The 144,179-nt window shown below is 38.3% G+C and overlaps 1 protein-coding gene and 1 long non-coding RNA gene across 7 annotated transcripts; one reads left to right on the forward strand and one right to left on the reverse strand.

Annotated features, from left to right (window-relative positions):
- Positions 1-283: 283 nt before the first annotated feature.
- Positions 284-62,160, reverse strand: LOC144333302 (uncharacterized). The gene is made up of 2 exons (XR_013401848.1): positions 61,413-62,160; positions 284-5,989 (listed from the first exon to the last, which is right to left on the reverse strand). It is a non-coding gene; the product is annotated as an uncharacterized LOC144333302 (long non-coding RNA).
- An 89-nt stretch (positions 62,161-62,249) lies between these two features.
- Positions 62,250-110,810, forward strand: HNMT (histamine N-methyltransferase). Of its 6 annotated transcripts, none has more exons than XM_077956448.1 (8): positions 62,250-62,426; positions 64,928-65,382; positions 66,602-66,688; positions 68,003-68,055; positions 97,483-97,590; positions 98,616-98,746; positions 101,391-101,484; positions 109,929-110,810. In XM_077956448.1, exons 3-8 carry the CDS (start codon positions 66,672-66,674, stop codon positions 110,282-110,284), a joined length of 759 nt encoding a protein of 252 aa, XP_077812574.1. In that variant the 5' UTR covers positions 62,250-62,426; positions 64,928-65,382; positions 66,602-66,671; the 3' UTR covers positions 110,285-110,810.
- The last annotated feature ends 33,369 nt before the right edge of the window (positions 110,811-144,179 follow it).

The following is a 144,179-nucleotide window of genomic DNA, read 5'->3' on the forward strand; positions in this document are numbered from 1 at the left end:
GATGGTCAAATGTTGATAGAAAGGCACTAATGAAAAGTAATTAAGAAAAAACGCATTTACAGATTTGGTGACAGGAAATAAAGAAATTTTTCATGTTGAGCTCTAATTATCTCTGAAAGGTAGAAGGGAAGTCATTAGTTGAGAGTATACATGGAATTGGAGGTGGAAGTTTTGAGAAAAAGGGAGGCTTATAAAATTAAAATAGGTGTTTCCAATAATGTGAAACAGAACTGATTAAAGAACAAAGCAGACATGATTGCCGAGGAGTCTCTCAGATGAGTTCACGTTGATCACTGTAGTCTATTGTTTCACAATAACTCATTCCAAAGCAAGCTGCATATTGGATTCACCTGGGATCTTTTAAGTTATACTGATTCCTGGGTCCCACCTGCAGAGATTCTGTTGTAATCACTCAGGAGTCTGACATCAGCATGCAGATTTCAAAAGTTCCCCAAGTGATTTTAAAGAGTCTTGAAGATCAAGAACCATTGACCCAGACAGAATGTTCATCACCTTTATTGTTTTCCACAAAAACCTACCATGTAAAGAATTTGTGAAGATAGAAAAGTTTATTGCAAATTACAAATTGAGAGTTGAATTGGCAAACAAATTGAGTCAAATTAAATTCTGAGTTTTAAAACTTTCCTATGGCCACCCCAAGAGTGTGGAACCTTCCCTGGGCCTTCACCCCATTGTCTCCAAAGTCAAATCATTTCACTAACTCTTCTCCACTTCCCCAGTCTCTGCTTTCTGCCTGCCTTTACCTAGTCTACCTGACTCTGTGAACTATAGGTTGGTGCAAAGGTAATTGCAGTTTTTGCCATTAAAATTGATGTAAAAAACCGCAAATTACTTTTGCACCAACCTAATAAAACTTCTCACTCCATCACTCAGAGTGATTCAGCTCTCACTAACAACTTGGTGTTCTCAATTTTCCTTTAGCATGGACTACAGCTATTCATCACTTTTGAGAATTTTTAAGAAGCAACATTCTTGCATGTGATCTGGTTTATAGAACCAGGATAAAAGGTCAGTGCTGACTCCAAAGTTTCCCAGACCCAGGAGCTCCTCAGAAATATGTGGCAGAGACAGACCTGCAGGATAAAGACAAGATATGCATTATTTTCTAATTCATTCCATAGATAGCTAGTCCCAGCCTACCGTATCTCAGTATAGAGAGCTGGTCCCAGCCTACCGTATCTCTCAGTATAGAGAGCTCGTCTCAGCCTACTGTATATATCTCAGTATAGAGAGCTCGTCCCAGCCTACATTTATCTATCTCAGTATAGACAGCTGGTCCCAGCCTACTGCATCTATCTCAGTATAGAAAGCTTGTCTCAGCCTACTGTATATACCTCAGTATATTGAGCTCGTCCCAGCCTACCATTATCTATCTCAGTATAGAGAGCTGGTCCCAGCCTACCGTATCTATCTCAGTATAGAGAGCTCGTCTCAGCCTACTGTATATATCTCAGTATAGAGAGCTCATCCCAGCCTACCATATCTCAGTTCAATGAAAGAAAAAAGATAGACAAATAGATACAGTAGAGTGTAGTCCATATAATGGTTTAGTGTACATAGGAAGTACGCAAGTACAGTAACATATGGACAAACCAGAGGATGGGAGAAGGAGGAAATTGAGAGAGCATTGCAAGAAGTGAAGAACCCAGGGTTTGAGCTAGCCTCTTGAATCCACATGTATAGAGTTGTAGAATTGGAGTACTATAAAGGATGTTAGAAATCGTCTAATGTAATCACCCTTTGTTACAGATTAGAAAATAGAAGTTTCATAACCTAGGAGTTGAACTGCATTGCAGAAAGTCCCATAACAAGTCAGGGGCAATGCCAGGATTAAATTGGAATCTGGGTTCATTGACGACTGGCCCAGTGATACTCCCTCAACAGGTGAATTTCTAAGGTTCTATGAGCTCTGCTACAGGAGGGAATAGGCCATCAATAGGGTCGCTGGTGGCAGTAGAGGCCTAAACCTGCATGGCTTACACCTGTGTCTGCAAAGTGACTGACTCATTCCAGTCCCATCTGTCCACTCTGCAGTACTTCTTCTCAGAAGTTACCAATGGGGGACATGCTGGATAGATAATTTGGCTTGAGCATAGGGTGTGAGGGAAGGGCACATACTGAAAATAGGAAGGAGAATGAGAAACCTGAAACAAGAACCAGCCTAACAAATACTATACCTTTGAATGGTAAAGCAGGCATATGGTATGGCTTTAGAAAATGACAAGATAACAAAGAAGAGCAAGTAAGACTAGAAAATTGTGACTTTGGGATCTTGTGTCTGAAATAAATGGAGAGACACTTTGGGGAGTGGCAGGCAATGAAGACACATCTACCGTCTGAGGAGGTGACTCAGAGAAATTCAAAAGAGGTTTTTTTTTTTTTGTTTGTTTGTTTTTAAAGTCTGATTCAAATATAGTGAAGTGAAGGAGGGTAGATCATTCATTCTCAACTCACTGTGCTTAGTTTCTTAAACGCTGGCCGAATTGTAAAAAACATTTTTGAATGGGACAGTTCTGGTGTCAGCTGTTCTTTCTTTTCTTTTTATTTACCCACTGCTAAAGACTACCATAGAGACATTCTCTACATTCAGTTAGTTAGTTTGACATTTCCCAATTTTCACATTTTAAATTATAGCCTAGGAAACTTCTTTACTTGGAGAAAGATACTCTTATATTAAAACATAAAACTTTTCCCAAGCATCCACTAGTTCATCCAGTAAGCAATTTCTTCATTACACACCAGGGGTCAGTATTGGATTATTAATTTACATGAGCTATTAATTTTTACTTTCCCAGTAATAAAAATGAGAAACAAAATACCAAAAATTGTTATTGTATTAGAGCTTTAGTGTTAGTTCCTTAAGCAAGTATCATCTGTGCAGACATGCATAGATCATGAACGGCTTAAGAAAAATACAAAAGAAAAAGAAAAAAAGCCATCACAATGAAGGCAGTCTTTGTTCTTGAGAAAGGTGGCCTTTGTTCTTTAGGAAGACATTCATGACTCATTCCAGGCACATTAATTATGCTGCTTTTACACAAAAGTTAGTTACTTTTATATGTGAGAATTGTTCACAACTAGTAGTATTAACAGACATGCTAGTAGTGAATTGGAAAGATAACGATAGTTTTTAGAGCCTCATTCAAATCTGCATATCTAAAACAGTGTATCAATTTGGGATGGCCAAAGTTACAGATAATTTGGAGAAATAAAATAGGGGCCCAGCAGTAAAATAATGACTGTATCTCCAGAAGCTTTAAAATTAAATGGAAAGAAGAAAAGACTAAAGGCAGATCAAGCTATTATACTGACTACAGACATATTAAAGGCTTTCCACAGAAAGAGAAAATAGATTAGTCTTGTTTTACTCTAGTCAACAGAGGGTAGAATTATAGAACTGGAGATTGCAGCTGCATATAAGATAGAATTTTTTTTTTTTTTTTTTTCCTGAGACGGAGTCTCGCTCTGTCACGAGGCTGGAGTGCAGTGGTGCGATCTTGGCTCACTGCAAGCTCTGCCTCCCGGGTTCATACCATTCTCCTGCCTCAGCCTCCCGAGTAGCTGGGACTACAGGCACCCGTCACCATGCCTGGCTAATGTTTTTAAAATTTATTTTTAGTAGAGATGGGATTTCATAAGATAGAATTTGTAAGACTCATAGCTATTCCAACATTTTTGTTTAAGGTGCTATAGGGAGTGCCAACATCTAGTATCAGAACAAACTAGATGAATGCCAAAATCTCTTCTATTTTAAGGTTATATGAGTAGGTGATTATGATGCCAAATCCAAATTCCAAACCTCCTTCCAGGCATATATATTCAGGTGGCACCTGCTTTAAGAAGTCTCCCTTAACCTGCCAGAATACAGTTTGCTCATGCTTCTAATACTATGAGCATAAATTGTCTTTTGTCACCTTTTGAACCATATTGTACATTTAGTATTATTTAACTTTGTGTTGTTATGTCTTATCTAAAACCAAGATTCTTCTTTTAGGAATATATGTTATTTTATCCTCTGTGACACCTCACGCAATACGATGGAGTTAGTAGATACTCGGATAATATTTGTAGTCTGAACCTATTTCCTTATCTAAAAAGAAATGAATAAAAACACCTACTTTACCTGCCTCACTGAGCTGTTTTGAAGATCAAATGAAATAATGTGCCTGAAAGCACTTTGAAAAGTATAAAACATTATACAAACGTAAGGCATTATTATTTCAGAGGGGGATTCTCTCAGTTATAACCTCCATGTCAGCTTGAACATAACAGCAATAAAGGAACATTTTTTAAAACTTAATCTGAAAAGAAACTTGTCCCTTCTGGGCACAAATTATAAAACTCCCCCAAAAAATGTTTGTATGCATTTTTGTTTGCTTGTTTCTAAATAGCATAATGAGCTATGGTCTTTCAGGGAAAATGTTGCTCTGATAGAAGCAATTCACAATGTAGAAAATTGCCCTTGTGTACTTTCAGGAAAGAATTGCAAACAAATGAGCTATTTTGTCTTCTCAAGCAAAGGGACTTCCCAAGCATGGGTGGCAGCTGCTCAAGTCTATCTGGTCAAGAATTCACTAAGATCATAATGTGAAAGTTCCTCAAATGCAGATTTGCATAACAGCCTGCAAATGTTCCTTTGGAGATGAAATGGTTTCTCAGGCCAATAATCTGCATATTTAAAAGTCTCTAAATACATGTTTATGGAATAATTCGTAACAGCTTAAAGGAACTATCATGGTGCACTGGGAAAGTCATCTATATTGCAGGATAGATTTCTTCTGTTGGTTGGTGAGCATTTGTTTATAGTCTGCCTTGACTGTACCACGATTTTATAAGCAGTTCTTTTATTTTTTCAAAAGCATCATTCTGGGACAAAATATTGTGAACAAATAGGGAATATTACTATATTTGTGAAACCCCTTGTTAATTTCCAAGTGATATTTTAAACCTTGAATAAGACATGTATGCTCATAAATAAGGAGGGAAAAGAAATAATTAACTCAATGTTCATAAGAGCTTCTCTTATGAATAAGAAAGAGATAAGTGATAGAACTATAATCTACAATCTACTCTGATAGTATATTTGCATCACATCTTAAGCTTTGTTTAGTATTTTAACATGCTGTTTCTTATTATATGTGAAGAATGCTGTGAAGTAGCATGTCAATGTTTTGCAGATGAATAAACTGATGTTAAAAGAGGTTAAGTGATGGATTTTGTACTTCCATTATCTCAAAAGTGCAACTAAAACTGCACTTAGGATTGCCACTCCTGTCTGGGGCCATGGCTTTGGTCCTATTTTCTGCAAGTCTCTGGATGACCTCTGTCCACCCACTGCCTCTGAGTGCTCTCCTCTCCTTGGCCTTCCTCCCTGGTTTCAGTCCAACACCAGTCACCGCTCTTCAGAATCCTCATGAAACTTCAGGAAAATTGACTGGGTAGGGCTTGTTTCAGAATTATCCTCCAGCGATCTAGGGCTGATTTAGAATTCAGAGAAAGAAGAAAAGTGCTTATCAAAATGTCTGTTCTAGAGGTAAGCTCAGAGGCACCATGGCAATCCCCACATTTCCCTAGGATGTCTTCAGAAATACCTGATATTGCCATCTCAGGCCCAGATATCATCCATCAGCCGAAGGTCATGGGCAACATTCACATTTTCAGAGTAAAGATGGTTTTAGAAGTCCGTGGGCAATCATCAGTCATGCAGGGAGTTCCAGGGACCAGCCAGTTGTTCCTTTCATGAGTTAGGAGGCAGTAAGGACATCACTGTGATCATTTCCACTGAAGACACAAATTTAAGTCCACTCTGCTACTCAGCAGTTAATGCTGACTTTTGAAAATTATGAAGCAATTATCACCATGGTCTCCTTCTAGGTTTATCAGTGCAGTCAGCTCCATGGTCTCCTTCTAGGTTTATCAGTGCAGTCAGCTCAGAAAACTTTCATTCCTTCAGTATATCCAGCTCCAGCTAAACAGAAAGGGAACAAAGAAAACAGGCTGACATTTGATTCAGAGGTTCTGGAAAGAAAGTGGAAGTGGCAACAAAGTGACTGCACTTAAAATCCTCCAACCTAACATCATCAGGGTCCAGGGTAGACCATCTGGGGCTACAGGGGAGAGAAGCCAGTTTCCGAAGCTGTCTATTATAAGCAGCTCTGATTAACGTCTTTGGACCACAAGACAAATTATCATTGGTATTTGGAGGCGAAAGGTCTTGGATGCTCTGGGCTTGGGTGAATATCTGGGTCTAACTCACAATTCTCAGAAAGGCCTTCTGGGTCCATTCCTGATGTATTAACAAAATGCCTGAAACACAGTGGGGTTTGAGCAAATGATAGAATGAATGTTTATGGAAGGACAATTCTTTGACCTCTTCTACTACGTCCTTTAAAGAAAGGTTTTCAGAATTTATGGTTAAAGTATTGTGTAGGTTGAGCATTCCTAATCCAAAAATCTGAAATTCACATTTTTTGAATGCTGACACGATGCTCAAAGGTCATGCTCAAAAGGAAATGCTCATTAAAGCTTTTCAGATTTCAGATTTTTGAATTTGGGATATCAACCAGTAAGTTTAATGAAAATATTGAAGATTTTTTAAAAAATCCAAAACACATCTTATCCCAAGAGTTTTGGATAAGGAATACTCAACCTGTATTTCAATTGTTTGCTTGTTTGCCCTGTCATCAAAAATGAGCCAGGTACGGTGGCTCATACCTGTAATCCCAGCACTTTGGGAGGCTGAGGCAGGCAGATCACTTGAGGTCAGGAGTTAGAGACCCACCGGGACAATATGGCAAAACTCTGTCTCTACTAAATATATATTAAAAAATTAGTCTGGCATGATGGCAGACTGATTTTGTAATCCCAGCTACTCAGGAGGCTGAAGTAGAAGAATCACTTGAGCCTAGGAAGTGGAGGTTGCAGTGAGCCAAGATTATGCACTGCACTCCAGCCTGGGTGAGAGAGTGGGACTCTGTCAAAAAAAAAAAGACAGACAGACAGACAGACAGAAAGAAAAAGAAAGAAAGAAAGAAAGAAAGAAAGAAAGAAAGAAAGAAAGAAAGAAAGAAAGAAAGAAATTAAGTTTCTTCAGGAGAGAAATTGTACCTTGTTCATGTCCATCACTCCCATGTATAATATGGCTCCATAAGAACTCCGTCCTTATGAAACTCTATTCAGTAAGGACTCAGTTTTTTCAGAATGAACAGACCAAGTAAGACCAATTAATTACTTATTGTCATGTAGCTCAGATGAGGAAGGGCTGGGATTTGAGAAAAGGCTCTATTACTGAATAGGATCTGGGTGGATAGATTCCATCACAGTTGTAAAGCGAGACTACACTAGCCTGTCCGACAAGATGAAGCGATAGTAGGTTGTAGTTCAGTTAAGTAGATACCCATGAAGGGTTACAAATTAAGTGTTGGCCTGTCCAAACAGATGGATGCAGTATGAGACAATTCATCCTTACAAGAAGGATAGCAAATTGAAATTAGAAATATTTGGCATTTCAGAGGAGGGTCCCAGACAATGGTCCAGGATCCAGGACTGGGGTACCCTTTCCTGAAGGCAATGACACGTAACAAAAAAGAATCAAGCTGAGGAATCAGATTTGGGTGCTCAGGAATCAGACTTGGGTGACTGGAGAGCAGGAGACTAAGTAACAGACTGAGATCCACTTAGCAGAACCAGGGTGTTTTCTCGGCATTAGCTCAGAGACAAAGAAAAAAATGATGAAACCACAGCTTGTAGACATGTAGTCATGTACATCTCCTTAGCATCATTTCAGGATTTGTGCTGAAAGTTAAGGCAATGGTGAAGCTGCAGGAGGACTTTAGGTGGTCATAGCTCAGGAAGGAAGGGTCTTTCAGAGACTTGAAATTAGGCCTGAGCTAAAACATTTGCAATCTTGGATTTGCTTGCGGATGTTCATTCTAGTAACAAACACACACCAATTTAATTTCCTGATGTTTATTTCAGGAGATTTACAAGAACTAATTGCCTTGGAAGTGATTTTTTTAAACATCCATTATAGAAAATTCTTTTTCTCACCTGTGAACCCCTCTGAGAAAGAAGTATTATTTATGCAAGTTGATACCTGTTGAACTATTAGAGAGTTGCGGGGAAAAGCCTTCACAATGTTCACAAGAAAAAGCCTTCAACTATGTCTTACAGATGTATTCTTAAAATAATGACTTGACATATTTATATGTACATCTTTAGTTTAATATCTTACCTAATTGTCCAAAAACTAATTCAATGTTGTTTGTGATGCATTAAATGAACAAAAGATAAACTGGGTAATAGAGAATCCAGAGAGCCTAGTGGCCCATGAAATCACTGAATTTGCAAAGTGATTTTCTCTTCAGTGCTGTGCACTATCTGAGAACAAAATCCGTTGGCAAAGCACTTTAGTGGCAACCAATGGATTAGAACACAGAGATATTAGGAATGCCACATGGGGTCCAACCAATGGGCCATCCAGGCCAGCTTAGTGCAAAGGCAACATGAGAGGATTTTGGAGAGTGAGGTTGCCCGATGTGGTATCAGTTTATAATGTTGGGATTATTTAATGTATCTTCCAGAAATCATTTTGTGAACTAACACGTAACTGTAATCTATCATTTTATATAACTCCCTTGACTTTGTCCCACAGCGCTCCCTCTTTGTGTTCCATAAATGTAATGCACAATATGTGAAGAGAAAATTAACATTCCCTTTTTTTCTACTTGCAGACTTCCAGACATTTCCTGAAACCTTAAACTCTTACTGATTCATTAAACTATCCCCATTCCACTTTTCTAAGCAGCAAGTAGCTCTCAATGTGTAGTCCTCAGATGGGCAGCATCCACTGGAAAAGTGCTAGAAATGCACATTCTCGGGCCTCACCCCAGATCTGCTGAAACAGCTCTGGGGTGGGACCCGACAACCTACATTTTAACAAGCCCTCCAGATGACTCTGAAGCATGCTCAAGACTGAGAAGACTGCATTATGGTAAATTTACCCACCTACCCTCGGGCAAAAATAATGTGGAATTGCATTTACTTTTTAGTTTGATGAGTACTTATCTTGGTGTCTTTTAATTCACCTGATGTTTCCGTTGGTAACAAAACCAACAAAAACATTGTAAATTTGGTATACTGAAATACAAAATAAGAGTGAAGGAGAGAACACAGGTAGTGAAATCAACTACTATAAAGTAGTTTGGGGCAATTCAGTTTAGAGACAAGCATTATACCTCAAAAACCCAATGAGCATCACATTATAAAAGCATAGCTCCAAAGCTGATGATTTTGAGTGAGAATCCTTGAGTCACAAAGAGATTAGCTCACATTCATTATTTCCAAATTTCCCTCACTAAAGCGCAAATTACTAAGGCATTTTTGAGACATTTTTATCAAAATGAAAATAAATGTGTTTGACAAATAATGGAGCAAACTGAGATATATAAGATATTTACTTGTTGGAATATCTGAACATATTAGAAATGTGTCCTTAATTTACTCTATTTGTCTTATATGAAATGTAAAACAATTTTATCCATTAGCTTTTAAACATGTTCCAACTGACGCATGTTCCAACTGACGCATGTTCCAACTGCTCCAGCCCTGTTGCATAGGACAAGACTCAGTTTTTTCAGAATGAGCAGACCAAATAAGAACAATTACTTATTGTCATAAAGTTTGTGGGTTTTGATCACATTTTATAAGGGCACAATATAATGTGTTTAATCATCATGGCGGCCACTCTTTATACATGACTTTTTAAAAACTTTTAAATGCAAACTTCAAAACTTTTGCCTCATCCTGAATGAGGCCTCATAACAAGCCCTCCAGATGACTCTGTACCAGTGGAAGTACTGGTACCTCAGTATCAGTAGAAGTCTGATTTCATATTCGATGAGTATTTGTTGAAGGAGAATATTTGTGCCTGTGTTCTGCTGGGCATTTCTGAAGGATATTGACCAGCACAGCATATAAATACTACGCTAGCTGTGTCATAGATTGGCACAATGGCAGAAAGAGTATCTCTGAGAATTTTACATCCTGGCAGAGGCAAATTATTCAATCAGTCAACTAAGGAGCAAAACATTGTTAAATTCAATTGGAAAAAAAGTTGAAATTTTCTCATATTCTCTGTCATCTAATATCTGATATGTTTTTAATCCATTCAGTTACTCTTCTCTGGATTTCAAATAGAATTTCTAATAAAATGTGTACCAATTCTATCATCAAGCTATTTATGTTCTTTACATTTCTGTTCTTGATAATTATATGCTAGTCTTTGAATATGAAGATAATGCTTCTGACCCAATATTCATAATGCATGTGCCTCAAGTTGCTATGCTTTGCAAGAGAAATAAGTTTATATTGATCTGATGCACTCTCTTTCCCAGTCTTCATGTGACCAATAGCAGCAACTGCAAGACTGTCTGTCACCTGAGTGTGGCTTGCAACCAAGCACATGTGGGAATTCAGTGAAGGCCCTGGTCTTGGCCTCATTATCAACAAAAACCAGCCAAAGACAGTGGTCACTCTTTATCCATGTAAATAGACACTATAATTTATTTTCAAAAAATCCAAAGGACAAAATCTAAAACCATTGTAATACCAGAAATCTGCACTGTGGGTACTTGGATGATGACAGTTGATAAACCTGGGAGGTTTACAATGGCTAGATTGTCAGAAGGCATTAAATGTATGTTCTAATAATAAGAGAACAAGAAAAAAGAATGTCCTGGTGATGTGTAAATTTAAAATACAGTGGTACATGTTAGGAAAACCAAAAACCATTCCATGAACTTTGAAATGAAGGGAGATAGTTCTGAGAGAACTAAAGGAACTGGACTTGAGATCCAAGTTCACAATTTACTCAATTTATTTTTTTTTATACTTTAAGTATGGAAAATTTAAGTTTATTATTATAGATAGTAAGGTATAATAGAGAATATAAAGTCCCTTAAATTAAAGTGGTTATAGATCCTGGTTTTCATGACACTCCTATATTATGCTGATGGTTCCTATGTCAACATTAACATTACCCCCTTCAATTTACAAGTGTCTTGCAGTGAATATGCATGCACGTGTGTAGTTTTCATTTTTATTCTTGTTTCTTTTGCGAAAATGAAATGATAGCAAACGTGATTCTGAAACTTTCCTCACTGAATATGTACCTTAGAATCTTTATTTTTCTTATTATTCAAAATAATTCCTTTTTTAACCTACTACTTACTCATCATTAAATATAGTTACTTAATCCTCTTTTAAAACCATTTGCATTGTTTTAAATTTTGCCCTACTGCAGATAATTTCACCACATTCTTTTAAGCTATAACTGCACATGTTTTAGTATTTCTGCAGTTTAAGTTTTTGGAAATGGTATTGGCTCAAAAAAATTAACATTAAAATCATAATGAATATTCCCAAATATAGACACATTTTTGAATCTTCAATTTAATCACTATCATAAAATTTCAACTTTCCTTAATAATACTTCGAGTTTAAACTAAGGAGTTTTAATTGTTTAAGACCACAAAGATTTCTATCAGAGGGAGGACAAGATGTGTAATATTTTGTTTTGTAATTCATCTGTTGCAGAAAACATCACTGCTGTTTGGAAATTGAGAAATTGTCCAAACAAGTACACTATGGACAACAAATGTGGTGAACTGCCCATCCACACTGAAGTTTCAGAGCCATGGGAGACTTGAGACATCTTCTAAGACAGTTTAAAGAAGTCTCATTTATTTGTCTTTTTATACAATGTAGCAAATCAATATATTAAATAATATAAGAACACCAAGTTTTCTTACATATAAAACTAAAATAACCTATCAAACAAAGCTGTTCCATGTAACTAAGAACTCATTAACCCTGAGGTTCTAGGACTTAATGAAGTCAGTGAAATAGCAGATGATAGTCTCTCATGTGCAACTAGGGCTGCTGATGGGAAAAATATACAATATCACAGATTCGTCAGCGATGTGGCTGGATCGTTGGGTGTGCGAAATGCATCAGCCCTGACTCAGAGATGCCCTCTCTTGCTCATCTTCCTGTCGTTCTGGTGCTGAACACCTGTGCCCACCCATAGCGATCGGTGACCGAGGGCATGAGCACAAACACCTTCCCTTTCTCCCTTATTTCTTTCCCTCTTTTCCCTTTATTCATTTCTCTACCCTTCTTCCTCCCCTTCACAACCCCAACTCTTTTCATATCATCAACAAATGGCAAGTACAGGCCCTAAGGAAGACACAGATGACTAAGAAGCTTCTGCCCTTAAGAAGCCCATGATCTAGTCTGGAAGACTGACATATAATCTGAGGATCAGACAGCCTGATGAACACCATGATCATGTGCCTGACACCTTAGAATAAAGAAAATGCGGCAACTCATGTTGCTAGGAGGAATCGGGAGAGCTTTGCAGAGCATCTGGCATTTGTGACGTGTCTGGAAGTTCATTGTCTTTGAGTGTAGGAGACCACCGTTGGGGCACGTAGGCTGGACCCAGGAACCTTGGACCCTGCATCCAACACAGGCTGCTGAATGGAAGACAGGTGACATTCTCTCTGCCCTCAGTCACTGCCCTGGCTTGCCCAGAAGGCAAGAAATTAAATTGTTATAGGTGGTGTGTACTTGTACCTAAAGATGTCACTGCTAGCTGAGGGGAAATAAGGCCCTGAAGATTGTTAGGGCAGTGAAACTATTCTTTATGATACTGTAATGGGAAATATATGACATAGTACATTTAGCAAATCCCATAGAACTGTACAACACAGAGACTACACCCTAAAATAAACTATGGATGCTAGTTAATCACAATGCATGAATATTCATTCATCAATTGTACCAAATATGCCACACCAACACAAAATGTTAATAGTAGGAAAAACCAGAGGCCAGTGGGGGGACAGAGTGTACAGGAACCCAATATATTTGGATCACATTTTCTGTAAACCTAAAACTGGTATAAAAGTCAAAGTCTATTAATTTTTTAAACACTCTGATATAGTATGTCTACGTTCTCTTAGCCCCTTGTCTTTGTGAAAATAAGAGCAGAATTTTGGTTTTCCTTCTTTAGGACAAGAATTACATTTTAAAAAGCTCCTCCATTACTTTTGATATATCTATTTTTTAAATAACTGGTCAAACACTTTAATATTAATGAATGTAGAGCCAACAGGATATCCTGGTAGATTGGAAATGGGAGAAACAGAGGCATAAAGGATGATGCTGAACTTTTTGGCTTGAGCAAGAAGAAGCAGCGATGGTACTAGGGTGAGCCAAGTGAGATGTTGAGGGCATAAAATTTAAGGAGGACCTTGCGTAGCCATACAAAAGTAAGGCCAGCACTTTCCTGATGCTCCGAATGCCTTAAACGTTGTGCCCAACTGGCTGGCTTGCTTCACCCTTTTCCTAGTCCTGACTGGAACAATGGTGTCACGATCCACTGAGTCGGGGCAGGCTAAGCAGAAGCATGTTTGGGGAGGTTGGATTGAATATAGAAGCCTTGTTCTGGATATGTTGACTCTGAGATGGCCGTTGAACATTCAAGTGTAGACATCAGGTAGTCAGTTCATCTCTGAGTCTATACCTCAGGAAAGAGGCTGAGACTAAAATTATGTATTTATAAGCTATCACAAAACTAGATGAACCCATGAAGAAAGTGAATGCGAATGGATAGATAGATAGATAAGGGAAGAGTTTCAAGGCCTGGCCATGAAATACTTCTATTTGTCACAAAGAAAAAGAGGAACCAGCAAGGAACCTTGAAAAAAAGCAAGCAATAAGAGAAGGAACACTGGCAGTGTATATTCCTGGAAGACAAGACAATGCTTCAAGGAGCAGAGAGTAATAAATTCTGTTTCATGCTGCTACAGTTGAATTAGACAAAGCTTGAAACTAGAACTTTGGTGTAGCATTGAGATCATCGACAATGTTGACTAAAACAGTTTTAACGGAGAGATAACAACAAAAGGCTGAACAGTGTGCCCTGAAGAGAGGAGAGAGGAGAGAGGAGAGAAATTTGATTCTGCAAATACATACAACTCTTTCAAAGGCTTCTTTTAGAAAGAAGAAGAAAGAGAGAGAGAGAGAGAGAGAGAGAGAGTGAGAGAGAGGTGAGAGAGAAGCCAGGGGGGAAGAGAGGTCCAGAATTTAGTACTTTCCCAGTTTTTCCAACTTGCATCCCAACCCCTTATCTCTGGGTTTAGCAATGAATACTTTGAGATTTTAATATTTCTCTCCTCAGAAGGTGAGATGCAGAAGAGGAGATAGGAAATTGAAATAACAACTTTATCCTGATGGGTGGGACAAATTCTATATGAGAGTTTTTCTACCAAGACACTTGTGAAAGGAAGGGGCAACATGTGGCAATTCATCTAAGATCAGCAACTTTTTTTCTCTGTTTGAATTTGTTGATTTGGAAATTATTTTTCTGGCTCTGCAACTGAATCATCATTTGCTCTACCAGTTTTTCTAAAGTTTCACATGCTGATGCTAGTTAAGAAAGAATACATTTTAGCCTGCCAACTTCTGCTTACCAATGAGGATCTAAAAATGTGTTCAAAGGTAATTTGAACAGACTCTTTCAAGATAGTGCATCTTTTACTAGATCCGCAGAACAGTAAATATAACTTGATAATCACGCCAAACATTTCTTTGCATTGTAAAATTGAATTGTCAGCTTTGCATAATAAAGGGCTAAAATTATGAACCACACAAGATTTGCCTGAAACTTGATGGTTCAGGCTCAAAACTCTCTACTGAATACTCTTGTGCCTGCTTTTGTATTTATCCATTTTCATGTAACTGCTTACAGCAGACATTTCTTTTTTAAATCTTTTTTCATAAAAATAAATTTTAATAAATATGCCAAACCCACTCCAATAGCATTCATCATATCATATGTATTATATAAATACATATTTTACCATTATAATTGACAAATCAACATTTGTGAAGTTGGTTCTTTGTGGATGCATTAGGAGCAGTGTTTCTTCATAGTATATAATATTTTATAATTTCTTATTCTTTACTGCTTGCTGTGCTGTACAAGCGTTTATAAAATGAGTTGCTTTTGGGGTGTGAAATGAGTAATCATCAGAGGAAAAGCATTAGGGACGAGATAGTGGAGTGAGGATCATGAAGCATTTGCATGTCTTTCTCAAGGTCATGGATAAATTTCAGCCCCATGGAAAATCTTGAGAAACAATCCAGCAAGAATGAAATCATTAAATGTTAGCTTTCCCCAAGTAGAAATTCCATAATAGAACTATAAAATTGCTGCTTGCAAATTTTATCTTCCAACTTGTATGCGAAATTAGGAAACTGAAAGGGCCAGGAGGGACCTTGGAACTCATCTAGTCTGAACTTATTGTGCATAGGGAAAGCTAAGCTGAGCCATTCTGCAAGTCACACTAATGTGACATAGAAAATACTAGAACCTAAGGTTCAGTATTACTGTTTCAGGTGTTCATCTGCTACAACAAACATTTATCAAACAACTAGTAGGTATAAGAGATCATTTAAATCCACCCCAAAGGAAACAAAGTTGAGGAAAGTATTCTTTGGCTTTGCAGAAATCACCATCTATTATCAAAGCATAGGAGAGAAATTTCAATATCTAAAACACAAGATCTAATTTGTTAAGTGCCATGAAAATGATATAAGAATTTAAGAAGGGAGAGATACAATGAAGTTTGGGCAAGCCAGTATGTTTCTTGAAGGAATAATTGCGAAGGTAAAATCTCAGTAAAGAAAAATGGGGAAGAAGACGTTAAGCCTGGCAGAAGGAATATTATTAGCAAGTGCAGAAAAATATGCTGTAATAAAAAAGAGCAAGTAGCCTAATGTGACTGGATTTCAATTTACCTTTATATTTTTCTGTCATGTTATTCCATGCTCATAAATTATGGCAATAGTCTAAAGAAACTTGAGTATCAGACCAAATTCCCTTGTCTTATATTGTAACCCACTCAAGTCTCTAAGGAGGAAATAACCTGACCCCCATTCTCTGAGATTTGACAAAAAAAAAAAATGTGTAGCCTTCCTACAGTTTGTAATGCATTTCGGAAGGAAAGAGGAAAAAAGAACGAGTGTGTCCTATGTCCTGACCATGTGTTTTACTTGTTTGCTCTGAAAGCCATATCCTGCCCCATTTCCTGCTTAGCTCTGAATGTTGGTCTCAGAGTTAGGTTTAGCTAAGTGAAGGCAGAGGAGCGGGCATCCAAAGGGTGGAAGGCAAGGAGAAGCCAGACTATTTCTTCTCACTCTCTGTACTTGAGGTCGTATTTCTTCTCTGGTTTCGGTTCCTGTTGTGCAATCTTTGCCATGGTTCCAGCCTGGAAGCTTCAGCATTTCCTAAGCAGTTCCTTCTCCATGATTTCAGGTCCTACTGAGGCCCCAACTCAGAGAATTCCATAGTGCCATAGCCTCCCTTTGACCTCCATTTCTGGTATGATAGAGACTTTCTGCTGTTGCTGAGTGCTTCATATTTCCTTATTAACCTTTGCGACTCTTCCAATATAGGATATTAAAGAATCATATTACTGAAATGTTAAAAAGCATAACTGCCTTTAGATGTAATTAAACAAACGGCTTCAAACAAAGTCACCATGGGCCTCCGTCTTTCTCCCTATTCCTGGACTCTTCTTTGCTCTTTTTGCATTGTCTTTGCTGTCAGGTCAGTTATTTCTACATAGTTGGAAAGGTGACTTGTTTGGCCCAAGTCTACATCCTTATGGCTCATAATCCAAATGAAAAAGAGATTATCTATTTTCCAGAGACCCTGTATTAAATCTCAAAGTTGAATTTGATTGATTGGCTAGAGGGTAGGGAGATGAAATTCTCTGGTCTTGGTCATTGGAGGAGGGTAACATGTTATTTCAGCCTCATTCAAGTTTTATAGTCAAAAGAAGAGATACTGGGCAAACAACAGCCATCTAAGACAGAGAGATGCTGAAAATTTTCCGTTTCCTCCTCCATATCCACTCTTGATCCTTTTCTAACCTGATTTTGTGCAAAGGAAGCTCACTTCCTTAGCCACTCTCTTCCTTTATCTTCTGACTTTATGTCAAGGGCAGCCAATGAAGCACACTGCTGTGGGATTGGAAAGCAAGAGGAAAGAGCCTTAGTGGGGTTTATTCCACCCCCACCTGGCCAGACAGTGATGTGGCAGTGGTGGTGGCAGTATTCCTCACTGAAGCAGCTCTTGCTGGGTGGTCTCTCCCATGTGCAAGTTCCCCAATGCTCTGATAAGAGCTCTCACCTCCCACATCCCCACAGGCCTGATGGTGGGAATAGCCTTCACTACCACTAGTCCCTGGGCACCTCCCTACTCTTAGTGGGTTCCTTAACTTTGTCCACACCCTGAATCAACTCTTGATAAAACCCCCTTCAGGTAACCGTTTTTTAGCATGCCAATTGACCCAGCCAGGACTTGGTACTTATGGCTTAAATGATTATTTCCACTTTCTAGCTGACAAAGCCAAAGCTTAAACATTTTCAGAAACTTACTAAAGACTACACAATGAGGAGGATGTGGGGTTGGGACTGAAATTTTTGTTTATTTGCCTTCAAAGTCTGGATCCTAAAAGAACAATTTCTTCCCTTTTGACAGGCATAAACCCAACAGGATCTATGCCATTGTCATGTGCCTTGTCTGTCTATATTCTACTGAGTGTGATGGGCCAAGCAGGTGGGGATTTTTGCTTCCTTAGTAAAAATGTCTCTTAAGTTAAAACGAAAATCAAAATAAGATGGAGAATCCCCTCTCTTACATTCACAACTTCATGGCTGACTCCAGTTTGCTTTTTGATAATGTACATATTCCATTTCTTTCTTTCTTTCTTTCTTTTTTTTTTTTTTTTTTTGAGACGGAGTCTTGCTTTGCCACCCAGGCTGGAGTGCAGTGGCTGGATCTCAGCTCACTGCAAGCTCTGCCTCCTGGGTTTAGGCCATTCTCCTGCCTCAGCCTCCCGAATACCTGGGACTACAGGCGCCCACCACCACGCCCGGCTAGTTTTTTGTATTTTTTAGTAGAGACGGGGTTTCACCATGTTAGCCAGGATGGTCTCGATCTCCTGACCTCGTGATCCACCCGTCTTGGCCTCCCAAAGTGCTGGGATTACAGGCTTGAGCCACCGCGCCCAGCCCATATTCCATTTCTTATACTCTGTGAGTAAATGGGCCCTTCATAAGCCCATCCAAAGGGGAACTTACAATTTTCATTCTATCCCCTCTCCTTGTACTTTTCTTAAAGTGAATTGCTAGTTAATGCCTGAGAGAGTAAAATTCCTGATCCAATTTTTTAAACAAAACGTGTAGTTTTATGTGGAGGAAAATAGGAGTCTAGAGGATACTGGGTCTCGGTGAACTTCACTCTTCTGAGGAAGGTTAGCAACGGGGATAGGAGTCAGTAGAGTCACCCTCATTAGTCATCAGCTCTGACTGTAAACAGTGGAATAATCGGTTATCATTCTTTACCATAGAACTTTCTCTGGCACCAGATTCATGTAAGTATAATTCAGAAATACAAAGTGGATAACAGCTTATTGTCCAAGGCTCCCAGGGACCAAAAAAGAAGATGCAAAAACAAATGCTTAAAAGTAGCCAAGTAACTTTGACCTGGAGTGCTGAAGTTCATTCCAACATCATTTCTATAATATCTCCATACCCAAATGGTATCCCAAAATACATTAAGGAATTAACTAAGAAGTTAGATGGAAAATAATAGCCGGGGTAATGTGCAATTAATGTCATAGGCAGGAAAGGCAAATGTGCAATTAATGTCATAGGCAGGAAAGGCGTGGTGGCTTATGCCTGTAATCCCAGCACTCTGGTTGTGCTGAGGTGGGAGGATCACCTGAGGTCAAGATTTTCAGACCAGCCTGGCCAACATGGTGAAATCCCTCTCTACTAAAAACACAAAAATTAGCTGGGCGTGGTGGCATGTGCCTGTAATCCCAGCTACCAAGGAGGCTGAGGCAGGAGAACCACTTGAACCTGGGAGGCAGAGGTTGCAGTGAGCTGAAATGGTGCCACTGCACTCCATTCTGGGTAACGGAGCAAGACTCTGCCAAAAAAAAAAAATAAAAAAATAAAATAAATAAATAAATAAAAAGTTTGAACATATGAATTTTGGGGGTATACAAACATTCAGACCATTCCAACCTGGAACATCAGAATGTGACCTTATTTGAAAATAGAATCTTTGTAGATATATTTGGGATACAAAAAAGATTCTGGGATAAAACCACCCTGGATTTGTGGTGCATACAAAAATCTAATGACTGGTGTCTGTATGAGAAGAGAGGAAAACACAGAGACACTGGGGATAAGACCGTTTGTAAACCCTAGCAGAGATTGTAGTCATGCTGCCACAGACCAAGAAATGCAAAGACCCACAAGAAGCTGAAAGAGGCAAGGAAGGATTGCAGCTTTCCAAGGAAGGGTGTCCCTGCTAGCACACCTTGATTTTGGACTTCTGACCTTCACAACAGTGAGAGAATACATTCCTGTTGTTTAAGCCACCCAGTTTGTGGTACTTTGTTATGGTGGCCTCAGGAAACTAATATAGGAGGGTTTTTGTGTTACAGGATATTGACTTGAGTAGGAGCTCAGATTCCACAGAGAGACAGTTGGATGAGGTCTATGTATTAACACCATATTGAATATAAACTCTGTAAATGGGAAGCATTGTTTTCAGGAAGAGAAAATACCACATTCCAACCATATTTATGGTTGATAAGTCAGGGAGATTCCTGTCAAAACTACCTTATCAGCAACTGTCTGGCCGAGAGGAAGAATAATCTTTTGCCTCTTTTATGTACAGATTTTATGTAGTTAATTAAATAAATGTTAACTTAATAAAAACCATACTAAAGCAATTTCTAAAAATATCTTTATTAGCCACTTTTTTTAAGGTCTTCAATAGAATAATCAAATCCATGAAAAATCCTAGGCCTTCAGGGTTTCATCGTGATATCATTTTGTCAAACTACAGGCTGAGGGAGAAACATTTTCCCTTAGAAGACCTGCTTTTGATCCATCTTTCCACAGAGGCATTTTTCAGGATTCCTGTGTCTAGATTTCACCCTGGGAAACCAGGGATAAAACCATCAGTCACATTAATTGCAGCCCAGGGAATGTTTAGCTGGCACACATGACTAGACCAGTGGTAGAAGCCAAGCAGGACTTAGGATTTTACATTTCTTTACATTTGACCTTTACTTTTCTTGTTATAGATATTGTTTATTAATGTCACCATTTTACACTAAAAAAATGAAGATCAGGATATTTAAGTGAATTGCTCAAGATTACACAGCTAGTAAATGGCAGACTCAAGTCCTGAGCCCAACATAGTCTTGCCCCAGGGCTGTGCACCATATTGCTTTTCTCAAAATGTGCTTAAGCCTATTTGCTTGATCACTCTCCTTCTTGAGCTCTAGAAGGGCAAATACCATCTGTCTACTGAAAACAAAATGAGAGCGCCTATTTTTTGCCAGACACTGTGAGAGTAAACAGTGGTTTATAATCCAAGCTCAAACAGTGTATTGGCTGAGTAAAGTTTAATAATTACTTTACATCATTTAGATAGTCTGCTTGGATGACTGGCAGTAATTTTCCTACGTTTTTCACTCTTTTGAGGAACAGCCTGGCCCTGGGAGATGGGAGATGGGATGGAGTGAGAAGGAAGAAAAGGCCACATAGCTTTTATAAATCTCATCAAAGTCAAAGGTCTTATGGACATACCTTTGCAATACCTCCCGTGGAACTGACTTAAGTGTTATGTGTTTTCACATGCTCTTGTTTTAGTAATTTCTCCTTGGGAAAACAAACTCATGATTCAGTAAAATTTGAAAAAGTAAATCACCTAAAATTTCACAACAGAATTTCCCCCAAAATGGTGGTGGGAAGCCACCGTTAGAAATAAATTTTGGTCTACTATTTTTCAACTAATTTTTTAAATAGTTGTAAAATACACATAACATAGCATTTACCATCTTAACCATTTTTAAGTGTGCAGTTCAATCGTGTTAAGTGAATTTACATTGTTGTGTAATCAAGGTCCAGAACTTTTCCATCTGTCACAACTGAAACTCTATCTCCATTAAACAACTCCTCATTTTCCCCTTTCCTCAGCTCCTGGCAAACATAATTCTACTTTCCATTTCTATGAATTTTATTACTTATAGTATTTATCTTTTTGTGGCTTGCTTATTTCACTTAGCATGTCTGCAAGATGTATCCACATTGTAGCGTTGTGTCAGAGTCTCATTCCCATTTAAGGCTAAATAATATTCCACTGTATATATATATATTTATATATATATATAAAAATTATTTTTCCATTCTCCTGTAGATGAACACTTGGGTAGTTTCTAATCTTGACTATTGACTATTATAAGTAATGCTGCTATGCACTCTACCTATTACTTTTAACCACAATTTAAACTCTTCTATTTTGAGAAAAGTTGTAAATTAACAGAATATGTTTTATTTAGAAATTTATCATTTTTATCCTCAGATATAATGAGAACAACACAAAAAAAGTATTTTTTCTTTGAAGTTCATAAAGTGCCATTGCATAATTTATTTTTACATAAAAATACTTTCTGGGTTGAGCATGGTGACTCACACCTACGATCCCAACACTTTGGGAGGCTAAGGTGGGAAGATCACTTGAGGCCAAGAGTTCAAGACCAACCTGGGCAAGAGAGTGAGACCCTGTCTCTACAAAAACTTTAAAAAATTAACCAGGCATGGTGGTGGATGCCTGAGGACCCAGCTACTCAGGAGGCAGAGGTGGGAGGATAGTTTGAGGCCAAGATTTCAAGGCTGTAGTAAGGTGTAATCATACCATTGCACTCTAGCCTGGGCAACAGAGTAAGACCCTGTCTCAGGAAGAAGAAAAATGAAGGAAGGAAGGAAGGAAGGAAGGAAGGAAGGAAGGAAGGAAGGAAGGAAGGAAGGAAAGAAGGGAGGGAGGGAGGGAAAGAGGGAAGGAAGAAAGAAAGATGAAATTTCAGAGTACATTGTTGCTTTGAATTGAGTTGTGCATTGGGAAGCATCAGTCTCCCAGGGAGGAACAGCAAGCTGATAAGGTAGCATGCATTCTTCAAAATCTGTCCCACCCAGAGAATAATGTCCTAGATTTTTCTGACATGTTTCTGGAGGGTGATAATGCTGAAAGTCCCTCGCAGAATCATTTCCCATTACTAAATTCACCTGCTTTATTACATCTCAGGAATGAAATTTTTCAATTAAGTCTTGCCATTGTTTTTGTTGGGTTGTAACTACTTCAGGATGACTGCCCTACTTAGGGATGGTATCTTAGTCCATTTGCGCTGTTACAAAAATTTTTGTTACAAAAATACCATAAACAGGGTAGTTTATAAAGAACATAAATTTATTTCTTACAGTACTAGAGGCTCAGAAGGTTGAGATTAAGTCACTATCAGCATCGTTATCTGGTGAGGCTCAGTTTTCTGGTTCACAGACAATGACTGTCTTCTCACTGTGTCTTCTCTTACAATGGATTTCTCTTGCAATGAATCTCTTTTGCATCTCTTTAATAAGAGCACTAATCTCATTCACCGATTCATGAATCACTAATCACTTATGAAAGACCCCATTTCCTAATACCATCATATTGGGAATTAGAATTTCAATACAGGAATTTGGGGGGAATATTAGTCTATTGTTGATGGTTTAATGACCTAATTCTCATGGTGGTTTTAACCCCTGCTCTCTTTTAATAAAAATAAAATGTTGTAAAATTATATATTTTTTTCTGATGGACAGCTCCCTCCCTTCCTCAAACTTTATCCTCTAAAATCACTGATATATTTAGAAGATGATTTATTTTCTAGGCATTTCTGCAAATTGATTAGGTAGAACTTTTATTTTTCTTTGGCCATATTTTTTTTTTTTTTTTTGAGAGGGAGTCTCCTTCTGTCGCCCAGGCTGGAGTGCGGTAGCGCGATCTCGGCTCACTGCAAGCTCCACCTCCCGGGTTCACGACATTCTCCTGCCTCAGCCTCCGGAGTAGCTGGGGCTGCAGGCGCCTGCCACCGCGCCCGGCTAATTTTTTGTATTTCTTTTAATTAGAGACGGGGTTTCACCGTGTCAGCCAGGATGGTCTCGATCTCCTGACCTCGTGATCCGCCGGCCTCCGCCTCCCAAAGTGCTGGGATTACAGGCGTGAGCCACCAAGCCCGGCCATCTTTGGCCAAATATTATATTTATTTTCAAATATATGCATTCTATTTTGATCCTCCTGATCCTCCTTCCATTACCCCCCAAAAAACCTTTAAAGGATCATACCATTTTAATTAGGAATTTCTTTGGCTACATTCAAAACATGATTTTTCTTTGTAAAATTGGACTCCAGTTTGTGCAGACCACGTCTGAAGAATGTTACAAACATGTGTGAACTCTGTAAGGCTCCCAGTCCAACTTTCTCTGTGTGTGTGTGTGTGTGTGTGTGTGTGTGTGTGTGTGTGTGTGTGTGTTTTGAGTCAGAGTTTCACTCTTGTCACCCAGGCTGGAGTGCAGTGGTGTGATCTCGGCTCACTGCAACCTCTGCCTCCTGGGTTCAAGTGATTCTCCCTACCTCTGCCTCCCGAGTAGCTGGGATTACAGGCACGCACCACCACGCCCAGCTCATTTTTGTATTTTTAGTAGAGATGGAGTTTCACCTTGTTCGCCAGGATGGTCTCAATCTCTTGACCTCATGATCTGCCTGCCTTGGCCTCCCAAAGTGCTGGGATTACTGGCGTGAGCCACTGTGCCTGGCCGCAGTCCAACTTTTATTTCTTCATTTAAATCTTTCCTAATCCAGCCTTGTGTCGGAAGCTTCTTCAGATTAAGCCAAGTACACCTTAGGTCTTCATGTTCATATGGGGACCTTAATATTGATATGGTGCTTGTACACTTTAAAATATTTCCATATATGTTAACCTTGTGGTGATTCTCTGAGGCATGACAGATACTATTTTCCTTGTTTCATAGAAGAGAAAACTTGAATTACAGAGAGGTGAAGTGACTGCCCTGAAGGCTTCCTCAGGTAGCAAGTTCAGGATAGGCTGAACTGGATCCCAGATTCCCTGGCTTCCAGTCTGGTACTCTTCCTGCCATTCCATGCTGTGTTCTCTGATTGGAAAATAATAAGTCTTTGGTATTCCTCAGCTTGGTCATATCTGTTTAAAAATCACTTAGTCCACTTTTGTCTGAGTCCTTTTGAACCAAGTGATCCTTTAATCTGCCTTACTGAGTAAATGCTCCCTTCCTGAAGTAAGTGAGTGCCCTACAGAGTTAGATGCCAAGCTGAGTTGCAGTCATGGGTTATTTATTGCCAATCTGGCATCACCAACACTCCCTTCTAAGGGTTCCTCTGTCTTTCAGAGAAGTTGGGAGCTATATTTGTAGAATTCCCTTCCGCATATGCTTACAGGTTGATTGACCAAGAAGTCCCTTCCCTTGCTGAAGATTTGGAAGGCTGAAATGAACAACAGGCTAGAGGTGGTTATAGGCAGAAATGTGGACAGCCGTGAGATTCTAAGAGGCTCCACCAGAAAACAATGCCCTTCATCACTGCAGACTGTGATGGCTGAAGAGAAATGTCTAGAAGTTCAAGGATAATGGACAATGAACAGGGAACTCTTCAGTTGGGAGCCGAGGCTGAGGTTGTCTACCATGGCTTCGTTGACCTCAGTTTCCTCCAGTTTTCCATTGGTTGTGTAGGCTTCTCGACATCTGCATTAAACCTTTTTAGTTTGGACTATCTAGAGCAATCAGTTTTTCTTGACTAAACCCTGACTGATAGAATTATTCCCATGCTAATTGCTAACATTTTGATTATGACTTTTATTCTTACTGCTAAAGTATAATTTCAAAAGATATAATTAGGACACCGATGTAAATATAATATGAATACATGGTAAGGATATTGTTCAACTCATTATTAGATGGAGAAACAATTAGATATTAAGAATAGTTCACACAGTATTTGAGGAGGTGGGTATTTATAGAACATTTAATTTTAAAATGTTAATATATTTGGGTTATATATAAAACTTCTTAATATCTTACAGAGCAATACATAATAACCTTTGGGGTTATATTTTCTGCCAAATCATATGCCTTTCATGGGATAAAAATCAATATGTTAAAGTAAAACTTCTGGGACTTTCAATAGATATATGTATTTTTATTATTATACTTTAAGTTCTAGGGTACCTATGCACAATGTGCAGGTTTGTTACATATGTATACATGTGCCATGTTGGTGTGCTGCACCCATTAACTCGTCATTTACATTAGGTATATCTCCTAATGCTATCCCTTCCCCAACCCCATGACAGGCCCCGGTGTGTGATGTTCCCCACCCTGTGTCCAGGTGTTCTCATTGTTCAATTCCCACCTATGAGTGAGAACATGCGGTGTTTGGTTTTCTGTTCTTGCGATAGTTTGCTGAGAGTGATGGTTTCCAGCTGCATCCATGTCCGTAAAAAGCACATGAACTCATCCTTTTTTATGGCTGCATAGTATTCCATGGTGTATATGTGCCACATGTTCTTAATCCAGTCTGTCATTGATGGACATTTGGGTTGGTTCCAAGCCTTTTCTATTGTGAATAGTGCCGCAATAAACATACGTGTGCATGTGTCTTTATAGCAGCATGATTTATAATCCTTTGGGCATATACCCAGTAATGGGATGGCTGGGTCAAATGGCATTTCTAGTTCTAGATCCTTAGGAATCGCCACACTGTTTTCCACAATGGTTGAACTAGTTTACAATCCCACCAACAGTGTAAAAGTGTTCCTATTTCTCCACATCCTCTCCAGCATCTGATGTTTCCTGACTTTTTAATGATCACCATTCTAACTGGTGTGAGATGGTATCATTGTGGTTTTGATTTGCATTTCTCGATGGCTAGTGATGATAAGCATTTTTTCATGTGTCTGTTGGCTACATAAATGTCTTCTTTTGAGAAGTGTCTGTTCATATCCTTTGCCCACTTTTTGATGGAGTTGTTTGTTTTTTTCTTGTAAATTTAGGTTCTTTGTAGGTTCTGGATATTAGCCTTTTGTCAGATGAGTAGATTGCAAAAATTTTCTCCCATTCTGTAGGTTGCCTGTTCACTCTGATGGTAGTTTCTTTTTCCATGCAGAACCTCTTTAGTTTAATTAGATCCCATTTGTCAATTTTGGCTTTCGTTGCCATTGCTTTTGGTGTTTTTGACATGAAGTCCTCACCCATACCTATGTCCTGAATGGTATTGCCTAGGTTTTCTTCTAGGGTTTTTATGATTTTAGGTCTAACATTTAAGTCTCTAATCCATCTTGAATTAATTTTTGTATAAGGTGTAAGGAAGGGATCCACTTTCAGCTTTCTACTTATGGCTAGCCAGTTTTCCCAGCACCATTTATCAAATAGGGAATCCTCCTCCCCTTTCTTGTTTTTGTCAGGTTTGTCAAAGATCAGATGGTTGTAGAGGTGTGGTATTATTTCTAAGGGCTCCGTTCTGTTCCATTGGTGGTATATATGCCTGTTTTGGTACCTGTACCATGCTGTTTTGGTTACTGTAGCCTTGTAGTATAGTTTGAGGTCAGGTAGTGTGATGCCTCCAGCTTTGTTCTTTTGGCTTAGGACTGTCTTGGCAATGCGGGCTCATTTTTCGTTTCATACGAACTTTAAAGTAGTTTTCTCCAGTTTTGTGAAGAAAGTCATTGGTAGCTTAATGGGGATGGCATTGAATCTGTAAATTACCTTGGGCAGTATGGCCATTTTCACAATAATGATTCTTCTTATCCATGAGCATGGAATGTTCTTCCATTTGTTTGTGTCCTCTTTTATTTCATTGAGCAGTGGTTTGTAGTTCTCCTTGAAGAGGTCCTTCACATCCCTTGTAAGTTGCATTCCTAGGTATTTTATTCTCTTTGAAGCAATTGTGAATGGGAATTCACTCATGATTTGGCTCTCTGTTTCTCTGTTATTGGTGTATAAGAATGCTAGTGACTTTTGCACATTGATTTTGTATCCTGAGACTTTGCTGAAGTTTCTTATCAGCTTGAGATTTTGGGCTGAGACAATGGGGTTTTCTAAATATACAATCATGTCATCTGCAAACAGGGACAATTTGACTTCCTCTTTTCCTAATTGCATACCCTTTATTTCATTCTTTTGCCTGATTGCCCTGGCCAGAGCTTCCAACACTATGTTGAATAGGAGTGGTGAGAGAGGGCATCCCTGTCTTGTGCCAGTGTTCAAGGGGAATGCTTCCAGTTTTTGCCCATTCAGTATGATATTGGCTGTGGGTTTGTCATAAATAGCTCTTATTATTTTGAGATACATTCCATCAATACTGAATTTATTGAGCGTTTTTAGCATGAAGGGCTGTTGAATTTTGTCAAAGGCCTTTTCTGCATCTATTGAGATAATCATGTGGTTTTTGTCTTTGGTTCTGTTTATATGCTGGATTACGTTTATTGATTTGCGTATGTTGAACCAGCCTTGCATCCCAGGAATGAAGTCCGCTTGATCATGGTGGATAAGCTTTTTGATGTGCTGCTGGAATCAGTTTGCCAGTATTTTATTGAGGATTTTTGCACTGATGTTCATCAGGTATATTGGTCTAAAATTATCTTTTTTTGTTGCATCTCTGTCAGGCTTTGGCATCAGGATGATGTTGGCCTCATAAAATCAGTTAGGGAGGATTCCCTCTTTTTCTATTGATTGGAGCAGTTTCAGAAGGAACGGTACCAGCTCCTCCTTGTACCTCTGGTAGAATTCGTCTGTGAATCTCTCTGGTCCTGGACTTTTTTTTGGTTGGTAGGGTATTAATTATTGCCACAATTTCAAAGCCTGTTATTGGTCTATTCAGGGATTCAACTTCTTCCTGGTTTAGTCTTGGGAGAGTGTATGTGTCCAGGAATTTATCCATTTCTTCTAGGTTTTCTAGTTTATTTGTTTAGAGGTGTTTATAGCATTCTCTGGTGGTAGTTTGTATTTCTGTGGGGTTGGTGATGATATCCCCTTTATCGTTTTTTATTGCATATATTTGATTCTTCTCTCTTCTTTATTAGTCTTGCTAGCAGTCTATCAATTTCATTGATCTTTTCAAAAAACCAACTCCTGGATTCATTGATTTTTTGAAGGGATTTTTTTGTGTCTTTATCTCCTTCCATTCTGCTCTGATCTTAGTTATTTCTTGCTTTCTGCTAGTTTTTGAATTTGTTTGCTCTTGCTTCTCCAGTTCTTTTAATTGCGATGTTAGGGTGTCAATTTTAGATCTTTCCTCTTCCTCTTGTGGGCATTTAGTGCTATAAATTTCCCTCTACACACTGCTTTAAATGTGTCCCAGAGATTCTAGCATGTTGTATCTTTGTTCTCATTGGTTTCAAAGAACATCTTTATTTCTGCCTTCATTTCGTTATGTACCCAGTAGTCATTCAGGAGCAGGTTGTTCAGTTTCCATGTAGTTGAGCGGTTTTGATTGAGTTTCTTAGTCCTGAGTTCTAGTTTGATTGCACTGTGGTCTGAGAGACAGCTTGTTATAATTTTTATTCTTTTACATTTGCTGAGGAGTGCTTTACTTCCAACTATGTGGTCGATTTTGGAATAAGTGTGATGTGGTGCTGAGAAGAATGTATATTCTGTTGATTTGGGGTAGAGAGTTCTGTAGATGTCTATTAGGTCCACTTGGTGCAGAGTTGAGTTCAATTCCTGGACATCCTTGTTAACTTTTTGTCTTGTTGATCTGTCTAATGTTGACAGTGGAGTGTTAAAGTCTGATATTCTTTTAATTAGCACCATCATCATCATCATCATTTGCTATACACTTGATAGTTTATAAACACTACAGTAACATGTTCTCAAAGAAGTAATTGTCCTTTCAACAATTTTGTGAGGTACATATGGTCACTTACATTTTAGAGATTTGGAAACTGAGCCCAGTGAACCTAACTGACCTCCTCAAGGTCATGGACTGTGTTAGAGCTAGGATTTAAATCCAGATTTGTCTCACACTGAGGCCTGTGATTTCCTCCTGGTTCACTATAACCTAATTACTTCAGATACTCCTGACCCTCTCTGCATTAATTAATAAAATCAGTTTGGAGAATAACAAAGCTGAAAACTAAGTGAAAGGACATAACTGAATACAAAGTGTTATTACAAAAGATTAACTGCCTTGAAAAGTAAAAGCAGTATGAAGTAAGCCAGGTAAACCTTAGGGGGATAAGGGCCTTAGATTATTCAAAAGATAAATATATTCGGAAAAATTTTGACAACTGAGATTAAAAATCCAAAGTTGCCATTTTCACCAGATTATTTTTTCATGGTCTGTGATGTGCCAAGTATAAAGCATAGGAGTAACATTAATGCAGGCTCACGCCCTTGAGCAGGCCCCAATCAAGCAGAGTCTCTCAAACTTGAATAGAATATGGAACCTTCTTAGCAGAGGGAGTGAGGGAGAGAGATTTCTCAGACTCTGAGCCCATGCCCTCTCATCCCAAGGTCTAGAGAGCACAGTTTGCAAGATTCATGGTGAAAATAGGCCTGATCATTTCTGGTTGTAGAATAAGATAAATTGTGTCTTTCAATTAACATTTTTCTATTTGCAATATTCTTAAGTCATCCTCCGCAAGTGTAAAAATCAAAGTTTTATTGTAGGTTAAAGAAAATAAATGAAAACATGGACAAAACAAACCATAAATGAATTAGTATGAGTAGTGGTTAAGGGGATAGACTCTAGAGTCAGAATGTCTGTGTTCAAATCCTGACTCTACTGTGTCCTGTGAAACTTTGGGTTGGTCACTCAGCCTCTCTGTGCCTCAGGGTTGTAACCATCCAGTGGGTTTACCTCGCCAACTGCCTAGACAGAGCCAATTGATCAAGACAGCGGAATTGCAATAGAGAAAGAGAAAATTCACACACAGCCGGCTGTGCAGGAGACTGAAGTTTTATTATTTCTCAAATCCATCTCCCAGAGCATTCAGAGTTTTTAAGGATAATTTAGTGGGTGGAGGAAGGCCAGTGAGTCTAGAGTGCTGATTGGTTAGGTTAGAGATAAAATCATAGGGAATTGAAGCTGTCCTTTCTCACTGAGTCCGTTCCTGGGTGGGGGCCACAAGATCTCACTGAGTCCGTTCCTGGGTGGGGACCACAAGATCTCACTGAGTGTGTTCTTGGGTGGGGGCCACAAGATCAGATGAGCCAGTTTATTGATCTGAATGTTTCAGTGAACTGGGTGCCAGCTGATCCCTCAAGTGCAGGGTCTGCAAAATCTCAAGCACTGATCTTAGGAGCAGTTTAGGGAGGATCAGATCTTGTAGCTTCCAGCTGCATGACTCCTAAACCATGACTTCTAATCTTTTTTATTTATTTATTTATTTATTATTATTATACTTTAAGTTCTAGGGTACACGTGCATAACGTGCAGGTTTGTTACATATGTATACTTGTGCCATGTTGCTGTGCTGCACCCATCAACTCGTCAGCACCCATCAACTCGTCATTTACATCAGGTATAACTCCCAATGCAATCCCTCCCCCCTCCACCTTCCCCCCTCCCCATGATAGGCCCCGGTGTGTGATGTTCCCCTTCCCGAGTCCAAGTGATCTCATTGTTCAGTTCCCACCTATGAGTGAGAACACGTATGTTTATTGCAGCACTATTCACAATAGCAAAGACTTGGAATCAACCCAAATGTCCATCAGTGACAGATTAGATTAAGAAAATGTGGCACATATATACCATGGAATACTATGCAGCCATAAAAAAGGATGAGTTTGTGTCCTTTGTGGGGACATGGATGCAGCTGGAAACCATCATTCTTAGCAAACTATCACAAGAACAGAAAACCAAACACCGTATGACTTCTAATCTTGTGGCTAACTTGTTAGTCTTACAAAAGCAGTCTAGTCCCCAGGCAAGAAGGAGGTTTGTTTTGAGAAAGGGCTGCTAACATCTTTGTTTTACACTATAAAGTAAGTTCCTCCCAAAGTTAGTTCTACACCCTACACCCAGGAATGAACAAGGACAGCTTGGAGGTTAGAAGCAAGATGGGGTTGGTTAGGTCAGATCTCTTTCTTAGTTATGATTTTGCAATAGCTATTTCAGTGTCTCCATCTATAAAACAGGGATAATAAGAATTATACCTCATAGATTTCTATGAGAATGAAATGAACTAAGAGTCATAAAATGTTTGAAAAATTAGCTGGCCTAAATAAGTACTCTTATTTTTTAAATATCTGTTAATGAAGTATTAGTTAGCTTTTTTGTGTGTGTGTGTGATAATCTTGGGTGCTGACCCTAAGGAATCTTTTGCACTAAGGCAGAGTTTGCATATAAAACTCCAGCTTGGGCCGGGCGCAGTGGCTCGTGCCTGTAATCCCAGCACTTCGGGAGGCCGAGGTGGGCGGATCATGAGGTCAGAAGATTGAGACCGTCCTGGCTAACAAGGTGAAACCCCATCTCTACTAAAAATACAAAAAATAAGCCTGGTGTGGTAGCGGGTGCCTGTAGTCCCAGCTACTCAGGAGGCTGAGGCAGGAGAATGACGTGAACCTGGGAGGTGGAGCTTGCAGTGAGCCCAGATAGCGCCACTGCACTCCAGCCTGGGCAACAGAGCAAGACTCCATTTCAAAGAAAAAAAAATCCAGCCTGTACATTTTGAGAAAAGGGATATCACACACTTGATTAGCTCTGCACGGTCTTTGTATCAGAAATGTAAACACTAACTGTGTAAGAGATAAAGCCTGACATCTCAATGGCTTAACAACAAAAAAAAGACATTTATTTTTCATCATGTAAAATTCAATCTGCAACAAGGATTGGGGCGAGAGTAGGACCTATGGTTGTATCAGTCTGCTCAGGCTGCCATCACAAAATAACCATAGACTGTTTGGCTTAAACAACACATTTTAAAATCACAGTTCTGGAGGCTAGAAAGCCAAGATTAAGATGCTGTCAGGGTTGTTGTCTAGCAAGGACTGGCCTCCTTCTCACCATGCTCTCACATCATCTTTCCTGTGTGCTCTCAATGCTAGGCAGGGGGAGAGACAGCATGCTCTGGTCTGTCTTCTACTTATAAGGAGAAGAGGAGAGAAGGGTTTAGAGAGTCTTTCAGAGATCCAGGCTGAAAGAGGATCCGCCATTTTCAGCATGGAGCTTCTGGGATCTCCCTGAGTGTCAATAATCAGCAGCAAGTGAAGAGAAAGAATTGTACACAGGAGGGTAAGTGGCCAAGGTGAGTAATCACTTCTGCCCACTTCCCACTGGCTGAATGCAGTTGTATGCCACCTAACTGCAAGGGAGATTGGGAAATGCTATCTACAGTGTGGAAGGAAATAAATTTTGTGAATAACTAGCTATTGAATAGTCCTATTGAATCTTCCTCACAGTCCATGGACCTCCTAGATATAAGGGGGAAAAAAGTGCACCTTTTCTTAACTCTTCCAGAGTGTTCTCTAGTTCATGCTACTTTCAAGTTCTTTCCCCAAGATTTTCTCACCTGTTTGCCTATGGGGCTATGTGACTTGAAAGTTCATGGCAATGTGTTCCTATGAAGGAGTGTAGGGCCACTTTTGGTTTATGTTTTAGCTCTAGAGGATGAAGGAAGAGCCAACATGTGTCAGTTTGAGGATGGATGTACAGGAACCATGAGGGGCGTTTTCCACCTTGAACGCATGAGCGCTCTTGAGACCCTCCCACTGCACATTCAGAGTTACCAGATTTGTGCATGATATCTCTGCACATACAAGAAAAGAGTTCCTTTGATTGCTCCATATTTTCTGTCATGGTAAAAATGAAGAGCAAGAGAGCTAAGGCCCTAGGAAAAGGCAATGGCAAAGCACAGATATGTGCCTCTCACCCCTGCCACTATCTTTCCAGAAAATCCCATGTAAACCTTGAGCACACTGCAAAGTCATGGTTTGGAAGGTTTCTTTCTCTAGTGAGAAATCCCCATGCCACCCTGCCGGTTCACTGGGGCCTCTCAGGCACCATTCTCAGCATGAGCTATTGGTTGGGTCAGGTATGTAGGGGAGCTGCCAGTGCCACTGACGTCATGGGATAATTGTGGGCTCCTGGCCAGGAAACAGCTAATCTAGTTTGGGGACAGGGTGGGCAGGATGTGCCATTGATTCCCTTATGAGAAATTCCTAAGAACCTACTCTCCATCTGCAGTTAATTCTACCAGGAGAATTAAGGGATTTTTTTTTTCTCTCTCTTCTCTAAAGGGAACAAATAAAGGCCCAATTATTTTTCCAGCATTCTGAGTTTAAGAATCTACGAACTCTAATTTTTTGTTTCCTGGAAACAGTAAAATTCAATTGACATTTGTTTTCTTCTTTAAAACCCCCTTTACTGCACTTTCAAAGTAAGCTTTTCTCATAGCCCTGAAGAGCCTTTGTCTTTAGGTTGTTAGTAAAAACAAGTTGGCCCCTTTGACTCAGTTGGTTGAGATATGAGTGCACTGAAATGTGTCCAACAGGCCATTGCCAAAGTTGTGGTTTTTCAATTTATGTTCGAGACGAAAGAGTCCAAGGAGAATTCCACTTGTGTAGGTTGCATAAGAGCCGACAAACAAAGCTGAACTGGATAAGAGTAAAAAGAAAATAAGAGAAGCAAAATGTGTGATAGAGGCCACAGATACTGCCGTAGAGAGCAAGATGGTGACAAGGTGAGAAGGGGCTGCAAATTTATTAACTGGCTCAGCCCTTCCTGAGAGCTCTGCACCATATCTCCTCCACACAGGTGCAGATTTTGCATTTAGTTTGACAAAGATTAGAGCAAGAAAGAAGCTGCTTTTAAAACAAGAAGAAAAAAATCAGTTTCAGTGCACCATCTTGTGTAATATTACATCCTATTGTACCCTGTTGTGGTTTAGGTATCACTGTATTCTCTCATTGTGTCATGTATATATTAAGAGCTAAATAAATGTCTGTTTCATTGAATAGTTCAGCTCTGCTCTCACCTCTCCTAATTAAACCAACACCACATGCCACTTGCTACCTCCTGAAGAATCATTATTTTTGTTTCTTCATTTCTCCAACAAACAGCTCCAAAGATGTAACGTTCAGCTCTAACATTAACCCTGTTGCTTCTAGAGGCTCTGCACCCATCTCTCTGTTATGCCACAGTGACATTTAGACCTACTAGATGACAATCCTTTGTCCTTCCTTTTTGTCTCCTTACAGGTCCCAATAAGAGTCCCTGAAGACAAAAGGCACATTGCATACCCAACATCGATTACATTTATCTTCCTTCATACACAAAGCGTCATATGTTTCCACATTCAAGAAACAAAGAAACTCATAAGTCATCATGGGAAGAACATGATATTTAGATTCAGACTGATCTATATGCAAATGTGAAACTAATTTCACATTACATGTCCAGCTGTAAAACTGGGAGTAAAGTATATGACCTCTTTGGATCTGTTTTTTTCATTGGAGTAATAGGAATACTTACCTTGCAGGTTTGATCTGGGAATTCAATGAAATGACACACGTGCAGTGGAGCTGCAAATGTGCTCATGTTAGAGTCAAATGAGGGAGAAACAGGGGCCTTTTAGAGTTCTATATGTAGACTAGCCTTTGTAAACTTGCACCCCCATTGATAGTGGAGGCAGTCGTGTGATCTTGGTTTGATCTAGTAATTGACATGTCATTTAGTTAACAGAATCTGTTTTAGATGCTTTTCAGACTTTCAGATTCTCTCTCCTACCCCTGAACTTCCCTGGAATGACACCAAGGTGTGTGAGGGGTTTGCTCTGTCCTTGTGACAGTGGAGAGAAAAAAAGTCAGATTAAGCAGTGTTCTCAGATGCCCTCTATGCCCAGCTGTGGACAGACCGGTCGACCTCTCCTTGTCTGAGGACTGCTGAGCTCTGCCTGGCTCTGCCTATCCTTTTGGAGTGAAGCTTTGGCTTCCTGGAATCCAAGGTTTCAGACATTTGTGTGTATTCAAGTCCACCCTCACTTTATCCTATCCACCCTGACTCCAGGCCTCTGACAGGTTGCCTACTCCTTTCTCGACATTTCCGCATCCCTTCTGGAGCATTTGGGAAATCTTAAATCCCCGTCATAACAACTGCAGACAACGGAGAGCCAGAGCTTCATTGTGGACTCATCACCTGAACCTATTCTGCAGTCTTCCCACAGAATTGCTCTGGAGCCAGAATGGATCTGGCACCTGGCTGAAGGCACAAGTTGTTCTAGGTGCCTGCAGGCTCTGCCTTGGAAAATAATCTACTCCTCTGATATTTGTGTATTGCTCCGTACTTACTTCTATGTTTGTAAAAGACATTTTTGCATTTGATGTATGATTCTTATGTGGGGCAGCGGGAATAAGAACCTTTTTGTTCTACTTTTTTTTTTCTGCCTCCATTATCTGACAGGATGGGAAGGGGTAAGCTTTTCTGTTAGTTTCCCTTCCTGTCTGAATGCAACTGTCCTATATCATTTTCTCCTCATTTCTTTTAAGATTTCAGTCTCAAAGTTCAGCCCAAATGATGAAATTGGCTATATCTTAGTTTATTCCAGCTACTAGGACAAAATACCATAGAATGGGTACCTTATAAAAAACAAAAATTTATTTCTCACCGTTCTGAAGTCTGGGAAGTCCAAGATGAAGGCACCAGCAAATTCCATGTCTGCTGAGGGCCTGTTTTCTGGTTCATAGTTGGTGCCTTCTCACTGTGTCCTCACATGGCAGAAGAGGTGAGGGCTTTCTCTTGAGTGACTTATAAGGGCACTAATCCCATTCATGTGGATCTGCACCCATGACCTAATCAGCTCCCTAAGTTTACTTCACCTTCTGATACCATCACCTTAGGAGTTAAAATTTCAACATAAAAAATTCTTAGGAGGCAGAAACAGTCAGACCCTAACAGGGTGCAAGGAAAGAAATCAGTCCAACCATAAGAAAACTTAGTGAGAAAATACTTCTAAAACTTTATCTCTGTTATAGATGCAAAATACCTGGTGCAGAGCCTGGAATCTTCTACGAACTTGGATAGGTGAATAACACTGTACTACATGGTGATATATGTGAAAGATCGAAGTGTTACACTTAGAACTGACAAATTCAAAACATTTTATAAGACAAACATTGGGCTCATTCTATCCATTCCACAGTCTATAGGCTGAACTCTGCTAAACCTAGCTGATTAAATAAAGACATCCGTAAAAGTCTTAATGATGGTCACACTACAAAGCTCTTTGAGTAACTAATCCCAGTGTTAGCCAGCAATGTGTCTTAGGGAAGTTCTTCACATTGACCTGGAATCCAAATACCTAATGAAAAAGAGCAAGTATCAAACTCGGAGTATGTGTCTCTCTCTTCCTGTTTATTTGTGAATAACTTTTAGTGATTAGGAAAATAACAAAAACTATAAATGCAGCCTGTCAACCACAACAATGTACCTTTTCAACTTTTGGCTGATCAAGACATGAAAAGGTTATTATTTCACTACTTTTTATATAAACATAACTGCATATTTTCACAGCTTTGCTTTAAGACTTAAGCTCCTCCAGCTGATCATAAATTGCCAGGAAATGTCTGCCCAGTCTATCACAGTGTCTTAATTAAGCAAAGGCATAGAAATTATATGGGGGTCTTGGCCCATGGGACTCACCAGGTGTAATGAATTCTGAAGAAGCAGTAGTTACAGATTTCCCAGGGCACGCTAATAATAAATACCAGTTAAAGGACAACAGAAATAAAGAAGTTTTTTCTCTTTTCTACCAATATCTTCCTTTTTAAAAAGATAGCAACTATTAGATCTTTAAGCCTCAATTTTGATGCCATTTCTTTCCAGAGAATTTCTTGGTTTCTCCTTTCCACACTCCATTATAGGCTGTGCTAAGGCACCCTCCTCTGCACTCCTATTGGTAAACAACATTTTTATGGCAGTATTCACACTTGCTATAATTGTCTTCTTACATATTTGTCTCCCCCAGTAAGTCTGTGGCCTTGCCTTGCAGTTATTTTATTCATCAAAATATCACTAGAATTATAGAAAATATGTGGTCCCTAGTTATTTCTCAAAAAAAGATCAAATAAAACATACAAAAATTACCTTTTTAAGCTCCCAGAGCACTTTAGTAACCATAGATGCAGGGAAGTTACTTATTTTTTGTTTTTATTTTTGGCTATGAACGAGCCTTCAGTGAGTAAACCTTCAGTTAGTTCGCTACCTGTTTCTGCCAAGCTGGGAACTAAAAGATTTGCATTGTATTTTCTGTGGATGCTTGTGTTTCCAATAATTCACTCCTCAGAGGGCTTTCCCAGGGGGCTGGAGGCGGAGAGGGGCCCACTGATAAACAGCAGATGTCCAGCAGGCCTGAGGCATGTCTGACACATGGATGATGAAGGAGATGGGACAAAAGGAGCAGCAGCTCCTGGGATGACATATTTATGAGCCCAAGGAGGTGCGTTGCTTTAAAATTACCGATCATAAGAAATAGCTCCTGCAAATGGTGTGGGGTATGCACCCTTCTGTCCATGCCAATTCAGTTGGTAAACACACAGAAACAGAATTCTCATGGAGTACTTGAAGCTCATAGAAATGTCAAGAGTAAAAGGAATGGGGCAGTTGGAATTCCTGTGCAATTTGAAGCTCTCACTTGAAAATGAGAGAGGTACAAGGAGCCAGGAGTGAACAAACTAGGGGATCAAGCAGGAATAATATATGGTTCAATACTTGTCCGAAGTAAGAGAGATGAAATATTCACTACCTTAGAAAAAGTAAAGTGCTCACCTTTCTGAGGTCATGGCCTTCCAAGAAGAGATATTTTAGTTTCAATAAATGAGCTCTTTCCACATGAGGCTGAGGGTTAACTTTCTTAATCCTGCTTAAAAAATTTAAAAAATAAAAAAAATTAAAAAGAGACAGAGAGGGAGAGAAATAAAATGCACCCACTGATGTTCAAAGAGGAAGAGCAAAAGCCTGAACCTGCTATATCAATGACTAACTACAGAGTTATTCAATGGAATAAGATACATAGGATTTGCATCCCAAGAGAGGGCACTGACCCTGTTTGAGAAAGATCATTTGGTTAAGAATTGTTTAATTTCCTTCCTTTTAGAATTTGAAACAACAGAATCTATTAAGCAAATAGTGGTAAGGGAGCACAAGATGCAGGAGACTTTCTTTGTCCTGAAGTACCTTACAGACTTGTTGAGAAGATTGTATAAATAGGTGAAAGTCACCAAACAATGGCATATGTGCTTGGCATAGAGTGAGCAACTGGTTAATATCTATATAGATTGCTGCTTAGCTAATGAAGTCTATGGTGTATTTACTAGCCTTAAGTACATAATGTTGACTAAACTGTGCTCTGCCCAGACAGACAATGAGGGCTGGTCTTCCAGCTGACCCAACCTTGGGCCTTTACAATGAGTCCCTGAGCTCCCCGTCCTCAGGAGCCACTGCCCTTTGGTCTTGTGAAAACTTTCAGACCACAACCCTTCTGCCCTAACCTTCTCACTTAATTGCCGCAATTCTAGTTTATTTGCCAAAGGAAACTAATCTGTGTGATTATGAAAGTAAGAAGTAATATGAAGTAATATAAACAAGTGGGATAAGGTGTGATGATTTTGTATTTAGATGAGAAGTTAATCAGTTTGAATTACAGAGGGAAGGTAGTGCCCTTGAAGTCTGAAGTATAAATTGATGATCTAAGTGTGCACCCTTGAGCAACTCACCAATTCACAAAACCCGAGTTTCCTCATGTTAGCAGAGAAGGGATCCTAACTGTAGCACAGGCTTTGTTGGGCCAGTGGAGTGAGCCCAGCTGGAGTGAACAGCCTTAAGTCATTTTGCATGAACAATGGCTTGTTTGAATAGAAATGCTGGTAGGACCTTTACTGGTGGTGAGAGAAGGCAATAACAAGTAGAATGTAAGTGATAGTCAATCAATTATTTCAACTCACTGGTGACGGTCATTTGGGAAATGCAGGTTACATACAACTGGGAGGTAATGTAATTTCCCTCATAAGGTTATTATGAGGATTAACCAGCAACCACAGTATCCAACAGAGGCTAACGATTTTGTTTGTACATTATTTGAATCTTCTATTTTGCAACTAAAATTATTAAGGAAAAACTTCTGTTGATAGTAAAAATATAAGGCTTAGAGTGAAGCAAAGTAATTTGGAGTTTGTATTCTTAACTCCATGATGGTGACTGCACACATTACATTCCTCTAGAGGTCACCCTAGCTGCCAGCTTCCAGTACCTTGAGGCATAGACTCTATCTTATTTATCTATATGTATGCCACAGCATCTAATAATGCAGCTTATTGCACTAGAAGCTCACTATGGATATGCCAAATGAAAAATGAATAAAATTACAATTGGAAGTACATACCAGAAAGGAGCAGCAGTACTGTGTTCACTGAGGTCTTATTTAGTAACCCACAGTTTGGAAATGCTATGCTCATGGGGTGCAACGTCAATTAATGAACAGCCATGTGCTGACTTCAGGAACAGCAGAAGACAATTATACCTCTGCTGGTGCAGCAGCTCTTTCATCCACATGTGAGCTCTGCATAAAGCCTTGGAAATTTCCATTATAATAAAAACAACCTTGGAGGATCACTGGAGATAGGAGAATCTGTTCTTTATCCCCGACAGTATGGTTGTCTCCTAAAACGAGGTTTTGCCAGCCTGATGCAAAATCCTTGTTGCAAGTTTTGTTTTACATTTACAGGCCACCTCCCAGTGCTCCGTAAAAGAGATCAGATAGAGGTTATGGACATTAAACTCCCACCAAGCCTCCTTTCATGCTGATCTGAGCATAATTTGATTTTAGTCTTAGGTCAGAGGAAAATGGGTGATTGGGGCAAATTGGTATTGATCCAGGGACTTTGTTATATGACTTAGATTCTGAACTCAGGTGAACTTGACCTTGCCCACAGATTCCCCATCTCTTCTAGATCTCTCCTATCACTCGTGTTGTCTCCCCCATTACTAATGGCTCTGGGCACTCAGGAGCCCAGTCTGGGATCCCTTAGTCATTATGTACTTCTTGATAAATCCACTTACGCTTTTCCCCTTAAATATCTCGCTGAAGATCGCAGTTTTCAGCAGTCTTTACAATCCTTTGCAACTCTGAAAGAAAGGATCCTTACTCAATAATTATTTGTGCATTGGTGGGAACTGAACACCAGTGGTGTAGTCTTTGTGACTGACATCAAGGATTTAGCCAGAGATGAGCTGGCTAATTGACAGCATTTTTGTTGTTTATTGTTATTGTTTAAAAACTGTGCATAAAGAATTGAATCAAGATAATTAAGATTCATGTGTTAAAAAGTCACAGAAGTGCATTGAGCCCCAAGGGGGCAGAGTGGGAGGGAGACATAGTACAGGTCCTCTTTGTCTGTATAATAATGCCAAAGAAGCTCTTGGGGGTCAGCGCGGACTGTTAGTGTTCTTGTCAATGCTGTCTTTATTAGGGGCTAAGGGCGGGACAACTCCCACCTTTAGGGCAGCCTGTGTCTGGGATAACTCTATGACACTCTGGCATCCAGAGAATCAGGAGCCAACAAGGAGTTAGGACTGCAGTGAGCAGAGATGGCTGGATGCGGAACAGAGACTATGGGAAGGATAAACTCCTGGGGATCAAGGATTAAGGATGAAGGGCACAGGACTAGAGTAAATGTGATGAAACCACCACTGAAGATAATGAGTGGCAAATGCAATATGATCCTTTTTAGTTTTCTATGGCTGCTGTAATAAATTACTACAAACTTAGGAGCTTAAAACAACCTAACTTTATAATCTTATAGTGCTAGGATAAGAAGTCTAAAATGCATCTCACTAGGCTCACATCAAGGTGTTGGCAGGGCTGCATTTCTTTCTGGAGGCTCTAGAAGAGAACTGATTTTCTGTTTTTTTTCTGTTTTCTAGAGGCTGCCCACATCTTTCAGCATGGCTCTTTCATCAAGTTTTTTTCATAATGCCATCTTTCTGGTTGTACTCCTTCTGAATCCCTCTTCTACTTTTTTTTTCTTTTTTCTTTTTTTGCTATATTTTTAAGAGATATCCTTAATTTTATCTCCTAACCCTTTTACTGAATCTATCTTGGCTATTGTAATTCAAATTTTAAATTTTCTTTTTCATAGCACTCTTGTCCTCTGGATATAAACCTTTTCTTATCAATTTGAGATTGCTCTTGGTAGTATTTTGCTTTTCAGTCTTTATTTCTTGGACTGCCTCTGTTTCCTCCATGTTCTGAATACTTAACTTCAGGCTTCTCGGACATCCTCTTTTACCTTGTAACCAGAACGTGGATAGGTGGTTGGGAGCTAAACCTCTGGTAAAGATGGAGGCGTTCTTTATAAAGAAATGGAGGAGCCCCAGAAACTATGTCTACATGTTGTTAATGAATGGATCCTTAATAAAAGAGCCAAGCCCTTTGTTATCCTTCATGATGAAACTCACTTGTTAGGTTTCTGAGCTCTAATACCACCTATGTTTTCTGAGCCCTGAGAAACTGATTAAAAGTTCAGGGTTCATGAATGTTACAAGTATGCAAACTCTTACAGAAATTCTGCATTTACCTCCTACCCCTCATAAAATTATATGTTCTCAAGGTCTGTCAAATGCTTATTCAATTTCTCCCTAGAATTGTCATCCTGGAGGGTGGGATAGAGGCATTGTCTATTCTAGTAGCCATCAACCAAAAGAATATCTGGAATACAGATTTGAAAGACACAGTGTTTGATCCTGAGAAGGCTAAAGTGCAGTGATACTGATACACATTTAAGCAGATGTTGTACATGCTATGATTCAAATGTTTGTGTCACCCCAAAATTCACATGTTGAAACCCTAGCCCCAAGGTGATATTATTAGGAGGTGGTGGCCTTTAAGAGATGATTAGATCACATGGGAGAAACCTCATGAATGAAATTAGTGTTTTTATAAAAGAGACTTCCCTTGCGCCTTCCACAATGAGAATACATATTTAAAAGGCTCCGTCTATGAAAAAGCAAACTGTCACTGGACATGGAACCTGCCAATGCCTTGATCTTGGACTCCCTAGCCTTTAGAACTATAAGAAATAAATTTCTATTGTTTATAAGATACCTAGTTTATAGCATTTTATTATAGGGACTCAAACAGACTAAGACAGTGCATGTTGTTTAGATAGGAGTATAATGAGGGTTTAGTAAGAATACAGTAAGGTGAAAACAAAATGCAATCGATTGTGGAACACAAGGGAGAAATGTTGCCTCTGCTTGGAGAGAGTGTTGGAAGCCTTTATAGCAGGGGTAACCTTTGAACTAGGGATTTCTGAAATAAATGTGTACAGAAAAGAATTTCCAGGCCGCAGAACGCATTAAGAAAAGCATCAAGAAGCTGTAAAATAGCTTGTTGTTGGCAAATGATATAAAGTTATAGGTGAGGAAATGTTGGTCGTGAGAGGGAGTTTCGTTCTCAGAATCAAAATCAGTAGCAGCTATGTGTATTCATCCCACAATGTTGCTTCAGAAAAATACAATTGTAAACTTATTCCTTGAAATATTGCAGGCTGCTCATTTTTCCTGGCTTTCTCACTGTGACTGTCTCTCCACCTATCACTTCCTCTTTCCTTAGCTACTGTGCTTGCCATATCTTCTATTACTCAGTAACTCAGGAGAGAGATATGGGCTTAAACTACCAAGGTCTAACAGGATGGGAGACATGAGGCTTGTTGAATCAAAAAAACAAAAGGAGTAATTCAACATACATGATGGGATTTGAAGATTTTAATTCATGTCAGAATTCTTTCTGGATTCCAGCTTTGGCTGCAAATTTCATAAGAAATCATTAAAGTATAGGTATTTTTAGTTAATGGATCTCGATGGACAAGATGTATTATGGTCTTTAACCTCTGTGCTCCAGAAACTTAGATCCCTGGTGTTCCAGGCCAGTGTTCTTTTTATCCTGTTTTATCCCTGCTTAGGTCTGCAAAATCAAGACCAAACAGGGTTTCTTCCTTCAGTGGAAACAGGGTCGCAAGCCACCAGGTGGCAGTGGTCGTTAAAAGTGGATACAAGTTACTGGACAAGAATATTCTGTACTCCTTCCTCTTTTCATTCTGTCTGTATTGGAAAAGTTTTTCATGTTCTAAAATTTCACTGAGTGTCTCCAGCTGGATCCTACTTTTCTATGGGCAAAGCCATTCTTTCAGTTTCTCAAGTTCATGTATTTTTTACCTTTCTAATTACCTATTTTTTAATGCAATTACTCTGCTTCTTACTAACACATTGTTTTTCATCACATGAATTTTCTCAACTTGCAATGGCTTCTTAGCAACTACTTTGTTCTTGGGAAGTTGCTGTGAAGTTGTTAGCAATTGCTTTGTAGTTAAGTAGTTTTCAAGCTCTTCAGGCTAATAACCAAAACTCATACAACCTAGACCAATCCACCTTTACATAAAATAAGCATAGAATCACACAGTGTTGTACATTGAAAGTACTTAATAAAATTCATAGAAATTATAAATGTACAAATTAGTAAAATAATCACTACACATAAAAAATATATAAATGTTATTCAAGTCTATCAAAATATGTATTTAAAATACCAACCATTGAAACGGCATATAATTGATATTTGTATATAATTATAAATATACACATGTATACAAATGAAAATATAAGGGTTTTGGCACTTACATCTTTTATCACAAGTAAGTCACTTAAAGCTGTCAACTGAAAAGTGAAATAACAGGCACTAAAACTCAGAAAAATTATGGTTAGGTATATTTTGAGCCACGTTTGAGGTCTTAAGCCTGGAAACACAGACTCAGTGCAGAGTGAGAATGAGTCTCCAAAGTAGGTTCCATGAGGCACAGTATATAATTTCCTAATAGAAGGATGCAGGTGATACAGAAGGTGGGAGAAGCAGGGCCAAGAAGCAGCAGTTACATTCCTGTGATTCTGACTGGTGCTCAGCGACACTGAGGGAAGACAGAGACCTTCTCATATTGTTTTATATTGTTTTATACTCAGAAAAGGAAAGAGAAGTGAAACTATAGGCAGGTAGCCCCGTGCCTAGGAACCAGACCCCAAACCAAGGAACCAGGCCTGGGCCTACCTGACCTAAGCCTGGTAGTTAAAATTTGACCCCTGACCTAGCAACTGATGTTATCTGTAGATTCCAGACATTGTATGGAAGGACATTGTGAAATCTCCCGATCTGTTCTGTTTCACTCTGACCACCAGTGCTTACGGTCCCTGTCACGTACCCCCTGGCTTGCTCAATCAATCACGACCCTCTCACGTGGACCCCCTTAGAGTTGTGAGCCCTTAAAAGGGACAGAAGTTGAGCGCCTGATGAGCTCGGATTTTCAGATGCTAGCCTGCTAATGATGCTCCCAGCTGATTAAAGCCACTCCCTTCAGTATCTCAGTGTCTGAGAGGTTTTGTCCATGGCTCATCCTGCTACAACACTATCCATAGAAGATATATATATATATATATATATATGAGGTGTACATGCAGTTGAGCAGGTAGGACTAAGGTTAGTCACCTGACAGGGTGACTGATTCCATTTTGTCTTTGTTCTACCTCCGATACACATGTTTATAACCTGTACCTGTCAGTGAAATACTGAACAAACTCCAGTTACACAGGTAAGAGGTCAAATTTACTTTATAGGCCTAGGATTTATTACCCATGTGCCTGACTGCAACCATTGCAGCCACTGTCAAAATTTTCTTTTTTTTTTTTTTTTCTGACAAAGCCTGTAGGCCCTTGAGGTTTAAAGATTACACATTATAAAATTTCAGCAGGGTACACTGGCTCACGTCTGGAATCCCATAGCTTTGGGAGGCTGTGGTGGAAGGATGGTGGGAGGCGAGGAGTTCAAGGCTAGCCTGGGCAACATTGAAAGATCCCGTGTCTAAGAAAATAAAACAAAACAAAATAAAACATCAGTGTCATATCAGAATTTAACCACAGAGCTGTAGTATAAGTCAATGCATCCTCCTGTGAAAAGAGCTAGCTGTTTTTACATAGAATAGACTAGCTTAATTCATTCACATCCAGGAAACAAGCTCACCAACTGATTTAAGATTTTATACTGTAATAGTTATAATAGTTTCATCTTGTATGTATAGAATAATTTATAAATGCATAAGGTGATACTTATTAGATCATTTGAGCCTCACAGGTATCATATGAGGTTGACAGAATAGTATTATTCATGTTCTATTTTACAGAGAGAAGAATTTAAGTTCAGCAGAAGTAAGGTATTTGTCCAAAATGAGACGGCTAAGAAGTGGCAGAAATCAGACCCAGTCTCCAAGACCCAGGTAACAAAGAGAAGCATGATCAGCTCTGGCTGCTGAGGAGATAGCAGGCAGCTGCTTGGACTCTTTACTACTAGATCTTCCATGGGAACCTGGAGGACTTGGGTCTGAAAGTCTCTGTGTTGGTATGCAGAGAAAGTCTAGAAAAAGTCAAGAAAGATAAAATAACTTCTTTCCTGTCATCCGCATGTAGTTTCCAGATCTTTTTTTTTTTTTTTGGTGTAGCAGAAATTCTTTTTCACAAGAAAACTAAGTTGATCTGCTCTGGTTGAAGGAGAACCCAGGAAGCTGCTGGCTTGGGTTAACTCTACCCTCTCCACATGGCTCCTGAGAGACCTGCAGAATGGAAAGGTCCCAAGAAATACGGTCAGAAAAAAATTGTTTAAAAACACTGTGGTATTCAGGATCCCCCTTTATAAGCAATAGAAACAGACGTTAGCCCACCTAGGCAGAGAAGGCATTTATCTGAATCCTCTGAATGATTTTGTTTCACTCTCAGCATCAGGGGTCGACCTGGAGAAGTGGACCTGGTAGCTGCTTGCCGAACGGAAGCCTGAAACAGCACCTGGAATAGGTGTGGTGAGGAGACCTCTGCTTCATGTCTTGTTCTCTATTGGGCTTTAGTGCTTTGAGCCCATTCATATCTCTCCCCTGAGTTACTGAGTAATAGAAGACATGGTAAGCACAGTAGCTAAGAAAAGAGGAAGTAATAGGTAGGCAGAGTCACTATAAGAAAGATAGGAAAAATAAGCAGCCTGAAATATTTCAAGGAATAACTTTAAAAATTGCATTTTTCTGAAGCAACATAGTGACATAGATACCCAGTGGCTACTGACTTTGATTCTGAGAATGAACGTTTCCTCTCACAGTCAACATTCCATCATCTATAACTTCTTATCATTTCCCAAGAGCAACAGGCCTTTTTTTTTTTTTTTTTTTGACAGACTCTTGCTCTGTTGCCGGGGCTGGACTGCAGTGGAGCGATCTTGGCTTGCTGCAACCTCCACCTCCTGGGTTCAAGCGATTCTCCTGCCTCTGCCTCACAAGTAACTGGGATTACAGGTGCATGCCACCACACCCGGCTAATTGTTGTATTTTCAGGAGAGATGCGGTTTCACCATATTGGCCAGGCTGGTCTTCAACTCCTGACCACAAGTGATCCACCTGGCCTCCCAAACTGTTGAGATTACAACTTGGCCTCCCAAACTGTTGAGATTACAGGCATGAGCCACTGCACCCGGCCTAAAATTTCTTGATGTCTTTATTTTTTAAATGTTTTTAAAATTTCAATAGCTTTTGGGATACAAGAGGGCTTTGGTTACATGGATGAATTGTATAGTGGTGAAGTCTGAGATTGTAGTGTGCCTGTCGCCTGAGTAGTGTGCACTGTACACAGTATGTAGTTTTTTAATCTCTCGCCCCCCCCGACCCTCCTACTTCTGAGTCTCCAATGTCATGCCTTTGTGTACCTATAGCTCAGCTCCCGCTTATAAGTGAGAACACGTAGTATTTGGTTTTCCATTCCTGAGTTACTTCACTTAGGATAATGACCTCCAGCTCCATCCAAGTTGCTGCAAGATGTTACTTTGTTCTTTTTTATGGCTGAGTAGTATTCCACAGTGTATATATACCACATTTTCTTTATCCAATCATTGGGAGATAGGCACCTAGGTTGGTTCCATAACTTTGCAATTGTGAATTGTGCTTTAAAAACGTATGTGTGCAGGTGTCTTTTTGCTATAATGACTTCTTTTCCTTTGAGTAGATGCCCAGTAGTGGGATTGCTGGATCACATGGTACGCCTTCTTTTAGTTCTTTAAGAAATCTCCACACTGTTTTCCATATAGGTTGTAGTAAATTACATTCCCACCAGCAGTGTATTAGCGTTCGTTTTTCACCACATCCACACTAACGTCTGTGCAGGAGTAAGATGGTGTCTCTTGATGCCTTTCTTAATGCCTGGAAATTCGACCCTGCCACCTACACATTTCTTTCAGAAACTCTTAGCTCAGAGGTTACCCATGGTGAAAAACATAATTCATACCTCAAGCCAAACTTTCACATCCTAGTCCCGTGACCATTCACTGTTCTGGGCCATGGTCTTTTCATCTGGAAAATGCGGCAATGCAGGTTGATGGAGTATTAAAGAAGTTAATTGAAGATGACTATAAACTATAACACAGTTTACAAATATAAGGTATGATTATTATAATATCCTCCTCTTCTTCCCTCTGTTTAGACTCACAGGGTTCTTGCAGAAAATAAAAAAATAATAAAAATAAAAGAGTGAAAGTATGCCCCTCTCCCACCCACACACACTTTCCCTATGATCTTTTTCCATCAGCACATTCTCCTGACTTTTGGAACATTCCTTCTCAGGCGTGAATTCTTTAATCACCATGATTAATCTGAGGCCTTGGCTCTCAAAGTTGGTGTTTTTCTGTTTGTTTTGTTTGTTTGTTTTGGTGTGTGTGCAAAGGAAGAGAAGTCAGGAAATCCTAGAAAAATTTAAGGAAGTGAGAAACTGAGGAGAGGTGGGAAGAAGGAATTAGGGAGGTGGAGGGGACAGGTTAAACGTCAAGCCTCCTGATGAGCCTGTCTAACCTAAAGCAAAACTGACACACTTTTTCAAAGCTTCCAAGTTGACAATGCTTATTTGTTTATTTTTAAAAATTTACATACAGTAAAATCGTTTTTGGTGTACAGTTCTAGGAGTTTTGACAAATGCCAGTGAGACGAGAAGTCTTCTCCCGATTGAAGGTCTTTTCTCGATCCAAGGGTTCGTGGTCTCACCAGCTTCAAGGAATGAAGCCGACTGCAGCAGCGAATGTTATAGCTCCATGAGAGAAACGCGCGGATCCAAAGAGTGTGCAGGGCGACAAGATTTATCAAAGTGAAAACTAAGGTAAAACGAAAGCGAAAGCAGTTTCCTTGTGTGCCCTGGAAGGCTAGCCCTTTCTGGGTTAGGTGTCTTATGCTTATATCCCCTTAGGACCCCTCCTTTTTTCCTTTTTTTGTCCTATAGAATTAGCTTATTTTCTATCCACTCGTGGATTGGCGGGCCTGATTGGTTAAAAACATCAGGCTGCAGCCCAGAGCTTAAACTCCCTATATGATTGGTTGAAGTATCACCTAGCTTGCAGCTGTGACTCATTTTGGCTTAGGGGAAAGTCTTCTTTGATTGGTTGAAGTTTCAATCCCTTAGCTCGCAGCTATGACTCATTTTGGCTTAGAGGAAAGTCCCCTTAGGGAGGTCCCTATTGACCCAGGAAGTCCAGCCAACTTAGCCAATTAGTCCCTCACCACCATCATGTTCAGAATGCAGAATGGTGCCATCTCTCCATACAGACTCCCTCTTGCTGTTCTTTTGTAGCTCACCCTCCCACAGCCTTTAACCCCGGAAAGTCACTGATCTGCTCTGGTTCTCTCTCGGAATTTAAAAGTTGGAAACGAAAATGTTTTATCTGAGCAGCAGATGTGATTTGCCTCTTACCTCAGTATTGCCTGTAGTCTGGATTTTTGTCGTACTGTACTTATAGTAATAAAATTTAGAGACGAGCTATTGTCTTCAGAGCATTCCTATCATTATTTTGGCAAATGCTGTCCTGTCTGGGTGCTAAAGGAAGGTCCTGAGGGCAGGGAGGATATATTGTGTTTGCAAAAACGAACAAGATCTCATAGAAAGGTCATTTTCAGCACAGAATTGCAACCCTGGTCAAAAATTAAAATTGCTTCTCCATGAGAAACAACCTTTATTAAAGTAAGAACAAATTCTTTCAGGAGAATCCCAGGTTTGATATAATTTTTAATTAAATTTCTCAAAAGCTGGAGCTCATTTATTCTTCCCTCTGTCTGCCACCTAGCAGCAGGTGCAACACCCTGTATTCATGGAGATCTTGCTTTGAATTCTAATTCCAAGTTGAATTTTCATACATGATTTTGGCTCGTTTGAAATTTACTGAAATTATTTTCTTGAATATCATCAATATCTACTTTCGGCTCACATTTTCACTATGGAAGTCTCCCTGGATATGGCTATTAAGAAGTTTGAGCTGTATCGCCTTTCAATACCAGATTGCAGTTAGTATTTTAAAACAAATTAAATGAAATGAATTCCCCAAACAAATTAAATTCCAATATGCATTAATTTCCTATCCTGACTAGAGATAAAATGGTGATAAAAATGAAACTTAGAAAAATGATTCTAGCAGCAATATTATGAAAAACATGAGCTTTTCACTGTTTATCTGACTAGTAAAAGGCCAAATATGTACTGTGAAAAGTTTTAATTAACTTTGACATTTTGTTTCTGGTCCAAACTCAGGGTAGGGCAGCTATTTCTTGTGGGCCAATAACAAGATGCAGATGAATTGGGGAGAAAATGAAAAGAGTTTTTATTTCCGTAACCAGTTACAGGGAGAAGGCCTGGATCACCAGACCAACTCAAAATGACAAAGTTTTCCAAAGCTTATATACCTTCTAAGCTGTATGTCTACATGTAAGTGTGCATTCATCTAATGATGTAAGTGATTACCTTCTTTTAATCTGTACCTAAGGCCTGAGTCCTGAAGACCTTTCTCTGGAGCCTCGGTAAATTTACTTTATGTAAATGGGTTCAGGTACCGGTGTGATTACCCTTATCTTGTCTCCTGCTAAATCATGTAGGTTCCCGGAGTTCCCACAGACCTCCAATAAACTTGTTTGTGGAGGTCTGGGGAGTTGCTTCAGACCCACAATAAAACTTGTTTAATCCTGAATAGATTCTGTTAAGAGTTCCTTTGTTATTTTGTCATGTTTTAAGGCCCAGGAAAGGCCTAAGCAAAACTCCTGGTGGGTGTTTGTTACATTCCAGCAGTTATGTAAGGGTACCGGCTTCTAATATTTAACTTAACCACTCAGCCAGTACTGAAACAGTTGCTATGGAGGCCTGCATTAGTGAGGCCTGGCCAGCCAATATTTCAACTAATTTCATTAGGCACCATAACTAGAAACACAGTATAAAACAGAGCATACATTTGTGAGAGACAAAAATCACTGTACTTTAAGCAATTGTCTTTTCTTCCTTTTTTTTTTTTTCTGTTTTAGTAGTATGGAGTTTTGGAGACAAGATAATCCACAAATCAATTCAGAATTATCGAAAAGCAAATTTTCAAAAATTATTGAGTTAATCTCCATAAACTTTCACCATCTCTGACCCAATCTGCGTTTCACTACTGCTAGAACTGCACCAGTGGAAGTATTAATTTGGAGTAGTAGAGCAGAAAGGCTTTAAATACACTTTTGGGAACATTACGCCTCTGTTTTGAACCATAAATTTGTGTTTATTAACTGCAAATTTCACTCGATGGCACAAAATGTGTGCCAAATTGATAACTCTGAAATGTATTTTGCCAGAGATGATCTTTGAGCCACTTGAAGAGACTGACACCCCATGCATCCTGGTAGAAGAGCTACTACTTCTATTGGCATTGACTACATTTAAAAACAACTGCTTTGGGAGGCCAATGCAGCAGGATTGCTTGAGGCCAGGAGTTCAAGACCAGACTGGGCAATACAGTGAGACTTCCCAACTCTACAAAAAAAAAAAAAAAAAAACATAGCCAGGCATGGTGGCTTGTGCCTGTAGTCCTAGCTACTTAGGAGGCTTAGGCAAGGGGATTGCTTGAGCCCAGGAGTTCAAGGCTGCAGTATGTGATGACTGTGCCACTGTACTCCAGCCTGGAGACCCTGTCTCTAAAGACAACAACAATAACAACAACAGCTCTTAGAGTCCTATGTAGGAAATAATAAAATAAACATTGAATACATATGCCTTTTGTTTTTAGCCATATTGATAAACAGACTTTAATTATTTTCTACTGCCTGAGAACATATGGGTAATTACTTTGATCCCCTTATGTTTTCCAAATTGTTAGTGCATCACAATCGTATAATCTATGCTTAGAAATGCAAAGTAGCTTTGAATTTGTATTAGGGAAGGAGGAGCACCAAAGAGTCAGAGAATGAGACACATCGAGTGCCAAATGTCTTACAAATGGCATCCATAATTCCAGCCTGAAATATGAGCCGTGTCTCTGATTAACAGCTGTAAACTCAAGTAATCTTAGAATTTTAGAACTGGAAGTGAATGATGGCATCGAGTTCTCTACAATTGAAGAAATTCAAGGCAACTGAATTAAGTGCTTGCTCAAAGTCACACAGGAAGTTAGTAAGCAGAGTAACATGGAGAAACAGGAGTGGGAGTCGCCCATTAATCTATCTCCTGATCCCCTGGGAGCACAGGAGGAGAAAGGGACAGACAGCTCTGAAATTCTCACATCTGAAAAGGAATCCCATCATCATGGGACTCCTAATGACCTCCCATTATCGGGTGCCCACTGATGAGTTTCCCAAAACCCTGATAGATTCCCAAGAAATAGTTTTCAGTCAAATACCCTCATCAAATAAAGGCAGTCTTCTTAAAGAGTTCATGAGTACTAGTCCTCAATGACCTGTAGCTATCATAATAGTCACCTTTTGTTTTCACTATTTTATCTGGCATTCAGTGAGTACTTAATACATTCTTGGTATTTTGCTTTATGCTTTTTTTTTTCCTTTTTCTTTTTCCACTCTCACAACAAATTAATTTACTATAGTAGGCAGTTGTTCTGATTATTGCCTGTTTGATGCTAGATACCATTCTGGTCCTTCCCATCCTCTACTAAGTACTTCAAAAAGTTGAATCCTGCAAGTTATATCACCCATGCTTTTTTGCCAATTGGGTTTCAGCTAGTTTTAGGAAAGTGGAAAAACTGGTAGAGATGAGGGGTAGGAAGAGGAGACACTGGGTACTTCTGCCCATGTCCTGGTGTTTCAGGCAGCATCCTCAAGAGTGCTTGTGTCCCCTCCATTGTTCTACCTCCCACTAGGCAGCTTGAGCTCCAGATAACACCTGCTCCTACAGGTGGTACAGGTGGCAAGGGCATGCTGTCCTGAGGGCTTGCTCACTTTCCTTGTTTGCTTTTCAGTTCCAACACCTTTATCATGAGCTACCCGTATTAAAAATTATCTCTGGAACCCTGGACAGAGATTTTGCCATTTGTATTGAAACCTGACTAATACAGCATTACTGTGTTCATCCCATAAATGAAGGAACTGAAAGTTAAAGAAGTCAACCTCACACCAGAGAGTTTATTATATGCCAGGCATTAGGCTGAAACTTGATACGTATTATTTCTTTTAATCCTCGCAAATTTTTATGAGGTAGGAATTATTATCTCTATTTCATAGGTAAGAAAATAAAGCTCAGGGAACATAAATAACCTGCTCAATGCCATACTAGTAACTGGTAGACATAGGAACAATGATATCTCTGTCTCTAGATCATAGCAAGGGTACAACCAATTAATTAAGAGATGCTGGAAGATGGCACCTCCCCTTCCGGTGGTTCCCACATACAGTCATTAGCCACACGCTTCAGGAAGTTCATGATGGGGACTGGAGAAAGGTAGCCTGTACGGCATTACCACAACTCAGCCAGTTTAAAAGAAGGTTCAGGTTCTCCAAAGCCACTTTGCAAATAACCACAGGGCTAAAAACAATAGTGCACTGCTAATTGTTTAACAATCTGCTCTCCAAGGAGATTTTTTTTAAAAGATCTGATTCATAGAGTTTTCCAGTCTTCATGGTGTAAATGTAACTGGGCAGCTTAACTTCAAAATGCATTTTAAACTTTTTTTTTTTCCTTTCTCTTGGGTTTTAAGATATAACCTTGCAGCAAACTGCAGAAGCCTTTTTCCTTAGTCTTAAAATATACTTCATGTCCCTTTTTTTCTCACCATATACTCCCCTTCACATTTATCTAAACTGGACACTAGTATCCAAGTATGTGCCTTCTTAGAAGTCCCAGGGGTTAGTCATGAGATAGACCAAGTCTGAAGACCCAGTTGCAAAATTCTAGAGATATGTCAAGGCCGCTAGTTAACAACTGGCCATTGTTGAGAACACATCTGCCAGAGATCAAGGTGGACCAGGACTCAAGATAGCCACTAGAACAAGACACACAGACACTGTACTCAGGCCAATTCTTGCCTGCATTCCTTAGTAAGTTTTCCTTCTTTAAATTCCTGCCTTCCCACAAAAAATCAAAGTGGTTGCTTTATATGGGAATCTGGCCACTTCCACTTTGCTCGTATTGGTTAACAAAGTCTCTATTTCTTTCTACCAGATATTGCTCTTGTTACTTGGACTCTGCAAGCAGTGAGCATCCAGAACTGTGTTCAGTTACATAAATACTCCCACCATGGCTCATTTCAAGCTACTCATGTGATATCAACCAGCTCACAAAGTTCCTGAAATTCTAACAATCAGCTCCACCATACCATTGGTTAAATATCTAAAAGGCAGTCAGTATTTGTTGACTAAAATATAGACACTGCTACATACTCCCAGAAGGGTAAAGCAAATGTGACTGGCAATCCAAAAAATGTCCTATGACACAGCAAATTCACTCATGATAATAGAAATGAGTGCATATATCCACAAAAGACAGGTGCAGAAATGTTTCTGCCAGCATTGCTCCTAATAGCCCAAACTGGAAGAAAGAGTGCCAATGCCCAATTAAGTAAAAGAAAATGGTTTTAAAAATTATGGAATATTTATATAATGGAATGTGTATTGACATGAATGAACTGCCGATGCACAAAATGTGGGTGTATTTCAAACATATTATGTAGAGCTAAAGAAGGCAGACACAAAAGACTATAGTATGCATAGTACTCTGTATGACCTTTTCATATGATGGTCAAGACAAGCAAAACGTATCTGGGAAAGTTAAAGTCCAAATGGTGTTTGTCTCGGGGTGGAGAGAGTATTGTTGATTGCAGACATGAGTTAATCCTCTAGGAGACTAGAAATGTAAATATTATAGAAAGGAGACTTGATCTGGGCAATGGTTATATAGATATATACATATATGAAATTTCCTCCACCTGTACCCTTGAGATTTGTATAGTTTATCATATGAAAATTATGCTTAAAAGTTTTAAAAAGTAGTCTTTGGGCCCCGCAGGCATATGTTCTCAGATCATGCCCAAGCAAGGTGTATTAATCTGTTTTCACGCTGCTGATGAAGACATACCCAAGACTGGGAAATTTACAAAAGAAAGAGGTTTAATTTGACTCATGGTTCCATGTGGCTGGGGAGGCCTCACAATCATGGCAGAAGGCAAAGAGGAACAAATTACATTTTACGTGGATGACAGTAGGCAGAGAGAGAACTTGTGTAGGGCAACTCCCAGTTTTAAAACCATCAGATCTAGAGAGATCCATTCACTATCATGATAAGAGCATGGGAAAGACCTGCCCCTATAATTCAGTCACCTCCCACTGGGTTCCTCCCATGACATGTGGATAGTGGGAGTTATAATCAAAGATGAGATTTGGGTGGGAACTCAGCCAAATCATATTACAAGGCATCTCAGATAAGAATGTTCTAGCCCAGGAGAATGTTCTAGTCCTGAGGTTTCATAGACTATATTTTTTGGTATATTGAGCACATACTTCTTCACCAGATGCCAGAGAAGTTTGCTTACCACAATCCCTCTATTTATAAAATTCCTTTTACATGAAGCTTTTCCCTTCACCAGATCCCCACCTCCACACTACTACTACCCCTTACAGTAGTCACTGAAGTTTGCATCATCTGTAACAACGACAGTGAGGCAAAATCTCAGTTCACGAATTGTATTATTGTAGTTTTGTTTGTTTTTTTGTTTTGATAGCTGTCCAGTTCTTGCTAATTTTTCAGGTTCTAAATACTTACTGACCTTTACCTTTGAGAGGAGATCTGGTACTTTCAAGGTGACTTAAAAATTTTTTTATTATTAAATGGAAAGTTAGTTCACAGACTCTTTTTTGTTGTGCCTTATTCTTTGTTCACATCCTAAATATTTCATATAAGCTTTATATCTCTAGAATTTCACTGATTACTCTTTATGTCTTTTAACAGGATTTGTCTGTCCATCTTCTCTCTTCCTTCTCAATTAATTATCATCCAAGTATTTCATCTGCATCACAAGATGGTTTGGTTTGTCCCTGATTGGGTATTTTGGGCCTTTCTTGTTTTAAGTTAATTAAAACGAAATTATCATAAACTCCACATTAATAAAGTGTAATTGAAACAACTAAGTTATTAATAGTAACAAGATATATGGCATTATTACCAGCTGTGTGACCTTAAGCAACTCACATTGGTAAATTTGCCTAATACCAGAAAGTCAAGGGGCTTCTTACCCAGAGACCATCTTTAGGTTACCATTTACGATTTATTGACAATCTTTAGATACAGTGGCTCTACTAGCTATGAATATATATACAACTACTTTTAGTTTCACAAGCTCACAAAAACTTATCTTTTTAAAAGATGGAAGGCATTTAACGAGAACTTCAAGAAAGCTTAAAGATCATCTCACCTCTCATCTTTCCACATATTTTTTATGTATGGAAAAAAAAGTTTAGAGCAGATTTACCTAGTAAGAGGCAAGGCTTGTATAGCATTCAATTTTTTTGCTTCTTATTTCCATGTTTATGAGAAACTTACCTAAGTCTCTTGTGGAATGTAAGATTCCTGATGCCTATTATATTTTACTGAAATTACCAGTCTAATCAAGCTCTAAAATTTTATGTGCTATAATTCCAATCCTTCCTTTGAGACCACAGTTGGATCAGTCTTCCTGATAAATTTCAAATAAGCTAGCAGATCAAGTAAATCAATCAATTTGTATAAAATACTGTCTTCCTCCATTCTTGTCAAGTGAAAAGAAAATGGGATTCTTTGACCTATTTGACTAAGATATTTTAGCAATATTGCTGTTAACATATACCTACTATGGATTATGCTATTTAGATGATCGGACATAAGAATAAGAAGCTAGACCAATGAGTATGGTGTCGGAAGACTAAAGACCAGGATGAACAGAAATATTGGAACAATGCTGTGCAGAAGAAAAAGGGTCCTGAAGCCTTTGCTATTGTTTTTTCTTCTCTTTTGTTCATTTGTTTATTTTTTGGTATACCACATACAGAGGAAGAAGAATGAACAAGGGAAAGCCTTTGTTTTTTGACCTAGCAAAGATGGTGTTCCATTAAAAGGTGATAGAAAGAACACAGAATTATTCCACTTTTTCTTTGCTCCTATCTGCTGTAACATGGAAAATAATCTTCATGTTGGAAAGACACAGAAAGGTGAGAGGTAATATGGTATAATTTTTTTAAATGAGCCTTGGAATCAAACATTAATTTGAACCCAGGCTCTTCTCTTAGGACTTATGAGGTCTTATACTATTTATCTGCTCTGAGTCTCACTTGATGGTATCAATAGTTCCATCCCCCAGAGTGTTAGAAGTATATAAGGCACTTTGACACAGTAACAGCTTAATAATTGATATGTAATAGGGGATGGATGTCCAAAATAGGTAAGAAAATAAATAACAATTTTAAATTAGGTGATAATTTAAAGTCTAAAAAAATTACATTTCAGTGTGCTGAAAGAACTCGTAAAAGCAATACTGATGTCATTGCTGGTAACTTTTGAAAAGTCATGGCAAATGATAGATGTGCTAGATTGTTGCTTCAATTTTCCAAAAAAAAAAAAAAAGGGAAAAAAAGATTTTCAAGATTCGGTAATTCCAACCAGCCAGCTAGAAGGAAATTCCAGATGCAGTATGGATTATGAAACAGATATTCTATATGCAATTTTAAAAGGAAGTTTTGATTGCTGAAACCAGCACTTAATCAAACACAAATCATGCTGAAAGCAACAAGATTTCCTCTTTTTTTTGGTCTTTTGAGGGACTGCAAGATTAATCAGAGAAATGCCGTAGCCATGATATATTTGCATCTGAAGAGGACATGTGACAAAGGTTTTATGAATCTTTAATATACTAATGTGCATTATAAATATCCAGAGGAAGCTACTCAATTCAGCACTTTTTAAATTATTTGACTGTGGAACCCTTTTTTTTGCAGAGTAAAATCTGAAAGAAGTTGGGTTGGGTGGAACTTTGGGAAACACTAGTGTAAGCCTGGAAAATACATCGCCACTTTTTAGGTAGCTTTGGGGATATTGTGTTTATTTTCAAACATCACCATTTAAAGGAACCCAGACAAACTAGAGTATTTCCAAAGGAGGGGCCAGAGTAATGAATTACATAACGCTATATTGCAGAAGAAATAATTAGGAGCTATGAAAGAGACACTTTGGGGAGTAAGGTTGTCCTGATGGTTGATTTCAATTTTTTTTATGGTTGTTATATGGAGAAAGAACTGAATTACTTCTGTTTAGTTTAAGCAACCAGAAATAGGAGTACTATCTAAGAATTACAGGGCAGCAAGTTTTGGCTGAATATAAAGATTTTTGTGAGAGCGCTAGTCCTGGGATTTGACAGACCTACAATTCAACACCAGTCCTGCAGTTTTTGGCTAGGTAGCTTAATCTCTCAGAAACTTGGTTTTCTCATTTGTAATAGGGGGAAGTTGATGGAGGTACTACAAAGAGTAAATCCTTGGATATACTCCAAGTAAATGTAGGATTTACATTAAATTTTATAAGGTCCATACAATTTCTGGCACATAGTAAGTGCTCAAGAAATGGAAGTCTGGTGTTATTGGTAACATATAGAGCTACTCAATAATGAAAAGGATGGAGGACATCTGATAGCAGACAACATCTCAAGAGTGTAAATGCTCAAGCACATTGTTAATTATTTAAAAAAGAACTGAAAGTCTACTTTGGGCAACACATCAGGGAAGTAGCTGTGACTCAGTTCCTGTCTTTATGAGCTAAGTCACATGGGGACAAGCAGGGGAGTTAAGGCGAATATATTAAACAACAATAACACAAGGATGAATGCTTGCAAGAATATCAGAAATTATGAGCATGAGTGCTGAATTTTTTGAGGGAAATATGGAAGGATATATGAAAGTGGTAGCATATGAAGAATAGAAAATTTTTCAATGGATGTGGTAAGAAAGGAAGCAGCATGTTACAGAAGGAACTATTGTGAGGAGAGGCTGTAGGCAAAAAAGCATAGGAACGTATCCAGAGAAGCAGCACAATTTGAAGGGGATATAAATGCAAAACTAGAGATAAATGAGACACAATTCTGGATAATTATTGGGGGAGCTACAGAGTGGATCTTGTACTTGCCTTGGGGGTCAGTGGGGAGACTAAATATTATAAGAGAAAGAAAAGAGTGTCTATCTAAACTTACTTAAAAAAAAAAAAAGAAACATGAAGTTGACAAGGCAATAAAATTGGTTAGGATCTGTGTGATTCCTAAAGCAGGAAACCCAATTAACAAAACAGCACAGTATAGGATAACTGGCCAGACAAATGCAGAAGGTTGCAACTGCACCCCTTCTTTACACCATATATAAAAATTAACTCAAGATGGATTAAAGACTTAAATATAAAACGCAAAACTATAGAAACCCTGGAAGACAACCTAGGCAATACCATGCAGGACATACACATGGACAAAGATTTCATGACGAAGACATCAAAAGCAAAAGTTCACAAATGAGAACTAATTACACTAAGGATCTTCTCTATAGCAAAAGAAAACTATAAACAGAATAAACAACCTACAGAATGGGAGAAAAATTTTGCAAACTATGCACTTAACAAAGGTCTAGTATCCATCATCTATAAAGAACTTATATAAATTTACAAGAAAAAAAACATTAAAAAGTGGATAGAGGACATGAATAGATACTTTTCAAAAGAAGACATGTATGCAGCCAACAATCATATGAATAAAAAGTTCAACATCACTTATCATTAGAGAAATGCAAATAAAAACTACAATGAGATACCACCTCACACCGGTCACAGTGGCTATTATGAAAAAGTTAAAAAATAACAGGTGCTGGCAAGGTTGTGGAGAAAAGGAAACACTTATACCCCATTGGTAGGAGTGTAAATTAGTTCAACCATTGTGGAAGACAGTGTGGCGATTCCTCAAAGACCTAAAGACAGAAATCCCATTCAACCCAGCAATCCCATTACTGGGTATATACCCAAAGGAATATAAATTGTTCTGTTATAAAGACACAAGTATGTGAAGGTTTATTGCAACACTATATGCAATAACAAATACATGGAAACAACCTAAATGCTCATCAATGACAGACTGGACAAAGAAAATGTGATATATGTATACCATGGAATACTAAGCAGCCATAAAAAAGGATGAGATCATGTCCTTTGTGGGGACATGGATGGAACTGGAGGCCATTATCCTTAGCGAACTAATGCAGGAACAGAAACCCAAATACTGCATATTCTCACTTACAAGTGGGAGCTAAATAATGAGAAAATATGGAAACATTAGATGGGAAAAACACATACTGGGCCTATTGGAGGTGGAGTGTGGGAAGAAGGAGAGAATCAGGAAAAATAACTAGTGGGTACTAGGCTTAATACCTGAGTGGTGAAATGATCTGTAAAACAAGCCCCCATGAAACATGTTTACCTATGTAACAAATCTGCACAGGTACCCTTGAACTTAAAAGTTTTTTTTTGTTTTTGTTTTGTTTTGTTTTGTTTTTAAATAGCACAATAAGTGAAAAATAAAGAAAATCTCAAGTAGGGTGGAAACAGTGGGAATGGAAAGGAAGTCCTCAATGGGATCCACATGAAGAACAGGCTTTGTTGGAGAATATCTGACAGCAGACAAGAGAGGTGATAGTCTCAGAAGACCAAGTTTCAGTTAAGGGAGGTCTTAGCAGCAGCTTTCCAAGAGAAAGTCATGTCAGGAGTATTCCTCAGCAGAATAGCCAACAGCAACTCTTACTGAACATTTATTCAATAGATGAATACATTATTGGCCATTTTTGGTTTGGGTTAAAATGAAACAAAAACAGATAGATGTACACATGAATGAATGAATGAATGATTTGGGTTGAGCTCTAAAGAGAAAAATGGAAGATGGTAATACAAGCAAAAGTTTGTCAGAGCCAATCTGAGGAAATGGAAGGCTGGTTGGATAGAGATGTGAGTAGAGAACTAGCAAAGACCTTATCCAAGGATGAGTGAAGGGCAGAGGAGCTAAATCAGGGCCTGACCAAATAGGGCCTGTGGCCGAACCCAGCCCTACCCACCTGTTTTGTGCAGCCCATGAGCTACCAATAACTTTTATGTTTTTAAATGGTTAAAGTAAATTCAAAGAAGGATAGTATTTCATGACATGAGAAAATGATATGAAACTCAAATTTCAACGTCCATGAATAAAGTGACGATTGTTTTTGTTATTTTATTATTATTACTATTTTTTTCTGCGGAAGGGACTGGCTTGCACTTTTTAAACATTAGTTATGCTATTCTCACTACAACCCTATGAGATAAAATTCGTTGTTCCCATTTTACTAATGAGCAAACTGCAGCTTATATTTCAGCCAAAGTCACATAGTTCATTAAGGACAGAGTCATCCATGGCAATCTGCCTATCCAGGTGTTCCATTTTCCCCTAGGGTAAAAGCACTGGCTCTAAGAATAGTGAGAACAAAACATACTTATAAAAGAGAGTTGGGGGAGGGGGTTGGGGGCTGGGCATGGTGGCTCATGCCTGTAATCCCAGCACTTTGGGAGGCCAAGGTGGGTGGATCACTTGAGGTCAAGAGTTCAACCCCAGCCTGACCAACATGGTGAAACCCCATCTCTACTAAAAATATAAAAATTAGCCAGGCGTGGTGGCGGGCGCCTGTAATCCCAGTTATTCGGGAGGCTGAGACAGGAGAATCACTTCAGCCCAGGAGGCAGAGGTTGCAGTCAGCGGAGATCGCACCATGGCACTCCAGGTTGGGCGACAGAGCGAGACTCCGTCTCAAAAAACAAAAACAAACAAACAAAAAACAAAGGGGGTTGGGAAGTGTTTTGAATGCTTAGAGGGCAGTTTGGGAACTCAATTAGAAGGGGACGGTTTAAGCAGACATATTTCTAAGAGACTTATAATGAGTTAACTCATTTGATCCTCACAACTCCTCCATGAGTTGGATGCTATTATTAAAAACTCAGTATTAGATAAAGAATTAGATACCTTCTTAAAGACCACTTCCCAGGAGAAAGACTGTGTGTGAGTACTCTGAAGCTTTGGGTCTTCTGGTGGGTGACACCACTGGGTTTCCAAAGGCTCAACCAGCCAAGCGAACTGTCTTTGACCTCGTCGTGTTCAAAGTGCTTAGGGAAGGATTCTACGGACTGGGCTTTTACCCTGGTGTCCTGCATTCTTGCTCCAAGACTTCTCTCACCACTCTCAATCCCCTAAATGCAGCTTCTGACAGCTTCTAGCTACGAGTTCTTGGGCTCCTCCTTGGTGACTTCTTCTTAAGATAATTTGAGTTACCACAAATCAGCATTTGAAGAAATGCAACAGATAAGTTGAAAATTCAAGTGCTGAGGGATGTAAAGGCCAAAACAATCCTGTAGAAAGCCCAGAGGCAGATGACAGTCTTTCGTCAAAGATTTCACTGCTGTAGATTTCTGAGAGTGCTGTGTAGCTGTCCTTTTCATCCTGCATTTGCCACTTTGAACAGTCACTTTCCCACTTGGAACTTACTTGTGGCTCTGCTGGCAAAACAGGAAGTGATTTGAATACAGTCTGTTTTTATGACCTTTCAACATCAGGAGTTTGAAAAGTTTTAGCAGTGTATTTACAGCCTTGCTTTAGTACTTCTATTTCTTATAAAACAACCGTGTAGGGGTTAAAGTATCAGTGCAAAGTGCTGTTCAAATATTGAGTCAGTAATGAGCTCTGCACGCCAGCCTTTGGTGCATGTTAAATTCAAAACAAGCTTAGCGTTTTTTTTTTTTTTGGATAGAAACTGGTGGGGGTGGGGAAAGAATGAGGGAACTGGGAAGAGAAGGAGGGGAAGTTAAACCTTGCTTCCCACTCTGTCTTTCTCAGAAAACCAAACATGGCATCTTCCATGAGGAGCTTGTTTTCTGACCACGGGAGATATGTTGAATCTTTCCGGAGGTTTCTCAGCCATTCCACGGAACACCAGTGCATGCAGGAATTCATGGACAAGAAGCTGCCAGGCATAATAGCAAGGTAACAAAAGGGACGTTGTTGTCAAAGGGACAAGCCTGAGACTCGCTGTGCGTCAGTGATAGATGGGTCTAGCTCAGCCTAGCAGGCTGGGCACGGGGATAAGGGCGAGTTACTGATAGCAACTCCCCCTCGTCCCCCTCCTCGCTGCCCTGCCCTGCCTTTCTCCTGCAGTGCTTTGGTTCTACGTTTGCTTTAAACACTTAAAGGCTCCCTTTTGTGCTGTATTTCCAGCTGCATACAGATAAGCGTTAACCATTTGAAGGCACAAATCCATGTTCATTTGGAAAAAGATAAGATGCTAATCTTCGAACTCAGACTTTTCAGCCCTCCTCCAAATTTTACATCCCCGAAAAGGCCCAAAGGGAGTCTGGTATACTTTTCATTAGAATCAAATATAAATAATTGCCAAAGTAAGATTTGCCCTGAGGACTGAGTCCCTCAGTTCTCATAATATCCATTTAAATTCATTTTCCTTATCCATTGTTATAGTTATCACTCTCTTCCCCAAAATTGTCTTTTTCTTTCAACTTAATATTAGCAACGTGTTCCTTAAAAAAAGAACCATTTTCCCATTATCAGTGAAACTCACTGGTTCCTATCCTTCTTGCAGAGTTCTTTTTTGGGGTGATTAATGTATTCAATTTGTGTCAGAGCTGATAAGCATTATGAGAGTAACAGATTCCACATGCTAAAGATAATCAAATCACCTATCTAGGGGTGATTTGCTGTAACTCACTCTGCTTCAGGAAATAATAATGGAAAACTGGGAAGAAATGACTATGGATCCAATTTGCAAACAGCAAAGGAAAGTGGTATTTTATCTTTTGCTAAATTTCTCTATTATAGGCCTGAAATTCTTTCACCAGGGCAGTACCTACGTCTGACCAGAGCAGGCATTATTAGATGTATATAAAATTTTATTTCCCTTTCTATTTAACATGATTCAGATTTTAAATGTTAGCTTTAAAAAAATAGGATACTATATATTAAAAATTAATATATAATAGGATAAGGATGCCAAACATCAAAGCAGATGGCAAATACAGATAACTTCTTATCTAGGAACTAATTATAGTTAACCTCTTTGGGTTTCCTTGCTCACTTCTAAAGTTAAAGGTAATGAGCTAATTTCTCAATTCTTTTCCAGTACCAAAAGTATTGCTCATGTCTGTAGCTTACCAGATCCTTGGTTTTCTTCAGCCATACAGAGTTTGGTTTGAAGAGGTGCTGTGGATGGAGATAACGTAATAAATGATGAATGACCCCTTCCTTATCTTCAAAGTTTAATCTAACTGGAAATATTATAAAATCTGTGAAAGACTAAAGAATTTTTAAGGGCACACTGTCTTTTAACAATAGTATATAGTTAGGAATGATCAGACTCAGTGTCATTTATTTAAAAAGTAATTTTTTCCTGAAGGTAGTGTTTGAAATAAGATTTAGCTGAAGAACCTTTAAAATTGTTGCTTAAAGTTGTCTATGAGTTATGAAGTACCAAAACGTGATTAGGATACGCTTTGTGTATGTTAGGGCAGGGTTTGTTGAGTTGGTGGCTCACTGTGCTAATTGAGTATGGAGCGAGCCTATTAAATTTTTATTAAAGCAAGACGTGCTCATGTTTTAAAACATCAAATGGTTCTAAAAACAATCAAATGGTTCTAAAGTGGGTGGGGCCTATAACAAATCCCACCCACTCCATTCTTGATTCTCACTCTCCAGAAGCAACCACTTTCAGCACTTTGAAATCTTTTAGTTATTTATGGAATTTTCTTTCATAATTCAAAATAACATGTTATTTTTCTATTTCTTCATTTTGCTGTACTAAACTAGCTAATTAGCATGCGTATTTCCCACCCTTTCATGTCACTATATTTAGTCAAAATTTTGGTTAAATAATTTGAGTGTTTATGTTATTTTGCCTATGTACATATTATTAATAATTAAGCAATATACTATGCTTACATTTCCTTTTATGTACAACTTTTTGTTTTCCCTAGAGTTGACTATTGCCTTAATTTTGGTTTCTTTTCTTAGTTCTCTATGTACCTATTACTACCTTGATTCCGAAGCAGATATACTAATCTCATCTCAATATATGCAAACATATCAAGGAATCTGTTTATTTTACCCCAAGGGAACAACTTTTCTGAAGCCTTCTGTTCTTTTTTTCGGTTTAGGAAGATCTGCTTTGGCCTGCTATACAACTATTAAGGAGGGGGGTTATTTCACTTTCTGAGAATCATTTTCTTTCTGAAGTATTTGATTTCCTGATTCTGTATCTCATGCCTTTCTTTTCTTTGTTTCCTCAGTCCTTTGTTTCCTGAACTAATTCTTTAAAAGCTTTAAGAGTGAATGAGAGGTAAACTTTTTGAGATTTTGAATGTTTAAAAATCCCTTGGTTCTATGTTCATCGGAGTTAGACAGTTTGACTGGATATAGAACTGTATACTGAAAATGGTTTTGTATCATACATCTAAAGGTACTTTTACATTGTCTTTTAGATACCAGAATTGCTGTTAACAAATAAAATACTGGCCAGGTGTGTTGGTTCGTGCCTGTAATCTCAGCACTTTGGGAGACTGAGGCAGGAAGATTACTTGAGCCCAGGAGTTTGAGACAAGCCTGGGCAACACAGCAAGATCCCATCTCTACAGAAAAAGTAAACAAAAATTAGCTGAACAAGGTGGCGTGCACCTGTAGCACTGGCTACTCCAGAAGCTGAAGTGGGAAGATTGCTTAAATCCGGGAGATCAAGGCTTCAGTGAGACATGATTGCGACACTGCACTCAGTCGAGATGACAGAGTGAGACCCTGTCTCACACAAGAGAAAAAAGAAATCAAATGCTACTCAAAATTCTCATCCTTGGGTTGTGGAATAACTTCACATTATGTGTTTTGTTTTCCCTATTTTGAACTTTTTAGAATCTTATCTCTAGTACTCTGAAATTTTAAAATAGTGAGTTGTGAAATGGTTCCTTTTCACCCATTTTGTGGGTACTCCCTGGGCTATTTCGGTTGAGATTCAGAACCTTCAGTTATGAGGAACTTTGGTAATCATTCCTCCCCTCTGTTTTCTTTTTCTGAAACTTTTACTCATCAAATACCTCCTGGATTGATTACCTAATTTTCTTGTATTTCCAGTTTGCTATGACTTTCTCTTTCAGCCCATCTATTAATTTTTTACTATTATATTTTTAATTTCCAAGAATGTTTTCTATAGCATTCTTTTCATCATTCTCAGACGTAATACCTTCTTATTCATTACAAAATGTTCCTCTGCTCTCTCTGCCTCTTTCAGTCTCTGTTTCTTATGTTTGACAGCTCCCCAACTGCCTAATGAGCCTTGGTTTTCTGTTCAATCAAATAATGACGCACTAAAAGGTAGTCAGATTCTCTTTGTGTAAGTCAGGGCAGGGTTTGTTGAGTGAGTAGCTCACTGAGTAATTGTGGACTCAGCTCTTTCCTGGGTGATCCTCAGATATGAAATCATGTTAACTTTATTACTGAGATGATTTGTTTCCCTATAGAGGAATTCTTCAATCCCCTATTTGGGGGTAGATGGTGGGGCAGAGCTTGGGGGCAGGAAAAATTATAGTATATAACTATAAATAGTAAACTTGGTTATTGGTGCTGCATATTAAACTTTTAAATCCTTGGCTAGAAAATAGTAAGTTTTCAATAATTATTTGATGTCATTATAATATGTGAAATGGGATGAATAATAGTATCTAACTCATAGAGGAATTTTAAGGATTCAAAGAGGTGATTCACGTAAGTCACTTACATGTGCCTAGAATCATAATAATTTCTAATATATGTGGAGTGCTTGTCATGTGCAGTTACATTTCTAAGAACTTTACATGAATTAAATAATTGAATCCTCACAATTTCTCCATGAATTAGAAACAGTTACTAATAATCCTACAAGAGAGGTGATGTTATTATCTTATTTCACAGAGATGTCAAATAACTTGCTCAAGGTAACATATCAGTAACCTGGGATTTCAACTTGGGTCCTCTGCTTCATAGCCTCCCTATGCTGTCATAGATGTAAGCATTTTAAAGAATGAACAAAAGGTTAAGATAGAAATGGATGTGTTAGGATGCAGGATTATGAACTGGAGGATAATTAGAACTGAAAAAGGCAACTCATTTATAGGTGTTCTTGATCCTAGACTTTGCAAGATTCCTTTAGAACCTTACTTCAACCTTTGTTCCCATCCTGTGACTGTGCAAGCTTTTGCAATGAAGAGAAAACACAGGTTTGTTTACCACCCCACAGTCCAAAGAAACAAACACCATCCTTTTCCCTTCATGGTTCCCCTGTAGCAGTCATCTCTTTTCCTTCTCTCTTTCATCCTTTTTCAACAGACTCCAGATCTGCTTCCTCATTTTTGAGCTCACTTTTAATCCCATTGCCATCTGACTGCAGTCTTCAGTCTTCTTTTAAAACTGCTATTATTAAAGACACTTATATTGCCAAATTTGGTATAGATTTTTCCTTTTTTAAGTAGTACACTCTGCTGCTTTTGCCACGACTAAGGGCTTTCTCTGCCTCCAGTTACTCTAGTACTTCTCTGTGCTTTCTTTTCTTCTCTGTCTTCTTTGTGTATTCTTCACAATCCAGTTATCTTTAGAAGTTGGTATTGCATCACCATCCACTACTACTCTAACTCTGCAATATCTTTGGGTGATGGAATCTACTCTTCTAGCATTGACCATTACTTTATGATGATGATTCTCCAGAATACATCACTGACCCTGATTTCTCTTCTCCCAGCTTAAATCTTGCAAATTCAAATGTTTGCCGAATTCGTATTTATTTTTTTAAAAAGCCCTGACAAAACATAAGTTTGCTGCCAAACTATATTTCTCAGCTTCCTTTTTGGCATCACCCTCTGCCCAGTCATCCAAGCCTGAAACAGGGAAGTCATTGCACGCTCATATTTTTTGTTTTCTTACGTCTTCACATCAATCTAACAGCAAGTTCTACTGGCTTATTTCCCAATCTATCTACTTCATTCTATTTCTAGTATCTGAGTCATAATTCAGGGCTTTATTATCTCACATTTCATTTTGAGAGCAAAGTGATATCTGTTTTTTTAATGCCTAGGATAGAATACACATAATACATGTTTAATAAACATTTGTTCATTAAAAGGAAGGTTAAAAAAAAAGGGGTGGGGGAGGAAAGAAGGCAGACATTATAGATAGTGGGAACCACCTGAGCCTTTTCCCTATCTACGATGGGTGGCTTATTATATTACCAGACTCAAAACTCCACTTTTTCTATTCTTGTTCTCCAAACAATATTCAAACAAATGGCATTTTCTACCTCTGAGATGTAATTACTGCCATTTCCAAGTCTCCCAGTTCAAGATTGTTAATGAATATAACCTGTATTTTGAAATATACTCTAAAGATGGCAATGTAACTGGTATAATTGGGAACTTTCATGTTGGCCTAGTTTTCATTCATTGTATTTTTAGTCTGTTCTCTTCAACACTAGACTAGATAATCAGATTTCACAAAGCACCTAACACATTTTTCTAAAACTACATAATTTTTTCTTTCAGGATTGGAGACACAAAATCAGAAATTAAGATTCTAAGCATAGGCGGAGGTGCAGGTATGAATAATATATTTTTAAAGTTTATATTTCACTTCAAACATTATGCTGTGTGATGACAATATTGTTCATTTTTTAAGGAAGGTTTCTTTTTTTTTTTTTTCTTTTTGCTGTTGGAAGAAATCAGCTTATTAAAACTAGCAATATTACTTCAACTAACATTAATGCCCCCAGAGATTTATAGGGTATAGGATACTAGCCTTCATTACTATCTCTATTGTGAAAAAGGGATGTGACTTATTCTTTTGATAAATGAAAAATCAAATAGGATAACTTTAAGGATAACTCTTATCCAAAATGATTAAAATACTCGCAGGAAAGGAAAATCTCATAAGAAGCTTCTTAAGCTTCTGCCACTTAAAGCCTTGTTCATGGACTGGTTACTGCTTTTCAAACTGTTATTTGTCCATGTGAAGATTAGAAATATGCACTGGAATATAAACTGGAATATAAAGTGATGCATAGCTTTTTTCATTGAGAAAGTCTCACCAAGGGGAAAAATTGTGCTCAACGACAGAGTTAATTTATACTCTTGTGGACACATTCTTTGAGTGCCATGGGCCTAATCTGTTCCCTTCCTCTTAGTTCTAAAACTGAATGCTTAGAATTACCTCTAGCATTCAGAACACTCCTAAGCACCCGCCGGTTTTTTTTTTTTTAACGGAGTCTCACTCTGTCGCCCAGCCTGGAGTGTGCAGTTGTGCAATCTTGGCTCACTGCAACCTCCACCTCCCGGGTTCAAGCAATTGTCTTGTCTCAGCATCCTGAGTAGTTGGGATTATAGGCGCCAACCACCGCACCTGGCTAAATTTTGTATTTTTAATAGAGACGGGGTTTCACAATCTTGGCCAGGCTGGTCTTGAACTCCTGACCTCATAATCCACTCACTTTGGCCTCCCAAAGTGCTGGGATTATAGGCGTGAGCCACCACACCCAGCCCTAAGCACCCTTTTACAGGCATTTTATAGTCTCATTACTTTTAGATCCAGCGTTTTCATTCTAGGGGAAAATTGAAAGTCTGGAAAGGTAGATGAACACAGGTAACTCAGCCTTCAATGAACTGTATGATCTTGGCTGAAACATCAGTAAAATGAGAAAATGAATTTTATCTTATAAGGTTGTAGTGAGAGTGATATAGGTAGCATTTACAAAGTGCTTAGGACATCTTATTGCTTCTGGAGGGTGAAGGCTATTCTCTTCTGCAAAAGTGAAATAAGTTTCATCTCAAGACTTTTCCTCATATCAACTCCTGAACAGTGTTTGCTTCATTTTTAAGTTGCTACTCATCTGGAAGTTTGGGTTAATGCATTAATGTATCAAATATGTAGATATATTATTGATATATTTATCTTTAGTTATTTTATTTTGCCTGAGTGATAGTTCAATAATGGTTACAATTTAATATCAAGTGGACCCTATTGCCACTTGTAACTTAATGCCAAGTGGTAATCCCTTGAACCTCTTAAGTATAAGTGTTCTAGTGCCCCATGAATGAGTTGAATTGTGGCTCATATTAACACAAAGATAACTAAGAGCTCTCTAATGAAATGAGATCACTGATTTTTTGTTTTTTTGTTTGTTTGTTTTTTGAGATGGAATCTCACTCTGTTGCCCAGGCTAGAGTGCAGTGGCATGATCTTGGCTCACTGCAACCTCTGACTCCCGGGTTCAAGCAATTCTCCCTGCCTCAGCCTCCCAAGTATCTGGGATTATAGGAACCTGCCACCACACCAGGCTAATTTTTGTATTTTTTAGTAGAGATGGGGTTTCACCATGTTGACCAGGCTGGTCTTGAACTCCTGACCTTGAGTGATTTGCCTGCCTCGGCCTCCCAAAGTGCTGAGATTGCAGGCATAAGCCACCATGCCTGACAGAGATCACAGATTTGTAATGTCATTATTTGTTAATTTTTCTTGAAATACACTGTGATATAGTGTAATAAGAACTAATCCTTCAAATCATTTTACTTTATTATCATCTTTCACCAAGAAAATAGAAACCAACAAAGACAGACAATGAAGGGGATTGTCATGAACAATACCATGGAGGGTATTTAAGCTTAAATACTTTGTTATTGGTTACGGATACTTTAAGTCCCCAAAATTATAATACTTATGAATTGTCTAAAGAATGTCTTATTAATTCACTTGACCAAGACAGTTATTTCCTGTGTGTTTTGGATATGAGTTTCAGGTAACCAACAGGCAATGAGGCTATCATTTGATAGTGTCACTTGTGCTTGGACAAGAAGAGAAGCCCTACAAGAAAAAGTAATTAAAAACAATCTCTATCATGGCCAGGTTAATTGACCTTTTAATATAAAGTTAATTGAATTTCTAATGCAAATTTATCCAGATGCTTATAAGCTATCTAGAGAAAAGAACATTTGGCCTGCACGGTGAGTCCTTACATAAAGGTGCACATAGAAGCTGATAGAGAGAACTTAACAAAATAAAGGGAGCAACTTTTGGAGTTCTTCTGACTGAGCCCTACTAACGTATTAATAACAAGCTCTGCCTTGGGGAGAATGTGGGTGCCCTTTAAGGTCACTTTTCATAAGAAATCAATCAGAAATGTAAGAAAAACTCCAAGAAAAATTCAAGTTATATATACTTAGCTTTCACTACCCAACTAAGTTATATGAAATCAAAAGCAATGCATTTAAAATCCCTAGGTCTAGGTGTCTGTTCCTTGAAAAACCAGTGTTTTGAGAGGAGAGGACACTCTACTTCAGTTAGTTTGAGTGCTCATGTAGCAACTGAGAGATGGTTATCTAATCACCTATTATTGGCCTGACTGCAAGCATCAGGCAGAACAATGCGTTACTATACAGCAAGGAACTTTGTATCCTTGCCTTAGAGAAATGATCTCCCCACATATTTTATGATCTACAGGGTGCCTGAAAGTTTTGTATTGTCCCATGGCTTGAGTATCCTTCCAAATCATTCATTAAACTCCAGTCCCTAGCAAATGAAGCCGTTGATCCTGTTCAGTCCTTTGTGCTCAGCTCCTGTAATGCATCTCATAGGGTCCCATTTCTGTCTTAGTTTACAGGTTTTACTACCTCAATTTTCTTTCCTTGTTTGCACAGATAGGTAGGCACATGGTTTGGTGCAAATATTCTCTAAGCATTCATAATGGTGCTACCACTTCTCCCACCGTGCTTCAAAAACACACAAAAGCAAACCAGCTAAAAGCCTTCCTAGATGAAATTGCTACTTTTATACCACTTAATTATCATGTTTTGAGGTGGGGGGGTCTATTTGATTTTTTTCAGAAACATGAACAGGGAGGGGATGCACATATGCCCTATCGATTAACTTCTCTTGAGTCTGGTGTTTGTGTGGAAAGAGTTTTCATAGTTTAAGAGAGAATGTAAGGTTTTTGCAAAAGCTGCTTGGCACTTCAGTTTAGAAGCCAAGCAATTATTAGGGCTCTGAGAAATTCAAAAGAAAGGAAATAAATGGCAAACTCTTTGAGTCATCTTCCATATCAATAAAATATAACTGATAAATAACACTGTTATCCATAGATTTTGCATTCTAATGTTAGGAAAATGTATGAAATAAATATTATATGAACCCAATAGGAATAAAGAGAGGAAAACAAACCATGAACAGAAAAACAGACCATGTAACTTTTACAGAGAACAAACTGGGAAGTGTAAAGTTATGCATGTATGTTCATGTATATGAGCTTGTGTGCTTTAATGAGACACAATGAGTGGCCAGAATTGCTTTATTCAGGGTCTTGAAGTATTCATGTTGTTAATTTCTGCAATTGTTTTTAGGTTTTGAGAGTAATGCATATATTCTAAATCTCATAGAACATACTTTTGGGTCCATCAGCATTGGTGGTCCCATAAATAAAACCACTCAATGGGTGTTCATTATATTCAACTTGTAATGAGTGTTGCCTTCATGCTAGATGGTACATGGGAAAAAAAAAAAAAAACTCATATTCTTTTTGGTAAGAGAGAATTAGCATTCTTTAGCATTAATTTACAGTGCATATATTTATACCTGAAACAATGTTCCGGAAAGCAGTCATGGCCAATGTGTTCTCCTTGCTCTGGGCTCTGCTGAAAGGATAATCGTTTTATCTTTCTCACTATTTGGTTCTTATTTTCAAATGCCAGAAAATTTTTTAAGAGAAAGAACTACAACTCAAATAATCACATTTAATCCAGCTTCCTGCTTCTATTTTCATTAACCTATTGTATACTAACTCAGCCACTATATCGTTGCTATACCAATAATTGTATTTACATTTATAATTTTTTAATCCACCCAAGCAACTTACATATGAAATACAGGTGTTATCAACCCTCATAATATTTTTTGTCATAATTTTTCTGACATATGTTGAGAGCAGTTTGATGGTTCTCTTGTTCTGCAGCATATAGACACCAGCATTTCTACAGACGTTAAAACCTAAAAGAAACTTAAGAGACCATCAACACTCTCACTTCACAAATAAGAAACCTGGGGACCAACAAGGCAGAACAAAACCCAGATCTCTTGACTTTAGTGCAGTCCAACAAATTGCACTAAACAGATTTAATAATTAATTCTTAACTTGCTAAGGGAGAAAGTGTCTGAGACAGCTCTCTATCAATTTAGAGGTTTATTTTACCAAGATTGAGGATGCAACTGAGAAAAAGAGACACAGGTTGCAGTAGCATCTGTGATCTGTGCTTTTTCCAAAGAGGTGTTTGAGGGCTTCAGTATTTAAAGGGGGAAAAGAAGCAGGAGAAAAGGAGGAAAGAAAGTAATAGGGAGGGTAGGTAGTGAGGTAAGTGGTCACTTTCTTGTGAGGGTTTGATTAGTACTCACTGAATCCACAAATTATATGTAAAAGGAGGGGGGCCACCTGGAGAAACAGTGGCCTTCTATCATTGCACCTATCTGTTTACATACAAAAGGGAAGGCAGATTTTGCGTGACCCAGTTCTCAAGTGTAACTCTTCCTTTTAACATAGTGAGTTTGGAGTCCCAAGATTTTATTTTCCTTTCACAAGAGAAATTAGGTATTTAGCAATGACTAGCTATTTGACAATCTAACCTTATCAGATTATTAATCTTGTCTCCTTTCATAAATGACATGTAAGGTAACACAGAAGCTTAATACTTTAAGCTGATTGGACAACAATAGAATGAATGTAATTCAAGTAGGAACTGGAAGATCCAGTGCGTCAGGTTTAGAAACTAGGAGGTGGCAGGAAGCAAAGGTTAATACTTACCAGTGATCCATAGTAAGCCAACAGTACAGATCAACAAATTTAAAATGTGTGAGAAAATGTAGGGAACTGAGGTATTTTTTGCTTGGAAAAAAGAATTTGATTGTGCTTATTGCCATTTTTGTATATTTTCTGATGGGCAAACAATAGAATATTTGCCCTCAAAGGGCCAATGGTTGAAAGCTTCAGAGACTGATTTCTTGGCTCAGTGTAAGAGCATGTTGGCCGGGCCTGGTGGCTCACGCCTTTAATCCCAGCACTTTGGGAGGCCGAGGTAGGCGGATCACCTGCTAGGTCAGGAGTTCGAGACTAGCCTGGCCAATATAGTGAAACCCCGGCTCTTCTATAAATACAAAAATCAGTTGGGCGTGGCGGCACACGCCTGTAATCCCAGCTACTTGGGAGGCTGAGGCAGGAGAATTGCTTGAACCCGGGAGGAGGAGGTTGCAGTGAGCCGAGATCAGGCCATTGCCCTCCAGCATGGGCGACAGAGCAAGACTCCATCTAAAAAAAAAAAAAGAAAGAAAAAGAGCATGTTAATGATGAAACCTGTCCATAAATAGAAAATAACTTCCACTCCTTGGGAGATAAAAAGTTATCTGTCATTCTAGTGGTGTCAGCATAGGTTGGAGAAATACTTTACAGATATGTTATGGAAGGGACTCAGGCGCTGATTTCTTGTGTGTTTGGGCCATTAAATGTGCTTTGAGTCTTGAAATCTTCTTTATGAGTCACCTTTTAGAGAAGAGGTAGGAATTTTTTTCAGAGTAGTGTGGCTATTACCATGTTTGTTGTATTGAGGAAGTGGTATTCTAGTGGGGTTTCTAGACCTGCAGACAACTTTGGGAATGGATTTTAATTGCTTATAATGAAAAATAAGTAAAAACTAATGTACTTATACACAGCATCATAGCAGTTACTCCTTTATCAGAAGGTTATATATTATAATCATAAACTAATCTACAAGATTTAGAACTACTTTAGATAAACGCAGTTATAGTTTGGGGCATCATTTTATTAAAGGCATTTATTAAATATATAATTAAAAATAAAATATTCTTCATAAACAATTTTACCAAAATTGTTTACCCCATTGTATTGTATTTAAAACTTTCAGTGAACATTGAGGTATTGTTAAAGACAGATGAGTTACAGATTTGAGAGAATGGAACATAGTGTTAGAACACCAGAGTGATTGTCATTAGAAGTAGAGCAAACAAGATTGTTTTGGCTAATTCAATAAGGTTTGAAACAGCATAACAAGGGATAATGAACCAAGTGAGGACAAAACTATCATTGCAGATTAAATGACTGTATACTTACAAAAGCAAATAAACTTAGTTCTAAAGCCTTAGAATTAATAAGAATGCAGCAATGGGCTTATACAGGTGACAAAGAAAAAAAGCAATATGGTAGGTTCTCATTTTGTTTTGTTTTTGTTAATGTTAGAGTGTTTTCCATTCCCAATTTTGATTATTTACAATCTACATAAAAGTCCATGGCATGTGTTTATCTGTAATTTTGCTGAAGGACAAATTTGTATCTTGCCAGTTTTTGTGCAATTTTGGTCTGCGGTGTCTTAATTAGTGAGTAAGTTTCCTCTTGACAGTCACACTGAATAAAACTTTGCAATTTAATATACACAGTCATGTAACTCTGGTATAGGCGACCTGTTGTTATCTTCATTTTATAGATGGTGAACCTAATAATATATGCCTGAAGGGAATTGGGGAGGTTACAGGGCTTGAGATCAATTCCCTGGGTCTCCTTCAGCTTGATCTCTTTTAACAATAACAATCTAAGAAAAATAATGAAAAAATATTTGGTTAATTAGCTAATAATATATTTATTCAAAATATTAAAAAAGGAAAGTTCAAATGTTTACTAAGAATAATTCAAGAAGACTTAAAAATCAATAATATATAATACTGATGAGGTTACAATGATATGGAAGCTTTCATGTGCAAAAGGTAAGGGTATGAAATTAAAATTTCCCTGAAAGTAATTTGGCATTCTATGGCAAGAACAGTTCTGATTTTCATCTAATATGTCCTGGCCTGGCCCTGCTGGTTGTTAAAAATATTGAAATTCTTGATAAACAGCTACTTTTCTTCCATATTACCGCAGTCCCAGATATTGCTTCAGTGCTTTCTCCTGGACATCCTGACTTGCCTCCCCACCCCCCATCTCCAGAGCTCCAGCAACTGGCCTGACTTTGCCAGTCCAGGAGGGCTGCTAGGACTGTGCTACAGTTTTTCAGCCTGCATCCTTTCTGAGCACCTGCCACCATTGTACTTGGGCTTTTTGTTGTTGTTGTTGTTGTTGTTGTTGTTTATCACTGTTTTTAAAAATATCATCACAGATCAAGAGTCTTATTCCAATCATTAATTTCCATTATGCGGATTAACTTTAAAAAATTAATATTTTTGCAAAAAAATTTATGGCTGATTTTCAGTCTCCTCACAATAGCAAAACATCTAAAAGTATATATGAGACTGACGACAGTCAATTTTAAGTATATTTACATGTGTTTATATTAACTATACTATAGTTATATGTGTCTATATTACCTATACTATACTATTTATAATATAATTATATAATATAGCATTATATAATTATAATTATATAATGTCATTATATTTATATAAATATAAATAGCATTATATAATTATTATATAATATATAATATAGTATTTTATAGTATAATTATATTATATAGCATATATAGTATATATTACATATAATACTATATATACTATTTTATATAGTATAATATAGTATATATAGTATATAATATATACTATAGTTATAACTATAGTATATAGTATATATTATACATAATACCATATATAATAAATAGTATATATAATATATACTATATAGTATATAATATTATATATAATACTATATATACTATATATTATATAATATAGTATTATATACTATACTATATTGTATTATACATACTATTATATACTATAGTATATAATATATAATAGTATTATATAATACTTTATGATTATGTAATATAATTATATAATATATAATACAGTCTTATATAATATATAGTATAAAGTATACTCCATATTACATAATAGGTAATATACACAAAATAGGTGATCTATTATATTATAAGTAATATATTATATAATATATAATTGGTAATACATTATATAATATATCATATACTGCATAAGCATACTATATTATATAATATAGTATATTGTATAATATATAGTATAGTTTATATATGTTATGTAGTATAGTTAGTATATATTATGTGTTATATATAGTATATAATATATAAAGTATAGTTTATGTATATATAAGACAAATTAAATGTAAAATTATATTTTCACATATAAACATATATCCATATATATTTCCATGTATAAAGTATATATAAATACAAATATAAATGTATTTTACATAAATGTATACTTTTATTTATATTATATATGAAAGGTTAATGATTAAATGAATTATTTCACATGTCCATTTAAGGCCTTAGTATAGCCACTACAAATAACACATTAAAATAAATTTTGATATATTCATAGTTTAACACTCAAGAGAGAGGCAAAATAATTTATATACATCATAATAATCTCACCTAGATAGACTAAGAAAAACCTTGATTTGATCAATGGAGAAAAATAAAAGTTTAGGGAGCAATGAGATGTTTCTTTTCTACTTTTTTACCTTTTTTTATGTCCCGAGTTTTCTGCATTATTAATTTTTAGCCAGAGAGAGAAAAAAACAAAACTATAGTTTTATATACGAGAGATGATGGTAGGGACTAGACCCCCTGGCCTCCCCTTCATCTTCAGCTAATTAGCTGAAGCCCAAAGCACTGCTCCAATAAGTGTGTTTTCCTGACAGCTTTTCTTCAGAAGATTTTGATTCACCTGTAACGGGTTTTTTTTGTTTTTTTTTGTTTTTGTTTTTGTTTTGTGACGTAGTCTACCTCTGTCACCCAGGTTGGAGTGCGGTGGCGCGATCTGGGCTTACGGCAAGCTCCGCCTCCCAGGTTCACGCCATTCTCCTGCCTCAGCCTCCCCAGTAGCTGGGACTACAGGCGCCCGCCACCAGGCCCGGCTAATTTTAAATATTTTTTGGTAGAGACGGGGTTTCACCGTGTTAGCCAGGATGGTCTCGATCTCCTGACCTCATGATCCTCCCACCTCGGCCTCCCAAAGTGCTGAGTTTACAGGCGTGAGCCACCGCGCCCGGCCCTGTAAAGGTTTTATACCTGTGCGAATACTTAAAGAGCTATCTCAGCTATGTTGTAGATTAGCAGAGCTTTTCTTCAGAGCAGGTAGATTGTCAGTGCCTAGAACCGAGTATTCTTCAGCTCTGAGGATGGTGAGGATGATGCTGATCAAGAGAATGGTGGTTACCCTCTGTTTCTTGAGGTATCTGATGTATCTTTTCTGAGTTTTCCATCAAATATCTGTACATTTCAATCTTCAGCACCCTTTGAAGCATTTTCTCTAAGTGTGTGTTTTGTAGAACATTTTTTCCTGCAGTTGCAAAACCCTTAGGCAGTAGATTTCCTGGGCCAAGGGCCAGAAGACACGTGAAAACAAATGGCAACAGCCTTTTGACGAAGGATTTATATTTATAATCTCCTTCTTGAAACTCTATAGTTATTTTAATATTTTATACTCATATTTTCCTACAGACAGACTGCTTCAACACTGAGGTACCAGGGGATTGGAGGGAGAGAGAGAGAGAGAAAGAGAGAAGTAAAGAAAAGAAAGGATCTTGTCAGGAATCTTCTATCTTTCACATTGCAGTTCACAACCAGATTATTCTTGCGCTGGCTGCAAACCCACAGCTGAAATTATCTTTCATCTCCAAGCACGGAGTTACATGAGCAATCGCTCTTCCTAGAAACCATTTTTTTTACTGCCTGATATTCTAGTAGAGGGAACAAAAATGATAATAATCTTAATGCAACATGTAATAGAATTAATTTTTTCCTGCTGATAATATATATTTTGATATGAGAAATGAAGTAGGGATAGGCTGAAATAGAATGGCAGGAGATATGGCCACAGTCTTTAATCCCCTATTTTCTTGACCTGCAGATTTTCTCATCTGGGGAAGCTCCAGGGTTCTCAAGCAGAATTCGTGTTTCATTTTGTGTAGGACCTGTCAGAAAGACAAGCCAGGCATGAGGATACATGATGAGCACTCTTCCGAGTTGCCATTTGGAGCTGCCCGTTTAATAAGGCACATCTTCCTTTCCCTCATTCCTAGTTTCCTTTAGCCTCTTTTAAGTGTCACCTTTTCCTTGAAGCCTACTTGACCACACAGTTGAAAATTGCAAAGCCTTCACACTGCAGCTTCCCTTTTCTTTGTTGCTTTGGTTTTCTCTGTGGGACTTCTCACCATCCATAAAAAATAGGGTTTTTTTTTTTGCCGGTTTTATTCACTGCTACATCTCCAGTGGTTAGAACCTGACATTTAGTAGGTGCTCAAAAAATTGGTTGAATTAATGTATAATAGCTTCACTTTCTTGAGTAATTACTATATATCATGAACTGTGTGGTAAATTATCTCCATATAATGCCTGTAATATTTACAATGCCTCTAACTCTATAACATAAACCATTTTATATCCATTTTACACATATGCAATTTAAAGGACAGAGAGGCCCACACATTTGCATAGGATAATTCTGGTGAATAAGAAATTTGAGTTGTTTTGTCTTTCTATAGGCTTCTTCTTCTTATTATTATTATTACTATTTTGAAATGGAGTCTTTCTGGGTCACCCAGGTTGGAGTGGAGTGGCGCGATCTAGGCTCACTGCAACCTCTGTCTCGCAGGCTCAAGTGATTCTTGTGCCTCAGTCACCTGAGTAGTTGAGATTACAGGCTCACGCCACCACGCCCAGATAATTTTTGTATTTTTAGTAGAGAGTTCACCATGTTGGCCAGGCTGGTCATGAACTCCTGGCCTCAAGTGATCCACCAGCCTAGGCCTCCCTCCCAAAGTGCTGGGATTACAGGCAGGAGCCACTGCACCCAGCCTTAATTTTTTCTTTTCACAATTTTTTTCCATTTTAAATTAAATGTCTTTGGATTTTAAAAAATGCAGCATTTCTCTTCTATCTTATTAAATGTATCCTTGAACTTCAGGGAGTGGAGAATAGTTGTCTGGAAAATGAGACACTTCCTTTTCTTTGTTTTTGAACTTACAAGTTCCACATTCAGAGATCTCAATTATCCGCCCTTCACTGAATGTAAGTATGATGCATTTAAAATACGGCTTGTGTGAAAGCAGGATATTATAACCACAAAAATATCTGACTTTAAAATTAAGTAAAATACTCAACATAGCCCAGAATGGAGACACGGGAATTAATTCTATGGCTGTGGCAGATTTGAGGGACAGGGTGGTACCAAAAATTGAGATTTACAGGGAAGGAGATTTTTAAGAATTCAGTTTTCATTAACTTCCCAAATAAAAAAGCCAGCATATTCTGTTTGGTAGGAAATTACACAGGAGTGAAAAAAAAAAATCCACAATTCAGCTGATTAGAAAACAAGTTTTCATTAAACTAAAATTTATTAAATTTTTAAGAAATTTATAACCAGCTAGCTTCCAAAAATTTGCTCCTCAATATTGCTTAGTAAAAAGTTTTCTTTCCCTTTATATGCTATAATAACATAAACTGCCTACGTGCTATCTATTTTGGAAGCGGAATCACAGAGGGGCTAAGAGTTACTGAAGGCTTATTATTTTCCAGACACTTTGCTAGTCACTTGACATATGTGATCGCATTTTATTCTCATGGAGACTCTGTGGGGACTTCCTTTAAAAATGAAAGGGTTGAAGTTCAGATATTTTGAGGCTCAGATGGTTTAAGATGCATTTCATCATGTAATAGATGGTGGAGCCGATCTCCAAGCCCAGGTCGGATTTTTCCTGACGCACATGATTTTTTCCTATTATCCCAAAACCTCATCCATAAATATCATGCAGAACCTATGTAGTTGCTCATGATTATTATAGAGAAAGTTCTAGAGCCTAAAGTAGTCTAAAGTAAGTCACCCAAAACCAGGAAGAGAGCTAACAGTAGAATACACAGACTTGCCCAGGGGGTATATCCTCCATATCCTCCACAAAGTATTTCCTGCTCTTCTCCTTGGACTCAGCCTCCCTTGTCCTCACTACAGTCACTAACTCTGGCTTTGTATTTTCACTCTTTGCCCTGAAGAATTCCGTTATACCATTGTTATAATTTATTGCACTTAATGTGTTTTATGTTTCCCATTACCAATTTGTACATTTTTATTCTCCTATTGTATATTTTTATACAATATACATATAGTGTATACAATATACATATACAATATGTATTGTAGGGAACAAAAAAATTTCCCCCTCAACCCTCATGAATTCTTAGTTGGGATGGATCCCTATAACAAAAGATAGATTAATAAGACGGAAACAAACATGTTTATTAACGTTCAGTGCTCATCATATGGGACAAACCCCATGGAAGTGTAACTCGAAGTGGTGGTTTGGAACTCTGGCTTGTAGAGCACCTTCAAGAAAAAATAAATTTGTGGGGAAATGACAGGACAAAGGAAAATTATTTTAGGCTTCCAAGGCTGGGAAACTGTGGGAAGGTAAATATATGAGTGGAAAATATGAGTAAGTTTGTTTGCGGATTCCTCTGGTGCTGTCTCTGGGCTGGTAAGAGTTTAGAGTTGTCTCCAGTAAAGGAGAATTTATATCCTGCCCTTAGGCAGAAAAGCAGGAGGATAGGGAAAATTTTCCCTCCATTTGCTGCTTCTTCATTGCCTTTAGCTCAAAAATAATTTTCTTGTCAAAGAGGCAGATGTCGAGGTCACCTATTCTGGTTTCCCTCAATAGATTACTCTTTCTTGCATTGTCACTAAGTACTATACCCTGAAGATTACCTGTATTGCTAAGTATTGATCTGATCTATGCATTCTGACTATTACAGAATATTGAATGTTGTGCATCCACCACAATTTTTCTGCCTTATAACTTTCCATCTAACCCCCTTCTATCCCAAGCAATGCTGTAGTAAACGTGGTTCGATATCTCCTTATCCATCTATGTGAGAATTTCTTTGGCTTATGCATTTTTATTACATTCTCAATTCAGAACTCCTGGGTCATAGGTTATGCATATATTTAATTTGAATAAGTATTACCAAATTAGTCCCCATCGTGGCTGCTCCAGTCTATATTCTCAGTGGCCTCGATGAAATTTCTCTATCTGAATATCCCTGTCATTACTTAGCATTCTTTAGCTTTCCGATGTTTCACAAGTCCAACGAGCATCAGATGATATTGTATTGCCATTTTAATTTTCATCTCTGATTATTAGTGAGTTTGAGCAATGTCAATGTGCCTATTAACTTTTAAAGAAATTATCTCTGTAAGCCCAACAGTGGGCATTTCCTGGCATATAATGGATCCTTAGTGTATGATTGAAAGAAAGACAGTATAGCACACAAAATTCCCAAATTAGTCTCAGGCTTTGATTTTTGGTTCTTGTTGGTTATCTCAAAATCTGAACAATAAGTAAATATTGGAATTAAATTTTTGAGGTAATTAACTATATTAATCAGTTGTCCTGATTTTACAATAGAAGACTGTCGATAAGTTTGGCATAGAGAAATTAAACTTAAAAAATTTATAAAAATAGCATTTTTTAAAAGTTACCATATGATGTAAGGAGTGACTGTGAGTTATATTTTCCCATTTTGTAGATGAGCAAATGAGTTCAGGAGAGATTTAAATACCCTATGAAAAGCATGCAGAATTCTGGTAGCACTATAAGGATAAAGAAAAAAGATTGGGCCATTTAGCTAGGGCTGGCATGAGTTAATTATAATCATTATGTGATTAATAAAACGATATAACACCAATCATGTCATGAAGTTCTATTCTCTGCCTTTGAATAGTAGTAAACTAGGATTATAATTTTATAATGACAGACCAGTTTAAGACAGAAGAGACATGACACATAAGACTCTCAACTTCTCACTATCTGCCTAAAATGTGCATGGACAAAATTGGTGTGTGCTAAAGGCAGTGCCACAGGAACCGAAACTAAAAGAATAAAAAGAATTAAGAATGTATAAAACCGCTCTAACTCTATCCCTTGACTGCCTTGGGATCTCAAATAGCAGAAATGCATGTCCATCAAAATGTAAGTGGAAGTGTATGTTCAATTTGAAGCCGTGTCCTAAGAGTAGGATTTCACATAATGTGCTAGCTAAAGAGTAGAGGATTGGTAGAGCTTTTGTTAGGGATTTCCTTCCAGCCTATCTTCACATCCTACCCTTTAAACATGCTTTTTTAAATGTCACAGCAGAGCACCTAGAAAACCTATTTTTCCAAGTTATGACTTCTCTCTTTCCTACATACGTTTATTCTTCTAGTCATCCCAATTACTATCTTACTAGTAGCAGTCTGTGAGTCTGTCTGTGCATTCATGCATCCATCTAATCAGCTGTCTACCTACTTATCCATATATTTTAAGCAATAAAAATTTCATTTTGTAGCCTCTTTTACTAGTGCACTTACCCAGAACAGAAAGTCTTCCACTCAGAAGACCAGTTCTTGGAGTCACCAGATAAAGTTCATATATGATATAAGGTATAGTCACATCATCAGTATACTAACGTTTACTATAATACAGCCATGCCTTTTAAAATCAAATACATGTGATTTTATAAAACCAAATGTAAGCCTCCAGGATGTGAGAGAACAACTCTCATTGCAACATATCCTTGAACCCAGGAGGTGGAGCTTGCAGTGAGCCAAGATCACGCCACTGCACTCCAGCCTGGGTGAGAGAGCGAGACTCCATCTCAAAAAAAAAAAAAAAATTAATTAAAATAAAATAAAGATGTTTAATTAGATACTTAGTGGTAAATGTGGTACTAGTGTTAGTGGTAAATATGGTAATTAGTGTAGAGAGGTTAAATGATTACAGTAAGCTAAAGGCCAAATTGTTGCTAATGTGAGTTGTTTCATATATGTTGATAAATGCCTTGGGATAGTCATTTGCATGTAAAATAATAACAGAATAAATTTAGACCTGTAGTAATTAGTCAGGGTTCTCTGGAGAAGCAGAACCAACAAGATTATATATATATATATATATCCTATATATAGTATATATTTATAAAATATATTATATATAATATATATACATAGATATATATACACACACATATATACACACACACATATATATACACACACACATACACACACACACACACACACACACACACACACCCCTTAATATGTAAAATAAGGAATTAGCTCATGTGATGATGAAGGCTGACAAGTCCCAAGATCTGCAATCATTAGGCTGGAGACCCAGGAGAGCCCATGGTGTAAGTTCTAGTCTCAAAGCCAGCAGGCCTGAAGGCTTGAGACTCAACAAGGGTGGATATTTCAGTCTGAGTTTGAAGGCCAGAAATGACCAGTTCCAGCTCAAGCTGTTCTCTTCTGCTCTTGGATTGATTGCATGAGGAAAGGCAGTCTGCTTTACCCAGTCTACCAATTCAAACATTAATCTCATCCAAAAACACCCTCACGGACACATCCAGAATCATGTTTAACCAAATATCTGAGCACCCCATGGCCCAGCAGAGATGACACATAAAAGTAAGCATCACAGAAAGGTTTTCTAACTGGGAGATGAACACTTCGAGAATAATTAATTTGAATAAATTTTTATAGAAACATTTCAAATTATAAACAAAAAAGAATTAAAAATAACCTACAATTCTGTCACCATTAGATAACTCTTGATTTTAATTTGGTGCATATCTTTCTAAACATTGCTTATTGAAATTAAGTGCTCTGTATCCCATTGATTTATGCTGATACATATTTGGATTTGCCCAACTTTGCTAAAATTACACACATGGGATCAACTGAGAAAATCAGTTGCATCATCATCACAAGCACAGACTGAAAAATCATTAATTTGCCTTGCTATTCACAAAAGGGGAGAAAAGAAAAAAAGAAAGAAAATACTATGCTATGTTTGAATAGAGTTTGTTTAATCATCAAAATTATTTCTTTATTTGTCACAGAAAATTCTGTAGACTTTGTTTCTTTAGGGAGAAACATTTAATGTCACTTCTTAATAGGGCTTTTGTTAACCCGAACAGCTGTTGGTGTGTTTGTATCTAAAGGCCTTAGGAGGTCAAAACTAAGTAGTCCTCAATCATCAGAGTTATGACCAAGCAATGACCATGAGAGGTCACATGTCGGAAGAGACTGACTATAAACTGAGCATGTATTGCCCTACTCTCCTTAAATGCCATTTTCTGGATCTCAAGTTTAAGATTCCTAGAAAGTTTTGCAATGTACAATAAAAGTAGATTGTTGCCTTCCACATTTTTTTCACTTACCCCTGAATGTGTTGAGAATTTCTGAATTATTTGACTCAAGTCTAGTTTACTTTCTGCCATTATTTTGAAACATTAGTTTGGCTTGTGTTCTCTCTGAAAGCATTTGTAGAGCACTTCATACCTGATACTGGAACATATTCATAACCTTGTGGGTCCTGCTCTGAAGGATTCAGTTAGAAAGGACAAATGGCCACTGTTTTTTGTTTTTTTTGGTTTTTGTTTTTTTGTTTTTACTTTGAATCTCTTATTCTGATGGCTCATGGTTCTATAGGGTATAATAACCTCTCATATGCGTGCAGTGATTAATGATCAAACCAGCTCGGTTATTCAATCCAGCATTTAAGTATCCTTAGTTATTTTTAACAAACTTATTGAAACCAAGCCTTTGCTAGTATATCATATAAATGAAGAAAAGCAGTAATTTGGATCAGTAAAGACAAATGTGTTTTATCTGTGTTGCCAGCTCCAGCCAATTGATGGGTAGTGTCTAGAGGATTCTCATGCTGCTTCTGGGCTCTGTGGGAAAGACCACTAAGATTATCAGCTATGAGTGGTAGAGTTTTAGATGTGTAGGAGTTAGCCAGTTGAAGTGAATAAGTGAGGGAGAACTTTTTAGGCAGAGGAGAAAGCATGGGAGAGGATGGTACATAAAGGAAAGAGGGTAGAATGCAAGCAATTCAGGGCTTCTGGAGCCACAAATTTCAGAATATAAAACTGTGAAAGATGAGAATAAGGGCCAGGCAGATAGTCTATGTTTAGTGGAGCAGCTTGACCTTCATGCATTTTATAGTCACTAGAAGATTTTAAGCAGGGAAGTGATGGGTTGCTTAGCAGTGTTTAAAATGGTTGTCATGGTAAGGGCTTTGAGGAATACAAGACCAGAGGTAGGCTGACCTTTTAGAATATTATTGCAGTCCAAAGATGAATAATCTTGGCCTGCATAAGGGCATTGCCAGTAGGGACAGAAGAGACAAAGTAAACTTCTTGATGGCCAGGAAAGGAAGATAAAGGAAGAAGAAACTTTGAGTGATGATGGATAGCAAACAGCATGGGTGAATGTTTCAAGAAAAGATAATACTTAAAACTAAATGAACTAAATGTTAAATGGTTAAACAAGACTATAATATGACAGATCTGAACTATTGACCCCCCCCTTTCCTTTTTATAGGCAAGAGGATTATATAAATCTTTTGGTTGGCGAGGCATGATTACTCACGCCTGTAATCCCAGCACTTTGGGACGCCAACGTAGGCAGATCACCAGAGGTCAAGAGTTCGAGACCAGCCTGGCCATTATGGTGAAACCCCGTCTCTACTAAAAATATGAAAATTAGCCTGGCATGGTGGTATGTGTCTGTAATCCCAGCTACTTGGGAGGCTGAGGCAGGAGAATCACTTAAACCTGGGAGGGAGAGGTTGTAGTGAGATGAGATCGCACCACTGCACTCTAGTCTGGGCAACAGGGCAAGGCTGTCTCAAAAAAATAAAAATAAATATTTTTGTCCTTGTTGTTTTATTTTAAAGAAAGGTTTTTTAAAGAGAAGTTTAGGGTTTGCAGATAAATTGACAGCAAGGTACAGAGATTTCCCATACAACTCCTGCTCTCAAGCATGGATAGTCTCCCCATTATATATATATTCCCTCCCAGAATTACAGTCTGCTACAATTGATAAACATTCATTGACACATAATTACTAGAAGCTCATAGTTTACTTTAGGGTTTACTTTTGGTGTTGTATTCCATGAGTTTAAACAAATGTATAATGGCATGTATCCACCATTATAGTATTATACAGAGTAGTTTTACTGCCCCCAAAATCATCTATGCTCCATCCCTTCACCTCCACCCCTCACCCCCTGGCAACCACTGATCTTTTCACTGTTTCCATAATGTTGTCTTTTCACAGTGTCATCTAGTTGAAATCATACAGCATGTAAGCTTTTCAGATTGGCTCCCTCCAGTTAAAAATATGCATTTAAGTTTCTTCCATGTCTTTTCATGGCTTAGTAACTCATTTCTTTCTTGTGCTGAATGATGTTCTATTTTCTGCATGTACCACAGATTTTTTGTTTGTTTGTTCTTTTACTTATCAGTTTATATGCTGAACGACACATCTTGGTTACTTCCAAGCTTTGGCAATTATGAATAAAGCTAATAAACATCTATGTGCAGATTTTTGTGTGACTATAAGTTTTCAACTCCTTTGGGTAGAAACCAAAGAGCTTGATTACTGAATCCTATGGTAAGATTATGTTTAGTTTTTTAAGAAACTGCCAAATTGTATTCCAAAGTGGCCCCAGACTTACCTTTCCCACCAGCAGCGAATGAGGGTTCCTGTTGCTCCACATCTTCCCCAGCATTTGTTGTCATTAGTGCTCTGGATTTTGGCCCTTCCAGGTGTGTAATGGTATTTCGTTAATGTTTTAATTTGCATTTCATTGATGTCATATGATACGAAATATCTTTTTATATATTTATTTGTCATTTATATATCTTCTTTGGTGAGGTGTTTAGGTCTTTGACCCAATTGTTAATTGTGCTGGTTGTTTTCTTATTGTTGAGATTTAAGAGTTCTTTGTATACTTTGGATAATAGTCCTTTTTCAGATGTGCTCTTTTCAATTATTTTCTTTCATGGTTGTCATCTCGTTCTCTTGACATTTTCTTTTGTAGAGCAGAAGTTTTTAATTTTAATAAAGTTCAGCTTATTAATTACTTATTTCGTAGATGATGCCTTTGGTTTCTATCTAAAAAGTCATCGCCATACCCAAGGTCATCTAGGTTTTCCTGTATGTTATATTTTAGGAATTTTACAGTTTTATGTTTTACACATAGTTCTATGATTCATTTTGAGTTAATTTTTGTGAAGGACGTAAGGTCCGTTGTCTAGATTCATTTTTTTGCAGGTGGGTATCCAGTTGTTGCAGCACCATTTGTTGAAAAGACTATCTTTGCTCCATTGTATTGCCTTTGCTCCTTTGTCAAAGATTAGTTGACTATATTTATGTGGGTCTATTTCTGGTCCCTCTATTCTGTTCCACTGATCTATTTGTCTATTCTTTTGCCAATACCAGGCTGTTTTGATTAATATGGCTTTATGGTAAGTCTTGAAGTCAGGTAGTGTCAATTCTCCAACTTTGTTCTTCTCTTTCAATATTATGTTGGAGATTATGGGTATAAATTAGTTTTTAAAAATATATGTCTCCTATTTCTGAGGGATACTGAAAAGCAAATCATATAGAATACAATGTCAAGGAATATTTTATTTTATGATTTTATATCTTATGGATATGTATATATACACACATGTATTTATATGTACATACATATGTATATATTCTGAGGGAAAAACTCAAACTTTTTCCTCTGCTCTCTCACCACAACAATCAACACTGAAGACTTCTGTGACCAAATGCATGAAGTTTTTTTCTCCCAACACCAAGCAGCAGATACCATTAGGTGTCTTCCAATTCAATTCAATTCTGATGCTGTCTTCCTGAAAATAATGTCAGATCCCACGGGTTGAGGGCTCAGTTCCACAAAGACTGTCCCCTTTTCAGACACCAGTTGCAAGTTTGGGCCTCCAGAACTTCTGAGCAGCCAGCTTCAAGTTGAGGTTTCCACAACTCCTCTTTGGGTTTGATTAGTTTACTAAAGTGGCTCACAGGACTCAGGGAAACTGGCTTACATTTGCTTGTTTATTATATAGGATGTTACAAAGGCTACAGATGAAGAGATGCATAGGGTAAGGTATGAGAGAAGGTACACAGAGCTTTCATGCTCTACCTGGATATGCCACCCTTCAGGAGCCTACACATGTTCATTATCTGGAAGCTCTTCAAATCCTGTTCTCTTGGGCCTTTTATGAAAACTTCATTGGATAGGCATGACTGAAGCATGGACAACCATGTAGTAATGTGATTGGACAAAAAGGTTGTAATCTAATGCTGATAGACTGAGTGGGGAAACCTAGTGAGGCCTATCTGTTCAGATTCTTCTTGATCTCTCTGTGCAGCATTAATTCCTCTAGAATATGGGACAGGACCTCCTCTGAAATGAGGTTTTATGACCCTCAATCAGAAAGGTGGAAAAATGTTTTAGTCCTGTCTTGTGTAGGTGAAAGGTTTTCTAAGATCTGCTCCTGATGCCAAAAGCACCATAACATTATAATAAAAGACTATTAGTAAGGGCTATGGGAATCATAAGCCAGGAGCCATAGATAAAAACTAATATATATAGATATAAATAATATCACACATATTGATATATGCATTTCTATAAAGACATATATGTATGTAAATAGAAGTAGATATTTATATAGCTAGCTATCGATATAGATGATTGTATTATTTCTTGCATATATATCACAGTAAGAAATACTAATACCTATTATAAAAATAACACAGGGCGGGGCCAAGATGGCCAACTAGAAACAGCAGCGTTTGGAGGCTCTCATCGAAAAAAACCGTAATAACCTTGTGAATACTTCACCAGCAACCAAGGCATCCAGATTCTCTCATCAGAACTGACTAGGAGGCTGGCGTGAACCACGAAGAGAAAGAAGAACGGTGTGGTGTGGCGGCCCACACAAGAGCCCCATGGGATGGGGGAGTCCCCTCCCACCAGCCAAGAGAGGCAATGGGTGAGCGTGCTTTTTCCACAGAACTGTGCAACCCACAGATTGGAAGATCCCACTCGTGAACCCACACCACCAGGGACTAGCGTCCCAACCCAAGAATGCACAGACTCTTAGTCTCTCAGTTGGAAGGAATCTGTTTAAGCCTACCGAACTCCTGGGGGGAGGGGTGACCAGCACTGGCTCTGGCTGCCTGCTGTCAAAGCTATTTGAGCTCCCTGGGGGAGGAGCAGCAGACAGCACTGGAATTCGCATCTGCCTGACACAAAGCTCCCTGGGCAGCGGAAGGGCGGCATCCATCTCTATAGCCCCAGGCTGTGCTTTTCCCCTGCTGGAGAAAGGGAGGTTGGACAGCTTGGTCCCAAGACTTGTCCGTCCCAGTCCAACACACTGGCTGTGGCAGTCTGTGGCCAGAGTGCCTCTTCAGCCCTGACCCTGACCCATCCTTCCTCACTGGGTGAGTCTTCACCACCTGAACTCCAGTAACACCAGCCAGAGGCTCAGGGACAGAACCTGGATCTCCCTGGGCCTGAGTTCACTTTGGAGAGGGATGGCTGCAGTCTCTGTGGACCAGCAGACTTAGCCTTTCCTCTTGGTAGTTCTGAGGAATCCAGGCAGCCCAGACAAGTGGGTTCCCCCCAAGTGAGGCACTGTGTTCAACAGGTCCTGTTCCCTATGCCACCCAACTGGGTGAGACTCTTCAATAGAGGTGGTCAGACACCTTATACAGGAGTGTTACTACTGGCATCAGGCTGATGCCCCTCAAGGTCAGAAGTCCCAGAAGAAGAAACAGGCACTCAACTTTGCTGTTCTCTAGCCTCTTTGAGTAACATCTCCAGGGACAAGAGCGAATCAGAAAAATAGGTCCTGAAGTGAACCCCCAGCAAATGGCAGCAGCCCTACAGAAGAGGGACCTAAACATTGAAAGAAAAACAAACAAGCAGAAAGCAACAACAGCAGCATCAACAACAACAACAACAAGTCTCCACAAAAACCCTGTCCAAAGGTTAGCAGCCTCAAAGACCAAAACTAGACAAACTCAAGAAGTTGAGAAAATATCAATGAAACAATGCTAAAACCCCAAAAAGTCAGACTGTCTTTACTCCTCCAAATGATTTCAATGTTTCTCCATCAAGGTCACAGAACTGGAGGGAGGATCAGATGGACAAATTGACAGAAATAGGTTTCAAAAGATGGGTAATAAAAAACTATACAGATCTAAAGGAGCATGTTCTAACCCAATACAAAGAAGCTAAGAACCTTGATAAAATGTTAGAGGAATTGCTAACTAGAATAACCAGTTTAGAGAGGAGCATAAACAATGTGAGGGAGCTGAAAAACACAGCCCAAGAACTTCCTGAAGCATACACATATATCAATCGCTGAATCAACCAAGTGGAAGAAAGGATGTCAGAGTCTGAAGACCACCTTCCTGGAATAAGGCATGCAGATAAGATTAGAGAAAAAAGAATGAAGAGGAATGAACAAAGCTTCCAAGAAATATGGGACTTCATAGGAAGACCAAACCTACAATTGATTGGAGTACAAGAAGCAGATGGAGAGAATGGAAACAAGCTGGAAAACACACTTCAGGATATTATCCAGGAGAATTTCCTCAACCTAGCAAGACTGCCAACATGCAAATTCAGGAAATACAGGCAACATCATTAAGATACTCCACAAGAAAATCATAATAAGATACTCCCCAAGACACATAATCATCAGATTGAAGATTAAAATGAAGGAAAATTGTTAAGGGCAGCCAGAGAGAAAGGCCAGGTCACCTACAAAGGGAAACCCCTCAGACTAACAGCAGACCTCTCAGCAGAAACTCTACATGTCAGAAAAGTTTGGGGGCCAATACTCAACATTCTTAAAGAAAAAAAAAACTCAACCTAGAATTTCATATCCAGCCAAACTCGCTTCATAAGTGAAGGAGAAATAAAATCCTTTCCAGACAAGCAAATGCTGAGGAATTTTGTTGTCACCAGGCCTGTCCTGCAAGAGCTCCTGAAGGAAGCACTAAATATGGAAAGAAAAAGCCAGTAGCAGCCACTGCAAAAACACATCAAAATATAAAGACCAATGACACTATGAAGAAACTGCAACAACTAGTGTACAAAATAACCAAACAGCAGCATGATGATAGGGTCAAATTCACACATTATGATACTAACCTTAAATGTAAATGAGCTAAATGTCCCAATTAAAAGACACAGACTGGCAAATTGGATAAAGAGTCAAGACCCATCAGTGTGCTGTACTCAGGAGACCCATCTCATATGCAAAGACACACATAGGCTCAAAATAAAGGGATGGAGGAAAATTTACCAAGCAAATGGAAAGCAAAAAATAAGCAGGGGTTGCAATCCTAGTCTCTGACAAAACAGACTTTAAACCAACAAAGATCAAAAAAGACAGGGGCATTACATAATGGTAAAGGGAACAATTCAACAAGAAGAGCTAACTATTCTAAATATATATGCACCCAATACAAGAGCACCCAGATTCATAAAACAAGTTTTTAGAGACCTACAAAGAGAGGTGTACTCCCAGTCAATAATAGTGGAAGACTTTAACACCCCACTGTCAGTGGGTGTTATCAGTAGATCAATGAGACAGAAAATTAATAAGGATATTCAGGACCTAAACTCAGCTCTGGATCAAGTGGACCTAGTAGACATCTGCAAAATCAACAGAATATACATTCTTTGCAATGCCACTTGGCACTTATTCTAAAATCGACCACATAATTGGAAATAAAACACTCCTTAGCAAAAGCAAAATAACTGGAATCATAACAGCCTCTCAGACTACAGTGCAATCAAATTAGAACTCAGGATTAAGAAACTCACTCAAAACCACACAATTACATGGAAATTAAACAACCTGCTCCTGAATAACTCCTGGGTAAATAATGAAATTAAAGCAGAAATCAAGAAGTTCTTTGAAACTAACAAGAACAAAGAGACAACGTACCAGAATCTCTGGGACACAACTAAAGCAGTGTTAAGAGGGAAATTTATAGCACTAAATGGCCCTATGAGAAAGCTTGAAGATCTCAAGTTGACACCCTAACATCACAATTAAAAGAGTTACAGAGGCAAGAACAAACTAATCCAAAAGCTGGCAGAAGACTAGAAATAACTAAGATCAGAGAAGAATTAAAGGAGGTAGAGACCCAAAAAAACCTCAAAAAAAAAAATCAATGAGTTCAGGAGCTGGTTTTTTGAAAAAATTAACAAAATAGACAGACTGCTAGCTAGACTAATGAAGAAGAAAAGAGAGAAGAATCAAATAGACACAATAAAAAATGGTAAAGGGGATATCCCTACTGACCCCACAGAAATACAAACTACCATCAGAGAATACTATAAACACCTCTACATTATAAACTAGAAACTCTAGAAGAAATGGTTAAATTCCTGGGCACTTCCCCCCTCCCCCATTAAGACTAGACCAAGAAGAAGTGGAATCCCTGAATAGACCAATAACAAGTTCTGAAATTGAGGCAGTAATTAATAGCCTACCAACCAAAGAAAGTCCAGGACCAGATGGATTCACAGCTGAGTCCTACCAGAAATACAAAGAGGAGCTGGTACCATTTCTTCAGATACTATTACAAGCGATTGAAAAGGAGGGATGCCTCCCTAACTCATTTTATGAAGCCAGCATCATCCTGATAACAAAATCAGGAAGAGACACAACAAAAAAAAGGACACTTCAGGCCAATATCTCTGATCAGTATCGATGGGAAAATCCTCAATAAAATACTGGCAAATGGAATTCAGCAGCACATCAAAAAACTTATCTACCAGGATCAAGTCGGCTTCATCCCTGGGATGCAAGGCTGGTTCAACATACACAAATCAAAAAACATAATCTATCACATAAGCAGAATGAGAGACAAAAACCACATGATTATCTCAATAGATGCAGAAAAGGCCTTTGATAAAATTAAACATCTTTTCTTGTTAAAAACTCTCAATAAACTAGGTATTAATGGAACATATCTCAAAATAATAAAAACTATTTATGGTGAATTTACCCAACCAATATCATATTGACTGGGCAAAAGCTGGAAGCATTCTTGTTGAAAACTGGTACAAGACAAGGATGTCGTCTCTCACCACTCCTATTTAACATAGTATTGGAAGTTGTTGCCAGGGCAATCAGGCAATAGAAAGAAATAAAAGGTATTCAAATAGGAGGAGAGGAAGTCAAATCGTCTCTGTTTGCAGACAACATGATTGTATATCTAGAAAACCCCATCATCTCGGCCTAAAAACTTCTGAAACTGATAAGCAGCTTCAGCAAAGTCTCAGGATACAAAATCAATGTGCAAAAATCACAAGCATTCCTTTACACCAACAATAGACAAATACAGAGCCAAATCATGAATAAACTCCCAATCACAATTGCTACAAAGAGAATAAAATACCTAGGAATACAGCTAAAAGTGATGTGAAGAACCTCTTCAAGGAGAACTACAAAGCATTGTTCAAGGATGTAAGAGAGGATGCAATCGAATGGAAAAACATTCCATCCTCCTGGATAAGAAGAATCAATTTTATGAAAATGGCCATACTGCCCAAATTGATTTATAGATTCAATGCTATTCCCATCAAAATACCATTGACATTCTTCACAGAATTAGAAAAAAGCTATTTTAAGTTTCATATCTAATCAAAGAAGATCACATATAGCCAGGACAATCCTAAGCAAAAGGAACAAAGCTGGAGGCATCATGCTACCTGACTTCAAACTACAAGTCTACAGTAACCAAAACAGCATGGTACTGGTACCAAAACAGACATAGAGATCAATGAAACAGAACAGAGACCTCAGAAATAACACCACACATCTACAACCATCTGATCTTCAACAAACCTGACAAAAACAAGCAACAGGGAAAGGATCTCCTATCCAGTAAATGGTGCTGGGAAAACTGGCTAGCCATATGCAGAAAACTGAAACTGGACCCCTTCCTTACACCTTACACAAAAACTAACTCAAGGTGGATTAAAGACTTAAATGTAAAACCTAAAACCATAAAAACCTAGAAGAAAACCTAGTCAATACCATTCAGGACATAGGCATGGACAAAGACTTCATGACAAAAATGCCGAAAGCAATTGCAACAAAAGCCAAAATTTACAAATGGGATATAATTAAACTAAAAAGCTTCTGCACGGCAAAAGAAACTATCATCAGAGTGAACAGGCAACCTACAGAATGGGATAAAATTTCTGCACTCTACCCGTCTGACGAAGGTCTAATATCCAGAATTAACAAGGAACTTAAATGAATTTATAAGAAAAAAAAAAAACACCCCATCAAAAAGGGGGCAAAGGATATGAACAGACACTTCTCAAAAGAAGACATTTATGCAGCCAACAAACATATGAACAAGTTAGGACCAAAAAACAAAAGCAGATGGACACTAAAACAACAGGTATAAAATGGAAATGTCCCTGACAAACAAGTATGGTCACCCTACTTATGAGGTCAGAAATAGATTTTATGTTCTAATTGACTCTTAAGGAAATAGTTGCATTATCGCCTCTTCTTAAACTTAATTTATTTTTGCTAGGAATCCAGCACACATGGGCTTACACTCTAGAGGGTGTTATGCAAACCAATGGTTTCCGTATGTCAGTTGTGATTCTAGCATTGTGTCCTCTATCAGTGCCCCAGGAAGAGGGACTGCCTGGCTGTGAACATGTTCCAGATTGTGCTAGATATATTTTGCCAACCAGGCCAACCTGAAATGTCTAGGTCCATCTTTGGAGCAGAGCTCATCAAGTCCTGAGGGAATATAATTGCATTTCAGTTATCTTTTTCAAAATGTCAAATTTGAGATCCTCAAATTTTTCATTTAAAATGTGTAGCTAGGTTAATATGAGGCAAGAATAGAAAATTTTGGTCTCTAGTCTTTTGGGAGCAAACTAGAATCTATTTCCCATTAGCCCACAGCTATTCTTATCAGGCTTTTGTCTTAGTTATCTTTTTTTCCCTTCAAAATGGTCGCTGAACAGAAGAATAAAAGGCTTTTCATGTCTTTTTAGTGTTTGTTATCTTTCTACTTCTTATATGAAGTAGTTAGAAGAACAAATATTGTAGATTTAGACAAATGTGACTTAAACTTCAGGTATATCAATATCCCTTGAATGTCAACATAATCAAATCACCTAATCCAGTTGGGAATATTAATAATATCATGGAACTTGCTGTCAGGATTAATGAGATATTCCAGGTAAAGAGCCTAGCACAGTGTTTGGCAATTAGTAGGCGGCCAATAATAAATGGCAGCCATAGTTATCAATGAAGAAATACACGATTTTAAGTAGGTAGGGCTGGCTGTGAAGAAAATGGTCACATAAGTGACTTCATACTCTATTTCAGCTTCCTTCCCACTCTCCCTCCTTCCCTCCACACACACCATGTATGCCATCTCCTATTGCCAGTATTTGGGACTCATATGCTTCTGGACCACTGTCTTTTCCTAGTCTAGCATCTTCTATTCCTGGTTTATCTTCCTCATCTCTTTCCTTCCAGACCTCCCAGTCTTATGACCTCTGCTTTTGCTTCCTGCCATGTGCAACCTTGGAAAGGTTCTGTTAATGTCATTTATGCCAAATGTTAAAGACTAACATCATTTTCCTATGCTAATCTTGCCAGGAGGTATTTCCATTTTAATGAAGGTCAACATCGTAACCTAATTGAATAAAAGTGCAAAGCATAAGTTGGAGGTATCAGCAATAGGGAGAGAAGAGATTTTTTCAAGAGATGGACTCAAGATAACAATAAAAATAATGAACAGCTAACATTTATTCAGTGCCAACTTTATTTTGCACTGTGCATTATATGCATTACTTCATTTAACCTTCACAACTAATAAATTAGGTACTATTATTATTTTTATTTTTCTAATTAAAAAAATGAAGCTTGGAGAGGTAAAGCAAATTGCCCAAAGTTGTATATACCGAGTAAGTGAAGAAGACAGGTTTAAAACTCAAATCCATCTGATTATTGTCATCTCTCTTACACTATCCCTTACAGGCTGAATTTTCACCAGGGCAAGTATCTACTGACCCTTATAATCATTCTGTAGAGCCTAGTGCAGTGCCTGAAACATGGTATAATATGAATAATATATGTGAATAATATAATTATTATATTATATTCATATAATAATATGAATAATATAAGTATGAATAAATATCTGCCTTGCTCATAGTCACCTCATCATACCTTTCTGGAATCACCTCTTGCTTGGAGGCCCTGCCTTGCTCCATATTCTAAGAAATCCAGACTGCTGGTAGTTCCAAATACACTCTTCTATTTTCTGTGTGTGTGTCTGTCATCTTGTCCCCTGTATCTGCAATCCCTCACTTCCCCACAGTTTCTGGGCTAACTCCCATTTACCCTGAGAGTGACAGAGTTCACTAGTGATCTTCCCCCATGAAGCACCATCACCCTGGCCTCATCTCTCATCCTCTCCCCACATGTTCTCTTCCCCTTTCCTACCTTGATTCAACTGAGCCAGGGCTATTTCTGTGTCTGCGTTACAGATAATAGTGTTTATGAGGGCAGATATCTGACATGTTTTTCTTCTTTATTTTACCTGACTTATTTGTACCCTGTTTTAATCTGACTTTTTTTTCTTGTACTCTTCTGGCCTAGCCTACTCTACCAATTCTGAGGTGCATTTTTTTTTCATATTTTAATACCTCTGATATTGTTATGCTGTCCAGCTGATAAAATCTTAAAATTATAATTGACAGTGGCTTTTTTCTAACTTGGTGAAACAAAAATAAGGGTTAATTTCCTTCTACAATCAACAGCATCTTTGATTTGATGAAATATAGTGATAGATGTTAAAGATCATATGAACGAATGAATGGCACTCACAGCCCTCCTTGAGTCACATTACTATGCCTACTTAGAACCTAACTGTTCAGCATCACAGGCCTCATGGCAGGGCAGCAGTTGAACATTATTCTTTATTTATGCTAGGCTTTCCTAGTAAAGGTAGGGCAAATAATAAATCAGCTAAAATTGTTTTTAATCATTTCTTGCTGGAATGATGTGACCTGTCCCATATGTTTATCTTCCAGGTGAAATTGATCTTCAAATTGTCTCCAAAGTTCAGGCTCAATACCCAGGAGTTTGTATCAACAATGAAGTTGTTGAGCCAAGTGCTGAACAAATTGCCAAATACAAAGGTACCTGAAACTCCTGGTCCTCTACCCCAGATCCTATCCCAAAAGACTTAACTCAAATTGTTCCCTTGAATGATTAATAATATAGTTACTGTGGTATGCTTTTCATAAGCTTAGTGGGAGAAGAACTGAATTAGTTCTTGGCAGGCATGACTAAACATCTCAAAATGTGAACAGTGAATAATAAACTCCCTTTTCTATTGACGCTTAATCCATTCCCCAGTTGTCGTCAATGATTACCTTTTGATGTTTATGCTTAGATAGAGATTCATTCATTGGTCCAGAATTATTTAAACCAACCTTAAAGAGCTTATGTTTAGTGGGTTACAGTAAAAGTTCACAAACTTTTCCTGGCAAAGACCAAATAGGAAATATTTTAGACTCAGAAGGTCAGCCCAGTCTCTGTCACAACTAATCAACTTGCCATGTGCCACAAAGGCAGCCAAAAAAAGGTAAACTAATGAGCATGGCTGTGTTTGAATAAAACTTTATTTGTAAACACTAAAATTTGAATTTCATATCATTTTCACATATGAAATAGCATCTTTCTTTTGTTTTTTTAAATCATTCAAAAATATAATGACGTGAAACATGAATGGCAGTGACACAAAATCAGGAAGTAGAACAATTTTTAGCTTGCACTTCATACAAAAATAAGTAGCAGGCTAGATATAGTCCCTGGACAGTGGTTTGCCTACTCCTGAATTATACAAACATATCATCTGTTTCCAATTCACTTTCCATTGATAAAATTCACTGGTTGATTCTTCATTAATACTAAGACAATATAACCTATATCTGCCCAGGGTTCTTGTAATTATTTCTTACTGACTCTTTCTTTCACCTCTAATTTCGTTAAATACTAGAAAAAAAGCAGTATGAACTCTCTGGTCTCCCAGACATAAGAAAGAAAAATGTTCTTTCTATCAGTTTGTATATAACATTGATTGCATTAAAATTCTAAATGGAAATGGGTTCCACATTTGCAATTAAAATTGATGGTGTGTCACCTCTTCTCTGTATTTTAGAGCTTGTAGCCAAGACATCAAACCTTGAGAATGTAAAGTTTGCTTGGCATAACGAGACATCATCTGAATATCAAAGAAGAATGTTGGAGAAAAAGGAGGTTCAAAAGTGGGACTTTATTCATATGATTCAGGTAAGAATATGTATTATAAAAAGAAGACTTTTCCGATATATATAATATAATGAATACCTACTATTCTAACTTTTAAAAGGAAAATGAAAATCTTGTGATTTCTAATTTTACAAGTGACCATGATCTGCTGAAATAAAGGATAAAGATGTTTATAATACTAAGATTCTCTTTAACATTCAAAAAACCAGTTTTCTCTAATCAAAATACCTCTACAGTTATCCATTGTTAAAATGTTGGCTTAATTCTTATTTCTTTTTTTGAGATGGGAGTCTCGCTGTGTCACCCAGGCTGGAGTGTGGTGGCATGATCTTAGCTCACTGTAGCCTTAACCTCCTGAGCTTAAGCAATCCTCCCACTCCAACTTCCTGGTTAGTTGAGACCACAGGTGTGCACCACCACACCCAACTAATTTTTTTATTTTTTGTAGAGCTGCGGCCATACTATGTTGCCCAGACTGGTCTTGAAATCCTAGGCTCAAGTGATCTTCCCACCTCAACCTCCAACAGTGTTGGAATTACAGGTGTGAGTCACTGCACCCAGTCTTTAATTTATTTTTATATCATTGAATGTTTATATAGAGATTTGATAATGATAACATCATAACATATTCTCTAGTGACTCTAAAGGTTTGGGTGGACCAATGTCCCAGAGTGTTTCTATAGTGGACATATCGTCGAAGGGGCAGATTAAATGATGCCTCAGTTCGATAAATTTGTACTTCTATCATCCAGATCCAACAAACTGACTCACACATGTTATAGAAAAGGAGTGACTATTGAGTAGATAACATGGGGCTGGATTTCCAGAGATAACTAATATTTCTGAATAGCATAAGGGATGTATGGGTTTTGGATGCTGGTTACCATCGGGAAATGTACATATTTTGGCAATACCACTTGATTAACAACAAAACACTATTTTTCTTCCTGGTCTACAATGATAGTCACCCCAAAAGAATAAACTTACTACAAGTCAAAGGAAGAAATACTCCGATTTCGTCATATACAGGCAATTCTATGTCTCTGCTTCGTTAGCTGATGAAATCTTTTGCCTGTCAGATAGTACTTATCACTGTCCAGAATGCCAAGATATTTCTCTACCAGATTTGCTTTTGGTCCCACTTCCTCACATAACTGTTTTATAACTCCCCTCTCTCCTTACTACTCCTGCAATCTCTCCCAGATCATTCGTTCTGAACCGATGACCTCACTTCACAATGTATAGAGAAAATAGAAACTACCAGATAGAAACTCATTTTTCACCTGCTAACTTTGCAAACATAACTGCATTTGTGCACCATCTCCTTCTTCCATCTTATTGCAAAAACCTCCTTTTATCAAAAAACACTCCCACTGCTTAACCCTGGATCCCATTCTTTTCTCTGTTATAAATGTTGTGATTTCGGGAATCAACTTCTCTTTCCTATTTCTCTTAAAACTTCCATGTTTGTTCCTTTTTTCTTACAGCAATTCTGTTTTCCTCTGCATCTCTATCCTGTTCTTCTCTCTCCATCTCTGTCTACGCCCCATTTTTCTGTGCAGCATCTCTGCCTCTCTATTACTCACTATAGTCCTCACACTGTCATGATACTTTTACAACCTCACTGTTAATTCAGAAAATTTCACTGTCTTTGAGAAAAATTTAAGGGATCTTCTATGGGCCACCTCTGCATTTCTAGCCAGGTCATATTGCAGATTATTAGTCATCATATTGATTTGCTATATTTGGGTACCTGCCTGTGGTCCCTGTGGTGGAAAATGTGGAGTGTGGCCCCTAAGGCACCATGAGCCATGCACAGGTCAGGTCCATTTTATTTCATTCATTCATATGAAAGAGCCATAGCTAAAGTACTTTTCTTTTGTGCAATGAATTCTCTAAGGACAAGCTATATGGAACATTGAATTCTTGTCCAACAAAGATGAAGATGAGATATAAGAAGTGTCTATGGGGGTGGGATCCAAAGATGCAAGCCATGGGGAACAATTTCCCATTGTCAATACCTAAGTCCAAGCTCTGTGTTGGATGGAAAGGCCTGTATTTCACTAGAGATTGGTCCATAATTATTAAAAATGGGTGGCCTGACCCCTAAACTCCCTGTGGCCAAGCAGATAACCTCATGCTTTATTTAGTCCAACTTCCGACAGAATCTGACATCATCAGAGCCTGTCACATTTTCTGTGATTTTAAAAAAGCATCTGTGAGCATATGGAGAAGCTAGTGCAAAGGGCTTAATTGTAAAGCAACGTTCCATGAAATGGGATCTGTTTTTATGGTGCCGAAACCATTTTCTCCCAGAAGAACTGCAATTCAGAAATTATAGAATAGGCATAGGATTCATGTCCCTATGTGGAATGGTGACTAAGTGTCTCCAGCTATAAATGTGTGTGCTATGGAAGCCAGAAAGGGTAAATTTAAAACCATTTCACTCTAGTCGAACAAATACCATACTTTTCCATTTCCCCAAATATTTTCTCACATTATTGTTCTATGTCTTCATGCAACGTCTTTTATTTTTAAATTTCTTAAGTGTTTTCTTCGATAAAAATTAACTCAACTAGAAAATCAAACTTTCTAGGAGTATCTAGCCCAAGCAATAAAGACTTCAACATAAAGAAGCATCTCATTTCTTTTTCCTCATTTCTAGATGCTGTATTATGTAAAAGACATCCCAGCTACCCTGAAATTCTTCCATAGTCTCTTAGGTACCAATGCTAAGATTCTCATTATTGTTGTGTCAGGTAAGTTATTTTCATTCAGCCTGAATTTAAAAACAGCAATAGTACATGTATGCATGGATCCCTGTGTTTGAAAGAAGCCTATATATTTTGTCTTCATTATGAAATTCTTGCCTTGGCCTCTAATCATCACCAACTAATTTTCACAGTATTAGGGAAGTCATTCACAACAGTTCTCAATTTAGAAGGTATAGTGGAATTAAACATTTGTTTACTTCTTTCTTTTGGTAAAATATGTCTTTCTCTTCTATATAAGAATCCTTTTTGTAAAGCTTAGAGTAAATTCAACTGACAAAAGATTTTAAATGAGACCAAAAATAGTAAACATTTATTTTACCTACTTTGTGCCATTTGAATGTTTCTTTTCCCTCTGTGATGTTTATTAATAAATAAAGGTTTAAATATTTCAGATATCATCAAATTTAATTAACTTGCATTCTTAGAGCCATGATCAACACTGCTTGCTATAGGTTTTTTCAAATCAAAAACATTTCATTTGTTGTGTTTTGTGTTGGTGTTTTATTTTCTAGGGAGGCATGTGAGCATGACCAGTTGCTGCCAGGGATCTAGTGTCACACAGAGAACACAAGTAAACATTTTTAGATAATGAAACATTGACATTGTTGAGGACAATATTTATTACTTCTTTCATTCAGTAATCTTTATGGATTGTCCACCAGTAGTTATGGGTTGATTTTAGTTACACAGCAGACTCTGTCTCCCTAAGGTTATACCAGACCCCATACTTGGACACTGTATGTCAAAAAATTGATTTGTTCTTAAATATGAAGAATTGCTTTAAAGATGGCAAACATGGTTATAGCTTGTAATCCTGGGCTTGACCTTACGTGAAAGTTTGGCAATAGAGAGCTCCTGTACACAACCTCTCCCCGAAGGGAACATTTAGATACACTATTTTTATCTCTAATTCATTAAAAATACTCATTCATGTGGGAGAGGTCTTACTTCCCATTTAGAAGGGCTTATGGAAACTGGATTCATCCTACTAACCTCTCTCTGAGCTAATAAAGTGCTATGAACTGCATTTAGAATTGCAAAGTAAACTTAGTTATCAACATTGTAGGCAGCCTATTCTTGATGATATTCATCAATCATACAGAAAAAGTATTGTACACAGAAATAGCAATTCATTGAGAAGTCACATATTTTTTATCTTAGAATATGTTTCATCTCAATGGTAGGTCTAATCTCTTATTTATATTTGGTTTATTTCAACATATTTTCAGAAGTTAAGTATCTGAGCACCCAGAAGTTAGCTTTCTATGAGTATATATTACCAATAAGACAAAGCCAGCCTGAAGTTTAGAAGGGAGCATGAATAGTCCACATGTAACTGAAAAGTGACTAAGTGCCCTTATGGCTACAGTATTCTGCTGGCTGTATCATGAATGAATTAATTGATGATTATTGGCATCAAGAAGCTTGAAGACCAAAATAAACTCAATGAAATGTGTTGTGTGTTAATACACGGAGCAAGAATACTGAGGCACTTCTAACTATGTGAATTTGGTCTCTGCATCTCAGTTTATTCAAGGGCTATTTCTGGATAACCATATCTGCATTATATTACATCTTTTCATATATGTGGTTCATGAGTACCATCTGTAAATAAACATTCATCATTTAAAAAATCAAAAGAAAGGGAGTAAAGACTCAAAAATCAGTTAGCTTTTTTTGAAAAGTATTTTGAGTCAAAAATTATTTAATAAATGTTTTTGATGATGGAAATGTTTTATTCACTTTCTCAATATGCAGTTAACAATTCTTCATTACTGCTTATAGCACAGGAGACAGCTGTTCCAAAGACGAAAACGTTGTTAATAGACACAAGAATGCAATGAATAACATTTGACAGATTATTAAAGAGATTTTGATGATCTCCTTCCTTACCATACGCACTTCTTAGAAGAGATTTACACAGCTATAGCCATCCATTTTTTCCTAAAAGAAAAACCACTTAGCAAAAGTAGAAGAAAGATTTAGATATTTTATTTGGTGTTTTCTGCTTCTCTTTCTTCTAAGGCTAAGAATGTCTTGGCTTTTTTTGCCTCTATTTGTCAGAATGCTAAGTAAATAGATTAATTAAATATAAGTTAATTTTTTAAAAACCCACTTTTCACATTAATGATTACTTTGCAGTGAAAAATAATTCTACCTGAAAAGAGAAATAGAATTGTGAACTGTGTTGATCATTGTCATCAATTTAGTATAACTGGAATGTCCCCAGATTCTCCAGTCCTATGGGCATGTCATACTTAACTCTTAAACATCCAGAGTAAATGACGGAGCTCTCATTTCAAGTAACTTGGGTAATCCATCCCCTCATCACCATTCCTTTACTCCTGAGGATTCCTGGGGTCAGACTTAAATGTTCCTGGTGATTGCCATCCACTGCCTGCTCCAAGTTCAACTTTTGGTTTCTTCTCTCCAAATCTTGCATGTGATGCATCTGCCCTTTCTCATCTTGTTTCACATTGCCCTAAACATGGACATAGTCCTACCTCCTTCCTTCTCCAAAACACCATTCTTGCTTTTGACAGATGTTGAGACCTGTTGGGGAGAAAGAGGAACAAAGAACAGAATTCAGCATTAAGGTCCCACCGTGACTCTCTTTCTCACCTTTCTCTTGCTCAGTCTGGACTCCCTTCCATTGAACCTGTTCTCATAACTTCTCTCAGTCTTCCCTCATATCCTCTTAGTTCAGTGCTGAGATGCCACCTCCTCACTTTCTATTGCAACCCTCTTTTTTAACTTTTATTTTAAGTTCGGGGGTACATCTGAAGGTTTATCACATAGGTAAACGTGTCCGGTGGGGGGGGGCGGTAGTTAAACAGATTATTTCATCACCCAGGTATTAAACCCACTACCCAATAGTAATCTTTTCTGCTCCTTTTCCTCCTCCCACCCTCCTTCCTCAAGTAGACCTCAATGTCTGTTGTTTCCTTCTTTGTGTTCATCAGTTCTCATAATTTAGCTGTCACTTATAATTGAGAACATGCAGTATTTGGTTTTCTGTTTCTGCGTTAGTTTTCTAAGGCCAATAGTTTCTGGCTCCATCCATGTCCCCGGAAAAGATATGATCTCATTTTTTTTTATGACTGCATAGTGTTCCATAGTGTATATGTATCACATTTTCTTTAACCAGTCTGTCACTGATGGGTATTTAGGTTGATTCCATGTCTTTGCTATTGTGAATAATCTTGCAATGAACATTTATGTGCATGCGTCTTTATGATAGAATGATTAATATTCCTCTGGGTATATACCCAGTAATGAGATACTAAACTATACTATAGGGGGGTACAGTAACCAAACAGTATGGTACTGGTACCAAAACAGGCACATAGACCAATGGAACAGAATAGAGAAACCAGAAATAAGGCCACACACCTACGACCATCTGATCTTTGACAAAGCTGACAAAAACAAGCAATGGGGAAAAGACTTCCTATTCAATAAATGGTGCTGGGATAACTGGCTAGCCATATGCAGAAGATTGAGGCTGGACTCCTTCCTTATACTCTATACAAAAATCAACTCACTATGGCTTAAAGACTACCCAAAACTATAAAAACCCAGAAGACAACCTAGGCAATACCATCCTGCACATAGGAACAGGCAAAGATTCCATGACAAAGACACCTAAAGCAATAAAAACATTGGCAAATGGCATCTAATTAAACTTAAGAGCTTCTGTACAGCAAAAGAAACTATCAACAGAATAAACAGACAACCTACAGAAAGGGAGAAAATATTTGCAAACTATGCGTTTGACAAAGGTCTAATATCCATCATCTATAATGAACTTAAATTTACAAGAGAAAAACAACCCCATTGAAACGTGGGCAAAGGACATGAATAAACACTTCTCAAAAGAAGACAGAGTTGTGGCCAAAAAACATTTGAAAAAAAGCTCAGCATCACTGATCATTAGCAAAATGAAAATCAAAACCACAATGCAATACCATCTCATACCAGTCAGAATGACTATGTATTAAAAAGACAAAAAATAACAGATGCTGATGAAGTTGTGGAGTAAAAGGAACACTTATACATTGTTGGTGAGAGTGTAAAGTGGTTCAACCACTGTGGAAAGTAGTATGGCAATTTCTCAGAGAGTTAAAAGAAGAACTACCAGTTGACCCAGCAACCCTCTTATAGGCTAGTTTAATTCCCTTTTATTCTATTTCTGTCACCTAGATAAACCTGTGCATACATGAACTTGTCTTAATAACAACACATTTCCCTGAGATAAATTATTTTGCTCCCCTCCCTGAGATGAGCCTCATCTCATTCATAAAGCATCAGAAGAAGAGTTCAGTTCATGTCTATCTCCCTCAGATAAGGTATATGATGAAGGTGACTGTAGTTTCCTATTTTTTAAAAATAGTAATAGTTGCTTTGTTATATTAACATACCCAATACAAATATATTGGTTAGCTTTTGGAAAAATAGATAAAATCTAGTTTCCAACATTGGGAACAAATTTGATCCCAAGAAATTTCTAATCAGACATTTTCATATCCATGTCAGTGAACAAAATAATTATTTAAACCCCATTTTTCATTCACTCGACAGATTGAAACATTTCCTAAAGTTGAATATTGACCTAGAACTTGGAATATCTATACCACATTGGTTTACACTAGGTTCTGTTTTTATCAAGATTCTTTGGGTCACTTTCTCAATGGAATTTGCCTCATAATTACCTAAAAGGGAAGATGCTTCTGTGTATGTTCATTTGTTGCAGGGTAATATTGTCATCCATAGCTGCTCTGCAATGCACAAAACTGAGTACTCATGGTATACAGGGAGGCATATAGGGAGATTCATCTCTGTTCCTAGATCTTTGTAAAGACTTTGGCACAGAGACAATACTCAGTAAACATGTTTTAATTGAACTGACTAATTGTTTATTATTTCTGCCCTATGATATCAGAACTACAATAAGCTCTGAACATACATCCAAGGAAAAAGAGTATATTTCAACTAAAACTGACTTGATGAAATCAGAGAACACAGGAATTTCTGGATATTTGCAGATGGAGTTTAATAAATAGGAATAAAAGACTCAATAAAAAAGACACACACACACACACACACACACACACACACACACTGCAAATGGAAGTAGCCAGACAAAAGCAATGAAGAACAACTAAAACTAATTAGGGAAAGAAAAATAAATTGAAATCAGAATTAAATGACAACATTTACTGGTCAGCTTATTGAAATTTATGTTGCTTGATGGAAATCAACCTTTCCTCTGTGTTTGTAAATATCTATTACAGAATTACCCCAACTCAAGAGATAGTCATTTAGTGATAACTAGTAGAAGTTCCTGATAATGGAGATGAAAGAAATTTGATCTGGGGATAAAAAAGAAGAGACATAAGAACAAGGGAGTTGGATTTCTCAAAAAAATGTGGAGTATCCCACACTAAAATTGTATCAAAGAAATGTTTTTTCTGCAAATGTTATAGCCAAACATCAATTGGGAGGGTTGCTATTTAAAAGGCAGCCTGTCTGGTTAAGGGAGATGAGCCAGAAGGAGATCTCCTTCTGAAGAAGAAGATTCAGAGACTGAAGCTTCTGTCTGTCCTCTCCTTACCTGAGTAAGGAAGGAGGCAAATCATTGTGTGTTATTTTTAACGCAGTGAAAAAAAAATCTGGTTTACATCATGTTGAAAACAAAAGTAACACCATATGTCGTGCCCACCGAGAGCCATTATGATAATGCATCAGTCGGGAAGTGCATAATTGCTCAGCTCAGAAATGGCACCAAGTCACATCACTGACACCAGCACATTTTCTGCAGTTAGTGTTTGGTTCTTTTTTGTCTGCCAGGTTAAAAATAATAATAATGATGATAATAGAGCCTCTCTTCACCCACCGAAATGCTGATTTTCTTGTAATGTCTTGTTTGCCGGCAAATTCTTATTTAGGAAGACGATTCATTGTCTTTGGAATAAAATATTTTGTAATAAATACTCACAACCCTCATTTATTTTCATTGAACGGAAGTTTTATTCTTTCTACTTCATTCCAATTCCACCTTCTCCTAGAGCATATCCTATAGTTACCTCTCCCTCTTCTGAAATATAAGTAGAACATCAATTATCCTAGGCTATTTATTATTTAGCCTATTATTTGTCTTGGTTCATCTCTTGGGTTGAATTAAATCTGGGAACTTTAGCTTAATCCATGCATGAGAGTCAAGGGTCTTTGAGCATTCTATAATCATATGCAAAACTGTGTGGGTATGTATTGTTTGTGTATTTTTCTGGAGAGTCAGTTACTCTCACTAAATCATAAAGGGGACTTGGGAACCAAAAGTAGCTCAAGACATTTAATCCTAGAAGCACAAAGAAGGTGTAAGTTGTCTCTCATACTGCTTTTCCCAAATCCAGTTTAACACTTCAGTAATGCTAACTAATGTGTCATGGTTCTAAGGGCCTTTACTTTATTAGCTCAGTGAATCCTTGTAGCAGTCTATGAATGGATTATATTATCACCCCTGTTTTACAGATGATAAAACTGAGACAGGTTCATAAAGTTGGTAAGAGGGAAAGCCAGGCTTCATACTCAGGCAATTGGGTTTTAGAGACCATGCTCTTTATTACTGCCTGTACTGACTGTGTATGTAATATGCATGTATTAGAAGGCCCATAAATAGAAACTCATTATTATTGTAGATTTCTGAATAGCAGGTTTGCTTTTTAGTCTCAAGATTACAATCAGTGAAAATGCACTAGCAGACTAATTCATGTATTTTATAAGCACTTATTACACATCTTTCATCTGCTTACCATTGTGCAATAATTCACTTAAATTATCTCATGTAACGCTTGTAGTTGCATTCAAGGTAAGTAAGATAATCCACATTTTACAGATGAGGAAATTTAAGTTCTGAGAGGCTCATGTCACAAGCCTCATCTCATTCATAAAGCATCAGAAGAAGAGTTCAGTTCATGTCTGTCTCCCTCAGATAAGGTATTCCTTAGCTTCTCTGCAGGGTTAGAATTTCAGTTAAATACTACAAACATTACTAAAGGGTCTTCTGAACTTGGGGACAAGATTTATAGAAATCCACCTATTGTCAGTCCAAGGCAGCATCTTTTTTTATATAGAGACGAGAGTAAAAAATCATTTATTTGAGAAAAATCACCATTACCGTGCTCTTTTTTTCCATTTTAATTTTTACTGTTAAAGATTCTTGTCTGAATTCCAGACTAATAACTACCTTTCTCATGTCACCACCTGAATGTCCACTAAGTATCTCAAATCTATATTCCTGAAACCAGAGGCCTGATGATACAAAACTGCTCGTCCCTCATTCTTCTCCTCTCCAAAAATGGCAATTCTGTCTTCTCAGGCTCCTATGCAGAAATCACTGGGGTCATCACTGATTCTTCCCATTTACCCATATCCTACTTCCAAACTGTTGGCAAGCCTTGTTGGATCTAGGAGTATAATACATAAAAACTCCCACCACTTCTCTTCACCTCCCAGCTCTCTGGTCTATGGGACCTGCCCCCACCTATCCCCAGGTGATTATAGTAGCCTTCTCACTGTTCTCCCCACCTCTGCCCTTATGCTCCAGTACTCTCTTCTCATCTGTGTGGCCAGGGTGACCTTATTAAATGTATATTGAGTCATCCTAATGTGCTGTTCCATACAGAAACCATGTTTTGGTAGTGAAGTTGAAACTGTAATTAATTTAAATGAATGCAACTTAAAATTCAGGTCTTCAGTCATACTTGAAACTCAAGTCCTAAACCACCTTTCAAGTGCTCCATAGCAACAAGTGGTGAGTGACAATCCTGCTGGACAATGCAGATATAGATTGTGTCCATTGGTTCAGAAAGTTCTATCACACAGCATTATAGTGGTTTCTCATTGGGCCCCAAGTGATCTGGGCCCTTCATCCACTCCCCACCGCTAATCTCTCTAACCTCATCTCCTTCCCCTCTGCCATCACTCATTCAGCTCCAATTTCACTGGCTTCCCAGCTAGTTCTTTAACGGGCCAAGTATCATCCTGCTTCAGGTCCTTTGCAGCTGCTCATCTGTCTCCTGGAGTCATCTTCCCCCTGGAGTCATCTTCCCCCTGATATCTTCATGGCTTGCTGTCAGGTCTCTGCTCAAATGTCAGGTTATTAGAGAGACTCTGTGACCACCCTAGTTAAAACAGCAACCCATCAAAGTCTTTAACCCTCTTAGCACTTACTCAGATTACTTTTTCATTTAGCATTTATCACCATATATTTACTTATTTTTCTCTCTCCTCCCGTACTCCTTGAAATATGAGCTGCACAAAGGACAAGATTATTATTTTGTTCTATTCTAAGCATCTAGTGTACTTTCTGGCAGACTGCAAATGAAAGAGAGAATAAATGAAAGCATGAATTGTGTTTTATTGCACAGGAAGCAGTGGCTGGGACAAGCTGTGGAAAAAGTACAGATCACGCTTACCCCAGGATGACCTGTGCCTATATGTCACGTCAGATGACATCACTCAGATGCTGGACAACCTAGGGCTTAAGTATGAGTGCTACGACCTTTTGTCCACGTTGGACATATCTGATTGCTTTACTGATGGTAATGAAACTGCAGACCTGCTTTGGGATTTTTTGACTGAAACCTGCAACTTTAATGCCACAGCACCACCTGATCTCAAAGCAGAGCTTGTGAAAGATCTACAAGAGCCTGAATTTAGTACTAAGAAAGAGGGGAAGGTTCTTTTTAATAATAATCTGAGTTTCATAGTGATTGGGGCATAATTATCAATCACAAAAGTATATTCAAAAATTATATTTTGAACAACTCTGATTGCTCATTTATTTCCATATTAAAATTACAAACACATACATTAATGTAGATAAAGCACTGTTTGGATATGAGAAGTAGTGAATTCCAAGACATTATTGGACTTCCATTTGGAATCATATGGGATACTGCTGGTCTTATCCTGTCCCTCCTCCGGGAAGAGAGACCACATGCAGGCTCAATATAACATAAGCTAGGAAAATTAGAAGACTGAATTTCTATGGCATATTGATAATAAAATTCATTCCATTTGCTGATTGTCTGAAATTTTCTAGAATAATAATAAAATATATACTATAGATTCTTTATTAGTGAAGTATGCACTTATCAATACTTTGAACACAAAGCCTGTGTTACTGATTTGGCCATTTTGTGAAGAAATATTTCTCTTTGTACATTCTTCTATTGTACTTTTTATCTCACTTTTATTAATTTTTAAGAGTAAGCACCTTTAGAATATTAAAAATTAATTCTTTATCATGTGTTGTCATTTCTTCCCATTGTGTTTCTCTTGTAATTTTATCTGTGAATTAATAGCTTTTTGTTTGTATTTTTGATATACTGGAGTTTTCTATTATATTCAGCCAAATTTTTTAAAGTCTGGGCTTTGACACATTTTAAAAGAGCTTCTAAAACCAAGGTTTTAGAATACTAACATTTTATCAAAATATTATAGTTTTGTTTTTTTCAAAAAATGAAATCTTTAATATGTTTGAAATTTAGGTAAGTATAACAGTGAGAACAAACTGTTTCCCCTCAAAATAATAGCCAGATGTATAAACAAAATTTATTGAAGAACAAAAAAACACAAAACTAAAACCTGTTCTAGCTTAAAATGCACCTTTTACCAGATTTCTAGGAATTGCATAAATGCAAGATTCTAGAAAACCTTCAATGCATTTTGATACTTTATAGTTTCTTATGTCACTCTTAAGACCTCCTGTAAGACCAAGAGTCATTTGGACTGTAGGATTTCAGGGGGGTTGAAAACATATTTGATGTTTCTTATTTTTAATAATAACCCTCTATCATTTTTTACATAAACAGTACATATCTTTAGATAAGTAAATAGCTAATTTAATAATTAATAAATAAATATTTAAGTATACAAATAATTAGTACTCCCTGTCAGAAACAAAACAAAAGTAAGGTTTTACTAAACAGCTCATGAGCCCTCATTCTGCCAATGAGGAAGCCTTCAACACGGTGTGATACTCACTCTTTCATGTAATAGGACTTCCATGTAATGCTGATGTATAATCACTCTAAAAACTTAAACGATCCCTCTCAATCACCTAGTTTATCCCCAGGGAATATACTGGCATAGAGAGCCTATTTACACTAATAAGCTACCAAGCTTTGTTGTTCGTAATAAGTAAGATGGACTTGCATTGCTCTCTCTTTTTTTTGGACAACTTCACCAATGATTTTTGAATTATATGTTCCAACAAATGAAACCACAGGTCTCCAATCAGATTCCTGAGTATGAACACTGAATCATTAATCATACTGATATGTGCTACTGACAAAGGAAATCTGTGAGGCACATATGATTGATGGGTATGGGGCCATGAAGACCTGGAAGAGCTTCACCAGAAATATGGAAATCAAGACTTTACAGAGTCTTTTGTATAAAGCACACATGCAAAAACAAACAAAAATAGAACTAACAATCCCATTGAAAGATGCAAAACAATTGCAGTCCATAGATAGGTGTTTGTAAATATGGCCTTTTTCTCGTCCTTGTTAAACCTTTAGTATACAAGGATAAATAAATTCTCACCTGCTTAATTTTAATGCAATTGAAACACACAGCTTTTTTAAAGACAGAAATTCTGGGGAAAACCTACTAGTTAGCAATGGGAAGCTATATAATTTCAAGGGATAAACCTATCCCTGATTTCTTCTTGCACTGTATGATATTACCAAAATTTGGGGCAGTCACATACTGACTTTTCAGGTTTGTTCTTGTGTTTCAGAAAAAAGTGCTCGGGGTGAATTTGGAATGTTGTTTTATGTATCGTGGATCTCTCAGTGTTTAACATGGTGCCTTGGTAAATGTTAAGTAAAGGGGCATCAATGAATTCTTTCCTTCTCAAACATTTATTTTGTACCTTGTGTGTTCATATTATTATTATAAACAGAGCTCAAGAAAGCCAACAAAGTTATGTGTTGCCATTAGTATGAGTGTAAACCTTAACTTATTTAGGACTCTTTCAGACACTTTTTTGCATGTATTGTTAGGGCATATTGCCAAAACCCAAAGAGAAAGCATGATATGGAGCACAGCATTTTAGGGCTTGATATTTGCTTATTATAAAAATTGGTGACTTTCTTAATTAAAAACCCTGCCATTCTGGGCCATAAAAATTAAGTAATTTCTAATGCACATCCATAAAAAGAGATGCAAAGGCCATAGAGAATACTAGATCTTAAGTCTGTGGAACTGCACAGACCCAAATGTATATTTAATGTATTTTAAATGTTTGTTTAATGAGAATAGCTTGCACATAATACTTTATTATTGAAATCATATTTGTATGTTTCACCTCATCAGAATGTTACTTCTAAGAAAATGTGAACTTCTTGCGAAGTCCCACAGTGGAGTGAGTGGATTAAAATAACCTTGTTAAATAAAGCTGAAAAGCCGGACTTAACTGGGTACAAATTCTGGTTGTATTAATTACTCACCAAGTGACATTAGGCACTTTATTTTCTCTCTATTCTCATATTTCTTCATCTGCAAAATGAAGTGAATCATAGTATCTACCTCAGAAGATGGTTATGAGAAGCCCAGGAGTTAAGCTTCATAAATATGCACATAAAGTGTTAGACTCATCAGGAATACTCAAAAATATTAACCACTGCTGTTATTAGTTACTCATGGAAACTCAATACAAAATGCAGAGTAAATAAAAAGGTTAAGAAAAATTACAACTAAGGCCAGAGAGCTAGTACTTGTAGGATCTGGCCTAGTTTCTGACCTTGAGATTCTTAGCCACAGGAAGATGGCCCTCTGTGTCTTTCAGAGCTAAGCTGGTCGTCCGAGAGACTCAACATGCCTTCAGGATTGCACCATCCAAGCCCCAACTTAAGGGATCTGCCTCCCTTAGCTATCCATGCTCTAAGTGCCTGTGCTCAGTACTATGTGAAATGGCCCCATCTCAACCCTGCCTAATGAGACTGTCCAGCTGTCACATGGATAGAAACCTATAAGCAGAAATTGATGAAACTGTCTTTCTGAAAATTATGAAATGCATCCATTAAAAATTCTCTTAAAAATTTGAAACTACAAATCTGGGGCAATGAGACATTCACTCACTTATTCGTGATATATACAGTTAATCAGTATCTATTGAGTTCCTCTTAGGTGTGAGGGAGTTTTCGAAGCAAAGGACATATCACAGGAAAACAACAACAACAACAACAACAACGAAGTTCCAGACCTCATTGACCTGATTTCTAATGGGTGAAATAGACAAAAAATAAATATATGGCAGAGAATGATAGGTGGTATTAAGAAAATAAAAGTAAATAAGGGGAAAAGAGTACCAGATGGTGTAATATTAAGTGGAGTGATCAGGGAAGCTATCTTTAAACAAATGAGATTTGAACAGAGATTGAAATGCAGTGAAGGAGCAAACCATGCATAGAGTTGGGAGAAGAGCATTTGAAGAAGTGCGAATACAAAGGCCCTGAAGTGGAAATGAGCTTGACATATCTAAAGGACAATAAGGAGGCGAGTTGGCTTTCTATAGTAGCTGAGCTGAAGGGTCCTAAGATAGATTCAAGTCTAGAGTCGCCACTGTGGGCCACATGTGGGAGGACCTCACTGGGTTGCCATGGTTTGAAGGTGAGGCATGGAACCAACTTGCAGAGAGAATGAGAGATGCCAGGAGTGTAGGACCACATGGGCTTGGAATGGGAGATGAGCTTTGGCTGTCTCAAGGAAGGGTCCTTGCAATTTCTATTCCCGTCTGTGTCTAACCTGAAAACAAATACCATTTTACTCCAGGTGTCCTTGTGGATGTCTGCTTCTTGCCTCCCAAATGTCTTAGGTAGAGCAAAATAGAAGATCTTATTTGGTTCTTACCTCATGAATTAGAAAGATTATTTATTATTATCCTATTTCATAGGTGAGGAAACTGAGATACTAATACATTGAACAATTTAACCCAACTCCCAAAGCAAGTTGATAACAGGAAATTAGTCAAACCCTATATCTACCGACTCACACTGTATGTCTACATATTGGACAAGTTAAATATGTGATAATCATTCATCTTAGATGCAGAGTATGACTTCATAGAACTAAATTACCATTGCCCCCATTTGCACATTAAAGGGGATCTGATCATAAAAGGGAAGAAGAAGCAATTAGAGGATCAGAGTACTATGAAAAAAAATCACCTCCTTGAATAACGAGGTAGGACTCTTTCTAAATACTACACTTCACTAACAAGTTCATTTTAAGCTTGTCATAAATGTCTGATTTTTCCATCCCATTGCCTTGACTTTTGCCTGTATTTCTCTGCCTCACCTCCTACCAGGTCCCAGACATCACCAATTTCATGTTTAATTTATCTGTCATCCATACCCTAGCTCCCCTATGATACATAAACTGTGCAATACACATCCATAGTACGCGATCAACTAATGCAGGATAGTTAAAGCTAAGGATCCTGTAATCCATTTCTCAATGTGATATACACCATAAAAAGGCAACTGCAGTAAAAGGGGGGTTGATTTAAGAGGCTCCCTGGCTAATGACAGTCACAATTTCTAAATGTGCCAAAAATTAGTTAGGACTCTGAGTCAGACTGTAGTAATCTCTGTGGCAATGGATTAATAAATACAACAAGACACTGTTCTGGAGGCTGCACTGACACACGGGGATACTCTGTATAAGCAGTGTCTTTCCATGATCATATTCTTCTCTTGAAGAATTATCTGTGTTTCCTGATTTGTCTTAATGATACTTGAAGGACTTTGCAAACAACCTGCTTAGGATAGAAAATGTTGAAATAAATCACAGGAGCCATCAGGTATAGTCCAAGTTTGGTGAGTTCTCCAAAGACATTTGCTATAGAAGATGCAGAAAAGTGTCAGTACCTTTATTTATGTTCTACAGCTAATTTCATGCTAATTTCATTTCTGTACTGTGATTTATTTTTCTGCATGTGTTGATATATGAGTTTCATGAGTTAATTCTCTGGTTTTCAATGCAGGCAGACTGGACATAAATCCCAGGGTTTTGTAGAAGAGGCAGTTGTTCCATGCTGCTTGTTATCAGCATGAGCACACTGCAGCCTTAGCTTATTTATCAAGATATTGCTGCCATGCTGCACATTTCCCAACAGACTTCATCTACCCCACAATAGCCTTTAATGGAAGGTGCATTACCCTCCTCGTGGTTTGTTTATAATTATTTTTATTAGGGTTTTTATTTCTCCAGGACTGACTGGGAGAAGAGTTTGGACTTATTCCTCATTGTATAAGTTACCCAGGCAAGGAAATTAGCCAGTGCTTACTAATCCAGGAGAAGCCTCATGGCATGAATTTGTTTGGGCAAGGTTGGCAACTTTTGAGTTTCCCATCTGTGTGTCCTAGGAATGGTGGAGCAAAAACTGGCTCTTCAGGTTGGCTGCTTCCTTCTGTTTTCTTTGGCCAATCTAATTCATAGTTTCCAGCTTGAAAAAGAGTTAATCATGGAGGAAGATTATTTGCTAAATAAAACAGACCATAGGGGATTTAAAAGACCCCATTTTAATAATAGTTAACATTTATTGAGGGCTTATTATGTGTCGTACTCATGTTAAGTGTTTATAGGCATTATACAATCTAATCCTCATAACAAGCTTATGAGTGAGTTAGTTACAATTTCTATTCCAGTTTCACAAAGAAGGAAACTGAGGTTTAAATTGTATATTAAATTATATAATGTGTGCCACATTCTCACATCTGGAGAATTCTGATACACAGGAATTAACCCCAGGGCCATGTTCATAACCACTACATTTTGCTGCCTTTAATGTTGACCTTCATTGACTCTCTGTCCCTTTTCCTCCTCTTTAAGTTTCATATAGGAATTATCTCCTAGCTTCTTAATTTGTATTCTATTTCCCAGGATGGTTCTCACCTGGTCACTCTAGTATAAAGATAGTACCTGTTTGACTTGATCAGCTTTGGCCCAGAATATATTATCTTCAAGAGGCAAAATACATTATCTTCAAGAGGCAACTCCTGTATGATTGTGGCTTGGTCTCTTGGGCAAGAAAGAACAATCTCAGCGAACCGATCCATTACTTTGACCTTGTATAAACGTATCCTCAGTTACTGAGTATCTGATAACAAGAGCCTATTTTATTTTATTTTATTTTTATTTATTTTTTATTTTATGAGACGGAGCTTGCTGTGTTGGCCAGGCTGGAGTGCAGTGGTGCAATCTCGGTTCACTGCAAGCTCTACCTCCCAGGTTCACATCATTCTCCTGCCTCAGCCTCTCAAGTAGCTGGGACTACAGGCGGCCGCCACCTCGCCTAACTAATTTTTTTTTGTATTTTTAGTAGAGACAGAGTTTCCCCTTGTTAACCAGGATTGTCTCAATCTCCTGACCTCGTGATCCGCCCGCCTCAGCCTCCCAAAATGCGGGATTACAGGCGTGAGCCACTGCGCCTGGCTGCAAGAGGCTTTTTAACAGCAAATATTGAGCCCAGTGTAGCTCCAGCTGGACAGAGTCATGAGGTGAGGTGGCAGAGACTAGCCCTCTCTCCCTTCTTTCTATGGTAGTAGAATGTCTAATTTTTAACTAGCTACAAGCCTGCCCAGATAAGACTACATTTCTTATACGCCCTTGGAGTTTGATATAGCCATATGACTAAGTTCTAGACAATAGAATGTGAGAAGAAATAACACAATTTGTGGAACATGATGACAAAGGAAGAGATAGCTTCTCCTCTTCTACTTTCTTTCCTACTGGATGGCTGGAATGTTACTGTGGTAGTCAGCTATGTCAGACCATGCAGACAAGGACAGCAACACCCTTGGAAATGTGGCGGAACAAGGTACAAGAAGCCACATCCCTGGACCTGACGGAGCAGAGTTGCCATTTTGGGGTGGACTGCCTGCCCTCTGAGTGTTACCTGAGAGAGAAAGGTCATTCTACCTTGTACGTACGACGTTAACTTTCTTAGAGTTACAGCAGCTGAAACCATGCCCAAACTACCATAGGTAGCTTAATCTGACCCACGTATTTCCCATCTGTTTCAGAATCTTTTTTGTAATCCGCAAAGGAAGCCAAAAGAAATATTATGAAAATGGTAAAAAAAAAAAAAAATTGGAAAATATAACATAAGTTATATTGAGGGTAGCAAAGTGGATGACTGCACTGGAAGAAAAACGTTTTTTCAAAAGGGGCCAAAATATCAAGATGAGAAGTGCACTCATCTTACCTGTCACCTGAGTCCTAGACATTTAATCTGCATTATGTCAAATACCCAAAAGATGAGCAGATGACTTAGTCATTCATCACGGTATTTAGTTAGATTTCAATAAAACATAAAAATACGAACATTAACAGATTCTATGCATGGTGCCCATGCACTGCTTTTAAAATTTCTGTGGACTGAAGAAAGACCTGGGAGGCTTTTTAGATACGTAAATTTCTTGGTTCCATCCCAAATCTGAACCATGTGTGCAGTTCAGGAATCTGTCTTTGTGAACTAACCAGGTGATTTTCTGGCTCACCAAAACACCTAAACCTGCAATATATTGAGGTTTGCAAAGAATATTATAACAATTAAAAATAGTAATAATTATAGAAACATTAAAATCATACGCTTACCTATCTCGACAAGTATTTATCGAATTGCTGCAATTAATAATAATATTATCTACAGTGAATGGAGTATTTATATTTTCTGGGGACTATATAAAATTCTTGACTTATTATTTCATTTTGTTTTCACAATAAAAAGTCAGTCTTTAAAATTATCATTTTTCAGATGAAGACTCTGAGGTTTAATAGGTTTAGATAGACTTGCTCACAGGCTAAGTTAAAAAGTGATAGCATGGGGCCATTTCTGGATTTTTCTCCCTTCACAGTCCAGGGGCTTGACTCTTAGACAGGAAGGTCTTTCACGGAATCTTGGAGCCATCATCATTCAGAGAGAAAAATCATGGCTCAAAGGTTATTCAAGTAAGCAGTAGTGAGCACATAGGTGTTCAGCATGTCTGTACCTGCCATTTGCAAGATATCATATAGGATTTGTGAAAAGACGTGAGTTCAGGGATTAGAATAAAAGAGAGAACATAAAAACACATTTTCTGAGTTAAAAGGCCAAGCTTTGTATAAATCATTTTAGCGATTTTAAACACACACACACACACGTGCACACGCACACACACACACACAGACTTTAGAGATGTAAAAATACTTACAGTGGGTTCCCAAGATTGTGACAACTCTAGTTTCAGAATTTTAAATTCATAAGGATTTAACAAAATCTTGTGAATAGTTTCAAATTTATAGTTTAATTTTATTGATTTTTTTGTCTGCGTTTGGCTAAGTTATGGTCACATTTTTCAATTTTTTTTTTTTTTTTTTAAAGATGAAGTCTTGCTCTGTCTCCCAGGCTGGAATACAGTGGTACTCTCAGCTCACTGCAACCTTTGCCTCCTGGGTTCAAGGGATTCTCGTGCTTCAGCCTCCCTAGTATCTGGGACTACAGGTGCACACCACCACTCCCAGTAAATATTTTGTATTTTTTGTGGAGATGAGGTTTTACCATGTTGGCCAGGCCAGTCTCAAAATCTTGACCTCCAGTGATCAGCCGGCCTCAGCCTCCCAAAGTACTGGGATTACAGATGTGAGCCACCACACCTGGCCTACATGTAATATCTGTGGGTGTGTGCCATACACATTCAGACATAAAGACACACACAAATCATTTATATATGCACTTCCACATTTGTATCCCAGCTCTATAGTGACAGAAAGCATGACGTGGATTACAAATCCATTTTAATTTAAGATGAATACTTGTGTATTTTCTTAATTTAAAATAATACTTGCATAAGGACACCAGTATACATCAAATTTTAATGGGATTCTTAATTACAGAAGGAAGTTAAACAAAGAAATTAACATAAAAGATGTTACATTTAACTCAAAGACCTCAATGTATTTTATGCTTTTGTTTTATAGTAAGAATTTTTAACCAACCGTACTACCAGGTAGAGGAAAAAAGTCTTCACTTTCAATAAAAATAAAAATGCTAGAATTAAATAGATTAGTATCTAATATTATACCTTCATTTATTTTATGTGCAAAATTATCTTAAATATTTGTTATGGATGAAGTGGCTTTCTACCAAATTGGGCCTTTTCATAGTAGAAAATGTTAACATAAATTGTAGCATAAATCATTGCCTCATAGAATACCAGAAGGCGCATATAAAAACCCATATCTTTACTGCACATATTTTCCATTAACCATAATCTATTAGTAATTGAAGTTCATTACAAATTCTTGTAGACTTTATTGCTATGATGCGGCATGACATACCGGACCTGGCTTGCATAACAAGAAGTCCTAGCTGGGAAATATCCTATTAACAATGACAGTGCATTTGTCATTGTGATAATAAACCTGAGAGCTGTCTGTAGACTATAAATTATCAAGGCGCCATTGTGCTGCCCTGGCTTGAAGGTTTGTCAGTGTTTCCATTTTAAACCCTTGATTTTCAGTGAGTTGTAACTCAACTATCGGAATCTGCAGTGAGCTGCAACTTTACATCCAAGGACCCAGCTCGTGACTTTTTTGAAACAATTCTTAAATATGACTTACATTTTCCTATCAGGAAGAACAGAGGTCTGCTGGCTTGAGCACAATAGTATCAAAGAGATCTGCAAAACATACTCACTTCTGGCCAAAAATATATATATATATATGTTTAGATCTGGTCCAGAATACCTATGGATATTTAAAATCAGAGTTTGTAATGGTCCCTTTTTTATGCCTTAAAAGGACATTATTTATTTTTTAGAAGGGTAACAACTAAAAGCAAATGTCAGACTTTCAAGGTAACTACATATGTCAGGGGATTTTTCCTTTCATGCAAGAGCCTCCATTTCCATCCCTTTCAGATTAATAATTTGAAAAATAGAAGAATTTACATGGAGCAGTGAGACACATTGCTGTCAAGGGAGGGGAACATTTGAGAAGCAGGTGTATATTTGAAACAGAAATAGTAATGATTGTGTAAATAGATGTGCCTTTGGCTTGGAGGTGAGCTTTACCAGTCTGTGACATTTCTCAGCCAAGGAGCTGGAAGCCCGCAGAACCAGAAAATGCTTTCTGCATTACATGAAGGACTGGTTCCACAACCTGCAATCTTTCTTACCTCAAACTGGGCTGGTAGACAATTACAATTACTTGAAAAATTTTCCCAATTCCCATATTAAGGGCATTCACTTCTATGGATACACTGACAGCAACTAAAACTCTCGAGTCTTAAGGTTCTATAGAGGGTGATTAACTGATCTGAGTATTAGGACACCAGTTGCATACAAGCCTGGATGCTGGGTACCACATGAAAGGGAAAAGTGAAGAAAAAGACTGGCTTCAGCTCTCAGAAAGGTTGCTAATTCCTAAGGAAGACTGACAAGTAAGAACACAAATATTATACAAGACAGAGTGAGATGTAAATGGAAAATTGAGCTGTAAAAATTACTTGAGGAAAGGTAAAGCGATTAATTTTTACTAGAGGCCTAAAGAAACAGACTTCATGGACAGGACACATTTAAGCAGTATCTTCAAGAGTTTCATCATTTTAGAGACCACCATACTCCCCGCTTCCACCCCTTACCCCACCATGTAACACAATGCCCTTTCCTGGGATGCGTTACAATGTGAGGAGAATAAGACATTCCTACTATAGGAATGACCTAGACTAGCTTGGATGGGGTGGACTAGCAGATATTTGCCCAACTTCTAACAATTACAAATACAAAATAATTTTCAGAGTATACCAATTGCTTAGAGTGATTGGGAACAACCAAAGCGTAGCCAGCTAGAATAAACCTTCTTTTATTTTAGGGAAATCCTAATGTCTGGGTCCTTCTAGATCCCTTTTAACGAGACACTGGGCCTTCAGTTTTACTCAGTCATTAAGTGAGAGAAAACACAGCACATATTCGTTATATTGAATTTATTCTCAAATGTGTTAAAGAAAAATCAAATAGTTCAGACAATATCAAATCAGTGCTTTGGGTAGATAATTAACTGAGACTACATACAAAATCCCATATCTGTGTCCCAGACACTATGCTAAATGATTGCAAATCATGAAGTAAGTTTTAATATTTCCATTTTATAGAATAGGAAACTGAAACTTAGGCAAATGACAAGTTCTGAGACACGTTAAGATTTGCCTAATACTAAAGAGCTATTTGAAGGTACCACAGAAATTCAAGCTTTGGCTTCCTGACTGCATGGGCAGTCAGACCATGACCTCTAGCCTCCATACACTTCCACTGTTGTCTTTTAGTCTCAAATAATAAATAGGAGAGAGCATTAAGAATGTTAGTTCTCGCCCTCCAAAACTTAGTTCCTATTACCAATTAAATATCTTTCAAGTTTTTTCTTTTCTTTCTGAAATAATTTGACTGATGCTCTTCAGATATGTACCATTCTGCTTCAATTTTGTCCTCAAGAGCTATTTCAAAACAGTGATTTCATGTCAACATAAAAGCAAAATAGGCCGGGCGTGGTGGCTCATGCCTGTAATCCGAGCACTTTGGGAGGCCGAGGTGGGCAGATCACGACGTCAGGGGTTCGAGACCGGCCTGACCAACATGATAAAACGTTGACTAACCTAAAAATACAAAAATCAGCCAGGCATGGTGGCACGTGCCTGTAATCACAGCTACTCAGGAGGCTGAAGCAGGAGAATCACGCGAACTCAGGAGGCAGAGGTTGCAGTGAACTGAGATCGCACCACTGCACTCCAGCCTAGGCGACACAGCAAGACTCCATCTCAAAAAAAAAAAAAAGGCAAAATAAGTAAAATGTTATTTTCTCATAAAGGTTATTGATTATATCAAAATAATGTAATATTCTCTGACTTATTTAGAACAAAATTCATAATTCAGGATCCAATTCTCTTTTGAAAATAGCTCTGGTCTTTGGGACAATCATGCATATAAAATTTGCTCACATCTAGATAAAAGTTCCGCCACTTTAAATTCAAACTCCTTCCTAGTGCTCTAATACATTACATATTTTTTTCTATCAAGTTTAATGTCCTTTCAGAGTGGTGAACATGACTTGCAGAGTATACAATGCACTGAAAGATTCTCAGCAAACAGAGTATGGTCATTTTGATTCCAAATGTTTGCCCAGGCAATAGTTTGCCATTTGGAACCAACCCAAAGGCCAGCAAAAGCATGATGGGCCATCTGCTCATTCTTCCTTTCTTGTTTTCAAGAATTTAAAACAATTATTTCCATTCATAGAGCTTTTTACTTTCAAAGCATTTACCAATTCCTGTGCATATAATTTCATTTGTCAACTTAAGATTTCCACTAAAATAAAAATAGATAATTCAGGGGAAAGTGAAAATCTAACATTTCTCTTATCCAGTGATATCATCAGTTTTTTTTTTCTTTCTTTCATGGAGAACCAAAGAACAGGGGCATCAAATACCCCTCAGGGATAAAGCACATGACTTCAGTAAGTAATGTTTTGCTCTCCCTGCCTGGCCAAGTTCCTATGCCCTCATGAACCAAAGATGGTTCAAACTCAGAATAGGGAGGAGAGGAATTGGAAAAACCAGAATGTTAGATATAAGAGAGAACAATTGCTTGTTGTTGAGGGTTGGGAGAGAACATATGCTCAACTTTATGCCTTCATGTCTAAAACACCAAAAGCAACGGCAACAAGAGCCAAAATTGACAATTGGGGTCTAATTAAACTAAAGAGCTTCTGCACAGCAAAAGAAACTACCATCAGAGTGAACAGACAACCTACAGAATGGGAGAAAATTTTTGCAATCTACTCATCTGACAAAGGGCTAATATCAAGAACCTATAAAGAACTCAAACAAATTTACAAGAAAAAAACAAACAACCCCATCAAAAAGTGGGCAAAGTATATGAACAGACACTTCTCAAAAGAAGACATTCATACAGCCAACAGACACATGAAAAAATGCTCATCATCACTCGCCATCAGAGAAATGCAAATCAAAACCACAATGAGATACCATCTCACACCAGTTAGAATGGCAATCATTAAAAAATCAGGAAACAACAGGTGCTGGAGAGGATGTGGAGAAATAAGAACACTTTTACACTGTTGGTGGGACTGTAAACTAGTTCAACCATTGTGGAAAACAGTGTGGCGATTCTTCAAGGATCTAGAGCTAGGAATACCTTTTGACCCAGCCATCCCATTACTAGGGATATACCCAAAGGATTATAAGTCATGCTGCTATAAAGACACATGCACACATATGTTCATTGCGGCACTATTCACAATAGCAAAGACTTGGAATCAACCCAAATGTCCATCAGTGACAGACTGGATTAAGAAAATGTGGCACATATACAACATGGAATACTATGCAGCCATAAAAAAGGATGAGTTTGTGTCCTTTGTAGGGACATGGATGCAGCTGGAAACCATCACTCTCAGCAAACTATCGCAAGAACAGAAAACCAAATACCGCATATTCTCACTCATAGGTGGCAATTGAACAATGAGATCACTTGGACACAGGAAGGGGAGCATCACACACCGGGTCCTATTGTTGGGAGGGGGTAGGGGGGAGGGAGAGCATTAGGAGATGTACCTAATGTAAATGACGAGTTAATGGGTGCAGCACACCAACATGGCACATGTATACATATGTAACAAACCTGCATGTTATGCACATGTACCCTAGAACTTAAAGTATAATAATAATAATAAAAGTTTAACATAAAAAAAACTTTATGCCAAATATGTGCAGTAACACAAAAGTCCATTTTAAATTTAGAGATATGATAGCACAGCATATCTGGCTTCCATGCTGGGTGAAGCCCAGGAAGATAGCAAACTTCACGAAGAAATTTTTCTGTCATCACGGGCAGCTACTGTAGAGTAAAACTGTCACTTCTAATATGGCATAGCCAAGCCTGAAGGGGAAGAGAGGGGCCACAGAGGACACTACACTCCAAGGTGTGTATTTCTACAGGCTCAAATGTGTCTGAGACAGCATTCCAAAGATTCCTCCCACTGTACCTACTGCCACCCAAATGGGTGCTGTGAAAGGTCTGAGAGGTTCCTCAATGAATCTTATGTTTATGATGAGGAGATGCAGCCCTAGAGGGCAGAACTGCTGGGGTACACTAAACCCTCTAAAGTCCATTTCAGATCACATCTTCTAACTATCCTCACTTCCTAAAACTCTTCCACTGTGAATTTTAGAAGTTCTTGTCTCTTATCATTAACAGAATTGGTATTCTCGATCCCCTGTGTTCCAGTACCTGGTCCTGTCTTGAGGATACCATTTTCCCCATAGCCCTTTCAAATGATAGCTCTTATCCCATTGCATTGTTGTAAGCCTCGCTTGAAGGAAGAATGGTGTCCTCTTATCCCCTCATTGTCACTTCCTTCCTATCTTCTCTTCTTTCTCCATGAAAACAATCGACTTTGAATCTCAGGTCATCAGCCTATTCCAAATACCAGTCCTCCTTGTTTCTGTTATTAACTCATACTTGGAGACCATTTTCTCTTAATTTTTGAGGATTTTTGATCCTGGCTCATTGTCCCTCTTTTTCATACCACTCCTGCTTTTTGGTGATTTCAATTTCCCTCCAACCTAATGTTATCCTGCTAATATCCTGGCTTCTAAGTCACTGACCTCCTCTCTTCCTGTGTTCCTCTCATCTATATTTCTCAGCCATTCGCTCACATTTGCTCTCTTGTCTTACCCTAACCACGTGCCCTCCATATTTTCCATTTCCAGCATCACATTCTGCTATGTTTCCAGCCCACTCCCTCTAGGAACTCCTCTCCAACCTCCCTTTGACCCCATAAGAATCTACAATTTTTCAGTGATATCAATTTACACTTTTCCTGGCTTGCCTTCAATTCAATCCTTTTGTAATCCAGCTTAAATTCTGGTGACCAATAATTATAATCCCTCCCTTGCATGTATCCACAAATTTTTGGTCACTCTCTCACTTCATCATAGGCAAAAACACAGCCCTACTTAAATCTAACTCTTTGTCTACTCCATGCCTGCAACTGTGCAACTGAACACGACTGAAGAAAAGCGTAAAACCATGGTGAATGGCCTCACTTTAAATTCATGACCACTAATCTCAAGTGGGCTCTTAATGTTAACTGGAAAATATATTTCCATATCCATTTCTCTCTCACTCTACCAGTGGAGTATGTCATATTTTTAGTTCTTTCCTTAAACCTTCAATACCTCTTCCCCCATCCTTATTAGTTGGTGACTTGGTTCCTTCTTCTCAGCAACATATTTTACTGATAAAATAAAAGTAACCAGAAAAGAACTTCTGTAAACTCCAACCACATCTACTCGCTTGCCTGCACCTGTGCCTGTTATACTCTACTTTTCCTTCTGGTGCTGATATGATTCCGATAACTGGAGGAACACCCGGGTTCTTAGTCTGGCACCGATTTTGATAGTGACACAGATCCTGTGGAGTGGTTTTATGGAGCAGAGAGTTTAATAAGAAGGAAAGAAGAAGCTCCCCCATACAGAGACAGAGGGAGGGGAACTCCAAAACTGCACGAGGAAACCCTGTGTGCTGTGGAAAAGTGACTGCTTATATAAGGAGGCTGGAGGAGGCAGTGTCTGATTTGTGTAGGACTCAGGGTATTGGTTTGACTAGGTATGGCCCTCCCACTCTAGCCTTTTGATATGCAAATGCAGGCCACCATGATGTTCTATACACCTGGGGATATGTGGGGGAGGCATGTTGTCAGGCACATGTTGGGCCAAGGGCCCAAGAAGACTGCAGAAATCGCCTTGTTTGGGTGGACCCAGTTTCTAATGGCTAGCATGGCCCATCTAAGAGCTGGGTTTTTCCTGCTAGACAAGAAACATTTCTGGAGTTGCTTTAAAAGAAACAAAAGCTTCCCAAGGAACCCTTTTCCTCTCTATCTGCCAAAAATAACTTCTTAATAACTCCTATAACAGTACCATAGATGCACTATCCATGCTTCTAGCTGATATGAGTGTCTCCACTTGTGCACCAAGTCCCAACTCCTCTGCACTGTCTGAAGACATCATGGCAGCAATTATACCCTCTTTTTCCAAACCATGTTTTTCTTTTCTCTATTAAGTCTTTCTCTCCAACATAATAACTTGCTTTTTATTCTTCTACCTTCTTTTTACCTCTACTTCATTCTTGAGCCACTATTTATTTCTGCCTTTCCCTTTACAGAAACTTTCCTGGAAAGTGTTTTCTGTCTTTGATAGGATTCATTTTCTTTCTTAATTCTTCCTTGATTCCACCCCCTGTTTTCTCCACACCACTCCATTAATGTTGCTCTTGGCAGCCCCATCAAGTACCTCAGATCCAGTGGTAAGTCCTTGGTGCTCACCTTATTCCATCTACTAGCAGTATGTTACATGGTCTATCTTGAAACACATTCTTCAATTGACTTTCCGGACACCCCCTACTCAATGTTTTGCCTCACACCTCATTTGCCACTACCTCTAAAGCTTCTTTTCAAGTTTCTCCTCATCTTCCTAACCTCTTAATATTGGAGTACCAAGGACTTCATTTTGGAATTTTTATTTTCCTGTTTATGCTCACTTTCATTCTCTTGGGGCTTTACATATTGCTTAAGTACTCGTGATATGCTGACAACTCTAGGATCTCTCTCTCTCTCTCTATGAATTCTAGATTCATAGAAGCAGCTACCTATGTCACACCCCCTGTTAAATGTCTAATAGGCTTACCAAGTTTAATGTGTCTAAATATTAAGCTTCTAATCTTCCTGACCCCAACCCCAAGCAAATATCCTCTATCTCATCTTTGCCCCATTTCAACTAATGCCATTCTTCCAGAAGCTCTGGCCAGAAACCTTGAATTCTTCTTGGAGTCCTTTCTATTTGTCACATCCTATCCCAAAATGATGCTAAATATTTTCCACCTCTTTTCCTGAATGTCCTTTACCCAGAAAACTCATGACTCTCTTCTTTACCTCCATTGGCTCTTTACTTAAATGCCACTCTGAGGCCCTCCCTGACCTTGTATTTAAAACATCAACACCCTATTCTCAACACTTACTATCCACTTCCCTGCATTATTTTTCTCTGTAGCATATATCACCATTTTAAAAAATGTTATTTATTTATTTTGTTTATTGTCTGTTTGTCTCTCCCATCCTTCCACTGTCATATTATACACTCTTTGAAGATAGGGCATTGTTTTATTTGCTCACTGCTCTATCCCCAGTACCTAAAACAACACAACACATGGTAGGAACTCACTAATAGTTATAGAATATGTTAGGAATACCACTTTCAAGTAACCATTTTGAAGTTTGCATCCCCATCACCCATCCTGAATATCACAAGGTCTCTTGTCTACTCCCTGAGTGACAGGATCCCTTTGCTTTCCTGCTGAGAGTGAAGCAGTTCTGGAACGGGAAGCCCAGTAATGTACTCTTGCATGAAAGAAAGTCTGTGGTTTTGATGTGTTAAGGGCTTAGGTATGATGGTTCGCTAGCATTAAAGTGGTGGTGAATAATTCTCTTCTTCCCTGCAATGCAGCATTTTGGTAGATAACGACATCTTATTTTCAGTCTGAATCATTTCTGATGACCTGTTCATTTCTAACAGCATGCTCATTTTTCTGCATACCACAGTCAAAGGTTTTTGTTCATCTCTGCACTGCCCCGCCCCATCCCACTCACCTTTTCTAAAGTCAGCCTTGATCAGCCAGGGTCCCACTAGAAGTACAGAACCCACTCTGAGGAGTTAACACAAACACAGAGAATTGTTTCCACAGCTATATAGAATGCAGGGAGGATGCTGAGAAAGCATCCAGTACAGAGGGAGGCAAACCAGAAATGAATGATGGTAGGAAGCTCCTACCCTAAGTCTGAAGGGACCAGAGGGGAGTGTTGTTACTGGAGCACTAGGGGGACAGTCACCTGGTGAAAAAATGGAATCAGGGCTGCTCATCACAGGGTTTTCTGGAGACCAAGAAGAGAAACAGTGGCTTCTGGGAATCATACCATAAACGTAGAAGTGGGAATTTCTCCCTCCTTCCCACTAATGGAACCTCCAATCTTCCATTAGTACCTTTCTTGGCATAGGATACTGGAAAACACAGTCTGCAGAGGTCAGCTAGTCTTCTCCCTTCACTGCTTCCCCACCCTTTGTGAAACAGCAGAGCAGGAGGAAATTCGAGAAACAGATCTTAAGGTAAACAGCTCCATGAACAGGCACGCAAGTTGGGATTTTGGTCATTTCTAGCAGTCAGAAGTTAATTGCCCAGACGATCTGAAGATGCCTATAAGAATCTTCAAGATATGAAGTACAACCAAGCTTACTCTTAACATCTTGGGGTAAGGTGGTGAGGTTTTGTTGTGGGGTGCTGACAGAAACTTAGGATAGTGCAGAAGGGGAGGAGAGGAGGGCCTCCAGCTCTGAGGCTGTTTCAGTTCCCACTAGGGTCATCCCTCTCTCACTAAGGAGCCCATTCTGTGGGAGGTCATGTCTGGGACTTGGGCACCAACACTCAGTTTCCCACTCACTTCCCATGTTCACAGTTGTTGGCAAACTTCCTTTGCATTAGTGGGGCTCTGATTTTCAAGAATCCAGAAATTCTCAAAAGGACTATTAAGCTATTAACTATAGTTCTAAAGGATCATATTGTGAAAGCTATAATTGCCTACAGTAGGTCCCAAATAGAAAAGTAAATATGAAACTTTCTTTTACAAAAAGTTAAATGATGGGAAATAACTAATTTTGATTAGTTCTCTGATTAACCTTTATCTCTTGACTTACTATCTGAGTAGAATGACAAACTGAATTGCAAACTGAGGAGAATCACATGACTTTCTGGATGGAACTGTACATATATTTTCATCTACCTGCAAAAATAGCATGTATGTTTATTACATCTCCCACCTAATAACAGATTATTTTATAGCTACTTTTTATTTAGTTAAATCTCAGCATTGACAGCTGGGTGCGGCCAGGAGAGGAACACAAGCTTAGAGGAATCCTAAAGAAGTTGATCATTCCCTACCTGTTCAATGCTGTGTTCCCAGCCCAAGGCAGATCCAAGCTGGCGGAGATAAAAAGCTTTAAACAGTATAAGTCAAAGATATTAAAAGTGTGGATGTTTCACTGGATTGGAATTTTTAATATCTGAGAGAAGCTGAAGAAGCAATGGGATTATCCAGTGGGGAGGATAATGAGTCAAAAGATCAAGGTTAATAGAAAACTGTTTTCTGCTTTCATACACCAAATCTAGCTCATTCAATAGTTAGGTTTTTCAGAGAACAAATAATCTTGTAGATTGTGATTACTGCTGTGAACAAGGTGAGATCAAAAGAGGTCTCTTTCAGGCAATTGTCTTTGAACCTGAGACCTGAGTGATGAGAACAAACAAAATAAACGGAGACCTAGAAAAAAACGTTCTTAGCGGAACACAGTGGCTCATGCCTGTAATCTCAGTGCTTTGGGAGGCCAAGGTGGGTGGATCACTTGAGGTCAGCAGTTTGAGACCAGCCTGGGCAACATATGAAACCTTATCTCCACTAAAAATACCAAAATCAGCTGGGTGTGGTGGCATGCACTTGTGATTCCAGCTACTTGAGAGGCTGAGGCAGGAGAATCACTTAAACCCAGGAGGCAAAGGTTGCAATGAGCTGAGGTCATACCACTGTACTCCAGTCTGGGTGACAGAGTAAGACTCTATCTCAAAAATATATATATATATAGTATTCTCATTTCATTAGTGGAAATAACATGAGTGAAAGTCACAAGGCAGAACCTTCTAGTGATATAGGTATGGACCAAAGTACTAGAAGCATCAGATGCATAGTACATCAGAGGGAGAGGTCATTGGAGAGTGCATTGGAGTCAGGGGCCTAATGCCACAGTGGCACTGAGAACTGGGCCTTGATTTTGAAATTAGTTATAAAGGAAATAAGAAGACATTAAAGCATTTGGAGCCACCAGATTTGTGTTTAAAAAAAATAATAATCCTGGATTTTCTGAGGTCAGTGTATTGCCGATGAGTAAGGTGGACATAGAGGCATGTGTTGGAAGCATTTTACTAGTTGAAATAAGACGTGGTAGTAGCTTGGCCTAGTGATAGTGGCAGAAGGCAGACAGGAGAGGGTCCCCTGTGAGACCTTCCCTTCAAGCTGAGACAGTTTAAAGCCTGGAAGCCAAGCTACAAGTCAAATCCATGGACTGGATTGAGAGTCTCCTTTCCCATTTGGTGGCTTTCTTCTGATTGATCCTCACCCTTTACCTATTTTACATATACCTACCCTTCCCTAACTGGTTTTCTACACTGTCATGCCCACCTTTGAGTGGTGCCTTTGTTTTAACCTTTTTTGCATACACATATGCACAAACCAGTTAGCATGTACTACCCATTCTGAGCTCATAAAAGCCGTGGACCCAGCTACACTGGGAGGGAGACCACCCAACTTAGGGTGGGGTTTCAGGGATGGTGGATATCAGGGAGAATTGGTAGGTAGAACTTTGACCACGTAGTGTGGGATTAATTAAGAAGCTATACCCTTGCAGACATTGGCAGGTCTGTGCTCCCTCTGAAGGCTCCAATGGAGAGTCTTTTCTTGCTCTTCCAGCTTCTGGTCACTCCATACATTCCTCAGCTTGTGAGGAACTGAGAGCTGTTCTGTCACTCAGTAGAATTCTTCTCTGCCCTCCTCACCCTTTGATTGTCAACATAACCTTATTCTTCTTGGATGCAGGACAAGGACATGAGAACCACCAAACACGGGTACGAGCCGTAACACAGGCGGGCTGGGGCATGCCCAGCCCAGCCGCAGGCTAAGCATGGAACCTGCGGTGAGTGCAGGATCCAGGCTGGTGTGTAAGCCAGGTGTGGCCCAGCAGTGAATGGGGTACCTCCTGTGTCAGGCCCAGGACTGAGCAAGGCCCAGGTGGGGACATCACTGACTGTGGAGGTCCCTGGCTGGTAAAGTGACTGAGAAAAATCCTGCACACTAGGTTATTGGGAGAAGAAATAGAGAGATGGTGGATATCAGGGAGAATTGGTAGGTAGAACTTTGACCACGTAGTGTCGGATTAATTAAGAAGCTATAGTGGATGTTATTGATGCCCTGTTCTTGCCTTCTCTCTTGGCAGATTTCCCCTTTTTCCAGCTGCTGTGAGTGCTGGATGCTAGTTGCTCATAGCTGCCACCTTCTCTGGAGCTTTTCCCCAGCAAGACACTAGCTGCAGTGTTGGGGGGGTTAGGTCCTACAACCTCTCACTCCTGAGGAAGCTGGAAACCTGACATGTGGTAACAAAAGGTCAGTCTCCTTGCCTCAAGGTGGGATCAGCTGAGTGCACAATTTGCATTCCAGAGCTTCCTTATGGGATCATGTTGAATCTAGACTCACTCACATTTTTTGCCCAGCCCTCTCCTGTTTTTCTCGCTTCCCTTCTGAGAGGACTAATTAAATAAATCACTTGACTATCACTAAATCAATTTCAATATTATAAGTTACTTGAGAATTCTTGTCTGAACTTCTGCTTTTAGGGAACCCAACCTAAAAGAGAATTAATTTTCAGCAGATTACTTTTGACATGACTATGAGGTATCCAAGTAATGACATTAAATAAGTAGATTGATATAGGACTCAACCTTAGAGAGATAGAGTATTTTGGCATTAGTAGCATGTGAATAATATTAGCAGCCAGAGGAATGGATGGAATTTCCAAGGAGGTATGTAACTAGATAGGAGGGTTTAGGGCTGAGCCATGAGATCTCTGACATTTAGAGGTAGAAGTTAAGGATTCAGCAAAAGAGAGAGTGTCGTGTCTTGGAAACTGAAGAAACTCTATGTCTAGATTTTGAGGTTGTAATAGGGTTCTATCAAATGAAATTATATAAAGTATTAGACTAACTAGTGGTCACTGACTGTCTTCTTTAATATACAATATGCAGAAAATTCAAGAAATGTGATGTTCTGTTGAAGAATCTTTTAATCATTGATACCTGCAAACTGATACTTTCAGAGTCTTTATAATTCTAGGTAGGGTTATTTTATGTTAACTGCACAATTAACTTATGTCATCAATGAAGGTTTTTTCATTTGAATTAAGTCCCCAGTCCCTATAAAATGAGAACTTTCCTCATTTGCTGAAGTCTTCCAATTACTTTCTAAGTTGAATTAGTAGTACACTAAACTTTTATTTCCAGAGAAATGAGTTCAAGTAGAGGTCATCCATGCAAATGAGTTGAGTGATCTCAAACTAGCTTTTAAGGGTGTCAGAAAGTTCTATCTATATTGGTTTATTTTTAAAGGCAAAGGAAAGGTTAAAATATGGATTTGATGTATTTATTTAAAGTGAGGTTTGAAAATGGCTGTACTTTTGTCTAAATCCCAGCACCCATCCAGCTACTTATCAGGGAGCAAAGTTCATGACAGGCCTGAGAATCCCAAGATGAAGAGGCAACAAACCAAAGGTGTGAGGCGAGTATCAAGATCCCGTGAGTTCAAGACACTATGGACAGTGAGGCTATAAATTATGTAAGTTTATATAATACCAAGATATAAGGCTTTTATTACTACAAAACCCAAAGCTCTCAATTCTTGTTTAGTCTCTGCAATATTTTGAGTTAGATGGTATTTTTTTCAGCTTAATAACGGTGCAAATGATTTTTTTAAAAAAAGCAAAGCAACTGGAATAAATCATCTTGCGAAAGTTGGCTCATGGTAGTTACCAATATACTAGTGTGGTGGACTAAATGGTGTTTCTCAAAAAAATATGTCCATGTCTTAATCTCCAGAACTTGTGAATGTGCCCTTATTTGGAAAAAGAATCTTTGAGGATGCCATTAAGTAAAGAATTTCAAGATGATATCAGCCTGGGTTATCTGGGTGTGCCTTAAATTCAGTGACCAGTGTTCCTGTAACAGGCAAAACAGGAGAAGACAAACAGAAGAAAGCCACATGAAGACAAAGACAGAGATTAGAGTTTTACAGCCACAAGCTGAGGAACATATGGAGTGACCAGAAGCTGGAAGAGCCAGAAAAGGCTCTCCACTAGAGCCTTCAGAGGGAGCACAGACCTGCCAACATCTTAATCTCAGATATCTGGCCTCCAGAGCTCTAAGAGAAAAAACTTTTGTTACTGTAAGCCACCAAGTGTGTGGTGATTTGTCACAGCAGCCACAGAAAACAAATATAAGTAACAGCATTTAAACTGTATGATAACTATAACACAAATAATAGTAAAACATGGAACATGTACTCTGTGAGAGAGGTTACTGAGCACCTACGCACGTTCTACCGGCACTATGTACTCAGAACTACAGGTTCTTTTTGTCAGCTCAAGCTTATGAAACCCTAGGCAAGATTATCCCCATTTTACACTCATGAAATGGGGGCTCGAAAAGGTTAAAATATTTTCCAGAAGGCCACGACAAGTAAGTGAGACAGTGGGGATTTGTGTCCAAGTCTGTCTAACCTCAAAACCTTTGCTCTTTCTAATATACCATTTAGCTTCTTCCACCTGGGGCTCATTTATTTTAGACCACTTTAAAATTACAGTAAACTGTTCTCATAGCTAGATTAGTCTTATGCAAATATTGGCTGCCAGACAGAGATTTAGTGTCATTAAAGGCACTGTAGTCATCTTTCTGCCTGAAAACATTTTTTTTCTGACATCTTCATTCTCTTTGTAGAGAAAGGTTACACGTCAACTATTGCCGAGTCAGACTTGCAACCTTCCTTGCTTAACATTGTCAGAAAGATTTTTAGAAAGCTGAAAACAAGTCCTGAGACTGACAAGTCAATCATAAGTAGTTATCAAAAAAAATAGGCAAAAGTTATATTTGTTGGGTATGAATTCCTTGTATAACCTGTTAGACTAAGTTTGTCAAAGTCTGACCTAAACGCTCGGCGCGTTTTGGGGAGGATTGAAAAAGTTTCCCTGTTTATCATTGTCAGAAGATGGACGTTCCTTGCACTAGAAATTGCACCGAAAAATACCCTCTTGAAATGATAACTTTAAGGAAAATAAGATAATGGTGTAACCACCCCTCAAAAGCCCTTCCTAAATTGTTAATTCACTCCTGGTTTTCCTCAAAGTGGGCAAATTGCTGAGACTGTGAACATTTGTTATTGTCATAGCAGAAGGTAAACTATTTTCATAAATACGCAACTATCTCCTACTGGGCTTCTATAATACTTCCAGCAACTCTGCTGCTGCGTATGTCTATTTCAAATTTGATGATATGAAAAAAGAGGAGAAAGTGCAGAGCATGCAGCTTGGAATTATTTCTGCCCAGGAAAGCTGGCAATTAGAGCCGGGATAGGCAAGCAGGCCTGGGGTAATGGACAGTACCAAGATAACCTCCTTAATTTGATCTTCCTCAGAGCCTGAAGATGTTGCAAAGTAATTAGTGTTATTTCTGCATGAAAAAACAAAACAAAACAATAACAATCTTTTTATGATTTCACTGCGATATACTGAGAGCTTTGCAGTCTGTAAAAGAACAGTGCTATGAATTCAGATCGAAGACAAGAGTCCCTTATCATTACTGGATTGTATTTGCCTGTTTATTTTTTGCAGTACTGGAGCCTTTCTCTTTACCTTTCTGTGAGCTTGTGGAAGTCAGAAATCCCTGAAGGGTATTCCCTCAGGACGTCCACATGCTTAGCCACACTGTGGAAGCAGTAAGGACAAGGCTCTCCTTAAGTGACTTATGTGTAGGTTAAATGAATGAATGAATGAATAAGAGAGGGAGACAGATATAATGGCAAGAATAATTTTCTCATTATATGACAAACTACTGGGGTTAAGACTGGGATTCAGTCCTGGGGTTCGGTCCCGGCTCCACCACTTGGACAAGAGAAAACTCTGTGCCTCAATTTCCTCACCTAGGATAATGTCTGTAACTCACCAGGCACTGTGCCTGGTTTATGTCAGGTATTGGATTCATGGCAGCTGTTATTAACTTCTCAAGATGGTGAGCTCCCTGACGGACCTTGGAAGAGTACGCTTAGAAAGAATTTTTTTTGTTGTTGAAAAGATATTTTTGAGCACCTCTGATGTGACAGCTGCTGCATCTGTCTCTTGAAATACACAGAAGGTCCCTACTCTACCTAGTGGAGAGATGTGCCCCAAAATAGATAATAATAAGTATAAAATGTATTATCTATTATTATACAAATTATTCTTAGTGTTGAATTATTCTTAATATTAATGTGATAAATATTACATTTATCACACGTGAAAAAAACCTGAGTTAAGATTGCGGAGCATTCAGGAATTATAACTATGACTAAGCATTGCAAAGATGCAGAAGCAGTTCCTAGTGTTCCTAGAATGGCTGGCAGCTTGCCCCCAAGATGCAGGATCATCTTTCTCCTGCAGATAATCCCTTTTCTGTTGAACACAGTTTTGTCCCCTGAAAACCATCCTAGGAAGTTAGAACACCAAAGCTCTGAGGCCTCAGAGGACACAGGTATAATAGACGCAATTCTCTTTGGAAAAGACCGAGTTTCCCCAGGTAAGGGTAGCTGAGCATGCAGCAAAGAGAGTGCCAGGTTACGTAACACGTGCAGTTTTTCATACATTTGCCATGAAGTAGCCCTGTGGAATTCCCTGTGATTGAGGGGAATATATTAATAACTAGCTTCCTACACCATTCCTAGACATCTAAGCTTCAGATCTTGAGCTCCCTTAAAAAGTTGCTGCCTCTTCCCTGTCTACATCCACATTTGGATTTGGAGGAGGGCTGGGACAGGCCCTGAGATTTCCCAAGGCAGATATCCATTCGTGTGCATTCCCCAACCCCACTACCCACTTCTGATTCTGCAAATATTCAAAAGTCCCCTTTTTATGTGGAGATCAGTGAACATCTCACCCTAAAATCGAGCTTCAGGAATTATAGAAAATTTGAGCAGAAATGGTGGAGGGAAAATGTCTTCCTGTGATGAGGATTCAAATCTTGGAAAAACATTGATCTAGAACAGAGGTTCTCAAACTTCAGCAGGCATTAGAGTCAACTGAAGAACTTATTAGAACACAGATTGCTAGTCCTACTCCCAGAGATTCTGATTCAGTAGGTTTTGGATGGGGCTGTGAGAGTTTGCATTTCTAGCAGGTTGCAAATGACGCTGCTGCTGCTGGTCTGGTGATTGGACTTAATCAATGGCCTAGCAGGTTATAGTAAAGGAAACAAAACTGGATGGAGAGAAGGGGGTTCTAGATTCTTAGCTTAAATATGTCACGAATTCGTAGTAAAAATTTTAAGAAATTCTGCTCTTCCTCTCTGGGTTTCAGACTCTACAACTGTAAAATTGGTGAGATTGGGAGCCATACTTTTCCAGATGCTTGTGACAGAAAACTGATTCCTATTAGCTTAAAAATAAAATGGAGCTGATTGGGTCATGAACTAGAAAAGGCCATGTGCAGATATTTGACTTCACGTGTGCCTGGGTTCCGCTCTCAAACAATGTCACTGGGCTTCTGTACCTTTCTGTCTCTCAGCTGGGCTTCATTCTCAGGCAAGTTCTCACCTTGCCTGAGAGTGGTGCCAAGAGGACCACTAAGAGAGTGTAGCCTATCTGCTTAGCTGCTATAGTGAGGATCTCTCTCTCTCAGTAGCTTCAGACAAAAGTACTGGAGCTGGCATTCATTTCTTGGAGTGGGACTTGTGAACCAATTTGGGACATGTTGCCCAGGCCAGGGGCATGTGCGAACTCATGAAACTAAAGGGTAAGGTAAATACAGTTTAGGCCACATGGACCAAAAGTAGGGGAGAGCTGACTCCACAGTAACACCAAGATGTTGCCCTCAGAAGAAAGGGAAATAGAGGGGCCACAGCAGAAGATTGTAACTTGGGGATGGATAAACCAGATGTTTCAACTTGTTTATCAACTTGTTTTTTTTACCCTGCGGACCAGCAGCCAAGAAGATTACTTTAAAAGAGTTCCTGCTTTGAAAGTCAGTGTACGTTTTTTTCTCCTCTTTTGTGATACAAAATTATGTTGACTATTTTATGTTTTTAAAATACCACCCCCTCCTGGGGGATGTGACTCCCTGGATGGGATCAGGGCAGATATCGTTGCCAGTGAGGGAGCAGGGAGCTTGTCAGACCTGAGTTTAAGTCCCAGTAACACCATTGGCTGTCTGTGTAACCCTGAGCAAATAGCCTTGTCCTTTCAGTTTCTGTGGAATGGGATATCAATACCTATCTTCCCGGGTGATGGTGGGAATCAAATTAGGTGATGTCTATAAAGCACCTGTCCCATACAAATACTCAACAGATGGAAACTACTTTTATTATTATTGCTAAACTCAGTGAGGTCCATTTGTCAAAATAGTCTTGATTCCAGCTAGAAGCTAAGGATTATTTCAGTCTGTGGACACCGAGACCCAGAGAGCCAATTTGAATAAAATCACCAATTTGGCAGACTTGGGTTATTTTCTTCTCTTCCCAACTCACAGTGAGCACTGATATCTTTTTAATAAGGAATCTGGAGCATTTCTGGGAGTTTACAAAATAAGGTAGAAAGTAGCCTGGGTGCGATGAACATAAAAAATAGAGGGAACACAAAGGGAACCTGGAATCAATGGGAAACTTCATTTTCTTTAATTAGCATATTTAAGTGAAGCTTAGAAGCTGCTCCTTCCCTGAAACATTGCATTTTATTAAAAGCTGTTTAGAGCTCGTAACCATTCTGCTGATTTTCTCAAAACATGTTCTCCTTATAGGCTGGTGCTAAACTGTGCATATGAAATGAGCTCAGTTTAATGTTGTGTTAAAAGAATTTGGTCTCCAGAGCTGTCTCTCTTCTTAATAATATGTAATCATACTCCATCTATTTAGTTTTCATTTAACTTGCCCCCTGCAGGCAATGAATCCAGTTTAATTAAATGTGCCTTTAAATAGTCAAACGGCACTCATTTGCACCTAGCAAGCCTCCCTTTCATCCTATTAAGACCCCCTCAAGATATAAAAACCCAATAAAGAGGCCATGTAAGATGTGTGTCTGATAATGCGAGGGAAGTCTGACATTTGCTCCATAGTTTAGTGAAACCTGCAGTAGCTTTTGGGCACATTGTCACAGCTGAATGGAGCTGGTGTGGGGCCTCAGGTTCTGGAGGGCTGTATCTGGATGAATCGTCATAAATAGCACATTTGAAGATGAGTCGGTGATCTTCTGGGTTGAAGCCAGCAGCAAAGGAAGTGAGGCAACTGAGACACCAGACAGTTACCCAGGGGAGCTCTCAGAGTGTCTTTAAAGAGGGCCTGGCCTGTGCCTCTGGTCATACTCTCTGGGGACAATGGGTGGATGAGGCCGCAGCTTTCCCTATTATAAGATGTGCTAAGAGGGAAGGGAAACCCATCCTGAAAACTGAGAGCAGAAAATTAGGCAGTATTTTGTAGTCAAGAAGGGGTAACAGTAGAATACATAATTGTTACAGTGACCATCCTAATCTGAGTCCCTCAGTTAAGGACTGGATTCAGTTCAATCTAGCGCTTCATGATTCACGCAAGTAACACATTATTTCTGCAGCAACTGCCAAGTGCTAGCCCCTGCTACAGACCAGAGACACAACAAGCAGATGACAAGCAGAAAATTAGATGGTGTCAGGTGGTGAGAAGAAAGAGAAGAAAAAGAATACATCTCAGGTGGTGAGAAGAAAGAGAATACATTAACCATGGAGGTTAATGGAGTGGGCAATTGTAGGAGCGGGGTGGACATATTGTCAGCGGAGACCTCATTCGTTAGGTACAATTTGGTAAACTCAGATTTGACACACTCCTGTTGGTTACGTGCTCAGGGCTAAGTTCTAGGGGCTTTTACATTGTATGTCAGAGACTGTCTACAGTGTGTTACTCCATTGGTTGACTTAGTTGATCGTGTTGATTGGTTGGGGCCGCCTTCCTTCATTTCTTTATATTGTGTCCTTCTTCAACAGCATGCAAAACAAGAATTTTTCAGCAATATTCTATCTTCTGCAGCCTCTGCTGCTGATACCCAGGCAAACAGGGTCTGGAATGGACCTCAAGCAATCTCCAACAGACCTACAGCTGAGGGTCCTGACTGTTAGAGGGAAAACTAACAAACAGGAAGGACACCCACACCAAAACCCCATCAGTACGTCACCATCTTCAAAGACCAGAGGCAGATAAAACCACAAAGATGGGGAAAAAGCAGGCAGAAAAGCTGGAAATTCAAAAAATAAGAGCACATCTCCCCCTGCAAAGGAATGCAGCTCATCGCCAGTAACGGATCAAAGCTGGACGGAGAATGACTTTGATGAGATGAGAGAAGGCTTCAGTCCATCAAACTTCTCAGAGCTAAAGGAGGAATTAAGTATCCAGCACAAAGAAACTAGAAACCTTGAAAAAAGAGTGGAAAAATTGATAACTAGAATAATTAATGCAGAGAAGGCCATAAATGAACTGACAGAGATGAAAACCATGACACGAGAAATACGTGACAAATGCACAAGCTTCAGTAACCAACTCCATCAACTGGAAGAAAGAGTATCAGCGATTGAGGATCAAATGAATGAAATGAAGCGAGAAGAGAAATCTAAAAAAAAGAAGAAAAAGAAATGAACAAAGCCTGCAAGAAGTATGGGATTATGTAAAAAGACCAAATCTACGTCTGATTGGGGTGCCTGAAAGTGAGGGGGAAAATGGAACCAAGTTGGAAAACACTCTCCAGGATATCATCCAGGAGAACTTCCCCAACCTAGTAGGGCAGGCCAACATTCAAATTCAGGAAATACAGAGAACGCTACAAAGATACTCCTTGAGAAGAGCAACTCCAAGACATGTAATTGCCAGATTCACCAAAGTTGAAATGAAGGAAAAAATCTTAAGGGCAGCCATAGAAAAAGGTCGGATTACCCACAATGGGAAGCCCATCAGACTAACAGCAGACCTCTCGGCAGAAACTCTCCAAGCCAGAAAAGAGTGGGGGCCAATATTCAACATTCTTAAAGAAAAGAATTTTCAACCCAGAATTTCATATCCAGCCAAACTAAGTTTCATAAGTGAAGGAGAAATAAAATCCTTTACAGATAAGCAAGTGCTTAGAGATTTTGTCACCACCAGGCCTGCCTTACAAGAGATCCTGAAGGAAGCACTAAACATGGAAAGGAACAACTGGTACCAGCCATTGCAAAAACATGCCAAAATGTAAAGACCATCGAGGCTAGGAAGAAACTGCATCAACTAACGAGCAAAATAACCAGTTAATATCATAATGGCAGGATCAAGTTCACACATAACAATATTAACCTTAGATGTAAATGGACTAAATGGTCCAATTAAAAGACAGACTGGCAAACTGGATAAAGAGTCAAGACCCATCAGTCTGCTGTATTCAGGAGACCCATCTCACACGCAGAGACATACAGAGGCTCAAAATAAAGGGATGGAGGAAGATCTACCAAGCAAATGGAGAACAAAAAAAAGCAGGGGTTGCAATACTAGTCTCTGATAAAACAGACTTTAAACCATCAAAGATCAAAAGAGAAAAAGAAGGCCATTACATAATGGTAAAGGGATCAATTCAACAGGAAGAGCTAACTATCCTAAATATATATGCACCCAATAACAGGAGCACCCAGATTCATAAAGCAAGTCCTTAGAGACTTACAAAGAGATTTAGACTCCCATACAATAATAATGGTAGACTTCAACACTCCACTGTCAACATTAGACAGATCAACGAGACAGAAAGTTAACAAGGATATCCAGGAATTGAACTCATCTCTGCAGCAAGCAGACCTAATAGACATATACAGAACTCTCCACCCCAAATCAACAGAATATACATTCTTCTCAGCACCACATCACACTTATTCCAAAATTGACCACATAATTGGAAGTAAAGCACTCCTCAGCAAATGTACAAGAACAGAAATTATAAAAAACTGTCTCTCAGACCACAGTGCAATCAAACTAGAACTCAGGACTAAGAAACTCAATCAGAACTGCTCAACTACATAGAAACTGAACAACCTGCTCCTGAATGACTACTGGGTATATAACGAAATGAAGGCAGAAATAAAGTTGTTCTTTGAAACCAATGAGAACAAAGATACAACATACCAGAATCTCTGGGACACATTTAAAGCAGTGTGTAGAGGGAAATTTATAGCACTAAATGCCCACAAGAGAAAGCTGGAAAGATCTAAAATTGACACCCTAACATCACAATTAAAAGAACTAGAGAAGCAAGAGCAAACACATTTAAAAGCTAGCAGAAGGCAATAAATAACTAAGATCAGAGCAGAACTGAAGGAGATAGAGACACAAAAAACCCTCCAAAAAATCAATGAATCCAGGGCTTGGTTTTTTGAAAAGATCAACAAAACTGATAGACTGCTAGCAAGATTAATAAAGAAGAAAAGAGAGAAGAATCAAATAGATGCAATAAAAAATGATAAAGGGGATATCACCACCAACCCCACAGAAATACAAACTACCATCAGAGAATACTATAAACACCTCTATGCAAAAAAACTAGAAAATCTAGAAGAAATGGATAATTTCCTGGACACTTACACTCTCCCAAGACTAAACCAGGAAGAAGCTGAATCCCTGAATAGATCAATAGCAGGCTCTGAAATTGAGGCAATAATTAATAGCCTACCAACCAAAAAAAGTCCAGGACCAGATGGATTCACAGCTGAATTCTACCAGAGGTACAAGGAGGAGCTGGCACCATTCCTGCTGAAACTATTCCAATCAATAGAAAAAGAGAGAATCCTCCCTAACTCATTTTATGAGGCCAACATCATACTGATACCAAAGCCTGGTAGAACAACAAAAAAAGAGAATTTTAGACCAATATCCCTGATGAACATCGATGCAAAAATCCTTAATAAAATACTGGCAACCCGGATCCAGCAGCACATCAAAAAGCTTATCCACCATGATCAAGTGGGCTTCATCCCTGGGATGCAAGGCTGCTTCAACATACGCAAATCAATAAACATAATCCAGCGTATAAATAGAACCAAAGACGAAAACCACATCATTATCTCAATAGATGCAGAAAAGGCCTTTGACAAAATTCAACAGCCCTTCATGCTAAAAATGCTCAATAAATTCGGTATTGATGGAACGTATCTCAAAATCATAAGAGCTATTTATGACAAACCCACAGCCAATATCATACTGAATGGTCAAAAACTGGAAAAATTCCCTTTGAAAACTGGCAGAAGACAAGGATGCCCTCTGTCACCACTCCTATTCAACATAGTGTTGGAAGTTCTGGCTAAAGCCATCAGGCAAGAGAAAGAAATAAAGGTTATTCAGTTAGGAAAAGAAGAAGTCAAATTGTCCCTGTTTGCAGATGACATGATTGTATATTTAGAAAACCCCATTGTCTCAGCCAAAAATCTCCTTAAGCTGATAAGCAACTTCAGCAAAGTTTCAGGATACAAAATTAATGTGCAAAAATCACAAGCATTCTTATACATCAGTAACAGACAAACAGAGAGCCAAATCATGAATGAATTTCCATTCACAATTGCCTCAAAGAGAATGAAATACCTAGGGATCCAACTTACAAGGGATGTAAAGGACCTCTACAAGGAGAACTACAAACCACTGCTCAGTGAAATAAAAGAGGACACAAACAAATGGAAGAACATACCATGCTCACGGATAGGAAGAATCAATATTGTGAAAATGGCCATACTGCCCAAGGTAATTTATAGATTCAATGCCATCCCCATTAAGCTACCAATGAGTTTCTTCACAGAATTGGAAAAAACTGCTTTAAAGTTCATATGGAACCAAAAAAGAGCCCGCATTGCCAAGACAATCCTAAGCCAAAAGAACAAAGCTGGAGGCATCACACTACCTGACTTCAAGGCTACAGTAACCAAAACAGCATGGTACTGGTAGCAAAACAGAGATACAGACCAATGGAACAGAACAGAGTCCTCAGAAATAATACCACACATCTACAGCCATCTGATCTTTGACAAACCTGGCAAAAACAAGAAATGGGGAAAGGATTCCTTATTTAATAAATGGTGCTGGGAAAATTGGCTAGGCATAAGTAGAAAGCTGAAACTGGATCCTTTCCTTACTCCTTATATGAAAATTAATTCAAGATGGATTAGAGACTTAAATGTTAGACCTAATACCATAAAAACCCTAGAAGAAAACCTAGGTAATACCATTCAGGACATAGGCATGGGCAAGGACTTCATGTCTAAAACACCAAAAGCAATGGCAACAAAATCCAAAATTGACAAGTGGGGTCTAATTAAACTAAAGAGCTTCTGCACAGCAAAAGAAACTACCATCAGAGTGAACAGACAACCTACAGAATGGGAGAAAATTTTTTCAATCTACTCATCTGACAAAGGGCTAATATCCAGAACCTACAAAGAACTCAAACAAATTTACAAGAAAAAAACAAACAACCCCATCAAAAAGTGGGCAAAGTATATGAACAGACATTTCTCAAAAGAAGACATTCATACAGCCAACAGACACATGAAAAAATGCTCATCATCACTGGCCATCAGAGAAATGCAAATCAAAATCACAATGAGATACCATCTCACACCAGCTAGAATGGCAATCATTAAAAAATCAGGA

Source organism: Macaca mulatta, chromosome 12, assembly GCF_049350105.2.
Source record: "Macaca mulatta isolate MMU2019108-1 chromosome 12, T2T-MMU8v2.0, whole genome shotgun sequence".
NCBI classification, from domain to species: domain Eukaryota; kingdom Metazoa; phylum Chordata; class Mammalia; order Primates; family Cercopithecidae; genus Macaca; species Macaca mulatta.

Bases quoted from the DNA above. Each gene is read 5' to 3' on its own strand.
- HNMT (XM_015110016.3), top strand. From the start codon at position 66,516: ATGGATGTGTTAGGATGCAGGATTATGAACTGGAGGATAATTAGAACT. The intron at 68,056-97,482 runs GTATGAATAATA...TTTATCTTCCAG, and splicing joins AAGCATAGGCGGAGGTGCAG to GTGAAATTGATCTTCAAATT. The intron at 97,591-98,615 runs GTACCTGAAACT...TCTGTATTTTAG, and splicing joins ACAAATTGCCAAATACAAAG to AGCTTGTAGCCAAGACATCA.